The 144,179-nt window shown below is 39.1% G+C and overlaps 1 protein-coding gene across 2 annotated transcripts; it reads left to right on the top strand.

Moving 5' to 3' along the window:
• Window positions 1–30,185: 30,185 nt before the first annotated feature.
• Ndufs4 (NADH:ubiquinone oxidoreductase subunit S4) lies at window positions 30,186–138,400 on the top strand. Of its 2 annotated transcripts, XR_007593673.1 has the most exons (6): window positions 30,186–30,343; window positions 63,805–63,883; window positions 95,725–95,897; window positions 104,826–104,899; window positions 119,415–119,549; window positions 138,184–138,400. XR_007593673.1 is itself a non-coding variant. In XM_050152830.1 (5 exons), the coding sequence occupies exons 1-5, from the start codon at window positions 30,246–30,248 to the stop codon at window positions 138,285–138,287; spliced, it is 528 nt and encodes a 175-aa protein (XP_050008787.1). In that variant the 5' UTR covers window positions 30,186–30,245; the 3' UTR covers window positions 138,288–138,400. The 2 variants fall into 2 exon arrangements, 1 of the variants encoding a protein (XP_050008787.1); XM_050152830.1 differs by lacking the exon at window positions 119,415–119,549.
• Window positions 138,401–144,179: the final 5,779 nt, after the last annotated feature.

The following is a 144,179-nucleotide window of genomic DNA, read 5'->3' as shown; positions in this document are numbered from 1 at the left end:
CACACACATACACACAAACACACACAGAGAGAGCATAAATCATTTTTTTTAAAGTTTAAAACTAATGAAATGCCATCAGTGTGGCAACATGAGTGAGCCCAGGTGTTAACTGAAATTATTCAAGTACAAAATGACCAATAACACTTTTGCATTCACAGGGAGAAGCTTTGGAAAACAAGCATCTTGGAAATATTGGGAGGGTAGCGAGAGGCTCAAATGGGCAAGGGGAAGGGAGATGGAGAACGTGGGTGCCACAGCAGAGGAGGGCAGTCTGTCCTGTGGACAGCACCATAGGGTAAGTGTTACTGACAGCAGTTAATCACAGCTCTTCAAAGACCTAGTGGAGGGGATTTGTGATTCCTCCAAGGGGATAAAAAGTGCACATTTAGGGTGATAAATATATCATTACCTTTATCTGATCAAGATATTTATCTTTTTCATGTAGTGAAATAGAAGATCGCTCACTATTCCACATATATAGACATTATGTACCAATACTAAGTAGATAAAACACTGCTTTTGCTGATAATCTCTTTAAATACCTGAATGTATGTATTTTTTTAATCTAATTTAGAGAGTAAAGAATTTCCCAGGGCTAGAAATATAAGGCAAAGATGGGCAGCTTCAACGGAAAGCCAAGCAGGGCTTCAGGAAGCTTTCCAGTCACTATTAGCAGGCCCTGTTTTGGGGCTATTGCAATGTTCTGTTTAGACCATCTCAACACTTCACTTGAAAGCATATTTTTCAGCTATGCTTCAGATAGTGGATCTATCTGCAAGGAGCATGCTTTGATTCCCTATTCAACCAAAGAGGCAACCGTTGACTCAGAACCTATCTCACTTTGGAATTAACATAAGAAGTTAATGATACTTATTCAACAGAGAAGACGGTAATAAAAGGATTGGTAAGACTATAGTCGATGTATAATTATCACAAACTCAGTGGATAAAGTCAAACTTAAGGTAAACATTTATACTTTTAGCTGAGCAATATAATTTCCTGTAGCAATCTTCTAATACATACTATTTATATCTAATAGGATATTGACATGATTTGAGTCCAGCCTTAACTGATAGCAAAACAAATCCCTCCTTTGAGCTACTACCTGTCACTGTAGACTTCCTGTCCTTGTATAACAAACAATTACAGTAAGTCGTAACTCTGCTTAAAATAGACAAAATGTGGACAATATTCACTTCTTAGGCCAAGACTTCTTAAATAATCTCTGCTGACAAACTTTTTGGTTCAAAAAAATTTTTTTACATGACTCTGGATAATAGGTACATGAAGATGAGGATGAAAATCAAACACTGTTCTTTTTCATGATGCCTCCGAGGCAGCCGGCTGCACAAGATGAGCCATCTCATAGTTTGCCCACCACACTACAGAATTTAAAGAAAAAAGGCCTTGTTGTCATTATCTAGTGCCTATGGCTTCAAAATTCATTGTATTCACTTAAGTTATAAAATCAAGTAAAAAAAAATTATATTCTTGGAAATGGTTCTCTCTCGACTGAACACTCCCTCTCCCTCTCTCGGAACACTCTACTTGCTCCTCAAAATTGGGGGATTAGGCACAAAGACATATCATTTGTAAACAAAGCACATTTCATTCTCTTTCTTCATAAACTTATAAAAGTATAATATTTGCACTGTGATGAGAAATGAGGTTATTTACAGCATAATTATATTTAAAGTGTGATTATTTAAATAAAGAGGATCAAAATAGACTTCCATGAGAATTAGCTGTAATTCGTCTATAGCACATATGGTAGTATAGTCTACAACAATTAATTATGCATTTAAAATAAGTAGGAAAGAGTTTGGAGGGATTTGATATGTAGAAGTAGCTTTTAATGAGATGGAAATGCTAATTGCTCTGGTTTGATTATTAGGCACCGTTAACATGTATTGGGTTGTAATACTGTGCCCTGTAAGTAAGCATAAACATATTAATTAAAAAACACAAACATCAAGGGAGCATGGCAGCAGATACCTGTAATCCTAGTATTCAGTAGGCTGAGAGAGACAGGAAGTTTGCCAAGAATTTAAGGCCAAGTAAGGCCAGCCAAGACTGTAGAGCAAGACATTGTTTCAAAAAAAAAAAAGTTTACAAATTAAGCTAAATTAAATTTAAAAATCCAGTGTCAATACTTTTAAACACAATTACTTCTTTCTAGTTGTGTATATGAAAGAAGGGCATGACAAATTAATAGAAATACCATAATGAAATACATGATGATCCAAATACCCCAATTATATAGAACATGAAAACAGAAAAAATCAATATATAAAGTAATCCTTTCCAAATATTATTTGTAAGGTCACCAATTATTTTGTAAAGTTTTTAATTTATAACTTTGAAAAAAAATAAGTCAAAATGGCAGAAGAACCCACACTCATTATGTGCAGTTAGAAGAAGAAGCAGTTTGAGATGGACCGAAGTCTAACGCTACTTGTTCTTTGGGCTCTTCCAGGAGAACACAGGCCAGAGGAAGGATTCGTGCACACAAAAGACAAGATTTGGTACAAGTTCTCTGGGAAGATCCTCACAGAGCCATAATTACCGTATTTAAAGCAGGGCCAGACTGTTCTCTTGACCAGAATAAAAATACTGTATAATTTAGCAAAATCAACCTCGAAGAAGGAGGTGCTGACAGGCGAGGCCATACAAGCTCAGTCAGAATAAAAAACAACTGCTTCATATTGCTGAAGTAGGGTGCGGTAGGAATGGAAAGGAGACAGTCCATATAAAGTTACACAGAAAAGTACACAAGTCCCGTTCCAATCACAGATCCAAAATGCTTATGTGGTCTAAGTATAGAAGAAAGAAGACACTATAAACCCAAAGAGAAGCACCCTGGAAGGGCTGGGTCAAATAAAAAGAAGAAGAAGAAGAAGAAGAAGAAGAAGAAGAAGAAGAAGAAGAAGAAGAAGAAGAAGAAGAAGAAGAAGAAGAAGAAGAAGAAGAAGAAGAAGAAGAAGAAGAAGAAGAAGAAGAAGAAGAAGAAGAAGAAGAAGAAGAAGAAGAAGAAGAAGAAAATGTCGGACAGGTTGGAAATAAGAGAACAAAAGACCATGAGACCTGGAAGCCAATTTAAGTGGGGGAAGAAAAATCTGACAGACAGCCAGAGCAGAGGAGGACACACCCATAGTCCCAGGAGGTAGAAACAGGATGATCAGAAGTTCAAGATTATTCCCAGGTACCCAAGGGCAGCCTGAGGCCACGCGAGAGCTCATCTCCAAATGTATTATATATACACTTTTAAAAATCTACTTATTTAACTATTTAGCCTTATATTCATCCCCTCCCTCACAATGTGAGCTCCATGAAAGAGTGATGGATGTCTCCTGTGGCTCTTGACTTAGTGCAAAAAATGAATGAATGCAACAATGCATGCAAGTGTTAGGAAAGAGTCTGTCCTCATTGTTTTATGTGGCTCAACTTTCCTTTGTCGTTATCCTCCCAGAAAAACCTTTGGTGGGTCTATTTCCTAGAGAAGGCTGTGCAAATTTTAAACCACATGGTAGAAAAAGAAAACTGACTCCCACAATTTGCCTTCTGACTTCTGCATATGTATCGTGGAACATTTGTATCCACACATGCACACAAACATGCATACATATGCAAATAAATAAATAAATACATAAATAAATGCAAAAATAATAGATATGTTTAGTTTTGTGAGGTTAGGTAACATCCTCAGGCCTATGAGAGACAGACAAAATTATAAACAATTACAGCATCAGTTCTATTTTAACAAGCGTCTGAAATGCTATGACTCTGTCTTAAAAGAGAGGTTAATTATGCATAAAGGAAAAAAAAGGAAACATCTAAGAATAGATGGGGATAGGTGACTGGCTGAATGGTTCGGTTGGTAGAGGCATTGCGCAGGACTAAAGACCTGAGTTTGATGCCCAGACCCTACATGCGGCAGCAGAGAATCAACTCCCTACTAGTCCACTGACCTCCACTGCTGCACTATGGCATGCCTGCCCATGAGTACACATACCTACACAGGGAGAGCAAGATGAAGGGAGAGACACAGAGACACAGAGAGAAACTGAGCGAGGGGTCTGAGTAAGCAGATAGATAGCAACGAACTGGAAATGCATTCCAAACCAAGTGATATCCCAGCACTTAGGGCACACCTTTAATCCCAGTACTCAGGAGACAGAGGCAGGTGGATCTCTATGAGTTTGATGCCAACCTGGTCTACAGCCAAACTTCAGGACAGGCAGGGCTACACAGAGAATCCCTTTCTCAAAAAAGAAAAAAACAATACGAAGCAAAGAACTTCCAACTACCCACACTTTCAGCACACAACCAGTCAAGAATTTGGGATTTTATGCTTCCTTTGTCAAGGCACTAAGTATTATGGTATATAAATCAAACCCAACATCCCTTTAATATGAAGTATGACAAAGGGAAAAAAGTCAACATTTTTCTCTTTCATCACCCCAAAGAATATTGGCACGCACCGCACACCTCTGGTCAGCTCATGTAGGAGTAAGTTCCTCTCACCTCTTCTGTTGGTGCGTGAGCATCCACTGGATACTAAATTTCTCTACTTTTCATTACAGTTCGCCTACAATATGAGGCATATAGAAAATCCTCTATGAATGTTTATTAAGTGAATAGTTACACTCAGTTTGAACGTAACTAATCTTTACACAGACTTTGTATATAAATCTTCAATTCTATGAATTATCGTATTTCTGGCTAATCCTCTGATTTACATTTACTTTCAGTGGAACTAGACATAAGGAAATAATTCAGATAAAATCATTCCTTGAAGCCTCTTAGAAGATTTAAGTCTGTGGATCAATAGAAACCATGATTACTAAATGTAAATGCAACATTCAAGTACCTAAAAGGATCTTTTAACTGAATTCCTTCGTTAAAGTAGGATTTTGGCTAAATAATTATCTCAGCACAAATACCTCAACAAAGTTCATAAAACATATTTTATCTTTGCAATGCTGTGGGCAGAATTTAGAGCCTCACACATACTGAACAAGCGTTGTCTGTCCCAGTGAACTATGTCTCCAGCCCAGAAAGATCATTTAGGCGACAGAATACTAATACAAATATTCTCAAGACAGAACTGCAGGAGGAAAAGCCATGCGTTTGGCAAATGTTAATGGATCATAATTAAAACACGATAAACTCAAGGTTCTCTAAAGCCGTTTGAAATCAGACCAGGGCTGTCTCTTTCTTTAGATATCTGTATTGTCTTACAATGTGCCAGAAGGGACTAAAATGACCTCAGAGTGCTAGAACCGCACTTCCCGAACACTGTTCTGAATAGCACTACTGATGTTTCTTAAATACGGTGCCCTAAAGCTCCACACGTGTGCATGTCTATATTTGGATGTGGGTTTGGTATTGTGTGTCTATGTGTGAATTTGTATGTGTTGTCTGTTTGCTGTGTGTGTACATGTCTGTGTGTCTGTGTGTGTGTTGAGGGATTGGAAGTGATTCAAAAGAGTCAATTACAAGCATTATTTTTAAGCTAAGGTGCCTGTGGAAATTCAACATCTTCCAGAAACTAGTGAAAAACAATTGCATATGGCAATCTGAGGCACACAGGGACAATGATCTCCTTTTGGCCTGGCTGCTCCCGAGGATGAATGACCTGTGGCTTTGTGAAAAATGAAGAAAGAAAATAAAGTAAGGATTATTTCTTGGTTCAGCATATTTGAGAATGGAAACAAACTGCTGGCCCAATGGCTAAAATGTAATTCCTTCAAATTTTTTCTACTGATTGTCAGAATTCTTCTTTTGATATCTTTATCCACAGGCTAACACATATGACTAGATTAAAGTGTCTGCATTTGGATACTTTAATTTTTTAATTGGATTATTACAAACTATCCTGTTGATTCGATTAAAGCAAACAGCAATTAATCTCATGCCTGGCAGTGGAAGGCACAGTGACTTAATTAAGCAATATGCTTAGTAATTGAAAGATTTTCCCACTGTAAAAACAATTCTAACTTTTGCAATATGGATTGAAACATTCAGTATTACTTAGATAGTTCAGAATAATTATACACTATTTTGAATAATCTGACTTTGTCCTTGAGATCTTATTGCCAGTGATAATTGAAGATGAGTGTAGTGTCTACTTAAAATTAACTATCCCTTTTATCTAAAAGTTTCTTAATCAAGTCATAATTTTAACTCAATAAAGATATTCCTCGTGGATAGATGGTCTTCTCCTTTGCTAGTCCTGCTTCTGAGTGGGGACAAAGGCTTGCATGTGGTTACGATGGTGGCAACGAAAAGTACTTTTGGCCTATGTGCGGTCTCCTGCTTTGTGTTATCCAACACAGCAGACACTAATCGCCTGTACGCATTTAGGTCTTGAAAGCGGGTAACTCAGATAAATGGGTACTATCAACAGTAATTGCACACTAGATTTCAGAGATTTCACCTAGAGGAAGAATATAAAATATTGTATTGATTAGTCACAATAATTATTACACAGAGTATTAATATTTCTATGGTGATTATTGGTGGAAGGTAAAATATTTTAATACATTTGGCTAAAAAAATACTAAGCATTAAAAATCGATTTCACGTCTTTTAACCTGGTAAATGTGGCTAGCAGACAATTTTGAATTCCATGTGCATCTTGCACTATATTTCCATTGGCCAGCACCCCGGGTATTTTGGCTCTCATGCAGGGCTACTGTTCCCTCTACAACTGACACTGGTTCTACAAAGGAAGGCCATTTTCTGCGTAGTGATGTCACCGGTGAGAGCAGCTTCCCCTCTGAGGCCTCCACTTGTAACTTCCTTACTAGCTCCAGCTTTCCTGGTCCATCTCAAGCTACTTTTATCTGCCAGTCCTTGCAGCACCTCTACTTCCTGCCTAAACTGCCTACAATATTCCAGGCCAATCTCTGTAGATTGCTCCCAGTTCTTTTAATGAGCTATGATGATACACCAGGAAAACAGAATAGAAGCCTGGAGCTCCCCAGATTCCCTCCTGGACTATGACGGGGTTATTATCATCTTGCCATACTCTTGCTTTGACCAATGTCCCAGAACGATGGCTTACCAAAATCTTCATTCCAGAAGCCCATCCCTGCTTTCTTCTCCTCTCTTTGCAAGCCTTCCTACTCTATGCCCTTCTTCTCCATCACTTACTGGTTTTCTCTTTTCTTCTTCTTGCCCAATGGGGATTCCCTATCCACTGTGTTGTTTTGGCTGTTGCAACGTGGCTTGTGTTGAATTTCTATATCATGAGATCTGGTTTTTGATATTCAAAGAAAAGATTTCAGTATATAGAGTAGAGAGTCCCTGAGCTCTAAAGAAGAATATAATATAGTCACTAATAAATTCAAAATTTATTAGTGTGGTGGGTGTGGTGGTGCACACCTTTAATCCCAGCACCCTGGAGGCAGAAGCAAGTAGGTCTCTGAGTTCAAAGCCAATCTGGTCTATAGAGAGAGTTCTAGGACTGTCAGAACTACAAAGGGAAACCTGTCTTGAAAAAAAAGAAGGAAAAAGAAAAGAGACAGCCTTAAATACTAGCACCAAAACCTGCTATAAATTGCTACTCACAGTTTTGTAAATATTTTCCACGTTCTATTATTTCAGCAACCTGTGTTTGTCAATTTGGAATCACTATACACCTAGCTGACTATTTTCTATGGATTTTCCTTATCGATTCACTCACTTACACATTATTGTTATTATTATTAATATTTTTACCATGTGTTGTACATTTTTCATGAATCTTTTGGTTTGTAGGAAGGATTCATTACCATAAAGATCTTTGTTGTTTTTGGTTTTGTTTTTGATTTTTGGTTTTTCAAGACAAGGTTTACTCTGTATATCTCTGACTGTTCTGGAACTCACTCTGTAGACCAGACTGGCCTCGAACTCACAGCGATCTTCCTGCCTCTGCCTCCCTGAGTGCTGGGATTGAAGGCACTTTCCAGACTTTTCTATAAACTTCTATATCTCTGAGCCAATAACACACTATTTTCAAAGTTGTTTTTGTATTTTGCTGTACCAAGGATAAACCTGGAGCCTCATATATGCTACTGAGATATAAGGCCATTCTGACACCCTATCTTACTCTTTTTTCTCTTCCTCCAAGTTACCAGACTTAGCTATGCTTGTCCCATCTTATAAAAGAAGGCTCCTTTTGTTCAGGTGATCTTATATTCTCATCTCCCTCTTTTCAATAAATGTCCTGAACTTCACTGTAGATGTACTCTGGAAATTCCCATAATTCCATGGGAGCTGCTCGTGTTCGAACACTATGGCACACATACCAAGAGCAAGAGCTTTGTCTGGAAAACAGAAAATGAGGGGGAAGCAAGATTTGAGATTGAAAGGCTTTATGTGGTGCTGAAGATCTGAGAACTTTCTAACTTAGTCCAGCAGGACTTGGGTTGGGGAGAAGAAATGTCTCCCTCGGTGTTTCTATCCATCCTTGGCTAGCATTGCCCAGGAAGAACTCTGCAAGTCAGGGCAGCTTCCAGAGGTGCTAACATCTGGACTTTAGCCATGCACTGCACTGCTTGTTAGCTGCCGAGTTCAGTTTGAAAGAGAAATCTGAACAGTACCTAGCCACTGGAGCCTCTGCTTTACTAAATATTTGAGACCTCTGTAAAACAGAGAGACAAAATAATAAAAGTAACATCCCAGGGCTCTTTATTTTATGAATTATTTTGTCCTTAAGAGTCATTGCCTGCTTGTCCTGGGTCAACTCCTTGTCACCTTTGAAAGATGAACTTTTTTAGGTATCCCACAAATGTTACCCTTTAGAGTTATGCCTCAAGTTTTGCTCTTTCTGTCCCCCACACACTGCCTCAAAAAGTTTTGTTCAAGTCAACCACTTCAATATGGTAACAATATGATTCCTACTCTGGTCAACTTCTCCACCCTAAGTTCTCAGCCCATATACCTCACAGCCTTTTGGACATTTGCATTTCCCTGCATCATGGGAGCCTTAATGCTAGTTGAGGTCTTTATTTTCCCTCCATACCTTTTTTTTTTCTATTCCTCTACCGTTTTGTATCTCAGTGAATGGCATGGTTACCTGTTCCTCATGCATTATCCCCACCTCCTTCTTCCCTGTAGCCACTCACCACCAACCACTGAGCATCTGCTTAGCCCCATCACCTGTATCCGTTCAGTGTCCATCCTCTACCACTACCTCCTTTCAAATCATGATTTCTTTGTCTCTTCTAAAACATGGCCGGGGCTGGAGAGATGGCTCAGTGGTTAAGAGCACTGACTGCTCTTCCGGAGGACCTGGGTTCAATTCCCAGCACCCACATGGCAGCTCACAACTGTCTATCACTCCAGTTCCAGGGAATCTGACACCCTCACACCAATGCACATAAAATGAATCTAAGTAAATTATTTAAAGAAAAAAAAAACATGGCAATGGCCTTGACAAGGGTTTGCCCCTCACCTTTCTACTCTGGGCTTCATCTTCTTCCAATCTCATTATCAATCAAATCAATAAATAAATGTGTCTCTGATGAAGGAATTAGTGATTAAAGCAAAAGTGAAATATGTATTTTATGATTTTTAATATATGGTGGAAACACTTTCACTGGTTTTACCATATAATTCTCCTTTTTTAACCTATTGTATTTACTTCCTGAGATTTAAATATCAAATTGCCACAGTGTGGTGGCTTGGAACAGCAGAACTTCATTCTCTCACATTTCTGAAGGCCAAAAGTCTGAAATCAAGATGTTGCCAGGGCAACATTTTCTCAGGGGCCACAAGAGTAAATTCCTTTCTTACTTCTTCTGTCTTCTGGGAACTTCCAACATGACATCCCTGGCTCATGGCCACAGCACTCCAATCTCTGACCCCTGTTCCACATCACTTTCGCTTCTGTGTCTCTCCCCCAAAACTTCCTTTGCCCCTTATCTCACAAGAATATATGAGATTCCATTTCAGCCTCACCTGAATATCCTAGGGCAAACTGTACTCTCCCTTTCTGAAACTTAGTTATGTATTTTTCTATATAAGGCAGTATTCACCCTTTCCAATAGAAAATGATAGCTACACATTTCAAAGATTTGGACTTATGGTGGGGGGGGGCCATCATTCAGCTCACTATACCAACCTAAGTAGTTGAGCTAAATTGAAGATTCAATGTGAACACAAAAGGCAACTCTTCCCCACCTCTGTCTGTCTATCTGCCTGCCTGCCTGCCTGCCTGTCATCTATCTGTCTCAAGATTGTCGATATTCAAAGTAATGAATGAACCATGAACCAAGACCATTAAAAACACGCATACTAGGACAGGAAACGTAGGTAGGTAATAGAACACTTGCCAATAATGTGCAAGCTCCCGGTTCTGACTGTCAGCATCACAGGCAAAAAATAATTATACTGTCATCTAGTAAGTCTTCACTGAGAAGTTTGACTTTGGCAAATGTATTACTATATAGACAGATTATTCAAATTCATTTATCAAATGTACATATCTAGCTGTCCTTACATAAATACTTTGTGATGCTATTTATGTATTTTATGTTGAGTGTGCATTACTTTACTAGCTTGGTTATTTTAATAACAATATTATGTTATATTGTATATAACATACAGTGTATGTAACAATTGTATTTGAAGTAGCTCAACTACTTTGGTTGGTATAGCGAGCTGAATGACACCCCCCCACACACACACACACCATAAGTCCACATCCAAATCCCTGAAATCTGTGGCTATAATTTTCTATTGCAAAGGGTGAATACTGCCTTATATGGAAAAGTACATAATTAAGTTTAATAACTTGTTTATTTTTTCAGTTTAATTACTGAAATGTGGAGTGGATTCACAAGAAATACATGACTAGCCATTAAAAAATTGAAAATTAATTATGTAAGTTTTCAAAGGCCTATATAGCAATATTGCCAGATTTTTATTTTGAACCAAACTTCCAGGAAATGTGATTAAGCTTTCGAAGATTCCAGGCTTCATCTATCTCTAAAGATTTAAAATAGAAGAGCTAGAAGTAAATTTGGCATGGCCTGAGAGACCCTTACTAGACTGAAGGAAATCTGAAGAAATCATCGTGTTCACTTTGTTACCCAAAGGCAAGATGTACAATAGGAAACATTTTTAAGGCTCTTTTAAGATAAATATTTAGGAAAGAGAAATCCAATATCTCCATTGGGCTTCCATGCTCTTAAATACATCCATTGTATTTGAGGGCTCTGCAGGGTGAGACGCTGGAGGAGATATGCAAGTCTATGCATTTTCTTTGGGGAACAATTTTAAAAAGGGAGAAGGAATGTTCCTTTAACTCTATTTTAAATCTGGCAACAAACAGCACAAAAAGTTTATGACTACTTATAACAGACATGAATTCTGGCTTAAGATATTGATAACAAAATAACAATTAGAAAGGCCATCTTTATATAAAAGATCAGAAACTACAATTCTCCTTACAAAAAAATGTCCCACGTTCAATGAGAAGTAATGTATTCAACTTTTATCAACCTAAACAAATCACTTTGTCCAATGGCACAAATGCCTTCCTCATGATGGTATGCATAGTTGGATGGAACCTGAGAGTGCCACTCAGCCTTAAAACATCTGTACAGAGAGTCTACTTAGAATGAGCTTATTTAGTAGTTATTAACTTCAACTCTGCAATGCATTACTCAGAAAGTTCACGGAGAAGCAAGTACCTTGCAGCCCGTGTCTTGGGAGGCCTTAGAAGAAATGATAGCTTCCCCATTCACAACACACAAAACATCTTAAGGATTAAGACAATGTGTTCAAAGGACTCTCCTCTTCCTTTATGTACAAAGATCCTCAAAGCCTTTAGCTTCCTGAGACGATGCAGAAAATGTGCATACAGTTTCACAGGGAGAAAAATCCATCTGGGTGATGAACTCCATGAGAAGATGAAACACGGGCTGGAGAGATGGCTCAGCGGTTAAGAGTACTGCCTGCTCTTCCAAAGGTCCTGAGTTCAATTCCCAGCAACCACATGGTGGCTCATAACCATCTGTAATGAGGTCTGGTGCCCTCTTCTGGCCTGCAGGCATACAAGCAGACAGAATACTGTATAAATAATAAATAAATAAATATTAAAAAAAAGAAGATGAAACACAACGAAGGGAGGAAGGACAATGGAAGAAGACACGATCAGGCTGTATAGTGATGCTGTGAATTTAGGTCCACTTATTCTCAGGGTAGGCATTAGAGACTGGAAAGGTATCTCCCAAAGGGAGTTTAGTTCTGTAAGTGGCGGACTTATATGTAGGAAACAACCTATTTTGATGACTGTAAACGTAACGAGGGCTTCTTATTACCACTCGGGAAGACAATTGTTTAAAATGGAGAATGGAGTCTAAAGTTGATAATGATATACATATTTCAAACAGACATGCATACAGCACAATAAACTCCTAAGGGTGTGCAAGGCTTATCTTTTGTCATTTTCTGTTGAGAAGTCGTAAGAAGGTAGAAATACTCACTCATTTCAGGAGTGATGCTAAGAAGGAGTAAGGCTTTGAGAAAAGCCATTTATATTAGTCTAGGGCTTTATAAAAGAACTCTATAAAGGAAGATTGTCTATAAAGGAAACAGACATCTGTAAGAAATGATAGGGACATGGATTTGTTATTTGTAACTGAGTCTTCTTATTTGCAAAAAGTAATAAAAGTAATGCATATCTATATAAAATTGTATACAGCTATATAGAGAAAGATTTTTCGCTTCTACAGTGAACACACAATCAATATTTTGTCCAGCATCATAATGATAACTAAAATGAGTTTTGGGTTTTTAAAAAAATTTTTTTTTGCTATAGTTATAGCTCCAAGAGAACAAATATTTTTGCAAGAATGGAAACTTTTGTTTGTCTTTGTTTATTCGAGACAGGGTTTTACTGTACAGCCCTGGCTATCCTGGAACTTTCTCTGTAGACCAGACAGGCCTCGAACCCACAGAGATCCACCTGCCTCTGCCTCCTGAGTGCTGGGATTAAAGGCGTGAGCCACCACAGTCCAACTTAGTTCAGGGTTTTTCACACATCGTTGCGTGGGAACCTCAACAGTACAGGGCCTGAGAAGATGGCTTGAAGTTTTTCTTTCTCCCACCTCAGACTTTCATATCTGTCTTAGAGTACCTATAAACCACTATGAGAATTTTACTTTGTTTTTTCCCCAAATTTTCAATGTGTTTATTTTTTGTTTTGTTTGTTTCTTTATATTACAGATGCTGAAGTAAAACAGAAGTTCTTCAAAGAAGCTGGCTTGTTTTTCTTGCTGTCTTCGGTCCTGCTAAGTTGAGGGGCTGGATACCCACCCCCCACCCCCCTCCAGAAGCAGGCAAGTCAGCATGGAAAAAGCAGAGGCTACAGCAGCATCACCAGGAACCAGCTGAGCCTACCAACAGAAGCCCCGGAAGCTCCGGCTCTGCCCAGGGCTTAGACACCTGATGGGAACTGTAGCATCTGGGAGGAAAACACATTATGACCACGTCACGGAATACACGCGCTTCAATTCAGCCTTATTGCAAAACGTACTGTTTGTCCCGTCCGTTCTTTTATCATCCAAATCCTTAAAGCTAAAATATCAGTGTATGGAAAAAAATACAGAGGGAGTTTGCGCGGTGGGGGGTGGAGGGTGCTGTTTGTAAAATATGTTTTCTCAGTACTGAGTGCTTTGGTAGGACATTAAAGAGACAACCAGAGATAAACTTGAACCATGTGTGTGCACGCGTGCACATGTGTGTGCTTGTGTTGCTCCGTGTGTGTGTGTGTGTGTGTGATAATCTTACGAGTGGTCAATACTGCCCCTTCAATATGGATTTGTTCTGTAAAATTTGAAATGTTTACACAAACTAGCACATAAATAAGACCCAGCTCTTACTACTCACAATATCAAATTTAATTTTAATATGAGCTGTTTTTAGCTCTACTGCTGAGTCAATGAACCAATATGCAAATGATGTATCTAGCCCCCCAGGAAAACCATGCTACACTGTCCTGTATGCAGCTTCTTTTAAGAAGGCTGTCCTTCCAATCCTCATGTTTTTTCCAAAATAAGAAACTTCTTAAAAAAAAAGAAAGAAAGAAAGAAAAAAGAGCATGTAGAGAACGCAACATCTACTGTAACTTTGATCACTCTTCTCATTTAAAAAACAAACAAAACAAAACAAAAACCACAAAACTACTGTATCTGAGTAACAGGGCAGCCTGGAGCAAAAAGAAGCCAAGTGGTGAATGTCAAATCAAAGCAATGCAGAACCCAGCAAGTAGGCCAGGCAAACTTTCAGCAAGTAATTTTTTAAGGTAAAAATGCACCCATGTTGTCGTGAACCGGTGCTGAGGCTTTCAAAGGGGACCAGTGCTGGAGCTGAGAAGGTTTTCAGAGCTGAGTGAGAACTTACACATTTTCTTTCTTTGACAGTTATTCATTTTGAGTCACAAAGGGTGATCTTAGTTTTTCTTTCTTTTGTATTCCCCAAACATATTGTGATAAAATTTACAGAAAATAAATTAATCTATTTCTAGTCAGAAGCTATGCTTTTAAGAGATTTTTTTTAAGTAGACTTTTTTTTTTAACATTCAAAAGCAAGCAACTCAGTGCAGTGAACAGATTACTGTATCTGAAGCTACTTTGTTTGCGTCACATTTAAATTGTTGGAGGCTGGAAACCTAAGTACCCACGCTTGATTCAAAGAGATATTTATCACGTTCTGCAAACTAGTGGTAAGAATTCGCAGACACAATGGGGGTTACAAAGGTCTTTGATGAAGTCTCCCTCATTTGAACCTGGTTTTTTTTTTCTTCCTCTTTCAGAGAACAAGAGATAATCGCCCTGAAATAAATATTTCTCCCTTTTTGAAAAAAAAATGTTTCAAACAAATGAATAGTCAGGCAAAATAAGGCACTCCATACAGGGCTAAAGTGGAGAAATAAGGACTACAAACAGATAAAATACCAAGATTATTTCTCGCCACTCTGTTTTTCAAAAGAGAGAGGTAATGAGCAGGCAACCACTTGTAATTTACAAGCTGAAGTCTTCCTTTGACAGCCCACAGATCAATTAAATCCTCTTCAAATTAGTTTTGATGTGTTAATGTGAGAGCCCCCGTCACCTCCCCACGCTTCCAAGGACAGTTCCTGGCTTCCAGGCGGGCTCCAGGCTGGCTTGTCTCTCTGCTTTGTTGTGCGAAAATACAAATCACTCGGAACCCTGGGAATACACAGAAAAGTAACCTTGAAACAGAACTGCTCCTGGTGGGGTTTCATTTTCTCACCTCGCTTTCTACCTTCTAGCAAGTTAAAAATGAAAAGTACTGAGAGCTTGGTTAATCCCGCCCCCTCCCCATCCAAAATTGCATTTTTAACCTTTAGCAACACTTAGAATACCAAAAGAAATGTTGCAGGTTGCCTCAGTTCCAATTTCCACAACCTGTTCAACGACTCCTCAATTCTAAAACTTGCTCATCTCCGTTTTAATGCCAATCCTTCACTTGAACACGAAGTGTCTAACAGGTAACGATGGAATATTTTGAACTTATGACTAGATAATTTTTTTTTCTCCTATGACGGGAATCCAAAACAATACCTCAGTTTTATCTGACAGGGAATTACTGTCACGTTTGCCTCCCCAATGCTTCCTGTTGGGGGTGAGTGGCCTATTCTTCAGCATGACAAAGTCTGATTTCTGAATGGCTGGTAGTGTCAAAGGGCCATTAGTATGCTAAGCCTTTTAGTGGCATGGGATAGCTCAGGCCTGCTTTCCTCAATTGTTGCAATTGGGCCACGTGACTGACCGATGATTTCAAGGCAAGCTTTGGAATCTTGATGTCTTCCAGAAATTAATATTCTTCCTGGTAATACAATCTAGCGACTCCTCTTGCTCAGGTTTTTTTTTTTTTTTTTTTTTTTTTTTTTTTTAATGCTCACAAGGACATGATCCAGAGCTATGGGGGAGAGGGGGAAGTTCAGCAAATAAAATCATGAGCTTCTCCTCTAATTAGCTTTTAAGAGTCTAAAAAGACAGACCTAATCTGTTTGGTAAGCCTGTTGACAGCTTTTTGCCGTGTCCCTCGGTTTTAAAGCCCCTGCAAAGGTTCTTGACAATTGCACGTGGAAAGCGGTCTTTCAAAAACTGGCTTCAAGATAAACACTGTTGTACTTCTTTGTATAGTCAACTTTTAAATTCCCAGCACTGTCTCTTTTTCATTTCCTGAAAAATATTCCTTTCAGGCTGATTAACGGCCAGCACGCACAGCACAATGGAATAAGCACAAAACAGTCATTTGGAAATGAAAGGAAGCGGCTCAGACGGTATCTGATTATATACTGACTGATTACTGATTTTATTATGTCTTATACTGATCGACGTGGAATCTGCAAACCAATATGCTTGTTGAAATAACACACACTTGGTTCCAAAGACTGAATGAAAGGTGAGACACTTTAGAGTACCTATAAATGGTTATATAAAGTCACGGATAGAAAAACCCATCCGTTCCAGGGCCCAGCATTAACAAGATCTAGGTAACATGCGTATCTGATTTAAGAAGGATATTCCAAGAATATCAACCCCATCCATATTAAAATATAAAGAGAAATTACTTCTTAAAGCCCAATGTTATCTAGTTTCTTACCCTTGAGTTTTGTGCCAACCCATGTCTGAGAAGGGAGTAAAATTTTGTCTTTTCTAACACAGTAAGAGACTGACTGGCCTTTCAGAAAACAAAGCAAAACAAATAAAGCCAGCAACCTCCTCCTCCTCCTCTTCCTTCTCCTCCTCCTTCTTTCCTCACCCAGGCACAGAGTTAGACCTCACATCCTGCCCTTTGCAATTTGATGCAATTATGTGACTGAGTTTCATCTAATATAGTATATTTAGCTAATAGAGTGTTCTTCACTGCCAAGTCTGGTCCATTAAAGTTGCTCATAGCTGTTCCTTTATGTCCTTCCTCTATCTGCCAACCTGGCTCAGAGCACCGGGAATTTGAAAACTTTTGGTGAACCTGAGCCAGAAATTGAAACAAGTCTTGATTCAGAAACGTTTTTACCGGGAACGTCACCAGCTGGGCAGGAATACTAATAATACTAATAATCTATGCCCCTATCCCACGCCACACTTGTTTAACAGACATTATTTTCCTCAGTTAAACAAATACTACACATAATCTGGCTTGCTTTCCACAACAGAAAAAAGTTTTAGGGGCCGGAGAGATGGCTCAGTGCCTAAGGGAACTTGCTCTTGCAAAGGATACTGGTTCGTTTTTTGGCACCCACATACAGATGGGCATGGCCATCCATAACTCTAGTTCCAGGAGATTCGATGCCATTTTCTGAGCTCTGCAAGCCCCAGTGTGCAGCAGACACATACAAGCAAAACACTCAGACATATTAAATACATACATACAAACATCTAAAAAAATTTAAACAAGACAAAGAATTTTAGGTCTCAGGATTTTAAGTTGACTATGAATAATTTCTAGATATTAATAGTCACAGTTTTTAAATCCAAAGAAGAAAGTCAGTTTAAGGAAAAGGTCAATTCGATTTTGAAACCAAGCCATGTTTTTAAGACAGCAAACCCAGATCTGGGATGAGGGCAATGCCTTCTACATTTCTTCCTCACTCACGCTCGTTCTAGGAAACAGCAGAGTCTACCAGGACTTGACCCCGACAGAAGGAAAACAATGTGGTGGCATGTTTACTGATGGCCTTTGTGAAATGGAAAGGACTTTCAAGGTAATTTGACCGGAGATGGGAAAAGGAACTACAGACAACATGTAAGGCTCGATTGAAACAAATCGGAAATCTTATTGCTACCAACTGGCTTTTCTTGGCAGCCTTGTGAGCTGACCCAAAATGAACTGACTGGCCCGAGAAAACCACAGAGGCTTCTTACGAGTCACAAATTAATACTGTGTGTGTGTGTGTGTGTGTGTGTGTGTGTGTGTGTGTGTGTGTGTAGCCCTGGCTATCCTGGCACTCAGTATGTAGACCAGGCTCTCCTTGAATTCACAGAGATCTACCTGTTTCTGTTTCCTGAGTGCTAGGATTAAAGTCATGAGCCACCCATCACGTCGAGCTGAAAACGAATACCTTAGTCAAAACTTTCCGTAAGGTCACTGGTTACTCTTAATAGAATCCAGCCCTGGTGCTCATCCCTAGTTTACAAATCTTAAGGAAAATAATTTGCCCCACGTTCAGTCTTGTTTACAGCTTACTGCCTCGAGTACACCATATCTGGTGCCATGGTTACTGTCCACCTAATTTCTAGACCTCACAGACACTGGAGCTAACAGCCCTCTGAATGTCAGGGGGGCCCTGTTGACTTGGGATAGTTCCATGCACAGCAGTAAGTCTGGGCAGCTGTTTATCTTTGTAACCAGTGCAACACGGGAGTCTTCCCTGGGCTAGCTTTGGGGACATGATTTCACTTTGGTGCTGCTTTCTGCTCAGCTTTCCCTGTTACAGCCCTGTTTAAACTTTGTTTAGGGCCCTGGGGTGGAGGGTGAGGCATGGTGTGGAGCTCTTTCCAAACAAAGCACTTTCCTAACTCACACAGAGCCCTGGTTTGGATGCCCAGCTTCCTTTTCTGTAGCAATAACAGGCTTCTCTCAAAACTAAGTATCTCTGTAGACAAAACCAGAAAGCAGGATGAAGACGGTCAAGGGATTAATTGGGTAGGTATGAGAACGGGAAGCCTGAAGCTTTGGATAGGCTGATGTGGTGGTTGGAATGAGAAATGTCTTCCCATTCTTGGGTATTTGAACACTTTGTCCCCAGTCAGTGACACTGTTTGGGGGCAACTTTAGGAGGTGTGGCCTTGCTTGATGCAGGCTTTGAGAGTTTAAAGTCTCACATCACTTGCTGTTTTGTGTTTGTGGTTGAGGATGCAAGCTCAGCTTCCTGATCAGACCAACACATCTGTCAGTTGCAACCACGCCTCTTCAACACAATGGAATCTTATTCTGGCGCAACTGTAAGCTAAATAAACCCTTTCTTCCCCGTAAGTTTGCCTCTGTCGCGGTATTCATCCCAGCAAGAGAAAAGTAACTGACACAAGTTATATATGTAGATTCCTTCTCTGCACTTCTGATGGTCTGAAGTTAAGCTCCAGGGAAGCATTGGCAGATTATTGGGAAAACTAGCAACATTACCTCTGCCCCTAGCCCCAGCCCAACCTTTTTTGTGCTTACGGATTGATGCAGCCTTGGCAGTGATTGAATGTTTTTTCTTCCCATGATTTTGGTTCCCTTGGAATGGCCTCTCTTTCCCTGATCTCAGCTTCTGCTATACCACCCTGGCTACAGTTTCAGAGCCGGTGAACTATGACGGTCTGTGGTGTGTTAGCCCTAGGGGAGATAACACAGCCTATCGACTCATGAGTTACCTGAGTTGGCTTCTCTACAAGGTAATCACCTATATAAACAATTCTCATGAATTAAATGTGCCGGTTTGAAAATATCTAAGGTGGTTTGTTCTCCCGACAGGACTCTGACTAATACATACGTCATGGAAAGGCTCACTAAAATGGTGACATTTGATCAGAGACATAATGCTGATATGCAGGGGAAATATATTCCAGGCAGACAAACAATCAGTGCTAAGCCCTAAGGGGAAATAACAGTGAAAATGGAAAGAGTAATAGCCGAGGCAGTAAGAGAGAAAATACAGCAGATGATTGGCTACCAAGTACCTGTGGGAAGGCTTTGAGGGAGGGGGTGACTGATGAGAGCCTTACAGATCAAGGAAAACAATGACGACAGCTGTACTGACAATGTGTTGTAGGGTCAGGCCTGGTGGCTCAGGCCAGCAAACCCAGCTCCTTGTGAAACTGAGGCAGGAAGATCAAAACATTCAAGGCCATTCTGGGCTACAGAGTGAATTCAAAGTTAGCCTGGGCTATTTAAAATGAGTTCCTTTCTCAAAATAAAACAAGGAGGGAGATGGGAGTACGGCGTATTGACTGCTTCAGTATTTGGCTATCATGTATGAGGTCCCAGGTTCAACCAGTACCTATTAAAAGAAATAAGCCAGACTCAGAAAGACAGATATTAAATGTTTTCTTATACTGCACTAGTTTGTTGAAGTGCTATGAAAAAACACTGACTGAAAACCAACTTGTTGGGGAAAAAAAACATATTTGCCTTAGAGGTTTATCTTAGGATCACTACTGATGTGACGAAACACCATGACCAGAGCAACTTGGGAGGAAAGGGTTTATTTATTTCGCTTATGTTTCCTTATCGCTGTTCATCATCAGAACAGGAACTCAAGCAGGGCAGGAACCTGGAGGCAGGAACTGATGCAGAGGCCATGGAGGGCTGCTGCTTTCTGACTTGCTCCTCCTGGTTTATGCAGACTGCTTGCTTTCTTACAGAACCCAGGACTTCCAGCTTAGGGGTGGTGTTATCCAAAATGGATTTGGCATGCCCCCATCAATCACTAATTAAGAAAATGTTCTATAGGCTTGCCTGCAACCCAATCTTAAGGAAGCGTTTTTCTCACTTGAAGTTCCTTCCTCTCAGATGACTCTAGCTTGTGTCAAAGCTCAAGGCTGGAACCTGGAGGCAGGAACTCAGACCAGGCAAGAAGACTGCTTCCTGGTATTGCATTTACGTGGCTTACTTAGTTTGCTTTCTTAAGCACTCCAGGGCCACCTACCCAGGGGTGGCACCACCTACAGCTTGTTAGGACCTCTCACATCGATTATTAATCAAGAAAATGTTGCAGATCAATCTATTGGAACTAATTTCTCGGTTGAGGCTTTCTCTTCTAGGTGACTCTAATTTGTACCAAGTCAACCAAAACTAATCAATACATAACTACACACACACACTCACACACATATATACACACACACACACCATACAGTATGAAATCAGAAAAGAAACTATTGAAACTACTGTAGGTGAAGAAAGCAAGGAGAGTCAGAGAAGAGCTGGCGAGGGGTGAATATGAGTAACATATAATCATATATATGATGAAAATGTCATAATGAAATTAACTATTTTGTATGAAATTGATAGAAGGCAAGGAAGAGTGGAAGACAGGCAAGCCAGGTAGGAGACTAAGGCAGGGCAGATGGATGACTACCAACCCTCTTGAATCTTAGATATATAAGTCTTTCTAAGTAAGGCCCATAGTCTAGCAGAATGAAGGCTTCAGTTTGACCCACCCTGAGTTTATAATCTAGCTTTGCCATTTACTAGTCACATGACTCTAGGATTTGTTTTCAACCTAGATGAGTCTCAGTTTTTCCTTCATACTTTAAGGGTGGATCAAATGAGACACCCCCCCACCCCCCCACCCCTCTGCCGAGTAGTTGACTAAAAGGCTGGAACACAGTAGAAAATGCAGGCAAAGGTACAGCCCAGGGGGTTAGATACTTTCCCCACCAGCATTCTTCTAAGATGAACAAGAAGCAACTCAAGGAGAGAGTTCTATATTTCCAGGACAGCAGGAATGTCAGATTTGGGTGGGTAGGAATGCTAGCCATGAGAAACAGCTTTTAGAGCCTCACCACATGACAATGTAATTCAGATTGCAACAAGCAACACTGAGATGCATTTAAAAGGAAAGAGAGAGAGAGAGAGAGAGAGAGAGAGAGAGAGAGAGAGAGAGAGAGAATGTTGTAAGAGTGATATGGGGTGTTCTTCTGTACATGTGTTGCTTTTGTTGGTTAATAAATAAAGCATTTTGGGCCAATGACTTAGCAGAGTAAAGCCAGGTTGGAAATCTGAATAGAGATCTACAGAGAGAATAGGGGGAGTCAGGGAGACGCCATGTACATGCTGAAGGAGACAGAAACTTAGGTAAGCCACAGCTTTGTGGCCATACATAAATTAATGAAAAATGAGTTAATATGAGATGTAAGAGCTAGCTAAGTATATGCCTAAGCTATTGGCCAAACAGTGTTGTAATTAATATAGTTTCTGTGTGATTATTTGCGTCTGGGTGACTGTGAAATAAACCAGCAGTTTCTGACTGCATAGGAGGGAAAAATAGAAGAAAGGAAGCTTGTTAAAAGACTCAGAGCTGTCAGTCCAAGCAAGAGCAGATGGTAGTTTGCGCCCATGTGCCAACAGAGGTAGTAAGTGTTCCTGTTGGTATTGAGCTTTCAAGGTAGAGCCCTTGGGTAGCCAAAGGAAGTGCTAAGGGGGAAGTTCAGTAATGACTTTGGCACTGGGATCCTCTAGTATTAACGTAAAATCTTGCTCTTATTTCCTTCTCTTTTTTTTTAAATTTTGATTTTGTGTGCATTAGCCTTTTGCTTGTATATATATCTGTGTAAGAGAACCAGATCTCTTGGACCTGAAGTTACAGATAGTTGAAAGCTGCCATATGGGTGATAGGACCTGAACCCTGGTCCTCTGGAAGAGCAGCCAATGATCTTCACCACTGGAGCCATTTCTCCAACATGTTCTTATTTCCTTCTTCCAAAGTGAATGATTGAAAATCATTAAAATAGTTTCTGAAAACTGCTTTTAGATAGTTTATACTGTAAAATATCAGGTATAGGACTTTTTGTGACCATGCTCTAATACAGAATTATGTTTTTCAAAACTATTCCAACATGTTTCAGAATTGATATTTCCAAAAGAGAGAGATGAGTTAAGGAAAACTCCAGAGTTTTTAGTTTGGACAACTGAAAGGATAAAGTTTAAGGGGGAGGCTGGGCTAGAGAGATGGCTCAGTGGTTAAGAAAATGTACTGTTCTTGTAGCGAGCCTGATTCCTCCTCCCAGCACCCATTGCAACTGCCTGTACAAGCTCCGGCTCCAGGAAACTGGAAACCCTCTTATGCCCCCAAGGGCACCTAATTCATGTGTATATACACACAAACACACAATTTAAAAATAAGTAATATTTTTTTTTTTAAAAGAGGGAAGGCTGAGGCTGGAGGGATGGCTCAGAAGTTAAGTGTACTGGCTGCTCTTCCAGAGGACCCAGGTTCAGTTCCCAGTGTTCACATGGTGGCTAACAACCATCTATTATTCCAGTTCCAGACAATCTAACTCCCTCTTTTGGCCTCCATAGGCACTGTACACATGCAGTACACAGTTTTCCATATATCAAAATGCCTACACCTATAAAATAAAAGGAAATAAATCTCTATAAAAATAGGAAAGATTATAGGTTAAACAGATTTGGGAGGATATAGCATTTAGGATGTTAGGTTTATAACATTCACTATCCAATTGAGAAAATAAACTGATAGAAATACAATTCTGCAAATCATGAGAAGGGATAGGCATGGTGAAGAAGCTGCTCATGGGCAGGTGAAATTTGAAGATCATTGGAGTAGAAGATGTCATCTAGGGACAGGAAATGAAGATGAAGGATTGAGTCATGAATTCCCCAACAGTGCCAGGTTGGAAAGAGGACAAAGAGCCAGCAGCACTGAAGTCTAAAAGAAAGCATCCAAGCAAAGCAGTAGAGCTAGCAGGACTCTATATGTCCTGTCTCACCAGGAAAATAAAGATATCGAGGACTGAGAAATGGATTGTGTCAAATGATAAGCAAAATAATACAAAATCAGAGAACCAATTCTTGATTTATCAACATGAAGATTGGTGACCTGGTGGGGGGGGGGGCAGGATTCTGTAGAGAAAAGAGAATCGAGTAGAAACAATAGAGGCAGTGAACGTAGACAGTTACTTAGAGGGATGTTGCTGCAAAGAGGACAATAGCCGCTGAGATAAACTGGGTCAAAGTAAGCTTAAATGTTAATCAAAACAGGTGAAATACCACTTTGCCTGTGAGCCAAAGAGATGTTCCTGGAAAGAGTGAAGTGTCTGTAGATAAAAGTGAAGGGCAGGTCTTAGGGAGGCGATTCAAGCAAGCGAGACCCTATCCCCTTCCCTATGGAGAGGAATTAGCTGTAGATAGAGACCCAGATGGTTGATCTACAGTCACAGAAAGGAGGTAGGGAGAGAATGTGATTGCGGGCTGCTGGAGCCTTCTCTGCACAGGTTTTCTGGTTGCTTCATTTCCTGCTAGTACAAAGTTCTTAGCAAGAAGTGAGGATAGGAAGGGCAGCAGATTGGTCGGGAGAAGAAGGTAGGCAAGCTACATTTATTGCAAAGCTCTTTGGGACTGTGGTCAAGTTGAGGCAAGACAGAACGACAAGAAAAATTAAGGGCTTATGGGAAAGGGAAGGGGGCTTTTAGTCCTGAGTCTGGTTGAAGTCTTTCATTCGCCAAGAGTTAAGAATTCCAGAAGAATTAACAAAATTTGTCACAAAGCCTGTCTTTGTAGAGACAATATTCCTTTTATATAGAAATATTTCAAATAATAACGAGTTTTTAGTGTTTAAGGCTTATGCATATATGACCGTATTTTCCAGAGGTCAACCTAGAGTCTCCTGGGAATCTCACAGACAGGAGTACAACCCTCCTTTACAGTGAAAACACATCTTAATGACCTTGTTATCCCCGTGAACTGTGGTTTTCTACCTTATCAGCTGCAATCCTATCTAAGGCATCTTAGGAACCAGTCTATGATTCCATTTACTGAGAAAAAGAGGGGAGTTTTTCTTTAAAATTCTTTTAGAAATAACTACAGAAACCATCAAAATTGTATATTATAGATATTGTAAAACAACTTCACCGTGTGACTCTGTCTTCACCCCAAGCACCTCTTTTTATTAATACCAGTGCTCAAATCTGTGTTAAAATATCTTCTTAATAAGCTCTCGCTTTGCTCCGTACTAACTTGTTCTGATATTCTTTTTTGTACCAAAGTCAAGAATCCCAGATTCACCTGGGTGGAGGTCTCGAAAGAGAACACCTTGGGATGTTTCAGGTCTCCGATTGGAGCTGTGGCTCTGGCTCCCTTTCTCTCTGTTACTGACAAATCCTAGGCAGGTTGAGGGCTTTTCTCCAGCTCTGTCCAGCTGCGTGGTTCAGGTGGCGAAGAGAGTGATGGGTCGAGGTGGCAGCTTTGGTGTGTATAAAAGTACGAGAGAAGCAAGGAAGATGTGAGTATAGCCAAGACGATGCGTACAGACGAGGTGGGAACAGGAAGATGATGGGAGCACTAGTGGGGTTGGCGGTTCTTAAGAATCAAACCATTGTTGGAAGAGCCAGGCTACTGCCATTCTTTCATCACGTAGAATAGATTCTGCCCTTGGAAGCTGAGTTTTCATGTTGGCATGTACACAGCAGAACAGCAAATGTGAAAAGGAGGAAAAGAAATATGGCCACTATACATGTTTAAAGAAGAATGCTCGAAAGTTGCCACATAAGGGCCGGGGCTGTGGTTCAGTTGGGAGAGTACTTGCCTAGCATTCCCGGGTTTGACCTCCAGCATCACTAAAGCTGAAGCTGACTTGGTGGTATACACCTGTCATCCCAGCACTCAGGAGGTGAAAGTAGAAAGGTCAGAAGTTCAAGGTCATTCCCAGACGCGTGGTGAATTTCAGACCAGCCTGGGCTACATGAGACAAACAGGAGAGTTCAGTGACTATGCTTTCTGGTTTGAGCTCAATCCCTGGTACTCACACGGTGGAAAGACAGAATGACTCCCAAGGTTGTCCTTGAACCTCTATACCCGTTCAATGATATATGCATTATGGTACACACACAATCACCCTAGATGCAAAAATTTTTAAAAAGACAATTCACATTTCCCTTATATTTCACGGTCTAGAATTTGATAATACGGCTATTCCGATTAATTATAAGGTGCTTGGGAGGCCGAGGCAAAAGAACCACGGCGACCTAGTAGGAACTTGCTTCAATTAAAAAAGAGAAAATAAAATAAAACCTTTACTCCAGCGGTCAGTAAAAATACAAGTTCTATGACCAAGGACAAAGAGGGAAATATATTAAGTTAGGCAATTGCTGTACTTTTTGTTTGTGGTATGTGCATTTCCCCACATCTTCCCTCTAAAGGCAAGACACGTAATTGGTACTGTGTCACGGTTCAATTGCTGGATTTTTTTTCTTTCTTATTAGAACAGAAACTAATGATGAGTTTTATAGCTGATGACATCTTTCTACTCTAAGAAGGAAAGCGGTATTTTGCCAAGACAAAGAATATATAGGGGAGCAAGAGATTTTCTAGTAGTGGAGAAAAAGAAAGGACATCATTGGTTTGATTTCTCCAACTTAAGTTTGAGAAGGACATAGAAGCAGTTGAAACCTTAGGACGAGAATTCGAGAGTGTGAAGGGGCATGCGATTCAGTTTACATAGGAAAATTCTTTGAGTTCATAAAGGCTTTGATCGTTTGTACCCATTTCCCAAAACTGATTTCAAGAACGAGTTCCTAACTACACAGGGAAATTGTTTCATTGGTTGCCAAGGTCTCTAAAGCCCTGCCAGAGGTCATAATAATTTTATAAGATGATACTGTATTAATTCAAGGTTTTTCAATTAAATTAGCAATAAAAATATAAGATGTGATTTAAAAAATTAGTTTGCAGCCAGTAAATGATGATGGAATTTTGCCATGCCTCTGGTGATTTTGTGTGAGACTTCTGATAGAAATATCTGGTTTTAATTTATTTTTCTGGATGCTTTATTAAAGACCCATGTGCAAGGAGCAAAATCAAAAACAGACAACTTTAGATCCACTGTAAATTTCACATGCCATCAGAAATACTAAGCTAAATGTTTCTTTTGGCCACCATGCATGAAATGCAAGCAAGAAGTCAATTCCTATGCTAATGCTCCTATTTTAAACAATAAAATGCAATTTGCATTGAGATATCCTGTTGAACCTACTAGCATAATCTATAGTTTGGATGATATTACATTAAAAAACCCAAACAGCAAACTATTTACACTTCATTATCCAGCTTATATTCACTACCTGAAATGTAAGAAATCAGAAAATGAAAGTAGTTATATTAGTTTTTTTTTTAATGAGAGCTTAAGAAAAAGTAGATTTATGTTTTCAGATCTCCTGCCAGCCCCATGGAGTCCTTATCTGTGATATTCACCAAAGTATCCAGAAAATGGCATTTGATCAAAGATGGCATTTTAGAAACCAGTGAGGTGTATAGATTGGAGAGAATAGCCACAGTAAACATAATTTATAGACACTTTTTCTAAGTGACAAGAGAGAAATTCTTTTCTTGCACTTTATATTTTTAAAGTTATAAGTAGTTTTCTTTTTCCTTTTCCTTTTGTTTTTGTTTTGAGGCACAACACTACTACGTAGTCCTGGTTGGCCCAGAACTTACTAAGGAGACAAGGCTAGCCTAGAATTTACAGAGCTCTGTCAGCCTCTGCCTTCTGAGTGCTGGGGATAAAAGTATGCACTAGCACACTTAGTTCTTTGCGCATCCAGTATGTATCAAGTACTAGGCTAAACAAATCAGCATGCCGGTAATTGTAACACTCAGTAGGCTGAGGTAGGAGGACGGTGAGTTTGAAACCAACCTGGGCTACATACCAAGATTCTGTCAGGAGAGGGAGAATAATGAACTAGGCTACATGCTGGGAAAATGATCAGCAAAAACAGATATGATCCTTTCATCAGATAACTGACTTTGCATTCTAAAGAAAGAAGCAACTACGCTGAATTAAAAATTAAGCAAAGGAGACACAAAGAAGGAGACAGATACTACCCTAGGGGAGTCTACACCAAGAACTGACGCAGTCCCAGAACTCAGAGAGGGTTTGTTTGTAGAAGAGTATTCGAAAAGATGTTTCTGGTCGTAGCATGTCTAAGAATTGGTGGCATAATAATTAAGCTATGTATTATCTGATATCACAGAAAATGTGGACATATTTTGGCTCAGGGTTGGTTCGAGGCTTTATCAATGATGTCCAAAGCTCTCCAAAAACTACAGAGAAACCCTGTCTTAAGACCTCTCCCAAAATACAAACAAATAAACAAAAAAATCAAAAAACAAAAAATATTTCCAGAGGTGAGATAAAAACCCTGAGAGAATTGATCTTAGAGAGATGGCTCCAGTAGTTGAGAGCACTCGCTGCTCTTTCAGAGGACTTTGATTCAATTCTCAGCATACACCTGGCAGCTTACTCTCTCTAGTCCAGCTCCAAGTGATTTGACACCCTCCCACAGGTATACATGCAGGCAAAACACCAATGCTCATAAAATAAAAATAAACCATAAGAAGAAAATTGACTTTATTATTCAAAGGATTTTTTGACCTTGCTTCACAAATCATATCTGACTTTTCACAAAGGGCTAAAACTTATAAAAGGCAAAATGGGAAAAAAATAAATCTACAAATACATACAGAAATTTCTGGGGTGGTATTGAAATTGTAGACATCGAGGTTAGAAAGAGCCTTACAATGAAGGTGACATAAGAGCAAAGTTGTAGGATGAAGGACAGCAAAAGAGAGTAGGGGCAAAGGAAAGGCAAGATAAACAGAGAAAGAGTATTCCAGACGCTAGAAAACCATCCTGGGCATAGAGAAGGTCAAAGTCAAAGGCTCTCAGATAGAGAGTGGCTAATGCATTCTGGGAATAACAGAGGCGATTGCGTTTAGAGTGTAGCAATTGAGGGGACAGAGTAAGAAGGGAAGTCAAGAGTCTTTCCCTTCCAGTGCTAGGACTGTGCCCAGGCCTTTCTCCTTGGTCAACAAATGAACCACTGAGCTACATCTGAGCCCCTACTTAGAGCTTTAAATGACAGAAGGTGTCTGACTTTTCTGCCGAGGGGCTGAACTAGAAAGCCCTTGGGTGTTTAATAGAAAAGAAGGGAACTCTTTACTCTGACTCAATAGCTTTGACTGTTGTGCTGCGGTGGAAGCAGATTGGGGGGGACAATGAATGCAAACATCCCTGCAAAACAGAACTGTGGTTTGGATCAGAGTACTACTAGGAGCAGCAGGGAAAACAGTCAAATGCTGGATATATTTGAAAGATTGGGGCAAAAAAAGAAACTCAGACCGCCCCGAAGAGTTCTGGTCAGAGAGCACAGTGGTAAAAGTACCTGCCACCAAGCCTGTGACATAGTTGGAGTGAGAAAACTGGCTCCTCCAATGTCCCTCTAACCTCCACAATGTATGTCACGGCACATGTTTGCATGCCTACACATACCAATACATACATTTAAAAAGAAATACCCCAAACATTATAAATATCGGAGCTAAGGCTATATCATTAGAAAAACATTTTTTTTCAGGCATTCTGCTAAACTCTTACAAAATTAGTGACCCTCATCAGTGTTGGAGTATATCACCTGAGAAATGACATTGAACACATTAGTGGATGAACATCTGTGCTAGCACTTGGGAGGCCGAAGGAGGAAGACTATAGGTTGGTGGCTAACTCGGACAGCACGGTGAGAGATCCTGTCTCTTACAAGCTCAGTGGTAAACTGCACACTCGCCCTGGGTTGGACCACGAGCCTCGGAAGAAAGAAAAAGAAAAGGATGCTGAAGAACTGAGGAGCCAGATAAGGTTAGATAGGACTCATGACAGTTAATCTTAGGTTATTGTTCCTTTCAGCGGGGATTGGAATGGGATGAATGACAAGTGGAGGGGATGACGGAAATGGGGAGAGTAAACAGAATGGCTTCGTCCCTTTTCCTGACTGAGGTTTGTGCGTCATAGCTCCAGTGACAACCTTCCATAGAGACGCTCTTCCTTCAACCTCACACCAAAGGTTTACTAGAGATCAAAAGCTTTTAGGACTGCACCACCAGGCTCTGGGCTACCTCCATGCCAAGCAAGCACTCTACCAACTGAGCCAGATTCCATGTAAATCCATATGTTCTTTCTTCTTCTTCTTTTTTAATCTTTGGCGAGGCCATATTTTTAGTGTGGAAAATATGATTATTGTAACTACAGACCATCAAACTGAGCGCAGCCTGTTCTGAAGGCTTGCAAACAGAATCTGGCGACACTTTGGGAAAGTACTACTTTAGTTTCTCAAAGACTCGAGGAGCCCTCCGGCTCTTCCAGTGGGCCCAGACACAGATATTCTGAGTTCTTTGAAAAATTATGAGTTACAGGTGTTTACATTTTTGAAGTATTTTCTTTCGGGCTTCTCAGCCTCAGTCTAAATAACCAACCCTGCTAACAAGGATTACTTTTTATAGAGGTAACATTTACACTCAGTGAACCTTTTAATTTTTTTTCTTTCATCCTTTTTCCTCTTCAATTCTTCCAATCAGACCTTTTAACTCTTTTCTAAATCCCAACTTCGAAAGGAAAACAAACACTACACGATTTTGTTTCACTGCGGCCGCACTGCCTCGAGAACGAAGGAAGTGAGTCCCTAGCGGGGATCCGTCCTCCCATCCAGGCGTTTGCCCGCAGGAAGATGGCGGCGGTCTCAATGTCAGTGGCGCTGAGACAGGCGTTGTTGGGGAGAAGGGCAGCGGCTTCAGCTGCCGTTTCCGTCTCTAGAGTTCCATCCAGGTAACAATTATCAGCCTCGTCAGGCTCTCTATTCAGGATTCTCAGGTCGCTGCGTTTTGGCGGAAGCCGGGCCGGCCGGGCCTCAGAGGCGGCCTGGGGGAGCGCGTCCTCGGCTGACCCTTCCTTGGGGTGCGGGGACGAACTCGGGGCTCCCGCCAGGCGCCCGCGGGGCCTCGAGTTCTCGGGAGCTCTGGGTCTGCAGCCCCGGGAGAGGGTCTGTGCGGAGGAGCTGTGAACAGGATCTTGGTTCCCGAGAAGGGGAGGAGTCTGGCCGACTTCTCTCCCAAGGTCCTGCATCCCTTCCGTTGTCACCTGTTTTCCCTGGCTGCAAGGTTAAAACACTGCTCCCCTTCCCAGGCTGTAGCTAGTATGTCTTGAGCTTCCAAACAGAAAGGTTGTTTTATTCACCATTCTGCAAACGAGGGAAACTTCTTAGGACTTCAGGGGTAATAATAATATTTATTTGGAAGGTGATAGCTTACCTATTTTCCATCTTGGGGAGGACTGGAACCCTGGCTGTGAGTTCCAGGCTTGAGCTCCGCCGCGGAGCTACGCCCTCAGCCAGCAAGGTGGTTTTTATTTGTATTTATTTTGTTTGTTTGAGACAGGATCACACTGTGTAGCCCCAGCTGGCCTGGAACTCAGATCTGCCTGCCAGCAAGATGATTTAAAAAAGGTTGATGGGTAGTGCCGTTGAGTTTTCTCTTCTACGTGTTTACTGACCCGGTACAGTAGTTGAGGGATTGTGGTTATTGTGTGATGTCACCCCTACCCCCACTCCCGAAGCATTACTTTATTTTACGTATTTCTCTGTTTGCCTGAATTTATTAATAGCAGGTGTATACACATATTAGCGTTTTAATCCACGAGATAGCACGTTTTATCTCTTCTCTCACTGTTTGCTCCTGTATGGCCATATATTGTCAGCTGCATGCTATGGAGACTACCCTAACCGTTCCCATTGAAGATGGAAGACTGTCAAGGCTGGGAAGCATGTGGTCGTTTTTTTAGAAAAAAAGAAAAGTCAGGCACAGTGGCACAGGCCTTTAATGCCACCACTGGGGAGGGGGCAGAGGCAGTTGGATCTTTGTGAGTGCCAGGCCAGCCTGGTCTACAGAGAGAGAGTTCCAGGATAGCCAAGGCTACGTAGGGACCCTGTCTCAAACAAAACCAAGCCATTAAATTATTTTTTTTAAAAAGTAAAACAGGGCCTATCAAAGTGCTTGTTAATTTAGTGTTAAACCAATACAAAAGGAACTGATTAGACTTCTGAAGGTACATTTTATTACAGTTTTAAGTAGTGGTTTTATGGGAAAGAAGAGGTTGCCCTTTGTAAGGTCAGGGGATTTGCGGTTTCGGGGACTGAGGATGTAGGTGAGTTGGTAGAGGACCTGGCATTGATGAGGTACTGGGTTCAGTCTGCAGCATCAAATAACCCATTCTTGGGCACATCAGCTGTCATCCCAGCACCCCAGAGTTCTGTAGGCAGAAGCAGAGCAGTAGATATATAGTCAGCAGTCACTGGGAAATAAATGCTGTTATACTGGTGGAAAGGAAAAGACGCATTTGTATTAAGTATTTTACTTATGAGGAACTTAAGAAATACCAAGTAGTTCTCGAAGATAAAATACTCCCGTGGTTAAGGCTACCATGGTGGTGATCTAGTTTAGTTCTGTTCTTCTTAAATGTTATAGGTGTTATTTACAGACCCTAATACTAACATATTCGATATTGGACTGGAGCTAGACACAAATATAAGGGATCATTAGTATATTTCTCAGCAATTATGCTAGTTTAAATTAAGACAATACTGGATTTTACAAACTGATAGCTACTACCACACATCTAAATTTAACAGTTTCTGCTTGTGAATATGTTATTAGGGATTTGAAAATAGCTTATATAAATAAGACAACCTTTATTTCTTATTTCAAAGAAATTCAAAACCCAGGGAAAGTAATTTTGGCTTCACACTATTTTTATTTTATTTACATTGTTTTATGATACGCATCTTACTTGACAATTACGGTTCCCCTTTCTTGTTTATATGGAAACTTCTTACAATATGTGTTGAGAATAATGCGTTGAAAAGGTTGAGAAGAAGGTTCCAATCCACCTGGGAAATTTAAATGTAAATTTCTTTTTTGGTAATCCATAAAGAAATTGCAGTGACATGATCCTGCAGGTGTCTTGCGTGAAATAAGGGAGAGTGGAATCAGTAAGGCAAGTGCTGAGAGAGGAGTAGGGTTTCCCTACTACATTACCATTTGGATTCAGTTATAAAGTCAGTGTAAAGAAAAAACCAGCCAGTAATGTAGAGAAAGTCATAGGCATGTGTGCAGACGGGAGCCAAAGCTGAGCAGCACTAGTGTTGGCAGCTTCTCAGTGGCTTGTGTTCTAGAGTGAGCTTCTCAGCGGCTTGTGTTCTAGAGTGAGCTTCTCAGTGGCTTGTGTTCTAGAGTGAGCTTCTCAGCGGCTTGTGTTCTAGAGTGAGCTTCTCAGTGGCTTGTGTTCTAGAGTGAGCTTCTCAGCGGCTTGTGTTCTAGAGTGAGCTTCTCATCGGCTTGTGTTCTAGAGTGAGCTTCTCAGTGGCTTGTGTTCTAGAGTGAGCTTCCTTGACTGAACATCCTTAGTCACCTGTTCTTACCCTTACCATCCCTAAGTAGCCTAAAGGGTTTCCAGCACAAATTCTACCTACTTAAGGTATGCATCTATTAATAGATAAGCTGGTTTTCTCTTTCAAAGCAGTGGCACTTGGGACTTAATATAATTGCCGTATCGGTAGGTTTTTGTTCATTTTAACATGATCGTGTATGTTTCTATCACCTACTCTCATTTCTCTCCTCAGATTTGGACTAGAGTTTGTGTTTATCTAAAACAAAGCTCTGAGGATAGCAGGTCCCCATAGCATGTTAGTCTCTATGATGAAGACTAGGTGTACAGACTTTGTGAAGTCTGTTTTGTCCTCCCAATCTCTGCCTTTATTTTGTGGCCTCCTTTCCGATTGGGAAGTTGAGATTGCACAGACCTCCAGTGATGGAAAGGAAAGTCTAAATTTGTAAACAAACATTCAAGATCAATAGGTTGGATTCTACCTGATTAAAAATTTTTGCTTATGTTTATTTATTTTGTATGCGTGTGTGTATATTCATGTGGGAAAGCAGGTCTTAGGAGAAACATCAGTGCTGGGCAGTGGTGGCATGCCTTCAATCCCAGCACTTGGGAGGCAGAGAGGCAGGATCTTTGTGAGTTCTGGTTGACAGAGTGAGTTTCAGGACAGCCTGGGTCATGTAGAGAGACCCTGTCTCAAAAGCCAGAAAACACAAACAACAACAACAAAACAATCAAAGAGACATTTAAGTGAAAGCCAAGTAGGTACTAGCCTACATAAATGTGAATTAAAAATATCTACAATATATATTTTTTATAATTATTTGCAGTGGTCTGAATTTAGGATATTCGCCTTGAACTCTGTTAATTTCCATATTAAAATTGTTTTATGAATGGATTTATACCTAGCACATTATGACCAATATCCTCACTCCTTTTTCTTTCAGAAATTTAAAAATGGGAAGTGGAAATGAGTGATTTGTGAAAGGTACTTACTAGAACATGAGGACTTCTTTGAATGAGAATAATTGATTTCCCGTGAAGATTTCAGTGAGGCATAATGGGAAAAGATGGAGCCCCTTGCTTCCTGAATAACACCTGCTAGACTAGGTTTGGAGATGGGGTGGGTATAGAATTCAGACACCTCACAGACTGTTCGAATGAAGAAGCTTCTGCAACTTGTCATTCCTCTATCATGTGTGTAGTATTGGTTCTGAGCATAAACTCTGCATAATTAGCTTTTGTAACTTAGTGATCCAGCCAGTGTGCCGAGGACGTCCCTACCTGGTGTCTTGTATTTTCACAGCAGCCCCGTGAATGGATGTTCTTGTTTTGTAGCAGAGTAGACAGGTACAAAAGAGAAATGACTTAAGTTCTTTTTGGTAGAAAAAAGTTTGATTTATTCATCAATATGTTGACTTTTGTAATGAGTATTATTTCTGATAACAGTAAATTAAAATTTCAGTGTCTTGTTTTTTCTTTTAGCAAAGAGTGTTCTTTGGAAAACTATCTACTACAAAAAAGGAAAAAAGAAAGAAAAACCATCTACTGATGCTTTTGTCTTACTTCACCATCACATCTCTACAGGGGCAGGGATGAGTGTTGGGCTCTGAAAAAAAATAATTTTCTTCCTGAATTTAGTATAAGAGATTTTTATAGGTGATTTTATTTTACTTTTTAACTGTTGCTTTGAGACAGTATCATTTGGCCAGGTTAGCATGAGACTCACCATGTAGCTGAGATGACCTTGAACTCTTGATCTATTAGCCTCCCTCTCAGGTGCTGAGAGTACAGAGGAGTGCCACCATGCCCTGCCCTTTTCTATACTCTTAAGCAAAATAATGTATAATGTATGTATTAAATGTGGAATCCCAACATTTTCTTGAGAACTTCAGTGGTCCTTGGAAAAACTGTATTCTAATTTTTAAAACCCTTGAGTATACCAGCTATGCTTCTGTAGCTCTTGAGTCTGTTTTTTCTTTTTGTTTTGTTTTTCTAATTCTTCTTGCATTCTCCTTAGTAGTTTTGTTACCTGGAAAACTATGGTATTTTTGGATTTTAGTCTCGTTAATAGACGACTTTAAAAATGGACTTGGAGAGAAGCTCGAGGACAGTTTTTATTAACAGTTAAGAGAAAAACAACAGACAGGCAAATAGCTGTTTGGAGCAGGAAAATAGGAGAGAGAGAAAGCAGCCGCATGGTGAAGAAGGTAGGGTAGCTTGAGAGAAAGAATAGGACTTCCCAGAGCACCAGGAACACACGCCCAGGCTTTAGTCAGTATCTGAAAGGAAAAGAGGAGAAGGGACAGCAGACAAACCAGATGTCAGCGGTGTGGAGGTGCTGGCTGGTGTTCTGAAGCACTATAGGTAGCTACACCGAGGGCTGGGCTTCTGGGCAAGTACGGTGTCTCTCTCCTTCAGGGAATAATTATGTGAACCAGCTTTCCCGAGAGGTGCTCTCTTGGTCACATATAATTGACTAGCTAAACTGTACTAACTTAAAAAATTATTTATTTTTACTTTATGTGTATGTGTGTTTTGCCTGTATGTATGTATGTCTGTGTACCATGTGCTCACCTGGTGTCTGAGGAGGTCAGAAGAGAGAGCCTTGGGTCCAATGGATTTGGTGTTATAGATGGCTGTGAGCTACTGTGTTGATCCTGGGATGTGAACCCTGTCCTGGAAGAAGCAGCCAGTGTTCTTAACATCTGAGACATAGTTCTAGCTTCTGGTTTTAACTCTTAAAGGAGGAGACAATGGTATGTAAAGTTTTGATCTTGAAGCAGGTCAGAATGTAGGCAGAGCCCACTGTTTGATTAGGAGAAAATAGCTTTCTCTTAATAGTTCTTACCTCCAAAACTACTTTAGCAGTGTTCCTCCCTCAGCAGCTGAGACTCAGAGAACATCCAGAGAGTGACTGGAATTGGAGAATAAATATAACCCATTTCACCATGATAATCTAGAGATCCAGTTTCGGTTTGTTTCCCAGAAAGGATTCATGTCAGGACCAAAGTTTCCATTACACCTTCATGTTTCTGTCCGTTGAGTATTTTGATAGGAAAATGCAGCCTTACGTTTTTTAGAATTAGTTAACCAAGTATAATCTTTTCTCGCCTGCATTCACCAGACTTACATTAAAAAAATAGGATCATCCTCCAGTTTAATATTTTGTTCTTTCAATGTCAGCTGCTCAAATCAGCTCACCTGTTACTTGCATCTGAGGCGCTGGTGTTCTTTGGCCACAGGTTAGTGCTTCAGTGAGTTAGGCTTAGGCTTTTAGCTCTGCAGTTCTGATAGGAAACTCCTGCCTTTTTTTCTTTTTTCTCTCTCTAAGTAGTTTTAATGTTTTATCTTCAAAGACTTCAAAAATATGACTTTGGGAGAGGAATGACGGAGATTTCCAGAAACAAGAAATCTTCAGTTTTTGCAGTTTTCACTCATATACTAATCAGAGGCGTGGGGGGATATTGAGGGGGTGTTAGAGGCAGAGAGGCATTTTGGTAGTTTTGGAGAAAGCAGGCCCTGCTGCTTCTCTCTAGAGACCCTTTTCTTCATTTTGGAAGGGCTCAGGTTTAATATAGCACAGCTGTTGAACTCTGCCCTTTAGAGTTTTAAGAAAGTGTCTTATCCTTTATAATGCGCATGTGCTTTTTAGGGAGATGGGCTTTGGCCGGGCTAGTTTTTAAGAAAGTTCCTTGCTTTTCTAGAGTTCTTTTGTTTCAGTGAGCTTTTAGAAGGGAGTCCAGCTCTTATTGCTTTTGTAGTGTGTTTTGCTGTGTCCTTAAACAAAACCAGGTGAAAAATTATTTCTTTGTGTTTTCTAGGGCTCAAAAATATGTTCCTTCCTTTATTTGGCTTCATATAAGTAAAAGGCCCTTACTTGACAAAAGATCTCGTTCTAGATGACTGTTCAGCGAGCCATGTGCTCCTCCTAAAGCTGACACTCTGTCCTGATGAGCTTTAAAGTGAAGACAGATGTTGTGAGTCTTTTGAGGACCACTACTCTTTGAATGGAAAGAGCACTTCTTTTTCAAGGAATTTCTTTATTGTACTTTTAATAGTTTGAAATTTATTTTAATATTCTTATTATACATGTTTTTGAGAAATAAAATATACCTTATTATACAGCATTGATTAGTATCTTGCTAACTTTAAAATATGAAACTTAAATACTTTGTAGTAATTACTTTTGGGTAGTGATAAGTGTTAGCTTTTAATCGAAAGGGTGGCTTCTACCTTCATAGGTTAACTTTTGAAATATAGTTCATAGAGTCTTGTCATACTTGAGTTGGAAGAAAATTCTTCTAGGGCTGTCAGCCCCTACCCTTTCTTTAGTGTAGGAATCTCTGGAGCTTCTGTTGGTGGTCTGAGTTTCTGGTGGTTCTAGAAAACAGTTTTCTTCACTGTGACAAGATGAGCTCTAGAAATACCAAGGCGGAGGGAGGTATCGTGGCGAATGTTTCAGATGTGCTGCCTCTATTCCCATGGACCTGTGATTAGCGGGGCACATAGCAGCAGAAGGGTGCGGCCCAGCACTGCTGCTTACCTCATGGCAGGCAGGACTCACAGATTGGAAGGGGCCCTAGCTAGATCCGGTCCCTGAGGACATCTGCCTCTTCCAGATACACCCTACCTCCCAAGTTACTAGCACTTTCCAAAATAGGGCCATTAGCTGGAAACCAAGCCCTTAAGACATGACGGGTGTGGGAGGGAGACCTTTCCTTTTCAACCCACAGCACTACACTCTGTTCTTTTCTGCTCACTGGTAAGTGCTAGTTCTCTTTGTGTTCTCGGAGTAAGTCTTTCCCCTGTGTACTCATCAGCCCTTTCCATAACTAGGCTTATGCTTAGCATCTTCAGCTTCTTTATTCTATTAAGATGGCCAGATTTCTTGACGCTTTCTGCTTCTTTGTACTCCTTAGGATGCCATAGTGCTTAATTTTGATGAGCAGCACGGTTGTATTAAGAGTGCCTAGGTAATTGGTGAAGCACACTTTTGAATATGTCTATGATGGTGGTGGTCTTGGATGATAGAACATATGGATTCTGGAATGATGGCTGGATCAATCCTTAGATGGATTCATATATTAACATGTGATTAGAAGGTGGTACAAAGAAGGAGGTGTGGTCTTTACGGGAAGTAAGTCTTTGGGGGTATGTCCTTGGGTCTATACCTCACCTAGTCCCTTTCTGTACTGCCTCTTTCTTTGCTTCCTGGAGTGCCGTGAATGAAGTGGATAGTTCTGCCAAATACTCAACAGTCATGGTATTTTGCCCAACCTCATGGAACCATGTGACTCTGAAACTCCTTCTGAGCCATCTACCCAGAGCTAATTTCCTTTCTTTGACTCCTTTTGGTTAGATTTATATCAAGATGCTACTGAACTCAAAAAGAGCTAGGAGTTGAGGAGTTGTTTCTCTTCTTCTTTTGAGTTACTGTAATTTTATTTAAAAAAAAATTATGCTGTGTTTTATTTTGCTTAAAACAACTTTTTTTTTTTTTTTTTTTTTTTTTTTTTTTTTTTTTTTTTTTTTTTTTTTTTTTTTTTTTTTTTTTTTTNTTTTTGGTTTTTCGAGATGGTTTCTCTGTGGCTTTGGAGCCTATCCTGGAACTAGCTCTGTAGACCAGGCTGGTCTCGAACTCACAGAGATCCGCCTGCCTCTGCCTCCCGAGTGCTGGGATTAAAGGAGTGCGCCACCATTGCCCGGCTTTAAAACAACTTTTTAATTTTACTTTGAGAGTTTCATACCTGAATACTGTACTTACATCATTTCCATCTCTCGGTAAACTATCTTATTTCCCCTGAGACTTTCTTGATCATTTGTTGAGCGTTTGTTGGGCTGAGCACTTAGCATGAAGCTTAGTAGTAGAGCATTTGTCTGCAATGTGGAGTCCCTGGCCTCTACTGGCAGCACTGCAACACAAGTAAGTAAAGTACAAGTGCCTACTTGATATGTGGAAACCCAGTTTCATAGAACTTCATTTTTTAGTGTCCATCCTAAAACTTGCGGCTCTATTGGCCTGGCTTTGTAGTCCACTTTTATAGTTGCCCCTGAGTCAGTCAGGGTTAAGGAACCTGGAATAAAAAAAAAAAAAAGCAGGCTTAAAGAGCAGGTGTTGCACGAGCCCACCCCTTTAGAACCATCACTCCAGTGAGTGGAGATAAAGAATTTAATTAGTGACAGTGGTGTACACCTTTATTGCAGTACCCAGTAGACAGAGGCAGGCGGATCTCTGTGAGTTTGAGGCCAGCCAGGTCTACAGAGCGAGTTCCAGGATGTCAAGTCCACACAGAGAAACCCTGTCTTGAAACAAATAAACAAAAAGAATTTTTTTTTTGTCATTTTTTGCTCTTGCAAATATTTGTTGTTTCCCCACTGGTGTGGTTGCAGGACTATCTAAGATTGGTACCAGGTATGAGAAAGGCAAGGGAAATGGTGGCTTCTGCAGTTTCTGAGCATTGCTTTCCCTTTTTGTTCTTGGGGCAAATTTCTACAGAAGTGCTTATTTCTGTTGTCAACCTTGTTAAGCACAGGTTTGGAGCACCGTGGAGCAGAGTGAAAGGTAGCTTCACAGCAGGTTAAATGAAGCTCCAGGACTGGGGCTTTTCCTGTTCTGCTCGCTGTATGCATCCAGATGATTGTTATTATTGCATTTAGTGGGAGAGACAGTGGAGTGTGTTTGTTAGATGTTGCCTAGGACCAGACGCCCTAGGATGAGTTACCTTAAAAGCTAATTATACTATTTCTTGCATTTTTAGAATAGCTGAATGGACTTAAGTGATCTAAATTGACTTCATTATATCTTCAGATTCTTAATGAGTTGTTTCTCAACTCTAGTGAAATTCACATGCCAGAGTCTGGGAAAGCAGAGAAAGTATTTCAGAGTATATGCTCCTGTTTGTAAATGTTGGCGTTTAATAAAATGGAAGCTTGTAGTGAGTGATACAGAGCCAGAAAAATTCATTGAGTTTAAACTATCAAGCAACAATTTTGGTTAAAGACATTGAGCCTGACAGTGGTGACGCACACCTTTAATCCCAGCACTCGGCAGGCAGAGGCAGGCGGATCTTTGTAAGCTTGAGGACAGTCTGGTTTACAGTCTGTAATTACTCTGGAGGCATTGTTCTCATTGCCTGAATTGATGTAGAAAAACAAAGCCTTAGAGTGGATAGTACCATTCCTTGGTTTTGTGTTCTGGTCTATGCAGTTATATGCTTCAACCTTCAGAGTCCCTCCCATTTGAAGGATGGAAGTCTTGAACATTCATCCAGAGTGCCTGTGCCCCTTTGGCAAAGATGGTATCCACTCTGTGCTGTGAGCTGAGCTTGTACTTCTTGACATGTATGCTGGAAGGTGGCTGAAGAGTGTACTCTTAACAGCTGTGGCTGAAATGATAAACTGGCCAATGGTGTCTGTTAGATTTCTTTGTCATTTAGGAGACTAACTTCCTGCTTTGATATGGTAATCAGGGTTCTAATACATTTTTGAAAACTTAGACACTAAGGACGTGGCAAAGGATCTAGAAGTTGAAATCTTACAATTTATTTAACTATAAATTACACTAGAAACTTTGTGCTTTTACAGATTTACTTTTAACCTGTGGGGAAGGTGGAGGGTTATGTGCACATTAGTGCAGGTGTTCTCAAAGGCCAGAGGCATCAGACCTCCCTGGAGCTGGAGTTAGAGAAAGTTGTGAGCCGCCTGACCTAGGGCTGGTGTTTGCCTAGGTCCTTTGGAGAGCAGTAAGAGCTCTTAACCACTGAGACATATCTCCAGGCTTACCTTTTTTTTTCTTAAAAAAAAAAAAGGGAGATACTGCCTAAATGCCTATAATGGCCTTGAATTGGGCCTTTGTTGTTTTTTTGTTTTAAGATGAGCTCTGACAAGTTTTATTAAAGAAAAACTTTCCTGGTTTACTTTTCACCAGTCTTCTGGCATGTTTCTAATGATGTCAGAATCATCGGGGTCGAAGATAGCCAGTGAGAATATTCTGTAGTATTTCCCAAATGCCCTATTTAATATCATATTCACTCTAGGGATGGACATCAGTTTTGGCCAATGTGACATAGTATTCTATTCAGATTTTCTTAGAACTGGGCAGCTGTTGGTGGTGATAACCAGTTTTTCTTTGACCTGCCTAATCATGTCTGATCATCTTCAGATCTGCGTATATCCCAGCACATATTTTCCACTTTTCATAGCAAGATGATTGTCTCCAGAGAGTTTTTGTCTTCTTTGTGGCCACTGTCTTCCTAGGTATAAGACAGCCGCCAACCAATAGCAGCTGCCAAGATAACCAAGGAGTAAGAAAAGCTGAATGTGGTTTTCACTTTGGGTTTCAGGAATTGAACTTAGGTCATAAGGCTTGTGGAGGAAGTAAGTTTTATTGCTGAGCATCTCTTTGGTGCCCAGCTGTATCTTTTTATTACTTATTTATTTTTTTTTTGTTTTTCCATACAAGGTTTCTCTAGCTTTGGAGCCTGTCCTGGAACTAGCTCTTGTAGATCAGGCTGGCCTTGAACTCATAGAGGTCCGCCTTACTCTGCCTCCCGAGTGCTGGGATTGAAGATGTGTGCCACCACCGCCCAGCCTTCCCAGCTATATCTTTTTGTTTGTTTGTTTTTGTGGTTTTTCTTTTTTTCTCGGATAATTTTTTTAATACTTTATAAATAATAGGAATCAGAATTTCCACTTCCTCCCCTCCTCCCACTTCCCTCCCGCTCCCCCACTCTCCCTTCCCCTCTTCCCCTCCAGTCCTAAGAGAGGGCAGGGTAACCTGCCCTGTTCCTAGCTGTATCTTAAAATGTGTGCGCATTTTATACATTTATAAAATATATATTTATATTTATATGTAGAAGGAGCTGCGGGCTGCGTTCCTGCCACCCAGCTCCCGGCCGCCTGGCTAGCTTATGCCCCAAAATAACAACACACAAACTGTATTCATATAAGCACTGCTTGGCCCATTTCTATTAATGTGTGTAGCACCATGAGATGGTAACTTACGAGGAAGATTCTAGTCTACGTCCATCTTGGGTCGGCGCTTCATCGCGTCTGCCCTGGAGAGGAGCGGCATGGCGTCTCCTCACTTCCTCTTCCTCCCAGCATTCTGTTCTGTTTACTCCACCCACCTATGTTCTAACCTATCAGGCCAAGCAGTTTCTTTATTGATTAACCAATGAAACAACAGATTGACACCTTCCCACATCATTTCCCCCTTTTCTGTTTAAACAAAAAGGAAAGGCTTTCACTTTAACATAATAAAATTACATATAACAAAACAGTTATCAATTAAGAATTACAGTTACAATATTTATATCTATTTTATCTTTTACCATAACAAAGGAAAACTATAACTATAACTAACCATTCTTCAACTCCATCAAAGACTATCTTGGAGCTTCTAGAATGAACTAGGCCTGCTGATATGTTAATTACATGAAATTAACTTTAGAACAAATTTATATTGTTTGGATCCACCAATTGTTTGGTAATTTGTTACAGCTTATATAGGAAACATTTTATCTACTATGATTTCTTTCTTTCCCTCCCTCCCTCGCTCCCTCCCTCCCTCTCTTTCTTCTCTCTCCCTCCCCCCTCCTTCCTTCCCCTCCTTCTTTCCTTCCCTCCTCCCTTCCTTCCTTCCTTCCTTCCTTCCTTCCTTCCTTCCTTCCTTCCTTCCTTTCTTCCTTCCTTCCTCTCCATTATAGGTATTGAAACCTAACGTGCCTTGTGCATGATGGGCAATTGTTCTTTATTTCAAGCCTGCTACCATGACTTTTAAAAGTCATTATTTATTCTTTAGCTGTTTCATACATGTGTATAATACATTCTAGCCACATTCACTTCACTCTTTTATCCTTTTCTGACTCCTTCCATAGTTCATCCTCTGATCCACCCATTGTCATGTCTTTGTTTTTGCTTTCCAATCCACTGGGTTTAACCAGGGTAACTCACCAGTTATTACATAACTGAAGGCAATGGCTTCTTTTCTCCCAGCAGCCCTAGACTATATGAGTGCCTTTGGATTGGGGCCTCATGAATTCATTCCCCTGTCTATAACTAAATGTTTTTGAGCCTAGTCTTGTCAAGCCTCATTCAGGTAACCACAGTTTTTGTGTGTTTGCGAGTACCGTGGCATGTCAGCTACCATGACTTTCTAAAGACTGAGTGTATTACACTGAAATTTCAAGAAATTCAATTTAAGGAGGGCAGCTAAAGATATTTTAAAAACAAGCGACACAATGATCACATTATTCTATTTAGTGATCATTTAGTACTTCACCAGAGAAATAGTGACTTGTGGGAATGTGGGTCTCCATTAGAAGCTCCTCGGTAAAGACTTAACAGCAATAACTTTGAAGTTTTGCCACAGACTTTAGTCCATACCTAACATAGTGTTTTCTGTGCCTTCCCAGAAATCTAGACACATCTGGACAGGACTTTGCATGGCATCTTGATCTCACTGGAGTTGGAACAATTGATGACATCATACCTTTATCACTCTCTGCCTTTGCTTCCTAATTACTGTCACCATTACCTGGATGGTTTCTAAGCTAGGTACTTGTTTCATTCCTGTCTCATTTCTCTTAGGCCTCATTTATTAGTCAATAACTTCTTAAAATATTTTTTAAATACATGTATTCATTTGTATGTATATGTGGGTGTGCATGCACTCATGTCATAGTATGTGTGTCAAGGTCAGAGGACAACTTGCAAAAGTGAGTTCTTTCCTTCCATCCCAGGGACTGAATTCATGTCATTAGGCATAATGCACACGCCCTAACCTCTTACCATTGGAGCCATTTCTCCAGCTCCTAGTCACTAAATTCTCATGTTTATTTTTCTCTTATATAGCTTCCATTTTCTTTCCATTTATGATTCTAAGGAACTGTCACTCAGCTTCCAACTGGTCTGCATTTCATGTTGCATACAATATAAAGTTCAAACTTCTCTTCATTTTTCTGCTCTCATCTTCTATTCCTCTGTTCATTCCTGGGCATTCACCCCTTCTCCTTTTCTTTAAGTAGTAACTGGTTATACAGCCCAGATTGACACAGATTATTTCTGTAGCCCAAGCTAGCCTCATACTCACAATGTTCCAGTCGTAGCCTCCAATGTGCTGGGGTAGGCGAATGCAGCTGAACCCAGTGGCATCTGTATTTTTAACAGCCTCTTTCTGGCCCAGTCGTCAGCCGTGCATTAACACTGTTTTGGTGATTCTAAGTTACATACAATTCCATAGTTCTTCCCCTTTTGTAATTAAATTTGTCTCTCTATACTGTTTCTTTCCTTCTTCCTAAAACTCCTGAAGCATGTGTGTCTCTCTCTTGCCTACCCCGGCACCTTTTGCTCACAGATTCATCCTCAGGGAGCAGTTAGTCACACTAAGGTTAAACCTAGAGGTTTGGAGTCAGTGCCAATCTGTGTGGTTTAGGGCTTCCTACTAGCATGCCCTGCTTTCCAGCATAGGTTGAATATTCCTATCTGAGGAGTTTGTGGCCAGCTATTTTTTATTTTGAAACCTTTTTAGAAGTATTTGCATATACATAATGAGGTATCTTGGAGATAGGACCCAGTCTATCTAGTACACAATTCACTTTGTTTCTTACGCATGTAAGTTAGAGTGTGGAACTTTCCATTTGTGATGGCATGTTAATGTTCAAGTAGTTTCAAAGTTTGGAGCTTTGAGTTTTAGATGACTGGATTAGAGATTCCCTGTACTGCTGTGTATCCCTCTAGACTTGAGATCATTGGATTTAGAACTGTTTGTTATTATGTGTTTTCAGAGTATGTCTCTGGAGTCACTAGATTATGGAATAGTGTAGAAATTTAAAAAATAGTGTTTAGCTGTCTTTCAATAAGAAGGATAGCATTCTGAATATTCTCTTCTTTTTCTTTAAGATATATCTATTAATGGCTTTGATGGCACCCGCCTTTAGGCCCAGCAGCACTTGGGGAATTGAGACAGGTAGATCTCTGTGAGTTCAAGGCCATCCTGGTCAAGTTCCAGGACATCCAGGGCAACACAGAAAAACTGTCTTGAAAAACAAAACAAAACAACAATAAAAAGTATATTTATTTTATTTTATTTTACTTTATGTGTGTGTGCTTCTTGCCTGCATATATGTATGTATATTCTATGTGTGCCTGGTGCCTACAGAGGTCAGAAGAGTGAGTCAGAATCCCTGGAATTTGAGTCAGATAGTTGTGAGCTGCATGTGGGTGCTTGAGAACTGAACCTGATCCTCAGCAAGAGCAACAAGTGGTCTTAATTGTTGAATCATAGCTATAGCCCCTATTTTATTATTCTTACAGAGCTTTGGATTGTAAATATAACCATTAGAGATAATGATAGCATATATTGCTGGAAGGAAAAGATAAAACATTTAGTTTAATCTTGCCTTTTCTTTTTCTATTTATTTATTTATTTGTTTGTTTGTTTGTTTATTCTGTCTGTGGTGCAGGCCAGAAGAGGACACCAGACCTCATTACAGATGGTTGTGAGCCACCATGTGGTTGCTGGGAATTGAACTCAGGACCTTTGGAAGAGCAGGCAATGCTCTTAACCTTTGAGCCATCTCTCCAGCCCCCATCTTGTCTTTTCTATACTATTGAATATTGCAGGCCTTATCTTTCTTATTTGAAGACGTGGTCTGCTCTGTAGTGCTGGCTGAACTTGAACTTGCTTGAACTCCTGCCTTTGCCTCTCAAGTGCTGAGCTTGTAGGTGTTTGCCAACATACCCCGTAATTGTAGACTTAAGATAGTAATTACTAATACATGGTAAGTAGAATTCTGTCAGAAAGCTTTTTATTTGTGGTATTTGGATTTTTACAGGATAATTTTTTCATGAAAATGAAAACTTTGGAAACCTGGAGTTTCTAATAGTGAAGTGATATTTTGTTTTTATGATGATTAGCTTGCTTAGCTGTGTTATGTAGACTTTAGAACTAGTGTGTTTTATTATATGTGTATTTGTCAACATGACTAAAACTGTTTTAAAGTTTAAAAAACTTCTTAAGGTGAATATTTTCTTTAAAATAATGGAATATTATGAAAAATCAATGGAAAAAGTAACATTTTCATATTGATAAGAATAAATTTGTGATTAGAATCAAGTTGCATATACAGTGCTGACAACTAATTAAGAAGCCATCGACTTAGGTTTTTAGTTAAGTAAAATGCTGAGGATCTTCAAGTGGTTGCAGTGGGCAGCGGGCCATGAGACCATGCCCCACAGGTCCCTGAAGTGGTGGAAGGCAGTGGGCCCCAAGGGGCAGCTTGTCCCATACAGGGAGCCATGTGGTAGGTGAGAGACCTTGATGGGGCAGCAAGTCCCAAGAGGAGAGATAGATAGATGGACCTGCCATAAGACCATGCTGCAGGTCTCTGAAGGTGGCTGGTCCCTTGCAGGGATCCTCACAGCGGGCGAGAGAAAGATCGATAGGCACACCATACAGAATGAAGTTGGATATTTATTTAGTGGGTTATAGAGGGGAAAGGGAAAAAAAAGGAAGAAAAGGAGAGGGAGAAGGGGAGAAGGCAGAGACAGAAGCTGCCTGAGAGGGGAGGAGGGAGGATTACACTCGTAAAACATTTAAAACTCCCTAAGTAGAATTTATTTATAAATCTAGTAACTTTTGTTTCCCAAACATACTCATAATAATTATTGCTTATAATTTTGCTTAGAATATGTCAGGAATTGTTCTACCTTCTTGTTATTTACATCTCATTTAACCTTTGTGCCTCAATGAGGTCTCTGATACTGTGGCTCAGGAAAGTAGATAGGATAGTAACGTTCTAATGACATAAGTGGTCACCTGTGTAGTAAGGTGGAAGTGACCTTTGTGAAGCATAGTTAAGAGGGCAGGTCAGAGAACAATATCTTCCCCAAAAGAGAATTTTCTTCTTTGGTCCAAATGAAGCTCTAGACATTGGCTACACATAAGTTGTGGAGCTTACTAAATTGTAAAACTTTTAGTGAAACCTGGGTAATTTTTTTAGTTAACAATTTATATTTCAGGACTTATTCATTTCAGTCTTGATTCATACCAATGAAAAAAATTTTTTGGTGTGTTTCAATGAATGGTATTTGAAGTTCGTTGCTATGAATGGTTACTTATGAAGGGGATAAATGTCCATTGTTAGAGTATAGTTTAAAATGAACTCAAATTAGATGGCACTGTTAATACTGAAGATTTTTTTTTATGCAACAGCTGGACTAGCTAACATACTTACACCAAGTACCAACCATTTAATAAGGGTTTTATGAACATGGTTTCATTTAATTCTCACAGTATCCCTATGCTATAGGTGAAAATATAGTCAATAGTGTTTTCAGTGTAATATTGTAAATGGGGAATACAGAGTTCTATATTGTAAAACACATTTTGTACAATTTCCTCTACCTCTGTCCTCATGTATTCTAATTTATTATTGTTGTTTCTGTCATTTAACTACCAAGTCACTGTTAGTAGTTTCTTTAAAGTCCTAAAAAAGTTTTTGTTTTATATATATGAGTGTTTTGTGTGCATGTATGTCTGTGCATCTATGCCTGAGGTCCACAGAGACCAGAAGAGGCCATCAGATCCCTTGGAACTAAATAGAGTTCCAGATGTGGGCCACAGTGAGAAGCTAATTTGGCCAGTAGAGAATCAAACCTGAGCCCATGAGGAGCAGCCAGTGCTCTTAATCATTGAATCATGTAGCTGAAGGTTTCTCTCCTGCCTGCCAGTTCCCAAATAACCACTCTGAGACTTAATATGAATTGCAAACGGTTTGGCCTATTAGCTCAGGCTTATGATTAACTAGCTCTTACAACTTAACCCCTTTCTATACTATATTTTACCACAAGGCTCGAGGCTTGTTTCCTCACATCTTGCTTTTCTTGCTACTGCTCTGCCTTCTTTCCCCCATTTCTCTGCTTGGATTTTTTGCCTATTTTCTGCACGACTACTGGCCAAATTAGCTTCTTTATTAACCAATGGTATTAAGATATATTTGCAGCATACAGAAGGGCATCCCCTATCATTTCCCCTTTTCTGCCTAATTTAAAAGGAAGATTTTAATTTTAACCTAGTAAAATTACATATTACAAAACAGGTATCAAGAAAGAATCATAGTTATAATAGTCTACTTGTATTTTGCAAAATTAAAATTTTATCTGTCTTATCTTTGTGAGTCTAAAGTTTCATATTTAATTTATCTTTTATCATAATTAAGGAAAACTGTAATTGTAACTATCTAGTCTTCAACTCCATCAAAGATCCAAGAAGGATATAATATTACCTAAGTAAATAGGAAAGCAACTTACAAAACTCTAGAAATGACAGAGACATCTGCCAGGCTCCATATCCATGTCCAAGACTGTATTGAACAAGCTAGCTAACTCACTCCCTCAAGTACTAAAACCATTTGAAGTAATTAGAAATGTCTTGCTATGCCATCTCTACTTAAATTTTAAAAGACAAATTATAAGGCTAAGGCCATAGTTCACTTGCAGGGGTTCTGGGTTTCATCCTCAGCAACACTGCATAAAATTGGGTGCATACCTGTAATCCCGTGGAGTGTGGTGTGTAAACGTAGGAGGGGGAAAAGGTAAATTAATGAAGAGTTTTAGGCAAAGAATGATATAATCTGGTATAATTGCTTGATTAGGTGGGAAGATGCTTTGACAGAGATTAGAGACAGTTGGGTTTAAGGGATTGTTGTACGAGCCCATGTGGAAGGAATGAGGATAGACAGAGCAGTGGATATGATCACACCTGTAGCTGGCAGGGGGTTAGGGTGGGGGACAAAGGAAAGAGGTTGGCCATGTTTGTTTAAGCCAAGTCTGGAAAAGATACTTGTCTTGTAGGGGGTTTCTTTCCTCTTGGTTGCCTTGCTTGTTACTAGAGGGAAAGAAAGGAGCGTTTGTTTCTCTATATCAGGCATTACATGCAATTACTTAACATGCTATTTAATTCTACAAGTAAATCTGTGAGCTATTATTAACCTTGTTTGTATAGAAAATGAAGTGCAGAGTTGGAAGTCATGTTTTCAAGATCTTACTGCTGTTAAGTGGCAGATCTAGAGCTCTAACATGGGTATGGCGGACTAGCTGGAGTCACTGGATGATTGTTCTCCAGTTTGTTTCACGAACAGAGGAAATTAATGGTATTTTAAATCATATATTAATTTTAATCATGTGATCATCAACTTTCGAAAAGTAGTTTGTTCAAATGCAAGATTTTGCCTACCAACAGAACTTAATCTTTAAAGAGTAAATAAATAGCAGCTACTAACTAGTTTTATCTTTGATGTTATATCGGTGTCCCAAAAGATAATGTCATGTGTTCAAAAAGTATTTCTTATCATTTCAGCATATTGGCTGTGGTCTGTTTGTTGTAAATATATTTATGATGCAAATATGGTCTCCGTGGCTTTTATTGCAGAAATAGTTTTTTTTTTTTTTTTTTTTTTTTTTTAAACCCATAGTTTCCCTGGGGAGGGGAGAGGAGCAGCAAGTAGGAATTCTTAAAGTTACAGATAAATGCCTAGGCTTAGGTAGCTCTTAATTTAGCAGGTAAACTCCACAAGCTGTAACAGCAACTTTAAAGCTTTTGTGAAACAGTCATCTAATGGCTTTTGGTGTCTTTTGAGCTTGGAAGACTTAAGAGCTTAAATTATGCTGCCCTTAAGACCAAAATGTAGCTTGGTAAAATGTGACATCTTGATTCACTTGAAAATAGTAAACTCTCAAAATATCACACTGAACTTCAAACAGTCAGCATATCGCGATATCATGCAACTTGAGTGCTCATGTGGCATTCCCTGGAGAAGTATTATCAACAGACAGTTGCTTATTGAGCTATAGCTGTCAGGGTTTGTTACTATGCTTTGTGTCTCTTACGGGGCAGTTAGGAACTTCATTCTCTCTGTCCTCACTTGTGGACACCTTTGATTACTATGACAGGAAAAAAAGCGGAGGAAAAGGAGCTTAAGTCACGTGTAGACTTAAACTTGTCTACTTTTGTCACTTTCTCTTACTTTCCCCTGGCTAACATCATCACATGCTCTAACTAACTTTGAAGATGGTAAGGCTCCGCAGATGCTTGGGAGAAATGTAATATTACTGTCCAGCCCTAATGAGTAAGCTTTTATGAGGAGTATACAGAAACATTCATTGTTGATTGGTATATTTTTGGTAAAAGGTGTTAAGTAGCTCTTAAGTAATCCTGTTTAGACCCAACTCCCAACTGCTAGAAATAGGTCTAGGGTGGTGTCCCTTCTAGGTAAGGGCTCTACCACTGAGCTGCACCCTCAGAGCTGAATGCTTGGTGGCTTGTGGAGTGTGTGGTTACCTCCATCGCTGTTCTAGTGCTTCCTTCATGTCCACTGGCATTAACTGGCAGTCCTGGAACTGCATGGCCTGGAAGCTCAGCCTAGTGATAGCCTTCAGCATACCCTTGCCATTCAGAGAGTTGTAGGGGAGATAACTCTTTTCCTGTTGAAATGAAATATGACTTTAATTGTAATTTTGTCCATTATGAACTTAAAGTAGTTAAACATGATGGCAATGAAAGACAAGGTTCCCGCGTTCCTGCATGTTTGAAAGGGTCTTGTAAGGATTGATTTAAACACCACATCTCTCCAGTGGAATTTCTGTTGGTATGGTACAACACCATAACCAAAACAACTTTGAGAAGAAAGGGTGTATTTCAGCTCACGACTCACAGGTTGATCACTGAGAACCACTCAGTGGTTACAACAGCCACTCAAGGCAGCAATCTGGAGGCAGGAATTGAGGAAGTAGCCATAGAGTGCTGCTTATTGACTTGCTTCTCCTGTCTGTCAGCCTGCTTCTTTATATACATACCCCAGGTATGTATACCTCCTGTCGGGGGTAGCAGCACCCACAGTGTGCTGGTCCTTTCCACATCAATCATTAATAAAGAAAACCTCTCACAGGCTTACCTATAGATCAGTCTTATGGAGGTATTTGTTTGTTGAGAGAGGTTTTCCTGGCTGTTCAGGAGCTTGCTATATAGATCAGGCTGGCCTTGAACTCACAGAGATTCTTCTGCTTCCATCTCCTTCAGCAAATCCTACCAACATGCTGATGGGCCACCACGAATGACCATTTTGTCAATTGAGGTTCCCTTTCCTCAAACAACCTTAGCTTGTGTCAAGTTAAAAACAACAACAAAACACTAACTAGCACACCATGAAAGGCTTTTGAGGTTCCAGTTGTGAGCCCTAGAATTGTGAAACTTGAAACTAAAAGCAAGCCTTTGTGTAACAAGGAAAATTGATACCTGCAACAAATGTTTAATAGTTCAAATGAAATACTGGTGTGGGATGTCCTTCTGTGACATGGTCCATGTAAAAACCTGAGAGAGTTTGAAAAGGAATTCTATACACACACACACACACACACACACACACACACCCCCAGAGTTTAACAATTTCTTGCTCTGTTTGCTGGCAGCAAGCAGAGACGTGGCTCCTTTAAGAGGTTTCCAAACTCAGCTTTCGTGGCAAGAACTGTGTGGTTTCTTTAAGGGAAGGCTTCCTGATTTGTGCTAGTTACAGGAACAGCTCTGGCTCCTTTGTGAGGTTGATGCCCACCACCCACTTCAGGTTTGCATGCTTATGTGCCCACTCGGAGTTGGGAGGAAAGTAGCTACACCCTGCCTGGGCAGGTGGCAGGATCGAGTCTGCTCAGCGGCGTACACAGGCAGGAGAGCATGGCGGATTTCCGCTGCCATACATAGAAATATTTCCAGGCCGTACATTGCGCTGCATGACAGATTTAGCTTTTACTCAGATAAAAAGGGTTTATATGCTGCACCGTGCTTCCCAGAGTTGAGGTGGTGAGGATGGCTCTCGCCAGGCAGTCTCAGAGGCAGTAAACATGCTTCCTCCATGTTAGACTGGGCAGAGCCAACAGGCAGGGCCTTGTTGGCCTTAGCCATGCCTGCTTAGCAAAAAAAAAAAAAAAAAAAGAAAAAAAAGAAAAAAAAGACACTTCTGATCAGATAAAAAAAGACCTCTAAATGGATCATAGTGTTGGATAAATGTTTGTAGGCTTGGGAGAGAGAAGAAAAAGAGTAGTTAGAGTTATAAAAAGAAGAACAAAATCTTTAAAGAGACAGAGTAAACTTGTAGAAAAAGTAAAGGAGTAAAGAAAAATAAACCCCATAAAGATGGAATATACACAGAGAGTCTAGATTATGTATATTATTGTGTTTTCTTTGAATTTTTTTGACTGCAGAGAGAGATTTGATTCTAGAGACTGCTAAGATAAACCAACATAAAGGTATCTTGACTTCAAAATTTGGGTCTAAGGATTTGTTGCTTTGGAAAAGAGGTTCAGTTTTTGTTTCCACAGAAGATGAGATGCTATGGATTACTTCCAGGCTAATGTGGTTTGGTGGACCAAGACCCCCTGGAAAGTCGCTGTGAACACCCCCCAAAATACTTTGCCCAACAAAAAGCCAGAAGCAGTTTGGAGAGAACTACGTCCAAATTCCCAATTATTGTTTCTAAATGTTTGTTTACATTTAAAGGGTGATAGCTATAGGGATTAGTATTTTGTATTTATAGGGATCTTTGCTTATTGATACAGATTTAAGGTCAATTTTATTATATATATATTTCTGCTCTTGATTAAGGTATTGTGTTTATACAGCTCATTTAAAAATATAATATATAATTTAGAATTCTTGGTTAATAGATAGTCATCTATAATAGTCAAGCTTATAGTCATCTTAGCTAGGTTTTCTAGATATGTAGAGATATATTTCAGTTAGATGGGAATTCTTCAAATCTTTCAAATACCTTCAAAATATGGCATTTAAAATGTTTAAGAACTTAGGACTTTTCATAACAACGAGACACATCTGCTCCTGGCAACACCAATTACTTTAAGAGGATGACGGGCATCGAAGAGGCTCCTTATGGAGTTTGTTAGCTATTTGGGCAAGAAACTGCTTTTGCCTGAACTGGATACTATGGAACAGTAGGTGGAAGGCTGATGCCCGCAATGTTACTGAAGAGCTTCAGGTGACTGTCCAGGCAGCAAGATGTCTCTGTCAATTCTAGAGTTTTAGAAGTTGCTTACAATGCATTTCTGTTAACTTCGGTAATATTATATCCTTGGGGGGGGTCTTTGATGGAGTTGAAGTTATAGTTTTCCTTAGTTATGATAGGAGATAAAGTAGATATAAATATTCTCTCATTCTTTCTCTCTACCTCCTCTCTGCACTACCCACCCCCATCCACTCCTCTGTTTCTGTTCAGAAAGGGGCAGAAAGGACCTATCAAGTTGAGGTAGGACTAAGCTCCTCCCTTTGTGATAAGGCTACCAAGTTTGAGGAATAAGTTCCCAAGAGCCAGCCAAAGTGTTAGGAACAGCCCCTGCTCCCCTGCTAGGAGTTTGGCTTTTAAAAACAATGCCAATGAAATCCTAAAGTAGATCGAGAAATACTGAAGGGACTTTTAGAACATAGGACATGATTGGCAGAAAAGTATACTAGAATGTGAAGCTATGGTAGGGTTTCCCATGACTCAGTGAGTAAAGCACTTGCCGTGCAAAACATGAGGACCTGAAATCAGATCCCTAGCACTCATGTGCAGTCCATACCTTTTCACACGTCTGTAATCCCAGGCTGAGGGATGGAGACAAGGAGATCCTGAGGCATTGTCCAGTCAGCTTAGTCTAACTGATAAGCTGCAAGATGCCAGCGAAGTGAAAGACCCTGTCTTTTTTTTAAATATTTATTTATTTATTTATTTATTATGTTTACAATATTCTGTCTGTGTGTATGTATGAAGGCTAGAAGAGGGCACCAGACCTCATTACAGATGGTTGTGAGCCACCATGTGATTGACGGGAATTGAACTCAGGACCTTTGGAAGAGCAGACAATGCTCTTAACCACTGAGCCATCTCTCCAGCCCCCTAGAAAGACCCTGTCTTAAAAAGTAACATATGTGGAGAGCAACATATAACAACCTCTGTCTGGTTCCCACATATACACATAGGGCTAGTGCGTCTGCACACAAGTACACACCCTTTCCCACACAAATGAAAAGTAATGTGAAAGCCTATATTCACTGTCTAACTCCCCTGCAAAAATCACATTAGTTTACACATGCTCCTTCATATGGGGAAGCTGTGGATTTGGTTATTGAAGACAAGGTGTCTGTGTGATTATTGTAACATCGAAGACTGTTGGAATTGCTAGCTCCTAAAAGGGACCTTTGCCTGACATTAAAAAAAAAAAAAGACAAAAAGAATTTACAAAGATAATTATCTTAAGGTAATTTACAATAAAGTTCAAGTTTTAAAAACTTTTTCATAAAAGAACAAACTTTTTAGTACTTTAAGAGGAGAACTAAATAGTTACCTGTTTGTGGTTAGAGGCTAAAGAAAATTGCTTTCAATTTTATGGCAAAGGAAGTGCATGAAATTTTACTTAAGAGTCTTAAATACAAATCTGTTTATCATAGCATTTCAGACATGCTTTACCAAATTTATATCAGTTATGATATCAACTTGTGGAGTTTGTTAAATGTTGTATCTGTCTTTGTTACCTTAAGCCTCTTTTTCCAATGTCTCCCTCTTTGCAAAAAAATCTCTTGTGAAATCTTCCTTTCCCTTTTTTTTTTTTTTTTTTTTGGTTTTTCGAGACAGGGTTTCTCTATGGTTTTGGAGCCTGTCCTGGAACTAGCTCTTGTAGACCAGGCTGGTCTCGAACTCACAGAGATCCGCCTGCCTCTGCCTCCCGAGTGCTGGGATTAAAGGCGTGCGCCACCACCACCCGGCTCTTTCCCTATTTTTGAAGTGTGTTTAGAATATTTTAAGGTATAAGTACTTACCAATTTTTATGTGGCAATGAAAATAAATATATACAAATTGGTTAATTTTGTTTTTTGTTGTGAATAAAATTTTTACGTTTAATAATGAATCTTTTTTTATTTTGGTGCCTAAAAGTAAAATGGGTAACTTAAAATGTCCAGTAGTTACTGATCTGACTAGAGAAATTACTGACTCCCTAGGCCTACTTTCCCTTCTGTTTTGTCCCTTACAGTTTTTTTAAGTGTCTTGTAAGAATAATTGCTTTCACGTGTTTGTTTATAAATTTATTAAGTAAAGAAAGATTCAGCATTAGCAACTATTTCTATGCGAAATGTGTGTTGAACACCGGTGTTAGCCCAAGGTCTAAAAAATAGTAAGGGTGGCAATTGGTGGGACATATGGTCAAAAAAGCATGACCATATTTTGTTACACAGACACTAGAAGTTTCTAAAATGTATAATTTTTTTCAAAAGTGTATAATTTTGGAAAATTTGCTACATAATGCAGCACAAATGAATAATTATTGTGAAGTTCAGCAGCTCAATCTGGACTTCTAAACTTTTGTGAGCTGAGTGGTTAATATATACAGACATAGTATTTCTACATGCATATGTGAAGAGACTTTCTCTAGGCAAAGTTACAAGTCTACAACTTTGGAAACCTCTAGTGAGCCTTTCTCTTCATGAGGATAAACTATTTCTCAACAGTTCTTACAAGCTATACTTTTTCTTTTTGACAGAGTTTTAATTGTGTAGCTCCAGCTGGCTTTGAATGCACCATTCTCTTTCCTCAGCCTTCCAAGTGCTGGGGCTTCAGAAATACATCACCGTGGCTGATCTCTCAAATTTTCATTGTGATAAAATATTCACAAAGAAAATAAACTCTTCTGTTTGTTTCAAGTGTGAGTTAGCATCTTGTATGTTTATGTTCTTGTGACAAAAGGCTACCACTGTCAACACTATCCTCTTGTGAACTATTCATAACCCCAGTGGAAACTCTGACCCATTATCTGATGTTTCTTCTCAACCTTCCAGCCTCTGGCAGCCACTGTGAGCTTTGGTGCTTCTTGAAACATACATGTTTTCTTTGCAATTGCTTTGTCTCATTTCCCACAGTGGATTCAAGGTTCATCACTTTTGTAGTAAGTGCCAGAATCTGCTTCCTTGGGGCAAAGTTATGTTTCTTCACCACGTTGTGTCTATCCACTGACTTGTCAATAGATTCTGGAATTGTTTGCACCCTTCAACCATTTGTGATTAATGCTGTTACAGTTGTTGAGTGTGCAAGCATGTCTTCGAATTTCTGTTTTCAGGTGTAGATTCTGAAATAAAGTTGGATGCTGCAGTAACTTCATTCGTACTCTTTTCCGTGGTGCTGCAGTGAATAAACTCCCCCAGACTTTGCCAGTTCTTGCTGCTTTCTTTTTGTTTTAGTAATAATAACTTCTATGATGAACACAAAGTAGATTTTTTTTATTTTGTTTCATGTGTGTGTTTTGAATTTTGAGATATGGTCTCACTATTAGCATATCTGTCTTGGTACTCAATATGTAGACCAAGTTGCTGCCTGCCTCTGCCCCTTGAATGCTGGATTAAAGGGGTGCACCTCCAGACCCAGCTTAGACTGTTGTATCTTAAGCGTGTTTTGTTTACTTTTGTTTTCTTGAATATTTTTGCATGTTTTTGTGTAGACATTGAACTTGTAGCTCAGATACATAATTGTTCTTGTGTTTGCTTTGTAAGAAACTGCCACATATGCCTCCAAAGTGGTTGTACCATTTTGTAGTCCAGTGATGAATGAGACTTCCTGATCTTCTCAACCTTGCCAGCATTTAGTGTGATCTGTGTTTTGAAATTTAGCTGTTTTTTGTTTTGTTTTATATTGTTTTGTTGAGACAGAGTCTCTACATAGCCCTGGCTATCTTGGAACTCACTATGTAGTTATTCTAGATCTGCAGTTCCATTTTTCTCCACTATTGTTTGAATTTTAACTTGTGATTGCCAATTGACATATGATGTGGACCACCTTTTCATATGTGCTGAATTATTATGTGGTTGTTATTGTTGTTTGAAACTATAGGATCCTACTGTGTAGTCCTGGTTGGTCTGCAACTGGGTATGCAAATCATGCTGGCTTGAAGTTATTGCAGTTTTCCTGCCTCTGCCTCTGGAGGTCTGGGGATTAGAACAGGAACCATCCTGCCCCATTGTGTGTCTGCTTTGATGAGGTGTCTGATAACATCTTTTGCCTACTTCTTTTTTGTTTGTTTGTTTTTCGAGACAGGGTTTCTTTGTGGTTTTGGAGCCTGTCCTGGAACTAGCTCTTGTAGACCAGGCTGTTCTCGAAATCACAGAGATCCGCCAGGCTCTTGCTTACTTCTTTTTTAGGTTTTCTTAGTGAAATTTTTGAGATGGTTGTGTATGATGGGTGCATTTTTTTTTTATTGAAGTAGATGTTTTGCAAATACAGTCTCTTTAGTTTGTAGCTTTTCTTTTGATTTTTTTTTAAAGACAGTGATTTTTATACTACAGTAGCTTTCATTTTAATAAAATACAATTGACCCATTTTTGTATGTCATGAATCATAGTTTTGGTAGCTACAAACTCAGTACCTACCATAAGAACACCTAATTTTTTTTTGCTTCTTAATATTAGTCCTTTGGTCTATTTCAGAAAATTTTGGTGAAAGGTTTAAGGTCAGTGTATGGAAGCATAGGAAGAAGGCTCAGTGGGTACAGTACTTGCTGCACAGGTACAAAGGCCCAAGTTCACATTCCCAGACCTCATATGATAAAGGTCAGAGGTGACGGCATGGTGCTGGGGAGGTGCAGACAGGAAGATCCCCAGAGATGGGCCTGCTTGCTGTCTAGCTGATTTGTGAACTTCAGGTTCAGAGCTACCTGCTACCTTTCTCAGATAATGGAGTGGAGATGATAGAAGGGGAAGCCCAGTGCCAACCTTTGGCTGCCACGTGCCCGCACAGACATGACAGACTGACAGATGCAGTATTAAAGTCACTGTATAGATTTTTTCCCCATCTTATTACATTACCTTTTCTCCTTTTCCAAAAGTCAGTCATTGTATATAAATAGTCTATTTCTGGGCTGTTAGCTGTGTTATGTTGAGTCACTTGTCTTTGTGTATTCATTGCCACATGCAGATGTGTTTTAAGTTCCACAGTCAGTCTCCTGATTTTCTTCATTTTCTTTCAGCATTGTATTAGCAGTTTGGATCTTATGTCTTTGAATATGAAAGTCTGGATTTGTTTACTAATGTCTTAAAAGTAACTTAGTAGGATTTTGATAAGGATTGTTACATCTTTAGAATAATTTGGAAAGAACTGATGTTTTAACAATATCATGGTTGGGCAGTGGTGGTGCACGCCTTTAATCCCAGCACTAGGGAGGCAGAGGCAGGGGGATCTTTGTGAGTTCGAGGCCAGCTTGTTCTATGAGAGCTAGTTCCAGGACAGGCTCCAAAGCTACAGAGAAACACTGTCTCAAAAAAACAAAAAAACCCAACTCCCCCCCCCCAAAGCAATATCATGTATCTGCTTATGAATATAAAGCATATTGTATTTGTTATTTAGATATTTTAAGCATTCTTTCACTAGAGTTTTCTAGTTTTGCTTATAAAGATCTTATACACAGTTAGAACTTCATCTAAATATTTACAATTTTATATCACTTAACTATGGGAAGAAATTCTGAGAAATGCATTGATGATTTATTCATTGGACAAACATCATAGAATGTACTTTAGTAAACTGAGACACCTGTGATGCTACTGGAGGTTGTGATTCTATGGAAACCTCATGATTTGTTGATGAAATGCTATTTTATAGCATGACTATATTGTTGTATGACTTGTACAATTGTATTGTTTAGGGAATAATTTTATTTTTGTTGCTATATAAAAATTCATAAATTAATAGATCAACATATTCAATACTTGGATATGTTGTGTCTTGCTTTGGCCAGATTAAACCCAACTATCTCTTCAAACGTTCACCTTTCCTTTATTGTAAAACCTTTGCGTGCGTGCGTGCGTGTGTGTGTGTGTGTGTGTGTGTGTGTGTGTGTGTATACACTGTGTGTGGTTGGTGTCCCTGAGGGCAGAAGAGGATGTTAGATCCTCTCAAACTAAGTTATAGCCATGTGGGTGTTCAGAACCAAACCCGAGTACCCTGAAAGAACAGAAAGTGCTCTTAACTGCTGAACCATCCCTCCGCCCTTGCCCCCCTTTATTCTTCTTTCATGTCAGGTTTATATGGTTGTTTTTCCCCCCTGTAGTTTTCTGTGGTAGGTGCTTAGATTGTTGAATTTAGATCTTGTGATATCCTTTGTATTGTATTATTTTAGATCTTATCACAAGTTTTTCTTAAACATAGGAATAAGAAAAAAGACACCTATGAATAGATATTTGCAATTTATTGATTTGAACAGCTGACAGTTTTTAGTAATAAGTACTCAGTGATAGAAATTACTGTAATAAATCTGAATTATAAGGTAGTTTTGATGAAAGGAATACAAATGAAATATTTTCACTGTTATTTCCTTAGAACCTAAAGCACTTGCGGGATCTTAATTTTTTTCCTTTTATTCTATTCTGTATATTTTCCCAGAATATTAAAATGGTCTCTTGATAATTTTGAGACACACACAATTTTGAGACACACACAAAAGGTGAACAAATGAAGCCAGAGGACACCTTGTGGGAATTGGTTTTCTCCGTCTACTATGCGGATTCCAGGAATTGAACATCTTTACCCATTGAGCCATTTTGCTGTACTCTTTAATCCTATTATCCTTAATTTGCTCATGAATAATTGATTATTGCTTTTTTCTAGAGAAAATTTCCTGAAGGCAATTTAAAATTGCTATGTTGATTTAAATTCTATTTGAGAAAATTTAAGATCATTATTTGAGGGTAATTAACATATCAACACATTTCAGGTCCAAGATAATTACTGTGATATGGAGAACATAGATTAATACTTTGTCATTTCTATTAGAGTCTCAGTAATATTTTCCTATGGTTTAACATGGAACTAAACACTTTCTGATTTAATGTGAATTTGGGTTAACTTAGTTTGTAAGAAGTTGGAAACAAACACAATGGGTTCTAATAAAAGTCTAAGGACTAATTCCTAGAGATTTGTGCAAGATTAGGAATTTTATTTTGTACATCATGGATCACTTCTTGTCTTGAAATTACTAGCCTAACTTTAATTTTATAAAGTGATATTTAGTTATTTGCAGAAATTTTTGGAAAAGTACTGCTGATTCCTCACCAAAGGAGATAAGAGTGTGTCTGCTCTGTGCTGTGTGTCCTCTGATAGCTTAACATAAATGTTGAACAGAAATCGTGTTCTTGGATGAAGTGACACTAGATGTCAGTTCCTCTTCTTTACATGGACCTCTCTGTGGGGCAATTTGATCTTTATATTATGATCTCTGGGTTCCAAGAGTGACACACCCCAAGAATTAATGTCCCAAGAAATAGAAAGAAGAAACTGCTAATCTCTCAAACCCTGTCCTGTAATACACATAGCTTCATTCTCCTCAACAGGTAGCTCAGAACTCACTGAGGAGGGACATGGCCTCATGCTGCTGGTGTCAAACAAAAAGGAGTGTCCAAGATATTTAGAGCCACATTTTTAACTATCACAACAGATAGGGGGACGTTGACTAAATTATTTTTACTTGACAAGGTTAATTTTCTGCAAAGTGGGGTATTATGTGTACTTTGGGTCAAGAAGTTTACTCTTATTCAGATTTTGTTTTTGTACAAGTGAGCATCTAAAAGATTTGAAAAGTTTTAAGTTGAAAACAAGCACAATGGGTTCTGATCAAAGGCCAGGTTTAATTCATTCTTTAAAGGTGCCTATAAGATTAGCAATTTTATTTTATATGCAGGACAAACAAATAAGTTCTGGTCTTGAAATTACTAGCTTAGTTTTAAAGTTTATAAAACTGTATTCAGTTTTTTTTTTTCCTGCTCACAAATCTGGAATTCAAGCAGATTTTGGCAGGGAAGTCTGTCTGCTCTATCTTAAATATGCTCTGTATGCTTTGAAACATTAAAATCAGTATTTATAAGCTGGGTGTTGGGACATGGGCCTGTATTCTCAACTACTTGAGACCTTGAGGCAGGAAGATCACTTGAGATTCTGCTTGGGCAAGTTGCTATGTCAAAACAATCAAGCACCCCAGTATTTAGAAAGTCTAAATGAAGAAAACCATGAACCACTGATGAAGGAAGTCAAGTAGATTCACAAATGTGCACTCATGGTGATATTAGAAAAGCATAAAACTCATGGTCCATCAAAGAAAAAAAATGTGCAAGTTATACTTCATTGGTCTTGAGCTCAAGGCCAGCCTGGTCTACATAGTGAGCTCCAGGCTAGCAAGAACTATACAGTGAAACCTTGTCTAACAAAGTAAAATAAGAAATTTCTATCCTATGAGGTAATACTATAAAAAGAATGAAAAGACACTACAGCATGAAAGAAATATTTTCAATACACTCATCTTTGAAAGACCATTATCTACAATTCACCAAGAATTTGGAAGACAAAAAGGCATGATGACACAGGCCTGTAATCCCACCACTAAGGAGGCTGAGACAGGAGGATGGCAATTTTGAAGCCATCCTGGGTTATGTAGAAGGGGGTGGTGGAAAAGACACTTGTCACATGAAGGCTAGTGATCTCAGTACAGGTAGGAGATAGTCCACAAAGTTATTCTCTGACTTTCATATGCATGCCTTGGCCCATGTACCACCACCCTACATGCACACACACTAATAATAAGTAAAAATAATTAAAAATAAACCATCTGGACTGTGAGCAAGGTGCTATGACAGTGAGATAGCACTGTACACCTATTAGAATGACTGATAGCTAAAACAATTACCATAGTCAAATACTAACTAGAATAGGGGGGGGAAAGCCTGACTTATTTTTAGTGGAAATGCAAGGTGGTCCAGCCACATTAGAAAGCAGTGGAAAATATGGAAGTTTATTAAAAAGTAGTATTATCATAAGATTAGCTGTTCTTTACACGGGTATTTTCCCAAATGAGCTGAATTCCTGTCTGGACAAAAGCATTTACATTGGTGCTTTTTTTGCAAAATAACTCAAGTGGTCATCCATTAAGATATGAATAAGAAAACTTGAAGTTGTAACTGCAGATGTTTAAGGAAAATATTTCATGAGTTATTATATAGAGACTTAATATATATAATTAATATATAGTAAATAATATATATTAATATATAATAATATATAATAAATAATATATAGAGAATTCTTTAAACAAATTAGAAGTGTATGCATTTGTACTTACTGGAATCACGTAGACTGTCATTATTAGAAGTGTTAGAGCAATCAGTCTTTTTAGAAACATAAAGAATGACATCTGGAAACGGGTGAAATGCTTTGCTCACAGAGAGCTAGGAAATTGTAAAGCCAGGTTTAGAAATAAGACCTCAATTCCCAGTTACATACACACACACAGACAGACTCACTCAATCACTTACACGCACTCTCTCCTCCTTCCTTCCTTCCTTCCTTCCTTCCTTCCTTCCTTCCTTCCTTCCTTTCTTCCTTTCTCTCTCTCTCTCCCTCTCTCTGAATTTATACCCACACAAAAATAAGTGAGTTGTATACTTTAATAATGGTAGCCAATAATTACAAACATAGCTGGCAGAGACTTATCCTTTGGGCTGAGATAATAATATTAATACTTTAGATATCTGGAAATATGATTGGTCCAATTACAAAAATGTAAGTGGTTAATTGATTCTCAATGCTGTTTTATTTTTTGCTTTTAACAGTGTAGCACTGTTAGGATCACTGGTGTATAAAGATCTTTTTAAGATACCACTTTCATTTTTTGGGACATATATTCAGTAATGGTCCTTTATGTAGGCAATTTTTATGAAATTAAATACATGGATGTATTATTTTAAATAAAAATTAGCATCCTGCTAGCCATGGTGATGCCCATCTTTATTTCTACCTCTCTAGAGGCAGAAGTGAGGAGATCTCTCAGTTTAATGGCAGTGTGGTCAACATAGCAAGTTCAAGACTAGCCAGGACTGCATAGTCTGAACACATATCAAAAACAGAAAAGCCACAGAAAAAATAACCCTCCCAAACCCAGAAAAAGTTAGAATCTTTTGATCTCATTGCAATATAACACATCTTAAAAGTTTTCTCTTATAAAAAAAAATTAAATTGTGGGCCTGGAGATGTAACTCAGCCTGTAGAATGTCTGCGGAGAGTGCAGAAACCCTGGATCAGTCCCCACTACTACAGAAACTGGCACGGTAGTATGGTAGTAAGAGTACCAGAAGCTCAAGGACGGCTTTATCTACTGTAAAGTAGTTCAAGGCTAGCTAGAGTGTTTAAGACCTAAGTCAAAGGAAAAAGAAGTCATGAAAGGAATTGCTTTTGTGCCCTACTTCCAACCTAATATTTCTGTTTCAATATTCAGACTCTTTTCAGTTTTGTGAACAAGATAGTGGACTAGACTAACACTAGTTAAAGTAATCATTCAAATAATTTCTGTTTAAATTGCTTCTAGATTGAGAGTGAAGAAGCTTGTTCCTATAACTGCGGACTCCCCTTCCCTGATGCTGTCATTTAGGAATCGGCATTTCAGAACAGTTGATAGTATTTTGCATGCTTTTGCCTTGTCTTGACAAACCAACACTGTACCCTCGTAGAGAGCAGCAGTCCAGCTCTTGTCATTGGTGTGGCCTTTCTGTGAGAGTCTGCAGACTGACAGAAAGTGCCGCCTGTTGTGAACTGTCAACAACTCAGCAGACACAACTAATTGGGGAGAGAAAGGGCTTTTGTGCCGTCTTCTCTTTCTTTCCTTTCATTTTGATTTTTAAGAAGACAGATACTGTTAAAGTAGCATGTTTATGCAAGTCTGTCTGCTTCTCTCTCTTCATGGCAAAGATCATTATTTAACTCCAAGTCTTGCTTGCACTGCAGGTTGTTGAGCACATCCACATGGAAGCTGGCACAGGACCAAACTCAAGACACCCAGCTTATAACAGTTGATGAAAAATTGGTAAGGATTTCCTACAACATGTTGCTTGTGAGTCTGCCACTAGGATTGTTTTGTACAATACATTTTTCAGTATAGTGGTCTGATTTCTTCTAGGAAAGTTATATATAGACCTTAAGATTTTCACAGTAAAATAAAAAGTTGAATACTATATGTAAGTACTAAGAAATTAAGGAAAGGTTTCTATTTTTGAAATGCTGATGAGCGGTAATTGGGAGCTTTATTTTGAAACATTTGTGTTGTTTTCTAAGTTACATTTCTATTTAAGTTTTATGATACTTACCAGTGCTCTCTAAATTAAATATTTTGGGTTTTTATGGAACTATGAGTTTTATGATACTTACCAGTGCTCTCTAAATTAAATATTTTGGGTTTTTATAGAACCATGCAATGTTATTATCACTGTCTTTTTGTATGTGTGCCCATAAACAGTGCATTTCTACATACTAAATTATAGATAGCAGCAAATGAATAATAGTAATGTTTTTCCATCATCAGTCAATAAAATTTTTGCAGCTATCATTCAAAAATATCCTCAATGTTTAGATGCAGTTTGATATAAAGGCTTATATTATATAACAGAACAACTTTTGTAATGTTTTCAAAACTACTAGCACAAATATATAATAGTAGAATAAGTATGTATTTTGTTTATTATGTGGTTTACAAAATAAATGGAAGTGTCTCTTCATTACCCCTCCTAGACAAACTCTACACTGAGCTCCACCCCAGCACCACCTTTCTAATGATGTGTTTTTTAATAACTCGACTTTGTATCTATTAGCATGATCCAAACATGCCATTCTGAAATTCCTGTTTATACTACTAAAGATAATAGATGGATAAATAATAGAAAAGTAGTAGATAGTTTGGAAAATTCCTCTTAGACCTCAGGCTAACTGGTTTTATTCAGATTGTCTGTTGACACTGCTATTATCTTGGTGTAGACAGTGTCGTGTGATTGGTCTCCCCATGTGTTTTCATCTCCTTCTGATTCATTTTCCCCAGCATAGTTAGAATAGATTTTTGTTTGTTTGTTTATTTTTTTGAGACAGAGTTTCTTTGTATAACAGCCCTGGCTGTCTTGGAATTCTCTTTGTAGACCAGGCTGTCCTCGAACTCTCCGAGAACTGCCTGCCTTTGCCTCCCAAATGCTGGGATTAAAGGCATGTGCTATTATGCCCAGTGATTTTTTTTTTTAACGTTGGTTTTATCACCTCGTATGTATAATTCTTTGGTGGTTTCTCTTGCCCGGAGAGTTAACTTTAGAATTCTGATGGCTTTCAAGGCCTTAAATAATTTAGTTCCTGTCTTTCTTTCTAGGTTTGTTTTGTAGCATTTGTTTATTGAGGATTCTGTAGACATGGAACTTGCTATTCTTTTTTCTTGCATTCAGAGATCTTGTTCCCTTACCCACATGCTTTGTACTAACCCCAGGTTTTTATTCAATCACCATCTATTCAGTTTTAAAACATAATCAGATACACTTGTTTAGTCAAGAATAAAAGAAACAAGGTAGTTGTGTGTATGAAGAACAGGGCTTTTCTATGTCATTTATTCTAATCTATAGTTAATGACAGCACTAGTGTTTCAATTTTCCTGGCCATTTCATTGAAACACAGAGATTACTGTATTGTTACAGTATTATTGTTTATTCAGATTTCATAGTTTATTAATAGTGTCTCTTGGTTCTTTCAAATTTAAAAAATAAATTTATATATTACTCAACCAATTTGTATATTACTCTAAGCCTGCAGTTCACAAACTGAGGGTCGCAACCCTGTGGGGGAGGTCAAATAATTCTTTTACAAGAGTCACATATTAGATACCCTGCATATCAGATATTTCCATTATGATTCATAACAGTAGCAAAACTACAGTTATGAAATAGCAATGAAACTAATTTTATGATTGGGGTCACCACAACAACATGAGGAACCGATTGTATTAAAGGACCACAGCATTAGGAAGGTTGAGAGCCATTGCTCTAAACAAACCATTGTGCTATTTAGACATTTAGCGTGATGCTTTTGAGTAACATGCCACAAAATTAGTTATGTACTGCTGATGGTTTTTGGTCTATGTACATTACCCCCAGCCTTGTTACTTTTATTGAAGTATGTCAGTCACATGCTAGTACAGTATTCTAGCAAGAATCAGCTGAGTTCCTACATATAGTCACAGTTGGAGTAATATTTAATATGGGTAATCAGCCCCTAAATTAGAGTTTTAGGTATTTATTTTTATATTCAAATTATAACAATAATCTAATTGGTAACAAAATAATGCTGGATTTTCATATCTTATTCCTACACAGCTTCTGAGAAGGACTAAATAAGTAGTATAATGAGATCATCATGGGCTCAGAAGAGCATTTACAAACAGTATTTAGAATTGATTATGTTTACATTTTGAGCAAAAAGGATGGTTATACATATATGCTATATGTATCAACATTAATGATAAAAGTATTTCAGAATGTAAAGTAAATCTCATGAATATTTTAAAGAATATGGAACTATCACTCTAATATTGCTATTATAAATAATATAAAACAATATAAAGAATACAAATAATATAAAGTAACATTAAACAATTTATTATGCCGGATGCCACCATGCCTTTAATCCCAGCACTAAGGAGGCAGAGGTAGATGGATCTCTGAATTAAAGTCAGCAAGTTTTAGGATAGTCAGGGCTACACAGAGAAACTCTGTCTTGAAAAACCAAAAAACAGCTTATTATATTGGTATACTTTTTTCTCTATTTGGTTAGTTATTAATTTTTTATTTGTGAGTGTGTACATGTATATACATGTGTGCACCATGTGTGGGAGGCCACCCATAGAGGCTAGAAGAGGGCCTCATCCCATGAAGCTAGAGTTAGAGACAGTTGTAAGCTATCCAACTTGGGGGCTAGGATCTGAACTCAAGTCCTCTGGGAAGGGCAGCAAGCACTTTTTAACTGCTGAGTCGTCTCTCCAGCCCCTTGGTATTCTTAGGGCTACATTCTTATCCCTTGTATACTGCCTTTATTAACCACCCCATGATAGGTATCATAATTATATTTGTACCTTAAATTAAACGAAAGCTAGAATCTTAATTGAAATAAACATTGTCCATTATCATGATTTTATGAATAGCCATTATAGTTTCATAGTTATTCTTATGTAATATAATTTGTAAAGTAAAGTAATACTGACCTAGAGCCCAGGGCATGAACGAACTTGATTCAGATCCATTTTACTGAACTCTTTCTAGTTTCTGAAAATGGATTCTAGAAATACAACAACAGAAGATAGCTTTAAACATCACCTACTGATTCTACAGAATATGGTTAGTTTTAGTTTAAAAAAATGTTTAACATTTTCTCCTCAGAGAAATCTTATAGGAAAATCCAATAAGTAAAATAGATAAAAGATGATCTATTAGGGGTCCAGGGTTGTAGGCCAGACAGGGAGGGCTACTGAGCCTCAGGACACAACATCTAAGGGGAATCTAATGGAAGAAACTGGAGGCATAGTCTAATCTTGTACCTCTTTTAGTGGACTTAACAATTATTTCTCTGACTTAAAAAAATTACAGTTAATTAACCCTCATTTCCTTGCTAGGCTTGTGTTCATATTATTTATGAGCCATAATTATTAGAAAGCTGTCTCTTAGGTGGGTTGGTTGTATATGCCTACGGGTTCAGCATTTAGGAGGTGGAGGCAGAAAGATTTCAAGATCATCCTTGGCTATATAGTAAAATTGAGGTCAGGCTGGGCTACATGAGACCCTGCTTCAAGAATCAAACAAAAATCCAAGCAAACCAAAAAGCGCTTTCTTAAGCCGAAAGTATAGTCTTTTCAGATGATGAGAAAATTCTGTACTTCTATGCAAAATTAAAACAAACGAAAAGTCCCCCTTCATCTGTACCTGTGCCATACCCAAATGTAACTCCAAGTTTTAGATATAAACTTGTGGTACTGAATTTCTAACTAAAATATAAAATTCCTAGAAGAAAATGAAGGAGATTTTTGTAGCTTCGGGTTAGACTAATATTTTTTAGATGTGACACTAATATAATAGTGTTGAATTTATGGTTTTTAAGAATTATAACACTGGACTGTCTCACAATTAAAAATATGCTTAAAAAAATGTAAGACAGGGACTAGCAAAATGGTTCAGTGGATAAAGATGCCTGCCACCAAGCCTGATGACCTGATCAGATTTGCAGATCCTTTATGTTGGAAGGAGAGAACCAGTACCTACAAATTGTCCTATTACCATTACCTGAGACTGTGACCCACGTGTGCACACACACATACAAACATGCAGAAACACACCCACACATTCACACCCCCCCCCCACAAAGTCAATTAAAATGTAACGAAAATAAGAGGCATGGGCCTTAAGAGGAAAAAAGAAAATGATAAGACACAGTTAAGTAAAATGTATTTGTTAAATGTATTTAATGGAAATTATATCCAGAAAGTAACTTATGTCAGCCTCAAAGGCTATATGCTATGTAATTCCATCGATGTTCTAGATATCAGAAAACTATAGTAACAAGAAATTTATTAGTGGTTAGCAGGGTTGGATGTGGGTCAGGAAGAATTAAATTGAAAAGAAATGAGGAATTTTGGAGAGTGAGGTAACTATTCTTAATTGAGATGGTGAGCCTCTTGTTTCTATTGATTTGTGAAATAAACAAAAATCCACAGAACTGTGCAATAACAGTAGCACATTTTCCTGTTTCTAAACTATCAATTTTCAAAAAGGGTATGAAGGTCATAAACTTTTTTTTTTAAATTTAACTTGTGTTAGTTGTTCTAAGGTCTTCCCAAATCATATGTAGGGCATGCCATATTTTATAGGTCAGCCGTCTGTGTACTGAATCTGCCGCCAGCTTTTGGGTCTATTAAATTGAGACCTTAAAGGATGGTTGTAGGTTTCCTTGCAAAGTGAATTATTTTCATAACCACACCATCTTTAATTGCCCTTTTCACTGTGTTAACAGTTTACAAAAAAGATAAAAACCTGAACAGTTGAGGGGGTGTAACTGGTCATTAAATCCTTCTGTTCTTTGCAACCACAGTTTGAAATTCAGGAACTAGTTTATGTGAGGAAACTGAAAAATTTGTAAAAATTTGACTTTTAACCCTGTGTACATATCTTTTTATGTTTCAGGGAATAAAACAAATTGTGCATAGAATATTTCTGTTATTCACCAGAGCTCAGTGGTCGTCCTTAGGACAACCATGTGTTCTTTAATATTGTTACTGATGGAATTAGCCAGATGACAGACTGGGTATTTAGTCACGCGTATTTGGCAGACATTTTCCCCAAATGAACCCACTAACTTTAAGAAAATGTTGTCTATGGTGAACTTGAGCTTTTAAGTGAAAATTAGGATTCTTTTTTAGTTAAAACATACTTCTAGTGTGCCTGTGTGGGTGTACGCACGTGTGCCTGTGTGTGGTTGGACTGTGTGAAAGTGCTCTAGAAGGTGGGGAGTGAGGGTCAGGTATGGCTTCAGGTGTGGGTGCTCAGGCATGGCCTCAGGTGTTGCCCTCCTTTGTTTGGAGGTAAGCTTGATTGCTAATTTGGCTGTGTTAACTGGTTACAAATCCCAGAAATCCTCTTGTCTCCGCTTTCCTCTGCTGAAATTGCAAGCACACATCATGTTTGGCTTTTTACATGGCTGCTCGAGGAGCAAACTAAGGTTTTCTTGCTTGCTTGGCAAGAACTTTACTTACTGAGCTATTCTGAAATTTATAATTGTTGTAGACTTTGGTTCTGTTGCTGACCTGATTAAATTTGATGCCTTTGTAGTACTTCAATCCCATTTCAATATGATTGGAATTTACAGCAACAAATGTTTTTTAAAATTTTTAAATTTTTAAAAATGTGGTAATAAGCCAGGTGGTGGTGGCACAAGCCCTTAATCCCAGCACTCAGGAGGAGCTCTGTGATGTCAAGGCTAGAGTGAGTTCCAGGACAGCCAGAGCTGTTACACAGAGAAATCTTGAAAAACAAAAACAAAAATGTGGTAATAAAATATGTTTGGAATATGTATTTGATATATATGTATATGTATATATATAATTCTGTGAATCAGTATAACCAATACATGATGATTCTTGGATAAAATTTTAACTATAACACAATGAATTATAACCAGATATGAAACTATTAGCATTATCAAATAATTTATTTTTCTGATTAATGTCTATTTGAAAATGCATTTTTTGTATTGCAACCAAAGTACCTATATTAGAATGCATGAATAGATGTCAGAATTCATCTGCCTTCCATTAAACTAGATGTCTATTAAAGATAGCTTCAAAAAATGCAACTATATCTCAAGTGTATACTAAAATTTTACTCAGTGTAGCAAGCTGCATGGAATCACACCTGATGGAGATGTATAATCAACTCCTATGGCTAAAGTCTGACTTATGCCTGATCACGCAATGATCATCAGCTGTTTGCATATGCGTGGGCCTATGGGCAGTGCCCACCTGGCAATCCGGGATTGGCAGCCCATGCCTACTTAAGGGCTGGGAGAGGTTTGCCTGGAGAGAGAGAAAAGAGGAGAGAGAGAGAAAGAGAGAAGGAGAGAAAGAGAGAAAGAGAGAAGGAGAGAAAGAAAGTGAATAAAGTCCTGGAATAAAACTGCAGTGAGAAGAGCTCCGGTGGTCGCGTCATCCTTGCTGGTCGAGGTGAGGCGTGACAAGTTAGAATGTATCCCATAGTAAAAATCTATAGCTATGGCTTATGTAAGCAAGAGTTTTATATATAGCTTATATATAACAAGATCTTGAAACAATAACAGTAGTCATCCCCCAAGTCTTTTATTTGGGTGAATTATCTCAGAGCTTTGAATGATTTCCTGGTAATTTATCATCTTGAGTCCTTTGCAATTGCACTGACTCTCTTTAGAATGTTGTCAGCTTTTCTTGTGCCACTGCACGTGTGGTTTATGCAGGGTGTGGTGGCAAGTATGGCCTCCCTTTTAACCACAGCAGTTCTAGAAGGACCTCTTAAAATTTAGCTCTCATACATCTTTATGTGGGTTTCATGGAGCGCTAGGAGCTCATCAGCTTTTGTCTGGACTGTTAGCAAGTCAAGTTTCCTCCAGCTTGAGCATAAACCAGTTTTCATTTCTGACTGCTGTTCTCTGATTCAAGTGAAGTTTTTCTTTTTAACTAGTGCTTCCTATGTGTAGAATTTGCTATACAGGTTATAAATTAGGGCATCTGTATAGTGTCTGGTGAATGTTAGTATCATAAGTACAAAAAGTGTCGTCCCCCCCCCCCCCGTATCGGTTGTATATTGACATTATATACTCTGTCCTTAAGGCATTGGATGTCTGCTAGCACTACTCTAGTACAAAGAGCCATCTTTCATTTGGAACTACATACAATGGAATTGTTATACAACAAAATCTTGGAGTAAAGTTGTTTCCCTGGGCTACTATTAATAAAGACTATCATATTAGAATGTGGTGAAATTTTAAGGAGTAGAAGCCGTTTCTTGTTTGTTGAGTATAAATTTCTTATCTTTTCACGAATGAAGATTAAAATATCAGATATTCAAAATATCCTAAAATAATCTTATAAAGTTAGTTTAGGAGTACTTTTTTTTTAAAAAAAAAACAAAATTTTTTTTCGCTTGCACCGTTTTTTATTTCCACGCACGTGGTACTGTGCACAGATGTTGAGGGAAGCTTGCAATGGCTGCTCTGCCCTTGGTTTCTGTGAGAGGAGGGGCCGGCCATGGGGGTTGGGAGACCAGTGCCCTTGCTGTGGAGCTTATATGGAGAAGCAGTTTGTCTCCCTTGATGCCTCCTCTTCACTCCAGTCTCCTTTTGGTAAATTTAAGGAACACCCAATTAAATGAACATGTTGTCTTCTTATTTTCCCTTTAACTTTACAATAGAGAATGTAAATTGTTAATGTTCTTTAAAGAGTTTGAGTAGCTGCTCTCTCCAAGTAACCAAAGCATGAATTAAACTTACATTTTTAATTTTTAAAATCATTTTAGTGTACTGATTGTTTATTTGTCAACATTTTTTAAATTAACAAGTTACTACCCCATTAAACATATATCTACAAAGATAGAATAGTGCTCTATCAGAGTAGTCTCCACTCTTATTGTAAGTACTACGAAGGAAGCTCTAATATTTGGAATTAGTAGTTTAGTTTTATGAAAACTGTTGGTTGTCATCTTTTTTCACCAAGTGCTCGCTGGATGTTGTCACGTGCCACACATGAGGCCTTTGTATTTATCCTGACATGTGAAGTACTTTTCATTTATATGCTTAATTTTCTTGTTCATAAACTACTTAATGCCGTTTGTTTGTAACTTTTATGAAGATTTTATGATTACATATGTATCTTCAACTTAAATGCCTATGAAATAAGGAACTTTTAGTAATTTATAAATCTGGCATCTTTTTTGAGGGGTACAGGATTGGGAAAGGCAGCTGTAGAAATGTCTTTATAGTATAATTCTACTAATGTAAAATGCTAGCATTTTGGACATTTTCAGTTGCCACTATTATTTTTATTAAAAGTAGAGTATGCATGAAAAATAATCATTGTTAGGTTTTGCCGTTTTGTTTTTATTAAGTTCATTACAAATTGCAGTAAAATAGCAGTTAAAGCTGTTCACTGGAATTGTTGCTGTTTGGTAATGACCACATGACACTGGCAGCAATCTTAGCTGGTGAGACTTGAATATTACCGTTTTGGATGTATTTAAGCAACAGCTTGTATCTGTAGAAATTTTTTGTTGCTTCATTTTAAATATTCTCATAACTTTAACTTTTTCTAATACATTTTTAATTGAATAATCTTTTTTGCAAACCTTCAAAAGTAAAACAAGTAGATATGCTATAAGTATTTGTGTTTTCCTTTTACATAAGTTCATGAATGAAATTTATAACTTAGATTTAAAATTGACCAGTAACAGTGACCTGTACTGAGAGATAAAGCTCAGTTGAAGGCTTCCATTTTCCTTGACTGTGTGCTCCCTTCCCTGCTAGGCTCCGCTTTCTTTTGGAGATGGCAGCACTATCTCTGCCAGATTATAAGTAGTGTCTGCAGTCGGGCTGTGCAGCCTTCCAGCATCTCAAGTGTCTGTTTTGTCTGTTCTTTACGCACACACATTCTTTTGCACAATTTCAAGGCTTTAGTCTTGAGCACTGGGTCAAAGGATATGTCCCTTTGAAGGGTAGACAGGAGGTTTTTTAAAAAATGTTTTATTCACTAAGTAATATTTCATTTTACATCAAAGAATAGCAGTCTCTGTGAACCTACCATGGTGGCAGTTTAGCATGTGGGTTTTTCTCTTCTTTCAGTAAATAGAGATATTGTTGCTTCAAGTAAATAGGACTGTTAAATTTAAAATGTAAAGGAAAGGCATTGGCTGACTGTAAATGTTACTTTGCAATATCATTTACGTTTTAAAAGAAATGTATTTTAGAGTATATTTCCCTCAGCTACTGAAAACAATGATGAGTAGCCATGAAAAACTGCAGAGGTAGTGGTTATAATTCTTTGGAAGTGAGGTAGCCACCCTCAGTCAGCTTCTTTAGTATTATAGATGTGTGGCCGTTATTAGGAAAATACCAAAGACTCAAGCAATGAGACATGTTTTTAGCCTTACACTAGAAGGAGAGTTTCTTTCTTGTACTATTTGCATGGGTTAATTAGTGATGTAATAATCATGGAATGTGATTATATTTATAAGAGTACTGCGTTTTTTATTTGAACCATGATATATATGCACACCTAAGCATAGGAATTAATATGAAAATTGTTTTTCTGTTTATTTGTAGACGTGGTGAAATTTATGGAAAGTTTGTCTAAATAGAGTTAAAGTTGAAATGTTTTCACTCTATGGCATGGCAGTCTTAAAGCAAGCACAGCTAACGTACATCTCATTTAAGAATAATGATCATTAAGTCAGACTGTTTATATATAATTCTTTGTAGATAGAATTCTATATATAAGTGCAGAACTTTATTTCCAAAATGTTTCCAAAAATGTTATTCTAACATATCATTAGACTGTATGAAACTTACACATTTGAAGTGTTATAAAGGAAATAACTTAAAAATACTAGTTTTTATATATAGACAAGACCCATTAAAACTTACAGAGTAGCTATATTAAATTGCTGGAAGAACAAAGGGTCTTTCGTCTACAGTATTCAGCCACCTCTATTATATGTGATTCTTCAGCAATTAAAGCAGATTATTTTCTTCTTTCTTCCCACTTAGAACACTTGAACAATGCTGAAGAATTGAACTGACTGGAATGTTTTATCTTACAAAAGATTTAAAGTCCTATGCACCAATTAGCAAAATACAGTAAAGGTTTAAACTGCTAATAGCCACAACACGGTGAATGCAGAGGCCTGGAGTATGCGAGGTCCGTGTAACAGCTGCCATTGTGGTCTCTCCAGAAGAGTAACTGTGTCTGCTCTTTTCTTGCTTTGCTACCTGCTGGGTATGGAGATTTTGAATAGTACTGGACACTTGCTTTTAAGAATTCAAATTCTTGAATATTATATTGTCACTTTGGCTCTCATTAAATTAGAGTTGATAATATTTTATTTGGATTTCCACAGTTTCTTTTGCTGTTTTGAGGACAGTTCTAGTGTGAAAATATCACTCCTTTAGTAGCAAATCCAAAGTGTTTGTTCTGTGTGTTATCTCCTTGCAGCAAACTGCTTATCCAATAGTTTTCATTTAACCGAATATAACCAACTATTCTGTATTTGTACTGTCTTTAAATACGTGTTTATTTTGGTTTTGATTTGGATTGGTTTTGATCTCCTTGGTAGTAGAAAATGTTTTTAGTACAGCTTTTTGGTCAATTTGCCAAATTGAAAAGAATTCATCTAAATTGCCATTAAACAATTTGTGTCCATCGTTTTGTAGTAGTTCTCAGTAAATTAGGGGTAGGAGGAAGTAAAAATTTGGTTGTAGCACATTTTGGTGACAATTATTTTTCCTTTCTATATTGTATACCCCAGGTAATACAATGTAGAATTAGAGCAAAATAAGAATATAGGCCTCAAAGTTTGAGGCTAGCAAACTTTGTTTCTTTGTTTAGAGTTTATAATTTTATATGACCTACTCTTTGCTTTAGTTCTGCTCTCAAAAATAGTGCCTACAAGATTACGAGTATTCATGTTTTACAAAGTGGATACGTTTTTAAAATTAGCAGGGATGTGGAAGCTTTACTGTATTAAATGTGCTGTGTCTCCACAAATTTGCCTCTTTCTGAACTATACTCTTCTAGAAATGTGTGAATGGGTTCTGTTCAGTTGCTGTTTCATGTTAACACTCTTTTTTTTTTTTAAAGATTGATTTAGCTGGGTGGTGGTGGTGGTGGTGGTGGTGGCGCACACCTTTAATCCCAGAACTCGGGAGGCAGAGGCAGGCGGATCTCTGTGAGTTCGAGACCAGCCTGGTCTACAAGAGCTAGTTCCAGGACAGACTCTAAAGCTACAGAGAAACCCTGTCTCGAAAAACAAAACAAACAAACAAAAACAACAACAAAAAAAAGAGATTTATTTATTTATTATGTATACAATATTCTGCCTGCATGTATCCCTGTGGGCCAGAAGAGGGCACCAGATGTCATTACAGATGGTTGTGAGATGCCATGTGGTTGCTGGAAACTGAACTCAGGTCCTCTGAAAGGGCAGCCAGGGCTCTTAACCACTGAGCCATCTCTCCAGCCCCTCATGTTAACACTCCAAAGGCTTCCAGTTTACTGAATGTTAGTTAATAAAGGCTTCAGTTTTTGTCATGCTTCCTTAGACATAAACAATTTTAGGTTTTTTTGTTTTGTTTTTTAAGTAACACATGGGATACAGATACACCAAAATGCTAGGCTGGAGTTACTAATTTAAGATGAAGAACCAGGGATCTGATTACTTGGTCATTACCTATATTATATAGTGACTATTGAGTGTATATTGAGTAAAATAATTTCTGTCCATGAAAATAATTTAGCACAATTAAACAGTGCCAGCTTGTTTACATTTCTGATCCTTAGTCATTTCCTGTATCTGAAATGCTCTTATTTTAGACCTCACTTAGATGAATTCTTTGTCATCATTTAGATTTTAGTTCACATGTGGCATAATCTCAAAAGTATGTTGACTCAGGTCCTCAAACTTGGCAACAAGTGCCTTTTTCCACTGAGCCATCTCATTGTTTCCAGAAAAATTTTTCCTGTACTATCATGACTGAGACTCTGTTTCCTCTGTGTATAATATTCCGGTAACTCTTGTCTTCAGTTTTGGCTTGATGGCCACAAATAGCTGTAGTTTGCAGTTGTCTTTAAATGTCTTTATTTCTCCATCAGTTTTTAAAAGCTAGTTCTTCAGGATTTAGCAGTGCTGGTTGGCACTTACTTGCTTTTGTGATTTGAAATTGTCATTCTGAGCCTTTCCTGTCTTTTAGGGTTTCTGATGAGAAATCTAAAGTGTTCACCTTTGTAAGTTGAGTTGACATTTTTCTCTCATAGCTTTTATTTTTTCTTTCCTTATATTTTTGACATATTGATTATATCATTGATAAGTTTTCTAGTCATGTCCGTTGGAGTTCTAAATGCCTTTTGTACTTGGATGTCCATTTCGTTCCCTAGTTTTGGGAAATGGCTGCTATAATTATTATTCTTTTAAAGCGGGTGTGTGTGTAGACAAACACAGGACAGACAAAACACGCGCGAAAGGAGGAGACACAGACGCGCGGCTCCCACGTGGGTGCACTTTAATGGGGGGGGAGGGGACACGATAAGGGACAGGTGTGCAAGACACACAAGGGTAAAGGGCAAGAGAGAGCGAGACCTCGTGGAAGCTCGCTTTTTAACGAGAAGCGCAAGGGTATCTGGAAGAAATGCCCATGCGCAGGTGTCCGTAATCCAGGAGGAATCTGGGAGCTGTAGTTTCCAAAAGGAACAACAATAATTTCACTGAATTATATTCTCTGTGCTTTTCATTTTAATCTCAGCTCTGTCTGTGCTGTGGATCTTTTGATTCTATTCTAGAGTTTTTCATGCCCTATTGAATGTCGTATTTTTTCACCTATATCCTGACATACTTTCGTGTGGTCATACTTTCCAGAGTGTTTTTATTTCACACAGTGAGCTTTTCATTTCTAGCATTTTACAGTTTTTCTTAATCTGTTTTTCTTGTTGAAATGTTCTCATATGCTGCTGACGTTTTCATCTCTGTTGCTGATCTTCTCATCTATTTTCCCAACTGTTTCATCTGTTGCTGGCTTTTCTTTCTTGGTCCTGTATTGAATTCATCTGTTTGTATCCGTTTTGAGTTTTTTCCTAGTGAACTTTTGAAATTTTCATCTCACATTATATCTGCTTCAGTATCTTTGAGTTCATTAGTTGGTGAGTTAGTCTTTTATAGTAGTCCTGTTGCTTTGCTATTTTGTATTTTCATCTTGTAATTTGTGCCTTCTGTTTGGATATCTCTTCTACTTTTATTCTTGGTTCTTCTAATGGAACAGCCTACTTGTATATACCTAATCCCACTTAAGTATTTCAGAGAAAAGAAAACAAACTGCTACATCAAATTAGTTAAGTGTGGAAATGCTGTTACAATTGATCAAAAGCCGCCTAGTATCATCAATGAACATAAAACATAAAGTGGTAAAACTAATACAGAGTATATTATGACACAAAAGATGTTTTGGGTAAAGGAGGAGGCCAGCAAGGGGGAAAAACAGAAGAGAAGCAAGATTAAATAAATGAAAGGAAAAGGGAGACAAAAAAGAGTTTGAGTAAAAGGAACCAGTGGTTTATCAATAATGAGAACACTTAAAAAAATTTGTTGAAATAGGAGCGGCGGCAGGGCTGCGTCCCCGGCACCCGGCCGCCCGCATGGCTAGCTTATGCCCAGAAATAATTACACGGAAACTGTATTCTTTCAAACACTGCCTGGCCCGGATAGTTCCAGTTCCTTATGGCTAGCTCTTACATATTGTTCTAACCCATTTCTAATATTCTGTGTAGCCCACGAGCTGGCTTACCAGGGAGGATCTTAACCTGCGTCTGTCTGGAGCGGGAGAACCATGGCGACTCCTCACACAGCTTCTTTTTCCCAGCATTCTCCTCTGTCTACTCCGCCTACCTAATTTTCTATCCAATAAAATGGGCCAAGGCAGTTTCTTTATTAATAAGAAATCACTCCCACATCAAAAATTAGGTAACTGCAAGAAGTAGCATTAAAAAATAAAACACAAGTTATAAAAATGACACAAAAAGTAAAGAAGGAAAAGAAAGCAAAGGAAAAAAATCCAGAAAATCAAAAAGTTGCCCTATAATGAAAATAATAAACACTTTTCAGTGAATAAATGAGAAATAAAAAATGAAAACAGAAGATTGGGGTTTTGTTTTTGTTTTTAAATAAAATGAGGTGAAAATGCTCTTCTAAGTTTAGTAAAAATGGAAAAATCAGATGCTGGGGAGAACAGAAGGAAGGGTAGATTGGAGCAGTCCTGCTTTCTGGAGATTGAGACTGCTGATTATATGACAGACTAGGATGGGGTCTCTTGAACTGGTGGGCTCTGGTCTTTTCTCTGGTCAGTGCTGATGTTGAGCCTGTGCTCCATCAGTGTCCATTGGCCAACAGAGTTGTCTACACTGCAGTTAGTATTGGAGGATATAGTTCATTATGACAGGGAAGTCATGCAGCAGAGCTCCAGGCAGTGAGTCACATTGCATGTGACAGCAGGAAGGAGAGAGAGAGAGAGAGAGAGAGAGAGAGAGAGAGAGAGAGAGAGAGAGAGAGAGAGATTGGTAGTTAGCTAGGTGTCTCTTTTGTAGTCCAGAGCCAAGTGCCAAGGAATGGTGCTATCTACTTTTAGAGTGGATCTTCACACCTCAACTTAATCAAGATATGAGTCACTTGATAGATTATCCAACCTCAAAGGGTCAGTCCTAAACACAGTTTCATATAAGCAATACTAAATAGAATTTAGCAGGATATTTTTGTATTTTTAAAAGCAGATCATTCTTCCTAGACATGGCCATTACTAACCTAATCTAAATAATTCTTCACAGGAGCATGGAAGATCCTAGGGGATTCTTAGGCCTGTTGAGTTGATAAATCCAAGTACCTTACTTTCTTTGTATATCACCAGCCTCTGATGGCCACGTTTGGGTGTCTAAAGTATGTGTTCTGGACAGAATCTTTTGCTCATCCAAGACTCTCCACATGGTACCCAATGAAATGACTAATATTCAAGCTAGGAGGTGACTAGTGTGGGTAGCATCCATAACACTGAGATCTCTACAGGCATATTTATAAGACTGCCAGTATTTATCCACTCTGCGGGAGCTATGTTCTCCTGTGTTCTAGGGCTCAACAACAGTAAGAGGTAGACAGGTTGCTCTGGAAGTTGATCCCTGCCTGACCTCAGCCTCAAGGCTGTCAGACTCTACTGTCACCCTGGCCACTGAGAGTTTGTTCCCTTACATTTTTCACCGCCTGATCTGAGCCTCCTGATCCTTGCACTCACAGTTTGTCGGCTAGTACCTGTCCCTGCATCCTCCTCGCCAGGTGCTATGGTATGTTAAATTCAAGTCTTCTGGGGCTGTGGTATGTTAAGTTAAAGCTCCCTAGGGCTAATGTATGTTAAATCCAAGTTGCCTGGGCCTATGATGTGTTAAGTTAGGTTTCCTGGGACTATGGTATATTAAATTCAAGTTCTCTGGGTCTATGGTATGCTAAATTCAAGTTCCCTGGGTCTATGGTATGTTAAATTCAAGTTCTCTGGATCTATGGTATGTTAAATTCAAGTTCCCTGGGTCTATGTATGGTATGTTAAATCCAAGTTCCCTGGGTCGCTGGTATGTTAAATCCAAGTTTCCTGGGTCTATGGTATGTTAAATTCAAGTTCCCTGGGTCTATGGTATGCTAAATTCAAGTTCTCTGGGTCTATGGTATGTTAAATCCAAGTTCCCTGGATCTATGGTATGTTAAATTCAAGTTCCCTAGGTCTATGGTATGTTAAATTCAAGTTCCCTGGATCTATGGTATGTTAAATTCAAGTTCCCTGGATCTATGGTATGTTAAATCCAAGTTCTCTGGGTCTATATGGCATGTTAAATTTAAGTTCTCTGACTCCCAAGATAGTTCAATTTTTAGCAGTAGGTTCATTTTCAAGGTAATGCTCAGCCACTTGCCCCAAGTCATATAGAGTGACCAAATGGTCTTCCCCAAGGCCGCCCATCTGTTTTCTCTTTTAAACTACCAGCAGGAATGGAGACTTGTAAAGGCTTTAAGAAGCCATGTGGTTGGAGCTGTGCTTAGTGTGTCTTCCCATCTTTTTCTCAACAATGTTCAGCTTTCTATTCTTGCCTTCATGAAGACTCTGCCCATCTTTGGAGTTGAGTCCCTTCTTTCTTCTTTTTAACCAGTTCATACAGCTTCACTGGGCTTTCTTACACTAAGGATAAAATTTCTTGAGATTAATTCTTATTGCCTAGACTTTGTTTTGTTCCCATTTGTGGTATTGGGGATTTAATTAAGGCCCTTGTAAATACTAAGCAGACGCTCTACCACTGAGCTACATTCTCATCCATGGGTTTAGCTTGATTAATGTTTTTTATATACATTTCTGAAGAATATGTATTCTCCAGTTTGGGAGTAATCTATAAATTGAAATTAAGTTTTTTAAAAATTAATATCTTAATTAATTTAATCTTTTGATGTGTATGGGCATGTTGCAGTGGATGGTGGACCCCTGTGTCTGGAGTTACAGATGGTTGTGAATCATACGTGGATACTGGGACTCAAACATGGGCCTCTGGAAGAATAATCAGTGTGCTTAACCGTTGAGCCACTTTTGCAGACTCTGCAATTAAGTTTTCATTTGATTAATAATATTATTCAAATTTTATATATCCTAAGTATATTTTTAATCTGTTCTGTCAGTTCCCAAATTAACATCTTAAAAGATTATTTGATTGGTTCTTCCATTATTTGGATGATTTCTTTGCTTCACTTATTTTAAATCTCTACTGTTGGGTACAATTGTTCTTCCCCAATTGATGCTTTATCCTACTTGACGCTCTTCTTTATCCTGGTGTTATTGCTTGTTTGACATTTACTTTGATTCTAATATAACTGTCTGGTTTTCTTACTCTTGGTTTTGCTTGGAGCATATTGAATCTCCCTCCCTTTTAATTTGTAGGGATAAGCCCTCCCCTTGGGGGCAGGCTGCCCTCGGGCGTATGTTTACTGATATATTGGGCGGGCAGAGGCTGCGCGCCCCTTCCCTTCCTCTCCTATCTCCGCCGGCTACTCCGCTGGAACCTTGGTTTTGTGAGTCTGGTTTTGTTATTAAACTTGTTCAAATACCTAATACTTTTGGTGATTATTAATCCGACCGCTGCATTAATTTAATTGTGAACTTACATTTATAGTTTTATCTTACTTAATATATTTGGGTCTTACCTTTTCATCCAGTTTGATGACCTATACCATTTAATTTAGTTTTTAAAATAAGAATTTCTTAGCGAAATGGTTAGACTTAAAGCTACTGCCTTGTTCTTTGTTTTCCATTTGCCTCCTCTAATATCTGTTTTACTTTTTCTTTTTTTTGATCCCACCCTAGCAGTTGCTTTAGGAATTACAGAATACACCCTTAGTTTTTCACAGTTACAAATGGTTAGTTGTCCTTGTCAATGTCACCAAGGAAACACACTTCTGAGCATGTTGTAAGCAGTGCTTAATGGCCTATTCTGATGGGAGTGCTGTGGGAACTCTTTCAGCCAATAGCCTTTAAGATACTGGCCCACTTTGGGGGTGGTCTCATGTACTATAAATGTAGATGAAAAGCTTGTGCAGGCCTCTTGGCTGTTGGATTTGGTTCCAGTTCCCAGCTCTCATATCCAGGACTGTGGATTGCTACCCTTTCTGTGAATTTATCCCCAAATAAATATAACAAAAGTTTATTAGTAGCCATTCTGGGCTATTGTGGAACTCTTGTGTTTGCCATCAAATTGGTGCCCAATGTAGGGCTCAAACCCATGACCTTGAGATTAAGAGTGTCATGCTAGACCAGAAATGCCAGGAAAAATTAGACAGTAGAAACCTCAGCTTTTAAGTTTTCAGAGGGAACAAGGATATAGTATCTGGGCTAGAAGCCATTCATGTTATAATCAGGCAAAGAATCACTTTCAGTGGTTGGAGAGATGGCTTGATAGTTAAGAGCACTTTCTGCTTTTCCAGGAGACCTAAGTTCAGTTTCTAGCACCCATATTGGGAAGCTAACAACCACCTGTAACTTTAGCTCCAGGAGACCCAATATCCTCTTCTGTCCTCTGTGGGCTCCTGCATTCAGGTGGCATGTACACACACTCACACACACGTACAAATAAATGAAAGAGTAACAAGTGAAGCAGAAAGATACTAAAAGTGTATGGCTTGGTGAGGAAAGTAGTAGGGTTTAAAGCTGCAGACAGAGTTGGAGATGGGCTCAGAGGGTAAGGGTAGGAGCACTTGCTCTTGCACAGGACATAAGTTCAGTTCTTAGCACTCATTTGGTAGCCCAGAATCTTCCTTAAAAGAGACAAACATCATTGAAGAGAAACCCCAGAGTTTATAGTGGGATGATAGAGAATGTGTTCTGAGAATACCACAGCCAGCCAGCACCCTCCTACCTCCCATCCAAGTTTATAGGGTATAAACTAGTAGAAATGCAAATTCATGAATGAATTGCCTTCTCATTCTTTTTTTATTTTATTTTTTCAAGACAGGGTTTCTCTGTGTAGTTCTCCTGGTACTAGTTCTTTAGACCAGGCTAGCTTGCAATGCACAGGCATCATCTGCCTGCTTCTACTTCCTGACTGCTGAGATTAAAGGTGTGTGCCATCACCACTTGGTAAGGGTTGCCTTCTTGTAAATAAGTGTGTAACATACTGTCTGTCTTCTTAGGTCAAGTTGTAGAGACATCATCATACCTTTGAGAGAGAGGGGAAAGCCAAACTATATCTTAAGCTGGCAGCAAAACTTGTCAGCATTGTCTGCAAGGTACTGCTTCTATAGGCATGCAGAATATAAGAGTTACAGGGTTATGGATGCATTCCTGTACCAAGGTTCCAGAAAGCTGCTGAGGCCAGGCTATATTGGCCTATTAGGTTCCCCACAAGAAATCTCTGGGTCTGGAGAGATGGCTCAGTGGTTAAGAGGATTGCCTGCTCTTCCAACGGTCCTGAGTTCAATTCCAAGCAACCACATGGTGGCTCACAACCATCTGTAATGAGGTTTGGTGCCCTCTTCTGACCTTCAGGCTTACACACAGACAGAACATTGTATACATAATAAAAAATTTTTTAAAAAAAGAAATCTCTGAAAAGCTATTGCAAGAAACTGAGGTTTAAGCCTAAATTGGAATGGAGATCCCAGCATGTTGGAGATGCCAGGACAATTTGGTATTTGCCAGGGGAAGCTGGCAAATGGAATGGAACCAACACAAAGAGGCTGTGTAAAATAAGCTGTGGAGCTGGAGGGCAGGCTTATTCAAGTCACATAATTCTACTGCAAACTCCAAATGTCAAGCGTATATCTGGAGGGTTTATTGTCCTTTGAGTTTATAGGTGTTCATAGTTAAGAACTTGTCTCATAACTGGAAAGATGACTTAGTGGCTAAAACCTCCTGATGTGCATGCTGTAAACCCAGGCTCAGCTCCCAGTACCCACAGGCAGCTCACAACTGTTTGTAACTCAGGTTCCAGGAGATCCAATATGTTTTTCTAGCCTCTGAGGGAACCAGGCACAGAAGTTCCACTTACATACATGTAAGCAAAACACTCTTACTCATAAAATAAAAATAAACAATTCTTTTCTTGGAGTCCGTCTCCAAATTGGGTCTTCACATACATGCTTGAACAAGTTTGGAACTGTTAAAACTTTGGGGACTTTTGGAGCTGGAGTAAATGAATCTTGCATTATGGGATGAACATGATAGTTAAGGGGGTCTTGGAATGTTATGATTTACAATGACGGGTTTTGTTTTCATGTTGTCTTTAAGTCTAGTCAACCTACAGGATTTAGAATCACCTGGAGACTGTGTGTGTGTGTGTGTGTGTGTGCGTGCGCGCGCGTGCGTGCGTGCGTGTGTTGGAGGGTCGGGTCCAGAATGGTTTTTCTGAGAGGAGAAAGTGGGCAGAGCACTATCATCTGTCTCCTTGCGTACTCTGCCTGTACACACAGTGTGGCCACCTCATGTACTTGCCGCCATTCTTTCCTGCCATAATGGACCCCATGCCCCCCTAAATCGTGAACCAGCGCAAACGTTCCCCTCTTTTGTCAGATACTGTGTCACAGCAACTAGAATAGTATCATACATATGCAAGGGGAAGACTCTTAAATTGCACTTCCTGTTTCATTACAGTCCTGTTGATGTAAAGGTTGGCATCTCCTTTATAGCCGCTTGTGTTATCAATCCATAGCATCGATTTTGCTTGCAAGTCATGTTTTAATGAAATCATCACAAAAGAAAAGCAGGACTTGGAGATAGCTCAGTTGGTACAGTGCTTGCTTTCAAGCGTTAGGACCTGAATTGGATCACTAAGCTCCATATGGAAAAGCTCGGCAGGATGGCACATGCTTGTGTGGTCCTAGTTCTGGAAATACATCGACAAAGGGCATGCTTGAGAATAGCCAAATTGGGGACCTCAGGTTTCAGAGACATTGTCTCAACAAACAAGTTGGATGGTTTCTGAGGAACCCATCACATATTGCATGTACATCCATGTACATACAAAGAAGAAAATACTCATACCTATAAAATTATCGTGTTTTGTTGTTGTTAATCCTTTGAGGTCAATTTCTATTTGCCACCCTTGCTTACTATCTTTCTTTAATGTCTCCATTAGGGCAGATATGTCAGGACAGCTTCTCTTGGCTCCTGATTATCTGAAAGTACCTTCCCTGCCCTGTACTTCTAAAAGATATTACTTGGCACCAGCAAGATGACTTAGTAGGTAAAGCTGCCTGTTACCTATGATAAGTTGATCCCCAGGACATACACTGCGGAGAGAGAACTCACTCATGCAAGTTGTCCTCTGATCCTCTTACACTTGCACACCCATGCATGTGTACACATACATTAAAAAATTTGAAAATTTTACATCGAAAAGATCTTAAATTATCCTGGTCTGCCATAATAATATACTATAGACTGGGTAGTTGGAATAAGAGAAGTTTGATACTCCAGAACTATAGTTTTGAACAGCTCACTTAGTTTTTAATAAGGACTTTCTTAACATCCTTGTTTCTTCTTACAGTAGCACTCTTACAAAGGAACTTTCAGTTGGGGTTTGTTTGTTTGTGATAATGTTTCACAATGTGGCTCTGACTGGCCTGGACCTCACTAAGTAGACCAGCCTGACTGACCCTGAACGCGGAGACCTCTGCCTGCACCTTTTGTTAATTTTTTGTCTTAGATATATCAAAAATTAAAGTCGTAACTGGTCATGTGAGACACATCTGTCATCTCTGCACTAAGGAAGCAAATCAAGAGGATTGCTTATGATTGGGTTATAGAATGCAAGACAGAATCTAAATGAACAAACAAAATCAAGCTCCTTTCTTCTTTGTTGTTGGAATTGAAGAACATGCACTAAAGTCAAGCTGACTGTTGTATATCAGGGACCATCAGGCATGGTTGGCACATGCCCTTAATCCCTGCACTGCGAGGCTGATTTTGAGGCCAGTCTGGTCTACAAGTGAGTTTCAGGCTCCCAGGACTACATAGTGAGACCCTGTCTTGGGAACAAAAAGGATATAAATGGAAATTGATCTGCTTTTTTACATTGTTGATTAACAGCATAGGATTTTACCTCCAGTTTGCAAACTAATTAGATAACATGTCAGACTAGAAATTCTGATAACTTTTGTTACAGTTAATTGTATTTTTTTGTGGCTAACTTTAGTTACTGCTGGGCAATGGTGGCACATGCCTTTTAATTGTAGCAATTGGTTCATAGACGTCAACCTGGTCTATAGAAAGAGATCCAGCACAGCCAGGGCTACACAGAGAAACACTGTCTTGAAAACATAAATAAAACAAAAAAAAATACATACATACACACACACACACACATAAAATTTAGTTACTGATGGGTCTGGAGAGATGGCTCAGTAGTGTCAAGAAGAGCACTTACTGCTTTTACAGGACACCCAAGTTCAAGTCCCAGTTGGTGACTCACACACATCTGTAACTGTGCTTTTCAGGAATTGCTCTGACTCCTCTGGCCTCTGAGGGCACCCATACTTATTTGCACAGAAACACTAATTAAAAATAAATCGTGGGGAAAAATAATTTGTTATTGAGATTTTCATTTCATAAAAATAGCATATTTAACAACTTTTATTATACTAATAAATGGTGCCATATCAACTGAATAAATTGTTATGAGGCTATTAAAACAAAAATTATGAAGACTGAGTATCTCTGTGGAGAAGTGATGCTGTGTTACTTGGAAGTAATCAATAGAAAACTTTATTAGTAAAATAAATAAATATGGATATTTATTGGTAGGTAATGAAAGTAAGAAAGTAGTTGGTAGGGCATTAGGCATATTGATATATAAATTTTCTGTTTAATATTTTTGATGTTTTAATAGTATTATTTATTTATTGGTTTTATTTGTTTGTTCATAGATAGAGCTCACTAAATAGCTCTTGTTCTGCGATGCACTCTGTAGACCAGGCTGGCCTCCAACTCACAGAGATCTACCTGCCTTTACCTCACGAGTGCTAGGATTAAAGATGTGCACCACTATGCCCAGCTCGCTGTACCTCTTAAAAATGAGGATCCGGAAAGAATCATCTCCTATCTCCCTCTTCGGTCTGGCATTTTGACACCTTTCTACCTTTAAAATCAAGTAGGATCTTCTTTTTAGGTAGCTTGAGAAATGGCTCAGCAGTTAAGAGTACTTGTTGCTCTTATAGAGATCTCCAGCACCCTCATGGTGTCCCACAGCCATCCTGTAACTCCAGTTCTAAAGGATCTCATGCCCTCTTCTGACCTCCATAAGCACCAGACATACATGTGGTTAACATGTATCTGTTCAGGCAAACCATTAATACATAAAAATCTAACAAAATTTTTTATTTTAAAGAACTCTCTTTTCTTTGGCCACTATGACAGGTATATTGTGCTTGTTTTGACTTAATCCTTGTAACCAGTGATAAGAAATAAGTGTTGTTGTCTACTTCTTTTTTTTTTTTTTTTTTTGTTTTTTGTGTTTGGGTTTCTCTGTAGTTTTTGGTGCCTGTCCTGGAACTAGCTCTTGTAGACCAGGCTGGCCTCGATCTCACAGAGATCCACCTGCCTCTGCCTCCCAAGTGCTGGGATTAAAGGTGTGCGCCACCATCGCCCGGCTTGTTGTATACTTCTTAATGGAAGAAACTACCACAGAACCGAGTGACTAATTTGTCAATGCCTTTCAGATCAGATCTACATCTATATCTATGTGTATTTGTGTACACACACACACACACACATACATTGCTTACACTTAGAAATAAAAGTCATAACATTATAGCCTTTGAAGCACTATATTAAGATAGTTAACTTTGCATACAAACATCTTTGAACTGAAATATAGGTAAATTATACATCATTCCTTCATTTTCATGGATGTCATAGGTCTTTCCACATGTGGCTGCATACTTAAGTTTTGGTGTAGGAGGTTCTTCTGTTTGTATGTTGCTTTCATTGGTTGAATAAAGAAACTGCCTTGCCTTTTGATAGGGCAGCCCTGAAGTGGGCGGAGTAGACAGAACAGAATGCTGGGAAGACAGGAAGTGTGGCAGATGCCATGAATTTCCAGCCCAAAACAGACGTAGGTTAGAATGTCTCCTGGTAAACCACAACCTCGTGGTGACACACAGATTATTAGAAATGGGTTAGATTAAGATGTGAGAGTTAGCCAATAAGAGGCTAGAGCTAATGGCCAGGCAGTGATTTAATTAATACAATATCTGTGTGATTATTTCGGGGTTATAAGCTACCCAGGTGGAGTGACACAGGCCGCTCCTCTGTACTACAAAGTTTGCTTAACATACATTATATTCTGTATTTTTTTTCAATTCTGTATGTGAGAGTATGTGTGCATGTGTGTGTGTAAGTGTGTAAGAGAAACAGACAGACTGACTGACTGAGGATGAGAGACTAGAAGTGGGGATCAAGTGACCTCCTTTATCATTCTCCACCTATTCCTTGAGGCAGAGTCTATCCCTCAGCCTGGGACTCAAATTTTTCAACTAGGCTGGCAGCTAGCAAGCCTCAGTGATCCTCCTGTGTTTGTGCATGGAATGCCTTGCTTGTCACGTATATGCTGGGAACTAAACTCTGTTCCTCATGGTTGCTCAACAAGTGCTCTTAACTGCTGAATTGATTTTCAGCCAAGAGAGACAGACAGAGACAGAGAATGAATTAATACTAATTATTATATATCCCTGTTTTAGGGCCAGTCAGTTTGAAGAAAGATGGAATGGCTAATTGACCCAAAACAGTTGTGTAGAGTGTCCAGCCTTTAAAAAGAGAAGGTATTTCTTCAAAGGGCTTGGTATATCTCTTTTCTAGACTTGAAGTAAAACTACTGACTAGATTAAAAAAAAAAGTTAACTAATAATTTTCAAGAAAGATTGGATATTTTTGTATTTTGACACCAGCTTCCCTTCATTTGTTCATCCTTCTCAAAAATGTCCAGTAGTTTTCTTGAGAATAGAGTTGATGTCTACTCAGGAGATTGCATCCAATATGTAATGCACAGGTGCTGAGTAGCAACTTTTCTTCTTGTTTGAAGTAAGCACAGTATGTACATTATCTAATCTTTAGCTTACACGTAAGTTGATTTATGGATTTGCAACAAGAGAGATTTGCCAATGGTTGAAGTTGGGATTCAAACCAATTTTGACATACCTTGTGGCTATAGTAATTGCTCTTGCTCCTCAGAAGACTCTAAGAAAAATAGAAGAATAATAGTTTGAAAAGGTCTCTAGTTGTTTTCTTCTCCATGTGATCTATAGTACTTTTTGCGTGCTATCTTCCTGTATCACTCATAACACATGATAGACAGCTATAACTTTAGTGCTGTGATAGCTTTGCCCAACATGGAAAATAGAAGGGTGTCACATCCACCTTTCTTGAATTTCTGATTCAATGACCTGCTTGAATTTCTTCACCTGTTTGTTGGTGAGCAAACACGAATTGCATTTACTTTCACAACTCAAATTTACTTGAACATTTCTGATTTATAGCTGAATTCTTTTGACCATTGATTTTTTTAAAAATTCTTTCATAGTAAGTAACTATGTTATGTATTTTTATGTATAATTATGTATTCTGTAAATTTTTATTTTGTAATTGCTTATTAAACCTGTAATGAATTTCTTGGTCTAAGACTCTATTGGTTTGTTTTTTTTTTTTTTTTTTTAAGGAAGGGATTTTGGTTTGTCTGTTTGTCTTTTTGAGGCTTTCTTGCTCTGTGACTCAGTCTGGCCCAGAATTCACAATCCTCTTGCCTCTGCCTCCCTAGTGTTGAGATTACAGATGGGTATTATAAAAGGAAGTTGTTATTACAAATATAATTTTTTAATCTTTGATGATTAATATAAAATATTAACAGTCATTAAAATTTAGATCAGTGTCAGCTCTACTATAAATTTAAACATAATTGGCCTTTAATATCCTGCAATAGAGCAAGTCTCTAGAAGTATTGTCACTTGATGTCTAATGGATACTCTTATTAAATCTTTAGCTTCAACCCATGCTAATGCTGTTAGTGAACTAATTGCCAAAGAAGGAGTTAACCATTGTGACTTCTTTGCATGCAGCAAGATTTCTATTAAAGCTTCATCCAGAAATGTCACAGCATTTAATTATTTCTTTTTACAATAAGTGTGAACTGATAAGGGCAGAGTGGGTAGGGCAACGGGAAGTAATTACTAAGGCTAGTGGCATTTTTTGTGGTTTAATAAAGGCAGAAGCTAGTTATTCGGTTTTTATTTAAGTGAAATGATGCCCAAAAGGAGGTTCCTGCAGAGCAGCTGCACTTCCTCAGTGTCACCCTAGTTTACCAAAGACACAACTGTCACAAACAGGACTTTTAAACTTGATATACAGCCGCAGAAGGAAGGAGGCTTTTGTTTGGAGTGCATGCTGGAGAACTCCTTTATACAAATCAGCCGGCAGATGACGGACAATGATGAAAATTTGATTCTTTGAAGTCATAATAGTCATTGAAATGTGTGAAATTCTGGTATTGAAAAGAGAGCAGCCAGCAAGACTCTAAATGCTGGGTGGTTGCAGGAAGCTTGCTGGGAGGTTTTTCTGCATTGTGACACCAACTTCCCATTGCTTGTTCCTCACTTCCTTTGTTAAAAAAGAAAAAAGTTGGGTTCATACAAGTGGGGACAGATGATAACCGAATCAGTTTTTATATGGAAAACTAGTATTTTATCATTTAACATTATTAGGATAATTACATTCCTTAATAATTGAAATAGATTTCCTTTGAACCCAACTGTTTAAAAGTGAGAAGCTTTAAAACTGAACACATTTGTGTATTGCCTATGTAATAATATGACCTATTAGAACTTAGAGAGATTCTACTGAGTTGAGATTCTTTAGTGCCAACTTGATGGCTTCTTGTATCTTACATCTTGGACTTTTTTTCTGATTCTAGAAAATTTTTAAAAAGAAATTAGTAAAAGACAATATCAACATCTATGTCATTTCTTTTATTAAAAATAGTGTTTTAGAAAGATCACAGGTAATCAGTATTTTAGTACAAAAGTAGAAATCCATAGAGAATTCCACTAATTCAGGTTAATTTGCAGGTGTTTTATTTGTTTGCTCGTTTGCAAAATATGAGTCACAGGTAGCTCAGCGTGAATTGAGAGAAAAAGGGAATCCCTGAAGACATTCAACATAGGGCTCACAGATCTTTCCAAGTGTTACAGTGTTTGAATGGACTCCTGGAGTTAGCCCACTGCAATGTGTGTTTGAGAAGAGGTTCTTGTCACTTGCTAATTCTGTTTGCATGAAATGATAGCAACAGAGTGTCAGCGCATTTTACAGGCATAGGAAGTAAGTTTGTCTGGGCTGAGAGTGCATCTGCAGGGACTGGGAATTACAGAGCTCTGTGAGCATTAGGTATCTCAAGTGTGTGAGCTGCCAAGCCTTTGTATCTTCTGTCCTGCAGCAGCTCAGCTGGGCTGCAGCAGCTCACATCTTCTGCAGGCAAAAACGGTGAGTCTGTCAGGACAACTTGGGAGGGCTTCAAAACTCAGAAGCTCCTCGCTTGACTATCAGCTTAAAATTGGGTGCATGTGCCAATAAGAAAGTGCCAGAATTTGAGGGGACATGAAACAATATGAAGTGTAAGCTTTATTGGTTTAATTTTTTGCCATGCATGCATCACAGTATAGAAGTATGGAAAAATATACATTTCTTATAATCTCATTTTCTGGATGTAAAAGATTAATTGAATGTTTCCTTTCATATGGTTGAAAACAAGCCACGTAGCATAATTTTATTCATTAGAAACTTGGTGCAAAATAGAGGCGTTGATCTGGGATTTGGAGAAGATGCCTGCCTATTAATTTTATAGCATGCTTATAATGAGTGTTTATACTTTAATGCAACTATGATGAGGAAATATGATCTTAATCTGGGACTAGAAAGATGGCTCAGCAGCTAAGACTGAGAACTATTCTTCCCGAAGACCTGAGCTCATGTTCCAGCATCATGTGTTGCTCATAACTTCCTGTAACTCCAGCTCCAGGAGATCCAACCTTCTCTTCTGGACTTCTCAGGCGCCTGCACTCACATCTGTACATATCTGCAGACACACACACACACACATAGATCTTCTTAGAAAATATATTAGCGTAACAATAGAAAATAGTAAACAGTAAATAGTAAACAGTTAACTAAATGGCAGTTACAAAAGAAGAAATAAACATTGAGGACCTCCCACAGAGCCATGTTACTTCATGCTCCAAGTAGAGGACTGTGCTTTAGAAAGTCACTCCTTAAAATGTTAACATTTGGGCTGGGAATATACCTTAGTAATAGAGTTCTTGCCTAGCCATGTGTGATGCCTTAAGTTCAATTCCCAGCCCCTCCAAAAACAAAAAACAAAAACCTATGTGCATGTGCACGTGTGTGAGTGTGTGTGAGTGTGTGTGTGTGTGTGTGTGTGTGTGTGTTGAGCACACACATTGTGCCATGCTGGAGATTTATTCTGTCCCTTATAAGTGCTAAGCAAACAGTGCCTCAAAAATAAATCAAAAAAGATATGATTTAGAGCAAGTGGGGTATCTCAGTTGGGTGAGGTACTTGCACTCAGACTTAATGACTTGAGTTCAAGTCCCAGATCACTCAAATGGAGGGAGAGAGCAAATTCCTGAGAGTAGTCCTCTGACCTCCAGAAGTGCGCTGAACCTGTGCGCGCGCGCTCTCTCTCTCTCTCTCTCTCTCTCTCTCTCTCTCTCTCTCTCTCTCTCTCTCTCTCTCTGTGTGTGTGTGTGTATGTCACACTGTGTGTGACACACACACACACACACACAAAATTTAAAGCTACCACACAGTATTAATGCTTAAGCTTTCTATGCTAATTGTACTCATTTCATTTTCTTGTCTCCTAGATATAAAGCACTTAGTTGCCTTTTATCCTAGATGTAAGAAAACTTAAAAAAACAAACAAATGTCAGTCAGTGCGCATTGGATTTTCCTGTGTGGCTGAGGAGATGGCTTAAGGGAAAACGTGCTTTGCAACAACTGTGTGAGCTGGAGTTCAGCTCCCTCCACATCAGACTCGGCAGGGTCACTGGAGAGTGGGGGCACAAGACCCCAGAGCAAGCGAGGTAGCTTAAGTAGCCAAATCAGTGAGTTTCAGTTTTAGTGAAACTGAGAAAACTACCTGACATGCACACAGGCACTCCACACAGTACACACAAGGAATCCTGTTATCATGTAAACATGTTTCTGCATTATTTTGGTAGTTTCTCTAACTATGTAAGCTGTAACAAAATAGCCATGCCTCTTGGTACAGCTAGAAAGATATTGTCCTAAGCAGGGAACTGGGTACTCACTGAATTAACAAAGAATTGTTCTTTTAACCTCAGCACAGATGTGAGCTGCGTTTCCCACTGTAGCTCTTTGGTTCATAGCATTAATAGACACACTACAAGAGAACAGCCTTCATAGAGGATACATGACACTGAAGCAAAACTAACAGCACCAGAAACAGGTTACATGATAGAACCGTTTCATTCTCTTTCTTAATTGTAAGCCGTTATTCAAAAGTCTATATGAACTCTTCCCCTCCTTTGATAGTCCTGGGAATTGAACTCAGGGCCTCACATATGGGAGGCAAGTGTTCCACCCTATTCCTAATGATTTTAAATATTTTACTTAAAAGAAGATATAAATGGTTGGGGATTGAGATGCTGAATGGGTAAAGTTCTTGGCCTTGAGTTCAGATCTCAGAAGCCATATAAAAGCCAGACATGTCAGCATATACCTATATCCCAGCTCTGGGAAGAAAAAGGAAGAAGGAGCGTTGGGACTTGTTAGCCAGCCAGTATAGCCAACAGGTGAGGTTCCAGTTCAGTGAAAGACCCTGTCTCAAAATAAGATGAAGACTTGTGAAATCAATACCGACTCCTACGTTCCGCTGCCCCCCCCCCACCAAATAGGAATGATATGATGAACCCTGATATGATTCTGATGGGTTACTATGATAGGGTGACCTACTACTAACTGTAGATTTAAATTCAAACTTATTTCATTATTGTGTGCACTGACTGCTACTATGTTTGGTAAATGTGTTTAATCTAGAACATCAAAATTCTATGCATTCTCCCAGTGAAGCATTTGTTAGTGGATAAATGTATAAAAAGTGAAAGAGATTACAGGTGTTTACAGTTGTATTGTCTCTGAAGTTGGGTACCTTTGGCATACCTTCCCACCTTATGGCATACCTTTACAGGATTTTTGTGTTACTCTTTCAGTCATTCACCATAGGGAAAGAAAACACTTTTTGTGTACAGTTTCAGACTTTGCCCAGTGGTGAGCAGTTTGACATAAAAACCACTGACAGGGTTTTTTTTTTCTATTTAAAATTTAGTAAGTGATTGTGTCTCTTTATTAAAAATTGCATTTATATTTTTACATATTGTATTTATATAAATATATGTATTTCTCTTTTGTCTGATACCAGAAATTTGGGGGAGTTCTGATGGAATCACCAAATGCTATCAGATGTCAGAATCCCCCTTAGGTTTGTTAGTCTCGTTAATGAAAGAATTCAAGAATCTCAGGGACAGTTTAAGCTAGCCTTTAAAAGAGAAACCCCAGGGCAGCAAGCTGTATACCTTCATAGCAGCCAGGAGGAGGGAAATAGAGAAGAGGAAAGGTCATGCCATTTGAGTTAAGGCAGCATGGAGGTCAGTCACAGGAGGGACAAGCAGTCACTTCTCAGTGACAGGAACTTTAGAGAAAGACTTAAAAATTCCAAAGTACCCCTGGGCATGGTGGCATACACCTTTAATCCCAGCACTCAGGGAGGCTAGTAGCCTAGTCTACAAAGCAAGTTCCAGGACAACCAGGCTACACAGAGAAACCCTTTCTACAAAAACAAATTCAGAGTACCAAAGAAAGCAAACATAGGCTCTGGCAACCATCTAGAAGAGAATAAGGAAAAGTTAGACCTTCCTGAGTTCTCACTCAGAACCTCTTGATGACTCCCTATAGGTACTACACTAGGGGATAGGAATTCTGGGAAGGAAAATGTATCCCTAATAAGCACTAATTACTCCTCTTGTCTCTTTAACTTGACTTAAGGTGAACCCACGCCAGAGGGATGGTCCCTTGGCAAGGTGATTGGCTGGTATCATGTGATGTGGGAATTCCCCTCTGTATGCTATGAATATGTTTTATTACCACTGGTTAATAAAGAAGCTACTTTGGCCTACAGCAGGGCAGAATATAGGTACACAGGAAAACTAAACTGAATGCAGGGAGAAAGAAGGCAGAGTCAAGCAGACTCCATGTATCTGCCAAAAGAAAAGACACCAGAATCTTACCTGTAAGCCACAGCCTCGTGGCAATACACAGATTAATAGAAATGGGTTAATTTAAGATGTAAGAGCTAGCTAGGAATATGCTTAAACCATTGGCCAGATAGTGTTGTAATTAATATAGTTTCTGTGTGATTATTCGGGTCTGGCGACTGGGAAATGAACTCGCAGTCTCCATTTACAACCATGAGATTAATTCTTAAGGGAGGAGTCAAGGCAGATTTCATTCTTTTGGCTAGAAGGTAACAACTTTCCCTTAATGGGCCCTTTATGGTTCTGTAACATCTGTTATCCCTTATCACAAAGTAAGAATGCAGCATTGTCTACACACTCCTCAGAAATGACCATGGTGCCTTCAGAGGTGGAAGCAGCAAGGGGAAGCTATTGGATACAAGAGAGTCTGACAAAGAAAGGACGGGATAGCGCGATGAACTGTTGATAGTTCAGTGCTTAGCCACTTGCTTGGCCTACAGAAGGCCTCAGGTTCAATCTGTACAAAGGAAAGAAAGAAAAATTGATAGCCCCTCTTTCACTGTACCCCAAAACTAATTCTCACCTTTACTATTTACAGATAGCACAGTGGAGATTCATAAAATAAAATATCAGGGTAAACAAATCAGAAAACAAGCATATAGAGGTGGGAAGTGGGAAAGGTGCATCAGTTGCTATCCAGGGGTTCAAAGATGTTTACTTTCTTATTCTTCCTCAGGATATCACCACTTTAACTGGTGTTCCAGAAGAGCACACAAAAACCAGAAAGGTCAGGATCTTTGTTCCTGCTCGCAATAACATGCAGTCTGGAGTAAACAACACAAAGAAATGGAAGTTGGAGTTTGATACCAGAGAGAGATGGGAAAATCCTTTAATGGGTTGGGCATCAACGTGAGTACTTTGAATTTTGTTTTCGGATTTTCTGTTAAAAATAGTAAATTTTTTTTGTAAAGAAAACACTAACTTTTCTTAGAGCTAGTAAGCTTGTGAAAATCCTTTTTAGTACAGTTAGATTTTATTACAACTAAAAGCATGGAATTATATATATTCTTTTATATATCTGTAGTCATGATCATATGTATTTGGAACATAATGATAAACTGCAGAAGTACTATTTTTGGATACTGTTATAAGACAGCATTCATAAATGATATGAATACTAGTTGAATATACTCTGGGAGTGATAGCAATAGTTTGGTGACACTAAGTGGTCTTTGTTTTGGTTTGGTTTTTAGTTTGTTGAAGCAAGCTCTCACTGTGTAGCTCTGGTCAGCCCAGAACTTGCTAGAGACCAGATGGGCCTTGGTGCTGTGGCCGTGCTACCCATCTGTTTCCTGAGTGTGCCATCACGCCCAGCTTCAGTTCAAATGATATTCCTGCATAACATTCATTTTGTTTATTAGAAGTATCGAACCGAAATCAGAAATTAGGTAATTTTGAGGGATACCTGTAATTTCCTGAGATTTTAGGATTAAGATTATAAATTAATTATAAAGTAATTTTTAGAACATAGTGGAATAAATTTTAGAAGACATCTTTTTCTGTTGCTGTATTCTGGAAACTTTTTATTAGATATTCTTCAATATTGAAGTTTTTATAGAATTATATTGAACAAATTATATAAAACATAGTTTCCAAGAGTTGGTATCTTCTATTTTATATTTCATGGAGTCTTTTGTAAATCATGTTTTTCCAGTGGAAATTTAGAAGATAATTCTTTATCCATACCTAGTGGTTAGAATCTTACAATCATTCTTTTGAGTTCTGTGAGATTTTAGTGTGTTCATCTGTTCCTGGGATTCACATACAAATGCATCTCCAGCAATAACAGATCCTGGTTCAGCATTGATACCTTTTATATTCTAGGTTGTTTTTGATGAAAACACTTTAGATAAGTGGCCAATACATATAATACCTGAGTTTTGAAGAATGGGGCAAAAGATAAGGAGTTTGAAACCAGCCTGGGTTAAAACAATGAGACACTATGAAAAAGGAAAAAATGGAGTTGGGTGAGGAAGGGAAAGGGAGAAGAAAAGGTTAAATTTTGTGAAGTTTACACACAGACACACACTCACACACACAGATGTATTTATACTATCACAACACGAATTACTGAGGCATCAATAGCAAGATTAATAATAGAATAAACATACAATGTATATACACTTTATATGAAACAGTCTTCAAATAAAGACCTAAAGAGAGAGAACCTGTGTATTCTTATGCTTAGATTTGATGATGTATAGACAGTTGTGTAAAGGTATGCCTAGACTAAGGAGCTATGATCTAATTAATGGTAGTAACTCAGCTTTCAAGTTTCATCTGTAGCCCGTGTCTTCAGGGATACATTCCTTTTCTCTAGGTATAACAGTCACCTCTAGAAAGAAAATTTCATAATGACGTCAGAGGAAGGTCAGAAACTTCTAATAAATATAGCCTGCTTCAGGATAGAAGGGCAAGAAAGGGCCAGAGAGACCTGACTGCTGCTAAAACATTTTCTTAAATGCCAGATATCACACTTTGTGTAGTGTCTTAAGCCTCATCATTTGGTTTAGTAAGTACATTTCACTTTGCTATGCTTCTGCAAATACCCTCCAGTTGTCGTCATCATAGCTTTCCATTTAGAAATATCACACTTTGATTCTGAAATTCTGATTACTTAATTAATATATGGTTTGGAAATTACAGATTCTCCATGCATAGGAGGTAAAGTTCTTTTCAGAATACAGTTTCTTCAAAGTAAAGTGTGTCTTTCAAATAAGAGAGCTTTTATATAGTTGTTTTGTCTACACTGTTGTTTTGCATCTTAAATATTTTTTTAAAAATTGGTTCTCTTTGCTGTCATATTAAGAAGTAACCAAAATTAGCTTGAAAAATATAGTATGAAGAACCATGACTGATTTGTTTCACAAATGCAGGAACTGTCACATTTGCTGATATCAGAATCATTAGTTTTTCAATGTTTAGATTCTCTTTTTTTGGGGGGGGGGATAGGGGGTGTCAATGCTGGCTGTCCTTGAACTTGCTTTGTAGAGCATGCTGGCCTCGAACTCACAGAGATCCGCCTGCCTCTGACTCCCAGGTGCTGGGATTAAGGGCATATACCACCACTGTCCAGCAAATGTTTGTCTTCTTAATAACAAAAAAAAAGTACATAAAATTATTGTTATACAGTGAGTTTTGACTTCTTTTGTGACCTATTTTAAACCTTTTTGTAAAATTCTTGATATTGGAAGGTGAACTTTTTGTACTTATAAGTTTATCATTTACAAAATTTTCATCTTGGGCTGCAGAGATGGCACAGTGGTTAAGAAATCTTCAAGAAGATCCAAGTTTGATTTCACAGCATGCACACTGTGTGACTCACACTTTGTAACTCCAGCTCCAGGGTAGTCTGGCACCTCTGACTTTTATGGACATCTGCCTTCATGTGCACATACCTCCATATGGACACACATGCATACACATAATAATAAAACTAAATCCTAAAATTTTGTATCTCAAATTAATGGCTTCACCATAATTTGGGTTCTCAAATCTACCTATATGTTATCATTATATATCTAATATTAGCATGTCGAGTGTAGGAAAATACTTAAAGCCTAGTTCTATATATGTCTGTAGGTTTATAGTTGTGTGCAGAAGTGGTACCGGGATCAACTCTACGACTTTATGCATGCTGGGTAAATATTCTACATCAAATCCACGTCTTCAGCTTAAAATTTTCATTTTGATGAGAGAACTACTTTAACAGGAAGAAGAAAGTATCTATTGAATTAATTTTTAGTACTGATAGGCCATTCTTGAATATGTTGAAAGAGAAACAACCGTAGATCTTATACCTAAAAGACTTCTTTTTCTAAAGACCCAAAATTTTGCCCTGTATGTGACCTAGATTTGACGAATTTCCCACCTAGTAAATTGGCTTTTGGTTTGAATCTGCCATATGACGTAACATGGAGGATTAACAGGGACCTAGTTCCAATGGGGAAGAAATTTTACACTTAAAAGCTCAAGGAACTTGACATAGTACCTAGAAAGAGAAGCTTTGTGTTTGTTTGGAGATTCTTTTCCTGACTTGCAATTAATGCACAAACAGAAAAGACACTGATTCCTAAAGTAGAGCAGTGCTAACAGAAAGGGCAGTTCTGCAGTTCTGATAGTGTCACAACAGAAGCTTCATCCCAGATCGTCCGTCCGTCCGTCCGTCCGTCCGTCCGTCCGTCCATCCATCCATCCATCCATCCATCCATCCATCCATCCATCCATCCATCCATCCATCCATCCATCCATCCATCCATCCATCCATCCATCCATCCATCCATCTATCTATCTATCTATCTATCTATCTATCTATCTATCTATCTATCTATCTCTATCTGCTTGTTCCAGTGGAGGCATATAAGGAGGTTGCTGTGGAAGTAAGCTAATGAACATAGTTTTGGTTTTAAATGTAGTTTTCATTGTTACCTATTTGTACTATTTTATTTAAAAAAATTTTTTTTGAAAGGCTACTTTCTAACAATAAGTGTGCCTTGATGTTTGTTTTTAAGATTTTAAAATTCTCATTTTTAAATACTGTATTGACATTTTATATCAGAATGGCAAGCTTCTTATGCTCTTTTAATTACCTGAGTCTTTTAAATGTTAGAACTCAAAGGTAAAAGATTTATCTTTATGTAAACTTGAAAAGTATTATAAGATACAAAAATCATCACAAGTTTGACCCAGGGTTTTTACAGTATAAATCTCCTTAAACCAACAGGGAAGCATAGTGGGGCCAAAATAAACATTCCTTGTCACTTAATAGTACAGCTAGTTGGATATTAAGCTCATAAATTTCTTTCTTTTTTGATACTTATTTAATGTGTGCATGTGTATGAATGTGAGATCAGGTCATCACGTTTGGCAGCAAGCACCCTCAACTACTGAGCCATCTCATTAGAGAAGTGTCAACTTGTCATTTAGTTTCTAGAAACAACTTTTTTGTTTCATGTCACATGGGCATGGGAGGCCCTCTCATTTAAGCAGAGGTATTCATGAATTTTGATGTTGTTAATTCTTTTGTTGCCTCATTATCCACATAGTATGCTTGACCTTCAACCCATAACAACACAATAATGTGCACATGATTCGTAGGCTTGTCCAGTCCTTTGGCTTATCAGTTAGTAAATAGTATTGTCTGTGCCATCTTTTCCTTTAGCACTGTTTGACTTCATTACTTTTAAAGTTTGTTTGAATTATTTGGCTCAGTTTTGTAAATTCTTTAAGTATGGCCTACTTCTCTTTATTGGCTTTTGTGAACAAGTAAATGAGTGTTTGTAGTTGTAGATGGTAGTAATCTGGATACAGAGAATTATTGGCTAGTCCTCACCTGCCTTCTATCCATCCACTATTGTGCACATACTTACTATCTCCACAGAAGAGAACTCAGTCAATATAGAATGTATTCTTGTGGATTTTTTTCAGTGTTTATAGGCATATATGTGGCTTTATAGGTCTCCTGGTCAGATTTGATAGCACACGTTTCAGGATTGGGAAACTGGTTGATGACATGTTCACCCACACATAAGAAGCTGATAGATTAACACAAGGTAGAGTGAGGTCATAAACCTTCAAAGTCTGCCCTAGTGTCCTGCTTCCTTCAGAGGCTTCTACTCCTAAGAGCTCCCTAGTCTCCCCACCCATGGCACCAGCTGGTGACCAGAGATGCAAATATGTGAGTCTGTGGAGGGGCATCTCTCGGCCAGACCTCTGCATTTAGCCTTCTTTTCTTGTCAGAGGTCATTGAAGAAAAGCTCTCAGTACAAGAAGGCTTTGTAGCTAACTTATGGAGTCATAACTCCATTAAGTCAATACTTGTTAGATATTTATGATAATTTTCATACATTTATGTTAAAATTCTAAATGTCTACAAAATGACTCTTTTAAAAAACACCATAAAGAACAAGGAAATGTATTAATATATCCACATTGAGAAACAGCATGTCTAATATCCTAGAAGTGTTTAGCCTATTTTTGTATTTATTTTATACAATAATGTTCTGTTACTGGTGTTTTTGAACAACGTTGTATTTACAGGATGCATCCATGTTACTACCAAAGCAACACTTTGGTTTCGGTTGGACTTTTTACATGTAATCTGAAGTGAAGAATCCCATTTGGATCTTTTAATGGATGTGTGACTTCCTTATATTTTACTTAACCCTTAAAACAATAGGCATTGATTTATAATCAAATTAGTTTATATCGTGGAGTATTAGTAATACACTAATCCTGATCCTTACTTGTATTGAATTAATGACAGCACCTCTGTAGAGTTTTGTTCTGATAGTCATATTCACTGGAACCAGTGAAGGATTGATTTTTTTTTTTTTTGTTTGCTTGTTTTTTGTTTTGTTAGCCTTGCCTTGTGGGGGCATGGCTTAGTTCTGAAAGTCACTATTTTAGGTTTAAAAGACATAGTCTTTCTGACATTCCAGTGGAGAGTACAAGGTGCTCACAAGTCCTGACTTGTTTTAGCCTGAAGTGGACAGCTGCTGAAATCGCTGCTCAGTCTTTTCTCAGTCTTCCCAGACCTGTCCATTCATACACAGTGCAAAAGTTTACTGCTCTGTAGATTTCCCCGCTTCACAGACTTCACCCCACGTGTCCAGATGCTCTGCTAGTTGGACTATACGTGATCTTCAGATTTCTTGTGTTGACAAGCTATGTCTTTTTGCTTGACTTCTCTTTGTTCCTGTCTAAACTAGAGAATTCCTAAGGGCAACTGTGAAACTGAATTCCTATATAGTTTGTTTTCAGAGAGGGCAGAATTCTCTCCAGTTTTTTTTTTTTTTTGGTTTTTGGTTTTTGGTTTTTCAAGACAGGGTTTCTCTGTGGTTTTGGAGCCTGTCCTGGAACTAGTTCTTGTAGACCAGGCTGGTCTCGAACTCACAGAGATCCGCCTGCCTCTGCCTCCCAAGTGCTGGGATTAAAGGCGTGCGCCACCACCGCCCGGCCTCTCCAGTTATTTCTGCTTCTGGTCTCTCTCTTGAAGTTCTACTAATAAAAACTCAGAGAGAGAAATTAGGGTTCAACCTGAAGATCCAAAAAGCAAAACAGCCAGCCAGTGGTTGGCTCTTACCTCTACCTCAGTCCGAAATAGTGATTCTGCCTCCAGGAATCTCAGAATGAGATGTGTCTGAAAGCTGTCTCCTCCTGTTTTATACTCCTCTCCAGGGCTGGGATTAAAGGTGTGTACCACTGGGATTAAAAGCATACACCACCCGGTTTCTATGGCAACTACTATGGCTGCTGGGATAAAAGGTGTGTGTACCACTGCCTGGTATGTAAAACTGACCAGTGGGGCTGTTTTTTTACTCTCTGATCATCAGGCAATCTTTATTTATTAAAATACAAATGAAATGCCACTATAATCTGTCATCCATTTTTTCTGTTGAGAGTTTATAATTGCTATGCATGTATTTATTTGTTAGTCAGGTACACTTACTAAGATACAGGTTTCTTTATCATTACTGACTTGGAACCTCAGTAGTTGAGAATTGAGCAAATAGAGTATAAAAGTAAAAATAGAAATATAAAGATTGAAAGACACAGGATATAAGAGATTTCATGGAAAAGATCTGTACTCAAACTGAGCCATGAGATCATTGCAGTGGATTTCCACATGTAGAGATGCTAGGAGAGTATTCTCAATGGAAGGAACACTGCACTGTTGGGCAGGTGCAGGCTGTGTGTTCATAGAAACAAGTCTAAATTGACCAGTTGATTACTTATGAGGGGATAATTTAAAATGTCTGGAAAGCCTTCTGACCATACTATACAGGGGCTTAAATGGTAAGGAGGTGGAAACCACCACAGTGGATGATAGAAACTGTTTGGAGTTTTGGTTTGGCACTAGATTTGGGAAATAAATAATAGGAAGATAAATGTGGTAACATGTTAAATGGTGGGGTGGAATCAAATAAAGGAGACAGAAGGATTAAGATCTTGGTAGCAATATTACCTAAAAAGAATTATAAAATACAAGACATGAAGGAGGAGAATGACAAACTAGCTGGAATAATGAGTGCTTGTTAACAGTTTTACCACTTAACCTAAGTGTAGTTCTTTATACAGCAGGTAACTAAAAAGCTCTGTCACCTTTGGAGGAAATGGATCTGTTCTCTTGATTTCTGAGGTCTCCCTCTCCCTCTGTCTACCTCTCTCTCCCTCTCACAAGCACACACACACAAACACACACACACACACACACACTATTCTGAATGAAGCCAGTGTGTATGTTGAAACTCTTCAAATCACTTGGTCATATTTATATTATCACTTCTGAAGATTACTAGTTTATTTAACTATCAACTGTGAAACCACATATACCTTGGAAAGTAGTATCACTACAAAAACATCATTCGACTTTAGAACTAATATAACTAGTCAAAAGAAGGGTTTTCTTTCCTTTAAAAGGGGAATTTAGTATAGGAATCCAGGCTTATAGGGATCATAAGGATTCCCAGAAAAGCCCACAGTTTATGACCAGAACTTGATCAGCAGCCTGTGGGGCTTCAGATCAGGGAGAGCTACTTGAGCTCTCTGCTTATGTCATATATCTTTCAGATGTCCAAGTTGCCCAGAGTATTTCTCCTTTTTCTTCTCAAGATAGGGGGCATAAAGTGCAGGCTAGTCTTGATTCTCCATCCCAGAGTATTGCAATTACAGGTATCTGCCTCCCATATTTAGTTTTATTCAGTTCTAGGGATTAACCCTAGGGTTTCTTGCATCTAGTCAAGAACTGTACCAGCTAAGCTATGTTCCTAGCCCCCCACTTCCATAGTTTTGAGTAAGTTTCCAGAGAATGTCATATTCATCTGAGAGATTTACATTAAACATTTATAGCAAACATAGTTATGCTTTTATAAACATCAAAATAAGGGATGTCAAGTCTCAGAATGTTTGTTCTTATTTTATAGACCTTTCCCTTAAAAGAACATTATTAGTGATGAAGTTTTGTTGAGAGAAGGTTCAGTTTTCAGGATTTGTATTCTGTGGATGCTTCTTAACTACAATGGGGTTACTGTCCCAGCAAACCTATTATAAATAGAAAGCATCTTGAGTTGAAAATGTTTCCTACTACTAACCTATTGGACATAGTAGTTTAGTGATGCAGTTGTTTACACTGTGGCCCAACATGGCTATTGTTTCATTGCTGTTGCTCATCATTCAGGTGAACATTTAAAATTTGAAAAATAGTTCCTTGGGCCCAAGGGTCTGACTCACTGGGTAAAATCAACTCCTATAAGTGGTCCTGTGACCTCCACATGTACTGTACATTCACCATGTACAAACATGAATACAAACTCAAATACTTTTAAAAGAAAAATATTTTCTGTTATATATTGCTCTGTCACCATCATAAAGTTGAAAATCTTAGGTAAAATTATCTTAAACTAGAGGCTGTCTGTACTGGCAATTCTACTCGGCAGTAAATTTCTTGATATTGAAGTTTCTAAGGTCATTTGGGAATCTTCTGGGGTTTTTTTAATTCAAAACTTTACACTGCCCTTTTTAATAGAGTTTAGTAGACCTTAATAAAGAGAAATTAAATGTTTTTGAAATTATGGTTTTTATTATTAGATAATGCATACTAGAAAAATCAGACTTAATACAGAAATAAGGTATTTTTCAGAGATTATTACAAATAAAATATTGTCATAATTTTCTTGATATTAAACCAACTGTCTATTTTCTAAACACTGCATTTAAAACTTTGATTGTCTTGCAGCCAAGGCTTACTATTAAATCATGGACATTCTTTTCTTCTAGAGCTGATCCCCTCTCCAACATGGTTTTAACCTTTAGTACCAAAGAAGCCGCAATTGCCTTTGCAGAAAAAAATGGTAAGTAAGATTCCTTTCTTTCTAAATCAAGATAATATTTTTGTGTTTTTAACCTTGAAACCATTTAAGAATTTGAAGTGTGGACAGATACTTAGCTGGTCATTCACTCTCCACCAAGCCAGATTTTGATCCTTGATGCTCACATGATAGAAACAGAGAACTCTCCCAGTTGTGCTTTGACATCCATGTGCATGCTTCAGTGTATGTTTGCACACATGCGCACACACAACAAATAAATGTGAAGAAAACATTCTTTAAGTAAATGAAATTTGACCTAAAAGAAAATCTTTCTGGATATCTAACCCAGTGGTTTTTAGGTTTGTTTCTACATCAAAAATTCTCTCTGCGTTGATCAGTAAATCTAAAATGGAATGTCCAGTGTTACATGAAAGATCAATTTACATTGAAATAAAGACAGAGAATAAGATCATTGGCTAACACTTACCTTGTTTTTGAATCTTCCTGAAAACATCCCTAATATTTAGTTAATTAAGCTCTGATTGCATATCTCATGAGGTGGTCTGTTCTAGTTGTGACATTTCACTGTAACAGGTTTTCTTCTTTTGACCTAAAATCTAATGCCTGTTATTCTACCTAATAGCCTTTTAATTACTTGAAGGGAATTACCTGCTTTCATATTCATTCTAAACTTTCCGTTAAGCTTAAATGATTACATTTGCTCCTTTAGTAGATATGACAGGTCTAATACCAAACATTATATTTATGCAGCATAATAATATATTGAAACTTTTGGAAAAGCAATAATACATATTAGTTTGTGGTGATCTTGCTGTAAACAAAAATTTTAAATTATTATCAAAAATAATTTTCTATTAGTAAGTCTGTAATATACTGTACTGAAAAGGCGGCATTACGGTCATATTAATCTATCTGCTATTCCATTTATGAAATGATGTGTTAAATTTCATAGTGGCCTTAATGTGTTTTCATAGTTAAGAGTACTTGTAATGAACTGGAGAAGTGGCTCAGTGGTTAGAATAGTCTCTCAGGAATGACTGCTCTTCCAGAGAACCCAGCTTCTATTCCCAGCACCTCCCCCCACACACACACAGGCAATACATATAAAATAAAAATAGTATGTATGAAATAGAACTGTCAGGTGTTCACCTGAAATGTTGTAAGTAATTGGTAATGTTTGTCTCTGACCCATACCTCCCTCCCTGCATCTGGCATCCTTGCAGTTTGTCTTTTACACTTAAATGCAATGCTTATATCTGTAACTGAATGAGTGTATTGGATTTGACAGTGCATATGTTGTGTGACTTTTCTTGGGGAAAATGTCAGCCAGTGACTATTTCCCCAGATTAGGCACCATCAACAGACCAAAGAAGCTATTCCCCCTGAATCTCCCTTAGTGTACGTTCATTGGGTGGATACTTCAAGGTAGCTGAATGACCAGAAGGCCCACCCATCCTGGGTGCCTCCTGCCTGGTTTGTAGGCAGCTCCACTGAAGAGTCTCCTCTCCCCAGTAACTGTTTATTGCTTCTGTAACTGCAGTGAGAGGCCCATGAGTCTTATAACTTCCTGAGCTTCCTGTTTCCTTGACTTCCTGAGCTTCTCTCCTTCACAATGAAACAGTTGAATTTAAAGGAAATAGCTAGACAACATGTTAGGAAATCTCCTAATTTTAATATAGAAAAATATTTAAGTTCTAGTTGTGCCATTTGGATTTCAATCTATATTTGTTATCCCTTGAATTAAAAGATAATATATACACCTTAAGTACATTATTAGTATAAGGTATATGTGAAAAATTTGTGTTATCTAATATATTTGAAGTACAAATCTGAAAGCACTATAAATGTTTTCTAGAATATTTGTTTTACTTCCTCATTTAGCACTACATAGCCTATAATTAAAAGTCTAAAGTCAGGATCTGGGGTACACAGGATAATGGCAGGGCATATACTGAACATTCCCTGGGTTCACAACCAAACTAACTGTATCTGAGTCCATGGCTGGTCATTGTGACTTTGTACTTCTGTTTCTGTACATATAATGAGAATTGCTGTGAGGATTAAATGAGTTGATAAATAGCAATTAATTAGGAGCTGACATATTATGTATAAATATATCTTAGGTTGTTAGTAATAGGCCAAAAATTTTTCTTCAGAAAGGTTTTTTAAGTGTGCTCTCCTTGGACACTTTTTGGCCAAGTTTTAAATTTCTTTAGATGTGAAATTGTTGTCAGCACAACCATATTATTGCCTTGATTCAAGATAGCATTTCTGTATTTTAATTAAACAGTTCTATTAATGTTTTCCATCCTTTCAGCCTTCTATACTTCATGTCTCACACCTTGCAAATTACTCATCTGGGGTTTCTATCATGACTTCAATAACAGGAAATCTAATTAAACTGTTATCCCTAGCTAGCCTTTCTCTAAGCGGTCACAAGGCGTATATAACTACGGTTGCTATGTGAATTGCAGGTGTGAAGTAGAAACTGCTGCTATTGAAATCAGGTGACTCTAATTTGATTTACCTCCCCAGGAAAGAAAGTCGAGTATCAAAGTCAGTAGGAAATGTAACTTGGGAAAGGTCAACAGAGAGTGACTGAGAAAACTGCACTCAGAGTGGAGGGAAGTCTCAGTCTGCAGCAGTGCAGATGTCAGAGCCACTGCAGTGCTTTCACCAGGCCTGACACATACTAACATCCTGTTCCCAGGGAAATTAGGGCTTTCTCTGTAGGCTCAAAAATGTAAAGCTTTGCTGGTTTTCAGGATAATGCCATTCCGTATATTCAGTGTGGTACTTGTGATCTGTTATGTGTCTTTAACAGTTAGCATTATGCATCTTTAAGTAGGGAAGTCCTACTTTTTTCAGGTACAGTGGAAGCAAGGTGCCTTAGTCACTGTTCTATTGGGACACACCATGACCCAAGGCAAACACGTACAAAAGAAAGCATTTAATTGGGGGATACTTACGGTTTAAGAGGTTTAGCCCATTATCATCATGGCAGGAGCATAGCAGCAGGCAGGTTTGGTACTGGAGAAATAGCTGAGAGTTAACATCTTGATCTGCAGACAGAGAAAGAGCTGGGGCCTAGCATGGGCTTTGAAACCTCAAATCCCACCCCCAGTGACACACTTCCTCTAACAAGGTCACACTTCCTTCTCCTTCTAATCCTATCAAAGTTCTACTTTTTGGTGACTGAGCAAGTATATGAGCCCATACTGCCATTCTTATTCAAATTACTATACAAGGTGTAAGTAAATGGCTTAGAGTGTTACAGAATCCCCATAGCTTGAAGTCTCTTTCCTGGATTCCCCAGCAACCCTCTCCATATGATTTGCTTCTCATAGACCATTGTAAGGGACATATAAATGAAACTTCTTTCTTCTTTACCTAACATCATTTTATTGTGAGCTAATGCTGTTGAAAGTTAAGTGAACTAATGTCTAAATTACCAGATGTAGGGCCTTGAAATCCATCAAGTATGTGTGGTATCACACACCTGTAATTCCCGCCCATGTGAGTTTAAAGCAGGAAGATTGAGAGTTCAAGATTGTCTCAGAGAGAGGGGGTGGGGAGAGGGAGAGACAGGAGTGCAAAAGCTCTAATCTACAGATTGCTGGATTAAGAGGCTAGTAACTGGGATTCTAATTCCACATTGTCTTGCCACACAGGCTAGCTTGGCCAATCATGCATCACTGCACTTGGTCTTTAATACACGTTTATATTTCATCTTTGAAATGAGAAGGTGGGTTGAATAATTCTCAGAACTTTATATATTAAGGATGTTATTTCATGGGACAACCCTGATCTCATTATTTTCTTTGCATGGAAAAATGTATTTGTGTTGGTAAAGGTGGCTCTGTTGAAAGTAAAATCTTCAAAGGTTCTACATTTGTGAGTAGTGCATGCTTACTTTTCAGTAGTATCCAAAAGTCGGAGGCCAAGGTAAAACTCTCACAAAAAAAGGATAATTTATATATTCAGAATGTTCAGAGAACTGTATTTTCTTAGTTTTCCCTTTCCGTAACATCTAAATGTTAAATTAAAAAGAGAGAAGTCGTAGTTATCATTTCCTGCATAAAGTTATTTATAGAGAATAAGTACAACGAGGAATAAGATGTATAGATCTGCTTGCTTTCCAGACAGGTTTGTTGACCTCTATTGTAATTTGATAACTCAGGCAACAATGTCCTCATGACAAAAGTTAATATTTAGAAATAGTCATAATCCTCATTAGAATCCCAGGAAACATGAACAGTCATTATTCTACTCAAACTAAGGTGTAGAGACATTAAGTAACATTAAGTAGCAAGTCACATGTTTACAATTTGAACAAATTTTATTTAAAAATCATGGGCCAGTGAGGTGTCTCAGCCAATAAAAGCACTGATAACCTAAATTTAATCCCTGGGACCACATTGATAGAAGGCGAGAACTGACTCCCCCTAAGTTGTCTTCTGATACATGCAGATGTGACACATGGACACGTGCACACTAAATAAGTAAAAGTGTCGTTTAAAAAAAAGACAGTGGTAGCATGCACCTTTAATCCCAGCACTTGGGAAGCAGAAGCAGGTGGAGCTCTGTGAGTTCTAGGCCAGGCTGGTCTACAAAGTGAGTTCTAGCAACAGCCAGGACTGTTACAGAGAAAAACCCTGTCTTGGAAGAAAAAAAAAAATACTATCTATTCATCTGTATATAGTCCATGCTGGCTTCTCTGTGGTGGGACGGCTGTTGTAGTAGTGACCGTATGGGCCGGGCCTGAAGACTGGAAACAATGATTGCTTGTCCCATGACAGAAAGTTTTGGTTGTCCTCTGCTTTGTTACTTATTTTTGAGGTGCAGGGGATCACACCTAGGGTCTTAAACATACTAGACAAGTAGCCTGCCAACTGAGTTCTGCTCCCAGACCCTGCTCTTTTCATCATTCTTCCCCAATTCTGGTTCAATTACTACTGGGTAAGCTCTTTTCCTTCTAACATAAAAAAAATTAAAGTTTTTTTGAATTAAAATATAATTACATTATTTTCCTTTTCTTCCCTCCAACCGTCCTAAGTATACCATTTTCCCCTCTATCAAATTCATGGCCTCTGCCTTGTTTTTCAAATAATTGTATTTATATATGTAAAAATATACATACATGCATAGTCCATATGATATTATTTGTATGTATATGCTTTTAGGGCTGATCCCTTGGTATTGGAAAACTAGGGAACTTTTCCCTATGGAAGACTATTTCTCCTATTCTCAACATACCTTAGTTGCCTACAGTTTTGTTTTTGTTTTTGTTTTTTTTTTCCTTTGAGACAGGGTTTTTCTGTAGCTTTGGATCCTGTCCTGGAACTAGCTCTTGTAGACCAGGCTGGCCTTGAACTCATAGAGTGCTGGGATTAAAGGCATGCACCACCACCACTTGGCTTGCCTAGAGTTCTTTATTTAAGGTTGGGGCCTGGTAAAATTTCTTCCTTTCATATCAGCATGTCTGTTGCTATCTTTCTTCAGGTCTTGTTTAGGCGGCCAAGACTTCCTGTGTCTAGCTTTCCTGATGTTGCTACAAGACACCGTCTCACTCTTCAGATTTTTCTGCTTCCTCTTTTTCAACGTGCCTAGAGACTTAGGTGCAGGGATTGTGTTGGAGATGGCTCATTTGGGACTAAGCACCATTTGTTCTCTGCATTTTGATCAGTTGTGGTTTCTATAATGATCTCCATCTGTTGCAAAGATAAGTTTCATTGTTGAAGGGTGAGAACTACACTTATCTGTGGGTATGGGATAAATATTTAGAATGTAGTTAGGGGTTATGCTGGTTTAGTAAAGTGTTAGCTGTGGATTCGCCTCCAAGATCCATGACTTCACTAGCCTTGAGTAGTTGGCTAGGTTTCCAGTACAAGATATGATTTCCCTTTTATTGAGCAGGCCTTAAATCCAGTTAGAGAGCTGTTGGTTACCCCCAAGTCCTTTGAACTCTTACAATGATCCCTTTACAACTTGTGCAGTGCGGTTGCACATCTCACTTTTTTGCCTTGCAGTTTCAGAACACTCTGTTATACGTCAGTGCTGTGTGGCCAGGCACGTTGGCTAAATAACTATGTTCGGCATAGATTAGATAGTCCTGATACTCAAACAGTAGTATTTTACCCTACCTATTAAATTGTAAGCACCTACGAGGGAAAACAGAATTTTATTCATTTTTATCTTTAATGTGTTCAGTACATATTGGTGAATTTCAGTTAGTATAGTTAGAATTATTTCAGATTCAGTTACTTTCCAGAAAACACAGTAATTTGTAAACTGTCCTCCATATCATTTAAATTTTCTAAGTCATTTTAAGTTGCTATTGCTTCTGTCACATAATAGAAATATTCAAATCGACTGATTAGAAATTCAAAGAAAAAGCTATAGAAAAATGATTAGCAGTCTGTTATGTTTTTAAATAATTTATTTTACATGTGTGGGTGTTTTTTCTGCATGTATGTCTGTGTACCAAATATGTGTCATGTGCCCTTGGAGGCTTTGGGACTGGGATTACAGATGGTTGTGAGCCACCATGTTGGGGCCCGGAATTGAACCCAGGTCCAGTGACTGGTCTTGTTTATTGAGCCGTCCTTTGAGCCCTCATGCCAGTTTCTTTCATAGGAGCAAAGGGAATTTCTCTTTCTTTTGAACTTCGATAGGTAAGTCATTGTAAATAAAGCTGACAAATAGACTATTCAAAGGCCAGAAAGTTGCAAGATTTTATTTTGTAAACTGTGGAATGGAGTAAAAGTTTGGAGTTGGAACACAGGGACAGATTATAGAATGATAGCATGAAAAGAGGGAACTCATGGTGAACAGAGATGATCTTATTCTGGATCTTAAAAAATTTCTTTTGTGCATGCGTGAATGTGTGTCCATTTTTTTTGTCCACTGTGTGAATTCTGGAGCTGGCACTCAAGCTTGCATAGTTAGGTGGTGGCAAGCACTCTCAGCTGCTGAGCCATCTCACTGGCTCAGACTGTCTTTACGTTTTCAGGTAGCATCCCTTAGAGCAATTAATGGTAGCCATGCAGAGTTGCTCCGAGCTCGGTGAGCAGCAGATCTCTAGTCTTCTCCTGCGATGAAAGGGTGGTTATTTTTATGGACAGCTACCAACTATTTTATGAACATTTAGTCAATTTGTTGTATAGCTCTGTGCCTAAATACTTTACTTAAACAAAATAGAAGTGATACAGGACTGGCGACATGGCACACCTCTTTATTCCCAGTACTCAGAAGGCAGAGGCGGGCAGATCTCTGAATTCAAGAACAGTCTGTTCTTCAGAGTGAGTTCCAGGACAGCAGGGCCATGTAGATACCTTGTCTAAAAAAATACCCTCCCAAAAAGTGATACAGGAATATTTTAGAATAATTTTGAGGGCTGGAGAGATGGCTCAGAGGTTAAGAGCATTGCCTGCTCTTCCAAAGGTCCTGAGTTCAATTCCCAACAAGTACATGTTGGCTCACAACCATCTGTAATGGGGTCTGGTGCCCTCTTCTGGCCTGCAGGCATACACACAGACAGAATATTGTATACATAATAAACAAACAAACAAACAAACAAACACACACAGGCAGAATATTGTATACTAAATAAATAAATATAAAAAATAAATAGAATAATTTTGAGAAAGATGGATCTTTCATAGAGAGCCAAGGTCCAGAAACTTGACCATTACCCACCACCAAAACTGCCCTGAGCCAGCGGCTTTAATGTTAACTCACAAATTAAAAGCATGAAACTTAAGAACCACCAAGGGTGAGTTTTAGAAGTTATAGATAAAGGCATGTGCCATAATGCCGGGGTTAAATCCCAGCATTTGGGAGTCAGGAGCAGGCAGATCCCTGTGTGTTGAAGGCTAGCCTTGTCTACAAAGCGAGTTCCAGGACAGCCCGGGCTGTTACACTGGGAAACCCTGGCTCAAAACAACAGCAAAAATAAAAAATAAAAAAATGAAGTTATAGATTTATAGGTGGTAGTTTAAGACAAAAAAAAAAGTAGTGTGTTGACAAAGGTTTCTGTCCTTTCCTGACCCACAGCCATTCAGTCCCAAAGAAACACACAGAGTTCTACATTAATCATATAAACTGGTTGGCCTATTAGCTCAGGCTTCTTATTAATTCTTATAATTAGTTCATAACATCTTGACTGATGTTAGCCATATTGCTTGGTACCTGTTACCTGCAAGGCATTCTCATCTTGCTTTCTCAGTTTCTGGGTGACAACTGCAGACTGAATCTTTCTTCTTCCTAGAATTCTCCTGTTCTCCTTGCTCCTCCTCTACTTTCTGCCTGGCTACTGGCCAATCAGCATTTTATTTATTTATTTATTTATTTTTTTTTTTGAAAACTACAATGCTTTATTTTCCTTTCTTCTTTTAAATTTATTAAAACCAAGATTGGTTATTAATAACGACCTTATAATACAGGCTTTAAGCATGGTGATTAAGAAATAAAAACATCTACAAAGACAATTGAGAACATATGGATGTCTCTTTTAGTGAGAGTCATTGACTTCTGTATTTTTTTTGTTATCATTTTATTAAACATACGTAATCTCAAGATGTGTCCCAGAAAATACACTGCCATTGCACTGGTAAGGCTTTACCAGGTAGAGGAAGTAGGGATAGGTGAGCTGGTGTGTCCAATTACTTCCAGATGCTGCAGTACCTTATAGTTTCTGCCATGTCCTCAGGATGGTTTCCAGGAAAAGGAAAGATTAGGAAATAGCAGACCCTATTCCTGGCATCTTCTAGCCTCTGGCAAAGACAAGGCTGCCCACAGACTCAAGGACATTTCTAGCTGGTAGCCAAGAAAGAAACCAGTCCCTTTTCTTTGTGGTCTTTTTATCCTGAACTGCCTCCCCAGTTGCTATGTCCCGTTCCCATCAACACTAGAAAAGATTCACTTTGGCTTCTTATTTGAGAAGTCTCCGTCTGCAGTCGGATGGCCCTCTTGCTTTAGGGTAGAACATTTTGTCAGGGGAGTATGATGTGGAGGCAGCTGTTCACTTGACCTGGCAGTGCCTCAGAAGCAGAGAGGAAGGAAGAGGGCTCCAATCACACAGCTTCCTCCAAGCAGTCCCTGCTCCTCGCAGCACTGTACCCCCTTTGTGACCAGACCTTCGCTTGAGCCTTTAGGGGACGGTTAAGTGTAAACCATAACAGATAAAGGGAATTCAGAAAAAGCTTGTTCAGGGAAAGAAGGGCCAGAAACAGGAGACTGGGAGAAGGCCAGGAAGACCTTGGCTCTGAGATGGCTCATTTGGCTTAAGTACTTGGCTGACCAAAGCACCAGCCTTGGGGATACCTCTTTCAGAGCCACAACACATACATTTTAGTGTCTGTAAAACTCCCTACAGACAGCAAATGTTTTTCTGCCAAATTTACCCTGGGTTTTTAAGGCTGAACACCTTGAAGTATATTGGAGCATTCTTAGAAATCCTTTCATAAAGTTGGCGTTGTTTCTAAACTGTATGTGATCCTTGTTCTAAAGTCTTATTTTGTGTTTTGTGTTTAAAGAAGATAAAGAGGAGCCTGAGACTAGTCATGGTGTAAGTGCAGTGCTTTCTCTGACACCCTGATAGGACCTGAAAATTCATCTAGAACCACACTGACCATGAGGGAGGGAACACCACTCAGTATCCTGGTTAAAAGCTGTGCTATTAATTTAAAATATAATTGTTAATAGTTTTTATTGTGTGTTAAAATAATATTGAAGTAATTTTGGGCTAAGTATGCTAAGTATATGATTCAAACTAATTTTTCTTGCTTCTCACCCATTTCTTTGGTATGACTAACTAAAATTTTACAAAATGAAATACATATACACACGTCTCTATTTTTATTTATTTATTTTTATTTAGTTTTTCGAGGCAGGGTTTTTCTGTAGCTTTGGAGCCTTTCCTGGATCTAGCTCTTGTAGTTCAGGGTGGCCTAGAATTCAGAGATCCACCTGCCTCTGCCTCCCACCCGGCCCCACACATCTCTATTGAACAGCATCGGTCTAGTCCTTAACTGTACACAGGGTACATATTGTCTCTATATGGTAAATCTTCTGTATGCTAAATCTTTCATTAGCCTATATCTGAGAATGTCTATGAGAAATCACCTATTTTTAATCAAACTAGGTATTATATTGAATATAATATAAAAACATTTTGTCAGGAGAGCTCTCACTCAGACTAAAAGAAGTTTCCTTCCTTGGGCCAGTTGCTAATGTTTGAAGTGTTCCAGACTTGGTCTCTTCATGTAGCCCTTTCTCACCACACCTTGCTTCTTGTGGAAGTCTGCTTCTCTAAACTTGGACAGTTTGGAAGAAAAGTGTTCGGCATCTTTCTCTCTTCTAACTCTTCTCTGATCCCAAATACTTAATACAAAGTAAAGAAAATACAAAGATGCTGATTGTCTTTGGGCTTTAATGCCACATCCTAAACCTCTAGCCCTGCATGCATCCCAGAGGAAGGCTTCAAAGCTAACCTTTGTAAAAGGGGAAGGAATCCGAGGTCTCTGAAATGTAGATGAACCTCACTTGTGTCCTTTGTGGCTGCAGAGGGGAGCCTTTCTCACCCAGGTGGCTTTTGTCTTCCCTTGTGCTCTGTGAACTCTGGGGAGGAGGAAGCTACCTCTTAGAGACAGGAGGTGGGAGACAGCTGTGGAAAATATGGATGGTAGAGGCCTAAAATCTCCTACCATTTACATGCTAATAAAAACCAGAAATGGCTTTTTCCCCTGTTTGATCTGATTTGGAACTTTGTGACTTTTCTCTGGTATGGCATTTTACCCCCTGTGTTTTTCCCATTGTTGTTAGCTGTAAAAGTCTTTGAAATTCTCAAAATGAAGGAAGGTTTTCCTCAGGAATAAGAACAGAACAAGCTGTGAGACTGCTTTGTGCTCATGGTGGGTCTGTTGGTGGAGAAAACCTCCCTTTGAAGATAGAGGTAGACAAGGAAAATTATCCAGCCTTGGGTTTTGAACGTTCTCACAAAACACAGTTTCACAGCAAAGGGAATTAGGAGATAAGTTTATTCTGAGCAGAATGAGTGACATGGATTCTGGTTGCCACAAATAATACTTTCCATTATGGAAGTGATTACATGAACTTTATGTTGACCGAACAAAAGTCAAGCAAGGAAAACTCTTTGAATTGTTTTGTTTTGTTTGAGACGGGGTCTTATTTAGCCCAAGATGGCCTACAGTTTGTTTTGTGACCTGGGTTATACGGGAACTCATGGTATCCTCCTGGCTCATCCATACTTGAATTATGCATGCAGCACCATGACCAACAACAGCTTTCAGTTTCGGTGGCCTGTCTTGGGTTGAAAAAAGGACAGGAGCAGGTGGGAAAGATCTGGTCTCTGAGGGTCTCTTATTCAGCTAATTCAGGGCAGCACTTTCCCCTGTAGAGACAATGCTCTTGAGATAAGAATACAGGGAGCATGCAGTAAAATGTATTGAAATAATGGAAGCATAGCAAGTGCAGGGACATACTAAATACCTGTGTGTGAGACTCAGGTGAGTGGCTGTAGATTCCAAGTCAAGGTTTGTTACCTGGAAGATATATGAGATTTAAGCAAAGTAGTACAAGGACTTCATATGATAAATAGAGTGCCAGTTTAACCACTCTTCCTAAATAGGAAGTAGACAGCCTGCCTGGGCAGCTGACAGATAAGGAGAGGAGCCATGACTTGGTAAGAAAGGTGGATCTAACCTAACCGAACCTAACGAAGCCTGGTCCCTTAAAACAAAGACCTTACAAGACCTTACAGGTTTTCTCTTCTCCTGACAGCAGGCCCCCTGCTTCTGGCTCTATGCATTAGTTCCAGGGCCAGAGCAGGATATGCTACACAGCAGTCGTGGGCCAATCAACCAACCACGATAGATTAGGACGGGGAGAGGAAAACGCTTCACACACACACACACACACACACACACACACACACACACACGCACGCACGCAGACCCTCTAGAACTGTGATTTCGGCTTCCCAGGCCCCTCTGCTGCATACTGTTCCCTCACGCCCAATAAACACCTTTCTTCAGTTGCTGATTCTGTCTGCTCCTGTTAGCAGTGTTTGAAATTTCTCTCTGCTCCCTGTTGTGCTTGAGATTTTTCCTGCCTTTTAATTCTTTAACTTAAAGACAATGAACCCAATCAATACCCTTGAATACAGCCTCAGATGTGCTTATTTTGGTAACCTTCTTACCCATCAGATTTAACCCCAGGGTGGCTAAGCATCTCCTGACTTAACACCTGTGTCTTCCAGAGCAGCGTTTCAGTGGTGGCATGCCTAACACTTCCCTTAGCAGTGTGAAAGTGTCTGAGTCAACTGTGGAGTCTTAACATTGTGTGGGTTTTTGTTGTTGTTTACAATTTTATTTTGGAAAGGCAAATGTAAAAGTTGAGAACCAAGTACCGTAGCTTGGCAATAGAGCACATACCCAAGGATAACCAAAGCCCTGAGTTTGATAGCCAGCGCCACAGAAGTACATAATACAGCAGGAGGTGCTAGATGGAACCATGTGTGCTTGCAATACGATCATGAATCCCTAAATACTGAAATTTGCCTGCTCATTTCAGAGTCAGAGTACAACATAAAAATTAGCAGAGAGGGTAGCAGAGGCGGGTGACTTGAAGTTAGCAGAGAGCTTATGAAGTCATTGATAAACCAGCCTTGGTGCTAGGAACAGTAACCTAGAACTTGAATCCAGTAACACAAAACAAACTTTGCTAAAATTTCTACACAGTTTATGGATTTTTTTCAGACTTAATATTTTCATATGCCATAATCCATATTTATTTTAATCAACTTTCTCTATTTAGGTCTGTCTTCTTTATGATACAGATATTCTCTTTCCCCTTGATAAATAAGTCACATCCTGTCATGTTGCTCACAAAATTTTGTCCTTTTTTACATAAAAAGATTTAACCTCTTTGCCATTATATCAGCTGTCTGGGGGTGGGGGGTGAGGTGAGGCAGGGTTTTCCTTTGTAGCCTGGCTATTCTGAAACTCACTCTGTCGACCAGGCTGGCCTAGAACTCAAAGATCAGCCTGCCTCTGGAATTAAAGGTGTGAGCCACCACACCTAGCTGCTCCTTCCTTCCTTCCTTCCTTCATCTTTTACCTATAGTTACTTTGATTATAAAATCACAGAAGAAATAAGTAGGAAATAGATGAGCTTGATGTAATAACTCACACCTGTATTCCTAGCACTTAGGAGGTTGAGGTAGGAGGATGAAAAGCTCATGATCATTCTCTACTGTGTTATGAGCAACACCAGCCTAAGATACATATCACTCTACCCCACCCCAAAATGTGCTGGATTTGATGAACTGACTCATAGTTGTGCTGAGGTTTGGTGGACAGAGAATTATGTAACTTAGGATTTTTCCAGACTTGTTTAGTTTGTTGTCTCTGCTGCTCTGTGGCATCTCTGTTTTCTGCATGTAGGACATATGACGGCCTTACATCTTATTTCAAAAGAAGGATAGGCAGTTCTTTTAGCTTCAGGGGACAAGAGCCAGAAATCAGAGTAGTCTTTTTACTATTGCTGTTTTATTATTGAATACCCAAGTGTCATATTTGAGCTCATGTTCCCTGAACCTTGTCATAATTAATAGATCAGTAAACCATTTAGTAACAGTCTAGATATCCATTAAGGTCATTTGAGGTTAAAGGCATGTTATATTGTTTTTTTTTTTTTAAAGATTTATTTATTTGTTTATACAGTACCCTGCCTGTAGGCCAGAAGAGGGCACCAGATCTCATTATAGGTGGTTGTGAGCCACCATGTGGTTGCTGGGAATTGAACACAGGACCTCTGGAAGAGCAGTCAATGTTCTTAACTGCTGAGCCATCTCTCCAGCCCCAAAGGCATGGTATTTATTTACTTACTATGTGTGTGCATACATATACACATGTTTGTATGTGTGTGTGTGCACACACCTGCATGTGTATGTCAGGAGCCATTTCCCCCCTAACAATCATTACAGAAACCATCACTCTAGGGAGTCTGCAGAGAACCTCACACCCATAGTTATGTTCTATTGACAAAACCCACCCAATTAACTGCTAATCTTAGCGGAACCCGCCTCACATTCCAGCTATCCAGGGAACCAGGTGTGGCCACTTGTGACTTCTGGCCTGTCTGTCTGAATGTAACCGAGCTACGTGACCGGAACCACGCGGCCTGCGAGATCCCGTACCCTGCCCCTCATCCCTTACCATATATAAACTGTAACCCGTCCCTAATAAACTGAGGCCTTGACAAAGTTGCTTGGCCTCGTTCTTCTGTCTTAGCTCATTCCCTTCCAGGTAGCACCCCTCCGAGACCCTGGAGTAACCTGATTGCGGGGTGGGTTACAACCCCTAGACTGAGTAGCCCACCCAAAGCAATCCACAGTGGCGCCCTGATCAGAGAAGCAAAGCAGCCAAGCCACTAGAGAGCTCTTACCTCTGTGAAGACTTCAGATTGAAAGAGAGCAAATTCCTGTCTCATCCTGCCTTATATTCCTCTCTAGTACTGGGATTAAAGGCATACACCACCATCGCCCGGCCTCTATGACTAACTAGTGTGCTGCTGGGATTAAAGGTGTGTGCCACTACTGCCTGGCCTGTATGGCTGACTAGTCTGGCTGCTTTGCACTGATCTTCAGGTAAGATTTATTTATTAAAACACAAATAATATACCACTGTATTTCCCTTTGTCTAAAATAAAAAAGGCTATAACTAATATAAGAAAAAAAACTACATACAATAAGTACAATAACTGTATACAATATATACAGCCATTAAATATATCAACAATGTCTAGTCCATTTTCATTTGACAAATTCAGAGAAAATACTCCATTATCTTTCATACTTGGTAAGTCCAAAGTTTATACCTAATTTACTTTCTACTATAACTTATTTTCATAACTTACTTTCTGTTTCTGGTAAACAAGAAAAACTATCTAATCTTCAGCTCTCTCAGAGACTCAAGAAGGAAATAATATTAACTGAGTAAGCAGGAAGTACATGTAAGCAACTTCCCAAAAATGTGAGAAATGACAGAAACAGCTGGCTGCCTGGACACTCACCCAAAGTTCTGCTGCAATATTGGGGCATCCATCTTTGGCCTACAGGCCTAGCTTATCTGACATACTATTCTGTGAAGATATTCTGAAGGGCTGTCCTTTCTTGTCTTGACAGTATTTGGCAGTCGCTTTCTTTTGTGTCCTGCATGCCCAATTAGGGCAGGATACTGTCAGCAGTTGAGGCAAAGGCATTTTCTTTCCCAGTGACTTATTTTTGCCTCAGAGAAAGTAAACTTCATGTGGAATTTCTTTGATATCCATTTTCTTCACTGAAGTAGATTGGTGCTGCTAGGAGCAGACATGTCTCATTAAAGAACCTATATTATTAAAATATCTTAAGTGCCATATTCTGTATGTCTCTGAAGTGTTTGAAGGTGACCTGTCTAAAATACATCTTTGCTTGACTTTGCAAGCATACCTAATGTGACTATAAGTTCAATTATAATAGGTGATTAGAATAATAAGGAAATGTAGGTTAGTAGTTAAACAGTTGATAATTTTCAAGGGCTAGAAATTTGCATTTTACATGATTAAATGAGTTATATAGGTACAGTACCTTGAGCAAGAGGAAAAATGTATGTACAGTATGTTCTAACAAAATTAATCTTAAATTTGTATCAATATACAAAATTTGTATACAGTATACAATAGTCTAATTCAATGTAAAACATTTAAAACTAGCTGGGCACTAGTAGTGCACACCTTTAATCCCAGCACGCAGGAGGCAGAGACAGGATTTCCATGGGTTTGAGACCAGCCTGGTCTACAAAGTGAGTTCCAGAACAGGCTCCAAAAGATACATAGAAACCCTGTCTTGAAAAAAACAGAGAGAGAGAGAGAGAGAGAGAGAGAGAGAGAGAGAGAGAACCCAGCAAACAAAAAATTTAAAACTAGTAGTTTTTTTTTTTTTCCAATACTGTTTGGCCAATGGCTCAGGCATATTCACAGCTAGCTCATTTTTTATTACTTTATAAATAATACCAATCAAAATTTCTACTTCCCTCCCGCTCCCCCACATACCCTACCCCCACCCCCTCCAGTCCTAAGAGAGATACCCTGCCCTCTGGGAAGTTCAAGGCCCTCCCCCCTACATCCAGGCTTAGGAAGGTATGCATCCAAAGAGAATAGGATCCCCAAATGCCAGTACATGCAGTAGAGACAAATCCCAGTGCCATTATCATTGTCTTCTCACTCTGCCCCAATTGTCAACCACATTCATAGAGCCCAGTTTGATCCAATGCTCGTTTAGTCCCAGTCCAGCTGGCATTGGTGAGCTCCCATTAGCTCAGGCCCACTGTCTCAGTGGGTGGATCAACCCCTTGTGGTCCTGACTTCTTTGCTCATTCTCCCTCCTTCCACTCTTAACTGGACCTTGGGAACTCATTCCAGTGCTTCGATGTGGGCCTCTGTTTCTATCTCCATCCGTCGCCAGATGAAGGGTCTATGGTGATATGCAAGATAGTCATCAATCTGACTATGGGACAAGGCCAGTTCAGGCACCCTCTCTTCCACTGCCCAGGGACATAGCTGGGGACATCCCCTTGAACACCTGGGAACTCCTCTAGAGCCAAGCCTCTTACCAACTTCAAAATGGCTCCCTCAAGATATCCTTCCCTGCTCCCATATCTGTCCTTCCTCCATCTCAACCATCCCGTTTCCCCAAGGTCTCCCCAAGCCTCTTTCTCTCCCTCTCTCTTTCCCTCCACACCCCCATCCCCATTCTCCCAACTTTTGCCTAGCAATCTTGTCTGCTTCCAATTTCCAGGAGAATCTATATGTTTTTCTTTGGATTCACCTTATTACTTGGCTTCTCTAGGATCATGAACTGTAGGCTCAGTGTCCTTTGTTTATGGCTAGAATCCACTAATGAGTGAGTACATACTAGAATCCACTAATGAGTGAGTACATACCATATTCATATTTTTGAGTCTGGGTTATCCCACTCAGGGTAGTGTTTTCTACTTCCATCCATTTGCATGCAAAATTGAAGATGTCATTGTTTTTACCACTGAGTAGTACTCCAATGTGTATATATTCCACATTTTCTTTATCCATTCTTCCATTGAGGGGCATCTAAGGTCGTTTCCAGGTTCTGGCTATTACAAATAATGCTCCTATGAACATAGTTGAACAAATGTCCTTATAGCATGATTGGGCATTTCTTGGGTATATTCCCAAGAATTGTATTGCTGGATCCTGAGGTAGGTTGACTCCCAATTTTCTGAGAAACTGCCACACTAATTTCCAAAGTGGTTGCACGGGTTTGCATTCCCACCAGCAATGGATGAGTTTTCCCCGTACTCCACATCCTCTCCAGCATAGGCTATCATTGGTGTTTTTGATTTTAGCCATTCTGACAAGTATAAGATGGTATCTCAAAGTTGTTTTGATTTGCATTTCCCTGATAGCTAAGGAAGTTGAACATGTCCTTAAGTATCTTTTGGCCATTTGAAATTCTTCTGTTGAGAATTCTCTGTTCAGTTCAGTACCCCATATAGTAGTTACTTTTTAAAGGTAGATTCAATAATTTACCTTTTGATCTTATGATATCTATGTCCTCCCTTTTTTCTTTTCAGAGTAGATTCAATAATCTTCCCTTTTATCCTGTCATAGCTATATCCCCTCCATATTTTTCAAAACAAGAACCTTGAATCTAATTTCCTTTGTTTAGCTTTTTTCCTGACCATTACCAATAACTTGTAACTAATCCCCTAAAAAATGACAAATATCCATAAACCCATTGAACTACCAAAACCACCCACCCCACCTCTTGGGGAATGTGGTTGTCATATTCTTAAATTTACTTCCTGCTGTCTGTGGGCAACAATATCTTGAGGGCACACTGAAAAGAAAATTTTGAGTTAATTGTCAAGTCCTGGGAGAAGTAGCTGCATCATTTGTTGTCCAGTATCTGTGTAAGAGGCTTCTCTCTGTGCAGGGCTTCTCTCAAGTCCCTGCTAGAGTAGTAGTCTATTAGGCTGGATCATCTCAGCTAGCCACCTCAAAATTGTTCTGAGCAGTTTGTAGTCCAAAGCCGATATTTAGTTGGTGTTGTTTTTCAGCTTAGTGGTATTATCATAGTCCTGGATAAATCGTTGTTGTGGGACCCCATCCTCTTTATGGAGACTTCAAAGTTCGCTGTTAGGCATGCTCATGGTTTACTGCAGAAAACTAATAGAGGATCAAACCCAAAATCATGTACAGGAAGGTACATGAAACCTGTTTCTAGAATTAGTACTCTATATAACCATTGATATCATGACAAAAAGATATATATAGATAGATAGATATAGATAGATATGAATCTTATACCTTAAAGAGTCAGTATAAAACCAAAGGGTTATGAGATTAGTAACAATATTTTTGTTTTTTCTTTTGTCCTATATCATGTGGCTCTTCAGACATGAGACAGATTTTGGATTTCACTTTAATAAGAGTTTAGAGAAGGAGTTTAGAGAAGGAGAGAGCCACACTCCAACTCCAAAGCCAGCCTTAATCTTTAGTTGGATTGGGACTACTTAAAGACCATTTGCATTATATGTCTGTAGAGAACAACAGAAACAAACATTTGGAAAGATTTCTGAAATTTTAACTTGTTGGAAATGTGATTTACTCTTTTTCTTGAGACCTTTGTTATGGATAATTTGTCCTTTTTCTTTAGATGTCTCATTTGTCCAGGTTTCAGATTTCTTAGTTGGATACCTTTATCCTCCTGAAAAGACAGAAACAAAACACTTTCCCAACCCTAATTGTGGGGAGATTCTCCTTTGGCAAGTTATATCTGATTTGTTAGTATTATAGAGTTAGTTTAGATTTAACAGCCATGCTGTTTGAACTATCATCTCTTCTAATTAAGAGGTGTCTCTTGTTCAGATAAAATTTTTGTTAATTTTGATGGTATCCATAGCTTTTCTTCTCCTGCGGAAACAAAAGCAAAACCTGTTCCCCAACATTACACATGTCTTAGTTTCCATTCTGAGGTCAGTACATCTTTAAAGTATACTGGCTGGTTTAATTTTGTAGTTTTGTCTACTATATAATGTCTCTCCATAGCTGTTGTTCCTTTCTCATTAGCATGTAGATTATACAATCCATTTCTGGGGGGTATTTATCATCTTTCTGTTTATTTAACATATCCTTTAGAGTTTGATTTCATCTTTATGTAACTGCCTGGCCTGTAGCATTGTGTGGTATACCTGTAATATGCTTTATATTATAAGTAAAAATCTGTTTTATTTTCTTAGAGACACATGCTGGAGCCTTTTCTGTCTATTTGTGCAGGTATACCCATGATGGCCATAACTTCTAAATTGGTGATTATCGAATAAGCCATTTCAAATTCAGTGCCGTTTACTATTGAAAATCTGAATAGGTGTCAATGGTGTGGTGTGCATGTCTAAGTTTTCCAAATCCTACAAAATGGAACACATCCATCTGCAAGATTTCATTCCTCTGAGTACCCTTTGGGCTATTTCCTGCTGTGTTTGGTTATATAAAGCACAAGTAAGACATTTCTTTATAATTTTCTTGACTTGTTGCCATGTGATGGCAAAGTCTTTTTTTTTAACCTTTGCTATTGACATGATTTTTTTTAATAAATTTCAGCACATTTGCAGTCAATAATTGATCGATTTCTGCATTTTACCTTGTGCTAGAGGACCTGGCAGACCCATATGGGAACGGATATGTGTTATTTCTATGGGATGGTTTCTATAACTGATTATATCACCTTTGTATCATTTGGTATAAGTTCAGTATGAGAAACAACTCTTTCTGCATATTGCAAATCTGTAACTATGTTGAGAGGGTCTTTAAAATCTCTAAAAACTGAACATTTACATCCTATCCATGTATCATCATGGTCATGAAATTCAATATTAATTGTATCTCAGATCCATTACTCCCCAGGTGTTGGCCTAGTTATCCCTTTGCTAGAGAATTGGCATTTTCAAAAGCCAGAAAATCAATTATTATTTGTGTAGCTTCTGAATTTGGCATCATTCTGTTTACCGCTGAAGTCAATCTTTGCAAGAAGTTCCTAAAGGCTTCTTTTGGGCCCTGTACAACTTTAGTAAAAGACTCAATTTTCTTTCCTATTTCTCCAATTCTGCCCCAAACATTTAAAGTTGCTGCTTGGCATAAATCTAGGGTATGGTCATCATATACAACTTGCCTTTCTATAGTAGCGTAATTTCCTTCTCCAAGAATTTGATTTTGGGAGATTTCCCCACCTCTAGCTTTACTCCATTGTTCAATAATCTTAGCCTCTTCTCTGAACCTGGAACCTGGTACTCCATTTTAATTGTGAACCTGGCTCTAAAACATATTTAATTCTATCCAGTATTTAGGGATAATTCTATTACAAACTGACCATGAGTTTAACATTTGCTTCACAAAAAGTGAATGCATGCCATATGAGACTATTGTTTTCTTGAATCTCCTTAAGTCTAATATTGTTACAGGAGTCCAGTTAGCTATACCAGAGCCCCTGCCATTTGGCAATTCCTGTAAGTTTACTGGCTATATTAAGGTTGGTTGTTTGAAAACCTTAGGCTGTTCCCCTCTATTCTTATAATGAAACTCTGAAATCAGTTCTCCATTAAATTCCTCTGTCTGAATTTGAATATCTCTATGATCTGTTTATTTAGGTTTTGCTAAGGTTTGTATCTTAGCACTCAGCCAACTTTTTTAGTGATAAAACAAAAAATGATAAAGTTGATAATGTTTATAATTGACATTATATAAATCCCATCTAAATTTGATATCTTCTCATTTAATCATTGCATTTTCAAACTGTCTAGCATATTATCATACAGGGACCCAAACCTTCCCATTGTAATTTTTCCCATTTATTAATGTGGTGGGAAACTCTCTTTTAACTAATCCCTCCCTCCCTTGAAGAATTCCCAATTGTTTTACCACATCTGACAATGTTGATGAAGATGTGAGGCTGATTGCTGCTGTGTAGAACATAAAAGCCTGACAGGATTTCAAGGCATCTGCCTACTTTGTCAGTAGCTTGAGAAGGGGTTCAGGGAGAGCCTGCCACCCATGGTGAAGAGAAAGAGAAAGATCCGACTTTCTGAAAACACACACACACAGGAGATTGTTCGGATAAAGCAGGTTTGGTGGTGGTGGCGGTGTGCTGCCTGAAGGCAGAACCAGCCAGGCTAGGGCGGGTGAGTCCTGTGGCATTTTAGCCAAGGTGCTTCTGGAGTTTGGGTGGCAACTGGAGACTCTTTTCAGAGAGGTTTTAGCAGGAAAATCCCACACTCACTCAGAGGCTGGGGAAAAAAGCAAAGAAAGCCTAGCCCCATGTAAAACCCTAGCCTGTGTGGTGGCTAAAAAGCCACAGACAAATGGCTTTTTTTGTGTGAATTCATGCCCCCAAATGTTGGGCTCCAAATGTAGCACAAGTAATACAAACCTAGGACAGATACTAGGTTCAACCTGAAGATCAGAGAAGCAAACCAGCCAAGCCACTAGAGAGCTCTTCCCTATGAAATCTTCAGACTGAAAGAGAGCGAGTACCTGTCTCATTCTACCTTATATTCGTCTCTAGTGCTGGGATTAAAAGTGTGCACCACCACTGCCCAACTTCTATGGCTAACTAGAGTGGCTGCTGGGATTAAAATTGGCTTGTATTGTTGAATTAGGAGCAGCGGCAGGGCTGCGTCCCCGGCACCCGGCCGCCCGCATGGCTAGTTTATGCCCAGAAATAATTACACGGAAACTGTATTCTTTCAAACACTGCCTGGCCCGGCTAGTTCCAGTTTCTTATTGGCTAGCTCTTACATATTGTTCTAACCCATTTCTAATATTCTGTGTAGCCCATGAGCTGGCTTACCAGTGAGGATCTTAACCTGCGTCTGTCTGGAGTGGGAGCATCATGGCGACTCCTCTCAGCTTCTTTTTCCCAGCATTCTCCTCTGTCTACTCCGCCTACCTAATTTTCTGTCCTATGAGGGCCGAGGCAGTTTCTTTATTATTAAGAAATCACTCCCACATCAATTCCCCTTTTTCTGTTTAAACAAAAAAGAAAGGCTTTAACTTTAACATAGCAAAATTACATATAACAAAACAGTTATCAAGTAAGAATTACAGTTACAATATTTATATCTATTTTATCTCTTATCATAACTAAGGAAAACTATAACTGTCTATTCATTCTTCAACTCCATCAAAGACTCCAGAAGGATATAATATTACCTATCAAACAAGAAATAAGAAAACTCTAGAAATGACAGAGACGTCTCGCTGCCTGGACAGTCACCCAAAGTTCCTCTGTACCGATGGGGCATCCATCTTCGGCCTTCAGGCCCATGGTATCCAGAGACATTTCCATGAAGCAGGAAATTTCAAAGACAGTTCAGTCATTTTCTGCTGTGTCCTGCAGAATGTCTCGCAGACTCTTTCATGAATCAGGAACCCCGAAAGACCATCTCACCTTTAGGCAAGTTCAGTAGTCCTCTCTCTGCGGGTTCTCTGTGTCCAGTTTATGCAATAGTCCAGGCAAGAACAGTTTCTTGCCCAAATGGCTATCAAACTCCACAAGGATCCTCTTCGATGCCCATCTTCCTCTTGAAGTATCTGGTGCTGCCAGGAGCAGACATGTCTCATTGTCACGAAAAGCCCTAAGTTATTAAAACATTTAAATGCCATATTCTGTAGCCTTTGAAAGATATGAAGAATGCCTATCTAACTGAAATATATCTCTATATATCTAGAAAATCTAACATGACTACAAGCTTTACTATTATCAATGATTATCCATTAACAACCTATATTTCCTAACTATACATTACGTTTTTAAATGAACTACACAATCACAATACCTTAATCAAGATCAAAAATACATATACATATAACAAAATTGACCGTAAAATCCATATCAATGTAAATTATTCCTATCTATATCATATCCCCCTTTAAATGTAAAAGAACATTTATAAACAATATTTGGGAACATGGGCGTAGTTTTTTCTCTCCAAACTGCTTCCTGCTGAATAGGGGCGTCGTTAATTAGGTTGTTCATGATATAACCTGTGTTCCAGGGTTATCTCAGTTGGCAGTAGAGTGAAGTAATTTTTTGAGGGTGTTCACAGCAACCTTTCAGGAGGGCGTGGTCTATCATACCAAATCGGAATAGATGCAATCCACAGGGTCTCATCCTCTGCAAAAACAAAAGAAGGACTTTTCCAAAGCATCATAACCTTAGATCCAAATTCTGAAGTCAAGATACCTTTAGAACATATGTGCAGGTTCAGCTTAGCAGCCCATATAATGGAATGTCTCTCTGTACTTAGCTCCTTCACAGTCAAAAATTTTAAAGAAAACACAATGTACATAATCCAGACTCTCTGTGATTTTTCCATTTTTACGTGGCTTATTTTTCTTTATTTCTCTTAATCTATAACTATCTGTACTTCTGTACTCTGTCTCTTTAAAGACTTTACCCTTTTTCTTTTTAAGACATTAACTTTATTCTTTATATTCTTTTTTTTCCCCCCAAGCCTACGTACATTCATCCAACAGTGTTTGAATCTGTTTTACTGTGAATCTGTAATTTTTTTATTATCCAGGAGCATTTCTTAAAATGTTAAGCATTTCTTAAAAACTTAAGTTGCACCATGTACAGGTAATACGGTACTGCCTGTGTCCTGCCCAGTCTAAACCTTAACTGCGCGGTTTTAAGGTAATTACGGTAGTTCCTGCCTGAGACCAGCACAGTTCAGCATGGAGCAGCCGCTCCTGCCTCAGAGTCATTTGGTGCCCCTGAACCATTCACAGTTTCAGGCACACAGCAAGTCCACATTGGAGCCACACTCAGCAGTTTAACTCTGAGACTGAGTGTGCAGCACAGAAACTCTTTTCATCCAAGTTACAGCCAAATCTGACATGCAGAGCACTGCGCAGTCTGAAAATGCGTCTCTGTATAGCGGCAGGAATCCGCCATGCTCTTCCGCCTGCCTAAGCCTGATTCTGCCTTCTGCCCAGGTGCAGGCGGGGAGCTCTGAGCCATCGGCACGGTCTCAGAGCATTCTCCTCCGATCCCAAGCGGAACACAAACATCCAGTCCCATAAAAGCCTTGAAATGCTTTAAAGCCAGAGTTCATGCTGGCAGCACAGCTCCCAGGAAGCCGCGCTTTAAAATGATGCAGCTTTTTTTCTCTGCTGCTGTTGCTGAATCAGGAATCTCTCTACAGCACGCCACCAACAAAACAGCAAAAATCTGTGTTAAACTCTCCCTTATTTTTAAGCCTTCTCAGGTTTTTAAGTGGATTTAGCCCATCACGTCTGGGCGCCATCTGTTGAAATAGGAGCGGCAGGGCTGCGTCCCCGGCACCCGGCCGCCCGCATGGCTAGTTTATGCCCAGAAATAATTACACGGAAACTGTATTCTTTCAAACACTGCCTGGCCCGGCTAGTTCCAGTTTCTTATTGGCTAGCTCTTACATATTGTTCTAACCCATTTCTAATATTCTGTGTAGCCCATGAGCTGGCTTACCAGTGAGGATCTTAACCTGCGTCTGTCTGGAGTGGGAGCATCATGGCGACTCCTCTCAGCTTCTTTTTCCCAGCATTCTCCTCTGTCTACTCCGCCTACCTAATTTTCTGTCCTATGAGGGCCGAGGCAGTTTCTTTATTATTAAGAAATCACTCCCACATCATTGTATGGCTAACTAGTCTGGTTGCTTTGTACTGATCTTCAGGCAAGACTTATTTACTGTAACACAAATAATATACCACTATGAGGCCCGAGAACAACTTGAAAGAGTTGCTTCTCTCCCTCTGCCATTTGTCTTCTAGGGATCACACTCAGGTACTTAGGCCAACATCCTTGGTGGCAGGCACCTTTGCCTCTCTGCCATCTTGCCAGTCTAGCATCTAAGGTTTTAAGAATAATCTTGGATAAATTTTTAAGGCAAATTCTACAGACTTTTATATAAAAAGTAAGGTTCTTTTTATATAAAACTACTGGAAAGATTAATCAACCCATTTAAAGACACTTTTTTTTTAATTTATTTATTTATTATGTATACAATAGTCTGCCTGTATGCCTGAAGGCCAGAAGAGGGCGCCAGACCTCTTTACAGATGGTTGTGAGCCACCATGTGGTTGCTGGGAATTGAACTCAGGACCTTTGGAAGAGCAGGCAATGCTCTTAACCACTGAGCCATCTCTCCAGCCCCTAAAGACACTTTTACAGCCTGTCGTTGGTGACACAAACCTTTAATCGCAGCACTTGGGAGGCAGAGGCAGGCAGATCTCTGTGAGTTTGAGACCAGCCTAGTCTACAAGAGCTAGTTCCAGAACAGGCTCCAAAGCTACAGAGAAACCCTGGAAACCCTGGAAAGAAGAAGGGGAAAAAAAAGACACTTTTACATTCTTATGGCTATAAACATTAATCCGAAGTAACACTTTTATTTGATTGGCAAATATTTGTAACTTGATAAAGAACACATTCAAATAGAATAAAAGTTTTTGCTTACCGGTTTTGGAGGTCCGCATGAGACATCCAGCAGATTCACCAGTCAGTGTAGTCACACATCTCCACCACAGAAGCTCTGTACCTATCCTTCAGCCTGTACACTGAAGCACAAGAGAACACCCCTTACTCCACTTTATAGTTTTAATTTTGCCATTAATTTTGTGACTTGTTTTTATAGGCTGTCTGGCCATTTAATGATTCCAGTAAACAAATGAACAGTTTATGGAAAAAAACAAGAGACTCTGGCTAGGTAATCTTTGCTGTTTTGAGTTCAAATAAATTGAGAATTTGGAGTATCTGAAAAGAAAATAGCTCTTTGATAGGAACTAGCAAAGCTTTACAATTGGGTGCTTATTGTCCTGTCTGGAATTTTAGAACTGGGACCATAAATGCTATATGACTAGCTCCACCAGCATCTCTGTAATTCAGAGAAGCCTTTCTTTTTTTCTCCTGTGTGCAGTGTTAAGAACTGCACCTTATCCTGATGAGAAAGTATTCACAGTGGTCTAAAAAGCAGAATTTATAGGTCAGAGCCAAATTATAGTTTTTGGAGTATCTCTCACCCCCTTAATAATCATTGCTTGTCCACCTGGGTCTGGCATAACATCTTGTGACTAACAGATAAACAGACACCAGAGAGCATCTGAGGCCTACGGGACCTGAGGAGAGCCCTCTGTTAGCCTGCCTACTCAGTGTTTCCCACCAATGTATGTAAAGGTGATTCGATCAAAAACTTTGTTCTCTGACTGTAAACTTCACAGTTAGAAAACTGAAACATGCATTTTCAGTAGACTTAATTTGTATTCCCTTTCCTTGGTCACTCATATTTGGCTTGTAAGTGAAATGAACACATACATTAAAGAATTTATTTCACTTGTGAGTTCCAAAGAAGCCTAGCAGGTGTTACAGACAACTCGAAAAAGCAAGTCAAGACTGTAAATAGGACACAGTAACGACACTATCAAAATTACAACTCCATGGTCAGGAGAAAGTTTTTTATTGTGAATAAGGGAGAAAGAATATCCAAAGACATCTAGAAGAGTCCAGCACAGAGAGAAAGAAGAAAAAGAAGCAGACTGGACATGTCCAGGGCAATCTGCGAGAGAAGAGTAGCAGAGAATAGCAAGAGAGAATAGGGGCAGGGGGAGAAACCTCATTATAAAGAGAGTGGGAAGTAAGTTGTAGTCTGCAACAGCCTGTGAGTTGGCAAAGGGGAGGAGTAGAGGACATGAGAAGGGCCAGGAGGATAACACAGGCTTTGAGATGCATAACAAGTGTATGTGAATAGGGGTCTGAGGAGTCTGGAGGGCTAGCATTGGCTTTGCTATGCACCATAGGTTCATGTCAGTAGAAAGCCACAGGAATGGGAGATAGTTAAGTGGCTCCTCCTGTAGTCTTGTTTGAGCTGAGCCAAGACTTTCACTTTGGATGAAGTTGGTGGATTTGCCCTTTTGGGGTGCGGGTTTTGTTGTTGTTTTTGGTTTTAAGACCTAACAAAGACAATATGAATTTAAACAAAGTAAAGGAATGTTTAGATAAATTTCAAATAGATGTAAAATTGGTATTTCTAGAATAAGGTCAGTGAGTAAAGGTCAGCAGATGGGAGATAGGACAGAATTTATGTGCCTGTCAACGTTAGCCATTCACTTTACTGGTGATAATCACGTTCTCTGATACTGAACAGTTGTTCTAGGAAAATAGAGATGAGTTCCTCCAAGCCTCTGATGAACTGCTTTCATCAGTTGACCAACATGAGTCTGTTTTATGTATCGCCTAGAGATACTTTACCCTGAACTTGTAAAGAGCAACATGTGAACTCATACCAGAACAAAGGTTATCCAATACCCATCTTGTCACATCCTAGTCTTCTAGCACCATGCTAGGAACTATTGGAGTCAGTGAAATGTGGCTCTAAATAGACATTGAAGAAGACACCTGAGCGTCCAAGGGCTGAACCAAGAAGGCAGCAAGAGTACTTTGCTTGAGCTTGGCCAGGAGGCCATGTAAAGTCGTTCTCCTTCTGTGCACACCATAGCTGACCGCAGAAGGATGAGTATATTGAGCTGGGGGCTACAGATGAGTGTTTATGAGTAAGTCAGTTAACAAGTTAGTAGTATTTGTACCAAGAGCCTACAGAAGATTTCTTCCTACTTAGCTCTTTCTTCCCAATCCCTGGTTGGGAGATTTCAGGGGGTTGAGAAAGGCAATGAGGGTAGATGAAAATAAGGGAGAAGGGTTAGTCCTAGACCCACCCCCCCAACTCTGGAATCATTTGTTTTATGGTAGGATTCTCTGGTGGTTTGGTGGGGTTCCTAGTATATTAACAAGTTAAGCAGGATTCTGGCAATGCCTATAAATAGCTCATGCCCCATACTAATTACTTCAAAATGTTTAGTCATGTATTTTAGATATTTGCATATTTCGTCTTAAGGCATTTTTTTAGAAAGGTGTTCTAAATTTCTAACTGGTTTTCAACTGTACTTTTGAAATACAAAAGTCACAGTTGTGGTTGATCTATTTGTTTTATGACAAATTCTGAATAGGTGTTTCCAGTTACTGATTTGGAAATACTAATCTATATGATAGTGTATTGTTGAAAAATACATTTAGCGAGACCATTGACTGTTGCATCAGAGGGTGGTGGTTTTTGAAAGGTATCACAGTTCTAGCAGGTATAGGGTGTTTGTTACTCTAATGAATCTTCGGGTGCTGTGTGTGCCTTTATTTGCTTGCTGACCGCCTATGTCCTTCCACAGGATGGTTGTTCTGCCCCTTTATCCACAACCTTAGTCACTTCCTTAGTATTTCCTAAAACATTTTCTAAGATACTTACAATCATTTCAAAGTGGGATTTTTGAAGTAAAATTCCTGGGTAGCTGTCTTTCTACCTTTCCTCACCTCAAACGCTAGGTGTCTGCTTAGCCTTCCACTAGGTGTGATATACCAGATTAGAGTCCAGGAAAGCAGCTTGAAGCCTTACATATTTACCCTTGTGCCTCCTGTAGTGTCTCAGACTGGTTTGTTCGGATCTCCCAAGGTATAGCAGTATCTTCCAGTTGTGTGTCACATTATATGGTGTTTGTTTGTTTCAGCAAAAATTATTAAACTGTTTGCTTCCATCCTAATTAACGTCAGGTTTGTGGTTGTGTTCTCAAAGGTTCTAGAAGAACCTTTTGCAAGACTGGAATTGGGGGTATCTACAGTAAAATTTGTCAAGCGGTAAAAGAACAAATGAATGTTTCTCTGTATTTCTTTATTACTGAGCCATAAATGAAATGGTTCTGTAAATCAAAATGAATGGGTTTTTCTTTATTTCATATGAAAGTCATAACTATTGTGTCTGCTTTGTTTTCAAGGGCATGTGTGCGTGCATGGTATATACGTGCGTGTGTGAAAAGATTGCACCAATCATTGCGTCGGAAATAGAACAGTCCAGACACAGTGTAGACTATAAAATACGATGGCCTGCTTTTAGAAAAAAAAATAGTTATTGGACGTTAAAGATCACATTTTAAGTTTCTTAAGCATTTGCCAGATGTACTTCTCTTATACTATAGCTTAAAGTGCAAAATATTTTTGTGAAAACATTCTAGTGTGTGAAACAGCAGTCAGCTTCTCATCATGTAGGTGCTGGTGGGTGGATTTGTGGCTAATCTGTGCCATATGGCTACTCTCCTCAGTGGGAAGTGATGGCAGTCCCAGGAGCCTTACTCCATCCCTGGGCAGCTGCCTTGGACTCAGTTGCTTTGATCTTCTTGTAGCACAGCTGGAAAAAGCAGGGCCTGGTTTTGAGTGACCTAATAAGACAACATATGGGACCATTGTCGTAGACTGCACCTTCGTTTTATATAAGCATTCTTTAGACAATGTACTGTTTCATCTAAAATACAAGTTTGAAGTATTTGTTTTTTATATTTAACTGAATCTGTGTTCAGTTTCATATAAAATTCTTCCTTTGTAGCAGCAAATTTCAGATGAGAAGTAAAAATAAAGGGTGTGTATAATTCCCGTAGCTTACCCATTGCTAAGTACAGGTTCAGTGTCTTCTCAAGTGTTGTTCTTGCAGCTTCCTCATACTAGTGTCCCAGAACGGAGCAGAAATATCTGCTGGTGAATGAAAATCCAAGGTTCCATGGTCTTCCTTTACTTCACTGTCTTCTGTGATTGCTGCCAGCCTGCCTCATAACCCCACTGCTTTCCATCAGACAAATGCAGTCGCCTGTTCAGCATTAAGAACAAAGCTGGTTTCCACAAAAAAACATAAGGGGAGTTTGTCCTATAGAGCTTAACAGTCATGTGACGGGGGAAGCAGTCATAGGGATCAGATGCAGACCACAGGTCTCTTCTGAACTGTGTCACCATTGATAACTATACATGAAACTAAACTTATAACTATAAAGGAAAAACTAAACCTGCGTCCAACTTTTCTACTCTTCTCTCATGGCACTGGCCCTGACAGCATTCTGAAAGTCTGTAACCAGACAGATAATAAGTAGCAGAGCTGTGCCCAGGCTCTCATGTAAGGTGTGCAGTGGACTTTGTCCATATATTCCCACTTCTTCATTTCCTGTTAGGACACCATTCTTAAACTGGAAAGTCTGGCTTGCCAGTCAGTAGGTGGTGATAAAGCATGTTTCTTACCCATCATTTGGCATTAAATAAATAATCAGTCAATCATAGAATTCCTGAGTAACCTAACCAATGACTGCCATAACAAGACGTAGACTCAACATTAGAAAACTTCTTGGTTCTTCCTCCATAGTTGGAACAAGGTGGAGTGAGCACTGTGGGTACATACACTTCATTTTCAGGAATTCTTAAAAAGTCTTGTAAAAATACTTCTTAAATGAAAAAAAGTATACAATTAGGTTGAAAGGGAGTGGGTAAAGCAAAACGGTAACTACAATATACATGTGTATATATATTTATATTTTATTTATTTTATGTGTCTGAATGCTCTGTTTTATGTGTATGAATGCTCTATCTGCATGTACACCCTTATTCCAGAAGAGGGTATCAGATCCCACTGTAGATGGTTGTGAGCCACCATACAGTTGCTGGGAATCAAACGCCAGCCCTACAAGATACATTTTTAAAAATTTAGTTTTACATGTGAGGTGGACAGTGTATGGCTTTAAACTCAACCTATTTTTCCATGTGCTTTGTTTTGAAAATATATATATTTAGTCTGGATATATATATTTAGTCTGGATATAGATAAACCATAACCAATTACATATAACTTTTTTTTTTTTTTGAGACAGGGTTTCTCTGTGTAGCCCTGGCTGTCCTGAAACTAGCTTTGTAGACCAGGCAGGCCTTGAACTCACAGAGATCTGCCTCCCCAGTGCTGGGATTAAAGGTGTGCACCACCACCACCCAGTATATATAAATATATTATATGTATAATTTATTATGTATAATGCCTGTCCCATAAGCCAAGTAACTTACAAACTCAAACACAGACCTCAGTCTACCAGTTGTGTTCTCGCCTCAGGGCCTAAGTAGCTACTTTTTCTTTCCCTGAAATCTTCCTCAGAGATGACTATCTGGTGCACTCCCAGATCTTCTCCAGGAAGGAAGGAGGGCTTGCCCTTCTAGAAGTCATTAGAGTTGGCATGTAGTTTCATTCAAGGAGTGTCTGTTTCAGCACGTTGATTACTATGCATTTATATAAACAATTCATTTTTCTTCTTCTTTAAACAGCTTAGAGGGTTTTGTTTTTTTTCTATTCCTTTGTTTACCCCCAGTCTCTAAAAATAGTCCTTCCCATATAATAAGCTATCAGTAATTTAAACAAATAGAAAATGTTCAGTAAATGTGTTGTATTTGTTTCATTAAATTGTATTTTACACTTATCAGCATTTGCCGATTGATGTGGAAAATGCCTTACAAGTTTGCAGTCTTTGAATGATCATGCTCAGACTACTCCAATACTTAATAACTAGGTTGTTGCTAATTATGTCCAATTCCTCACACAGACAGATATAATTGACTCAGTATAATAGAAATTTATTTATATAACTACTTTGAGTAGATCCATTCCTCATGACAACCTTATGAAGTATATACTATCCTAATGTCTTTTAATAAATGATTTGAAATGAGAGTAACCATCTAATGTACTTTATTTTATGAGACCTGCTTCTCTTAAACTGTAATGTTGCTTTCTTAACGAATAGGGAAGTACTCAAAACATTTACTCAGAGTAATGTTGAGCAGATGAATTAAATAGTTACTTTTATGTTTCTTTTCTTAACCACTTTATTGTGATGAGCTCACATACATCACATAGCTAAATTAAGGCAGCCATTCAAACACATCTGCCACATCCCAAACTCTAGACATCTCAGGGACCTGATAAACAGTGAGAAAGACTATTCTGAAGCCGGGAGCTTCCGTCATAAACCCTTTTTCTGCCAATTATATTGTATGTACTTACCTACCACCAAAAAAAGAAAAGGAAAAAACTGACAGAGTTGAGCTAGTCTATTGCTGAGTTTGCCTTTCTGATTTCCAGTTTCCTTGTAGGTATTGCGCTTTGTTTGAACATTAAATACCAGTAATAGGATGGTGGAGAATCAAGTAGTTTAACAGATTAAAGTGCCATATTCAGTGCTACTGTTAGCCTTTCTTAGACAATTACAGTAGGATATTTTGAACTTCACAAGTCAGTTATGGCATAATTGATAATTGGCCTGGGCGTTACTCATATACTATACCCATGGAGAGATAGTAGAATTCTTTAGAAGTCACTTGTTTAGACTATGCAACATGCAGTTTGAAAAAGAGTCCAGAGAGAAAAGAATGTTGGGAAAGTGGATTTTATAAAGGAAAATAAAAGCTGTAAGAGTTGCTTAGCCTAAGGGAGCATAAGGGTAACAGTTTGTTCAAGGAGGATTGTTGATTTAATTTTTCCCTTCTTTGGGGAGAACTAAATGGGACTCAAAACAGAGATAGTCTTACAAAGAAGTCCAGTTTTCAAAGTTATTAAACACACATACACACACACAAAGGCATCTGGAGAGAAGACACAAACTCAGAAAAGAACATTTTTGACCAAAGGCTGTTAGGTTTGTCTTAAAATCTCCTGAAATTGAGAGTTTAAGTACAACTCTCACGGCCCCGCCAGATATTCAGATCCAGCTGGATTTTAATCAGGTCTCAAAATTTGTGTTGTTAGTCTATGATTTGAACTAATCATTTAACCATTAAACAAATATTGAAATTCAGTTTTTACTTTTGTTAGTAAGGGGACAGAACTTGATCCTCTTCCCTTTTTTCTGATGTGTTCCAGACTGTCATAAAGACACTAGGTCTTAGAGCAGTTGAGGTGATTATTATTATATTATATTATTGAGTGGTTTTTGTAGTGGTTAAATTTGTCACAAATTAAGCCATTGTAGAAATCTAATTCTACATATTGCATAGCCGTTGGTAATTAAGCAAGGAATTTTAAGTATGGAGAAATTTAAATCATAGGTTACACCTTTACTTTGAAATATGACAACCCATCTTCAGGCAGTGTTTGGACTCCTATGCAAAGGATTGAGAGGAAACAAGTTACTAAATATTTATATTTCAGATATGTTGACATTTATTCCTGTTCATAAATGAACATGAAATTATAAAAGTAAGTCTTTTTTGCTGTGTTTCTAAAGCATCCTCATTAATTCTGTTCCTGTGGGTTTGTTTTGGTTTTGTTTGTTTTTCCTTCTAGGATGGAGCTATGATGTGGAAGAGAAGAAAGTTCCAAAACCCAAGTCCAAGTCTTACGGTGCAAACTTTTCTTGGAACAAACGAACAAGAGTGTCTACAAAATAGGTTGGCACTGGCTTCATTTCTGCTTGACTGTGAATAAAGTCAGCTGTGCACTATTTATAGTCCGTGGATAATGCACCTCTTAATCTCCTAATAAATGTGACATTCAAACCACAGGTACACTTGGCAGTTTCTATTTTAAGTGTTTTTGATGTCTCACAGTGAACACATTACAATTTCCTGCATAGAGAGATTTGAGGTGTTCATCCCTCTAGGAAATCATAGCACTTAGAATCTACTAAATTAAATGCCTGGAAACAACTCCACCTAGGTGTTTTCTGGTTGCTTTTTATAGCCACTCCCAAATCAATTGTGTATAAACTCCCAGCCATCATTATTGTACTGTCTGAGAGACTTTTGCTGTGGGTAGAGGAGTACATGATTATCCTGCAATCTGATCACCCAACTTAATTCCCTTATAGCAAACGTTCTCCTTTTCAGTCAGAGTTTTGTATAAGTGGATTTGTCCATACTACATCCTGCCTTATGACATCCAGTGGTTGTGAGTGCTTCCAGTGGAGATTTTTTTGTTCTTAGGAAGTGAATATTCAAAACAAAATAAAACCAATACTTTTTGGACCTTTGGTGTTTTTAAAATGTAAGTAAATACATTTTGTTAGCTTCAGCAATGTACAATATGTACAATATGTAAGAGCTAGCCAATAAGAAACTGGAACTAGCCAGGCCAGGCAGTGTTTCAAAAAATACAGTTTCCATGTAATTATTTCGGGGCATAAGCTAGCCATGCGGGCGGCTGGGTGCCAGGACGCAGCCCTGCTGCTCCTAATGCAACACTCACAAACCTCGTCTTAGAGTGTACCAGTCTAGGCTCCCAAAACCCAGAGGGTAAACAACTTATCACCTCTTTCTTTCCCCAGAGTTTCCTCAACATTAAGGTCAAGCTTAAGCATCTGGAGAGAGGACCCATAAACCCACAGGCAGAAGTCTTAGCACTGGCCTTTAAGGTGTACCAGGGGAGAGATGAGAAGGCTCGTAAACAGAAAAGAAATAGCAAACGCTGCCCAAGGCCATTCATTAACCAGCTTCCGCATCTGCCACCAGGTCCCTGCCTCCAACACAGTCAGTAGGGTCACTGCACCCGGGCCTGCCCTAACCCCCATAGGCCATCTCAACAATGTCCAAAATGCCATCAAGAGCGACATTGGACTGTTGACTGCCCCGTGTCCTTCAAGACATGGGGACATCAGACTTAGGCCACCCTTCAGCTAACCTTTTAGGTCTAGCCATGGATGACTGAGGGGACTCTGGGCTCCCTTGGCCTGACCAATTGTCATCTCTGACAGAGAGCCCTGGATAGTTGTTACAGTATCAGGGCAGTCCATCCTTCTTCCTCCTGGACACCAGAACTACTTACTTGGTCCTGAAGTTTTGGGTACCCACCTCTCCTCATTCCCCTATTGTTGGGGTAGGAAGACAGTCTTACCACCTCCCCAGACCTTATCACTCAATTGAATTTTCAGGGGTGTTCCTCTCATTTCTTCCTGCTGGTGGCAACCTGCCAGCCCCTTACTAGGAAGGGGTCTTCTAGTCAAAGTGGGAACCTTTATTTCCTTTGCTCCCCATTTGCTTGACCCCAAGCTCACCAGTAGCCTCCCCTCCTAGCCACCCAACCTACTGGCTCCAACACACTTCACAGGCGGACCCCCAAGTCTGAGGTTTCCAAGCACCATTCCCTCAGTTATAAGACCCTACCCAGTGCACCCAAGCCCAGGACCTGCTCTCACTCCAGAGCCTCAGGGGATTGAAACCTGTCATCTCTGACCTCCTAAGAAAAGAAAAATCTACTTCATTCCACATCATTCCCCGTTAGCACCCCTATACTTGCCGTTAAAAAGTCCAATGGCGCCTACTGCCTGGTTCAAGATCTCCATCTCTTCAATTCTGCAGTGGTCCCCCTTCTACCCGGACACACTCCTTTCCATTATCCCCTCAGGCACCTCCCATTTCTCAAGGATGCTTTTGCTGTCCCCCCTTCACATACAGTCACAAACCACCTTTGCTTTCGCCTGGACTGACCCTCTTAGACTCCTGGGTCCCCTCCTTTTGCATGCTTGCCCACCCTCTATATAAGGCAGCCCACTCCTCACAGCCCTTTCAGAAGCTCCCGCAGGCCCTCCTTTAGGCCCCCACACTACACCTTCTAAAGCTAACCCATCCCTTTTCCCTCTATATACAGAAAAAGAGAGCTGTGCCCTCAGAGTCCTAGGCCACCAACTGTGTGGCCTCCCTTTGCACCTGTAGAATACCTGTCAAAGAAATTAGGTCTTCTCACCCAGGGACCGGCACTCCGCATATGTACTTCAGCAGCTCCTCATTCGCAGACCCAAACAACCAACTTGTGGATCATCCACCACTATCTTGTCCCACAACCTGTTCCACCTGCTCATGCCTAAAGGCTCACAAACTCTACCTCGGTCCCAGGTTCCTTCTCTCCAGGTGGCGTTAGTAGAAGGTGCCACACTTAAGTTTCCCGTCATGCCCACCCGGAAGAGCCCACTGTAAGGGGGTGACCTGACCAACTCGACAGCCATCCAGGCCCAGATCTAGCACTTTGTGTAGGTCAAGCTACTCCACCTCTGAGCTGAGGAGCCTCAAGGAGGAACCACTGCAGCAGAACCGGATCCGAGAACACAGCATTGCCACCAAAGATGAGAACCTAAAATATGGCTGTCTCTGTGATGGTCTGCTCCTTACAGTGCTTCAGAGACCAGAGGCTGACCAGACCAGTGCTCGTGGCCATGAATATTTGCATGTAGAGCTGTGTGGGCAAAAAATAATAGACTGAGTGACATGCTGCAGTTTCCAATGTCACTGTGATGAATGAATGCAGGGGTGGGAAGGCTGGAGGAACAGAGGAGAGAGGCCATGTGGATGTTCTATGGCCTGTATTGCCTTGAGGCCATGTTCATGTCTGTGGTCCATGCTGCTGCTGCAATCCATGTTTGGGTCTGTGGTCCTGCCAGGACCCATGTTGATGTCAATGGTGGTCCTTGTTACCACTGAAGGCCATGTTGATGTCTGTGGCCCATGGTAGCACTGTGGGGGGCATTGCTGGGTCTGTGATCCTGCTGCAGTTGGGGGCTGTGTTGATGTCCGTGGCCTGTGTTACCATTAAAAGCCATGCAGATGTCCATAGTCTGTGCTGCCACCTAAAACCGTATGGATGCCCATTGGCCAGACTACCACTGGGGGCTTTGTGAGTGCTGAGGTCCATGACACATGCTGAGGTCCATGACACATGTCGACACTGGAGGCCAGATGGATGTCCATGAGCTATGTTCCTGCTGACTGTAAAAGGCAAGGAACTTTTGCAGTATCGACAACTGCAGACTCCCAATGAAAGACATAGACAACCCCCACCCCCAACAAAAGTAACAACCTAGACAGGAAGCCATTGAAGAGAACTCCTAATTGTAAGACAGAAGCTGAAGTGTAAGTCTCCAAAACAAATGGCCTTCTGGGGTGGTGGGGGAGACTCACTTTTCTTTAAGGGGCAGGCCACCAGGAGGTTGATCATGCTCCAGTGACCATATGGACAAAAAAAATTGGACTGTCTTCTCTCTCCCTCCCCCCAAGTCTTTTCTGGGGGGAGGACTTGGATACAAGGGTAATAAGTGTGTGTTATGTGAACTTCCCAAATAATAAAAATGCTTTTAAAAAAAAAAAAAAAAACACCCTTGTCAAACTTCACAAGAACTTTACCTTGATCGGGTAAAGCTCCTACCTCTGGCCTTTCTCAGACTTCAGGCTCTCCCAAGCAACCTCCTTCCATCTCACTATTTGAGCTCATGCACAGACGACCGGTTATGACGCATCTTTAACCCAAACTGTCACCTCCCCTACTCACCTCCTTACTCTATCATCTCCACTCCCTCTATGGATTTTGTTTGTTCTTTTGTTTTTTTGTTTTTCGAGATAGGGTTTCTCAATAGAGTTTCTCTGTGTAATAGCCCTCGCTGTCTTGTAGACCAGACTGACCTCAAACTTACAAAGATCCACCTGCCTCTGCTTCCCAAGTACTGGGATTAAAGGCATGTGCCTCCACAGCCCAGGTCCTTTATGGAACTTTACTGACCACTACCTACCTGGTCATACGCCAACCCCTGTCAGTCTCCAATCAACATCATGGACCAGGTCCTTCTCTCCCCTCCAGATCCACATCCCTTGCCCTTTCCCCTAAGTGGCAGGACCCCTTTTCAAGGTAATTCTTGCAACCCCCTCTATAGTTGCCAAGCTTATCAGAGACTTAACAGCTAACATCCACATATAAGTAAATGTACACCATATTGTCTTTCTGGGTCAACTCACTTGGGATGATTTTTTTTTCTAGCTCCATCCATTTACCTGCAAATTTCAAGATTTTTTAAAATAATTGTGTAATAAATCATTATGTAAATGTACCACATTTTCTTTACCCATTCAACCACTGAAGGACGTCTAGGCTGTTTCCAGTATCTGACTATTATGAACACAGTAGCAATGAACATAGTTGGGCCCTGAAGATAAAAGAGAAGTACCTCGGTCAAAGAAATTGTGAAATCTAAAAAGACCCAGACACAAGACATCCAGGAAATCTGGGACACTATAAAAAAAAAAAAAAAAAAANAAAAAAAAAAAAAAAAAAAAAAAAAAGACCAAATCTATGAATAATATGAATAGAAGGAGAAGAAGAAACCTAGGTCAACAGCATAGAAAATATTTTCAACAAAATCATAGAAGAAAAATTCCCTAGCCTGAAGAAGGGGAAGCCTATCAAGGTACAAGAAGCATACAGAACACCAAATAGACTGGACCAGAGTGGAAATTCCCCATAACATATAGTAACCAAATCACTAAATATACAGAACAAAGAATTAAAGTTGCAAGAAAAAAAAGACCAAATAACATATAAAGGCAGACCTATTAGAACACCTCCTGACTCTTCAATAGAGTATTTAGTATAGATTGAACCCACACCCAAACCAAGTAGTTGAGAACTCAAACACCAATTCGGTGATCCTAATGAAGTTGCATTTTCCTACATGTTTCTAAAATGGAGAAGGTAAAGATTAAATGACTAAGATATCTACTCATCACTAATAAACTAGTGGTTTACTTCCTGTGTGCCATGCAAGGTGCTGTGGGAAACTGTGTGGGAGGAGGAGAAGGGAGGTGGCAAGGTGGTTGTCTCCTCTAACGGTACATGCCTGACCTCTTCGGGCCTACGAAGTTGATCTCACAGAACTGACAGGACTGTTTGGTTCTTGTGCACTCTGTTGTCTTTGTATTGTTAATTACTTCTTTGAGAATGCTCGGATTATAGAAAAGTTGGAATAGCATGCTATATGAAAATGATAAAGAAGAGCGTGAATGTGAAGTATCCTGCTCGAATTGATAAGCTAGGGTCTGTGTCTGGTGATTTATATAAATAAATGTATCCAAGGGCATAAAACAAAATTGTGATACCATTTTGCATTTGAAAAATAAGAAAACTGCACTAAATGCCAACCCCCTTTCCACTTCATGTGTTATGTTTTCCATTGACACTGTTCTACTGCATGATGCTTAATTTCCAGACAGTAGGAAGTTCATTGTCTAACATTTGGGTGTTTGTCCTTTTAAAAAGTTTTTTGTACTTCAATTATAATAAATTAGCTGGCACCTCTTCAGCTAGACTGCAAATCATAGCCATAAGAGGCTCCCTCGCAGGCTAGCTTAGTGCACATTGCACTGCTTAAATAATCACAATATTGTTAGCACTCATCTAGAAATTATACCGAATGCTCAATGTACTAATAAAATGATTTTTTTAAATGTATGAGTCAATCTATTAAAAATATAATTGTGTTTTGCCCTCAACAATTTTAAAAATAATCTCTCAAGAAGTCTCAAACA

The sequence above is a fragment of the Alexandromys fortis genome, unplaced genomic scaffold (assembly GCF_014885135.2).
Source record: "Alexandromys fortis isolate MF-2015 unplaced genomic scaffold, M_Fortis_MF-2015_v1.1 scaffold_73, whole genome shotgun sequence".
Lineage (NCBI taxonomy): Eukaryota > Metazoa > Chordata > Mammalia > Rodentia > Cricetidae > Alexandromys > Alexandromys fortis.
Note: the sequence above shows the minus strand (reverse complement) of the source record. Positions and strands in the feature narration are given on the sequence as shown.

Bases quoted from the DNA above. Each gene is read 5' to 3' on its own strand.
- Ndufs4 (XM_050152830.1), top strand. From the start codon at position 30,246: ATGGCGGCGGTCTCAATGTCAGTGGCGCTGAGACAGGCGTTGTTGGGG. The intron at 30,344-63,804 runs GTAACAATTATC...CTTGCACTGCAG, and splicing joins GTCTCTAGAGTTCCATCCAG to GTTGTTGAGCACATCCACAT. The intron at 95,898-104,825 runs GTGAGTACTTTG...CTTTTCTTCTAG, and splicing joins TTAATGGGTTGGGCATCAAC to AGCTGATCCCCTCTCCAACA.